This window comes from Calidris pugnax, unplaced genomic scaffold (assembly GCF_001431845.1).
Source record: "Calidris pugnax isolate Ruff unplaced genomic scaffold, ASM143184v1 scaffold18, whole genome shotgun sequence".
NCBI lineage: Eukaryota > Metazoa > Chordata > Aves > Charadriiformes > Scolopacidae > Calidris > Calidris pugnax.
In genome coordinates, this window is record NW_015090812.1 from 7911691 (window position 1) to 8053178 (window position 141488).

Consider the following 141488-nt stretch of genomic DNA (forward strand, 5'->3'; position numbering starts at 1 on the left):
ACCTGCCGGGTCCCCAGGGTGGAGGACAGTGGTGTTGCTCAGCCCTTGCTGGGTCCCAGAGCAGCTGTGACGTGCGAGTAGGGAGCATCCAGCGTTGGGGACGCTCCCCAGGTGCCAAAACACTTTGCAGAGCTGCAGCCACCGCTTGAACCTGCTGGAGCTGGGCATGGGGGTGGTTCCCCAGCAGCCAGGAGGAGCATGCTGGGCTCTTTGGGCCAGATCCTGATTTTAGGGGCATTACTTTGACCTGAGAATATCTGCAATGGCCATGAGAGATCTGCTCAGGAGCTGATGTGGAAGAAGCTGTACCTCCGTCAACCAGCCCTTGGGTCCTGGGGAGGATGTACACGCAGAGCTGAGCTTTCGGGGTTATGGCTGTTGGACCTGAATCAGCTGATGATGGTGGTGGGAAGCAGCCAGACAGATGAATTTGTCACCTCGTGCTTCCCTCCTGCTCCAGGACCTGAAAGTTCAGGGCACTTGGTGTTCAGGTTTTTACCTTTTCTGTAGAAACGTGCTGCAGGTGTGAGATATCCCAACCACCTCCCGTGTCACTGGGTGCCAAGCACGGGTGGATCCTGCATGTCCTCGATGTGTCCTTCCTCCATTGCCTGGCCCACGACCTGTCCTTCAGGCACATCCCAAATGGGGACAGGCAGGAAAGCCAGGGGCTGCTGGGTTGTGCAAAGCCCTGATTCCCGCTGGTCCTGGCTGAAAACAATCCACCAGAGGCTGCTGCCTGATGCTGTGGGCTCTTTGATGTCTTCTTTTCTCCTAATAAGATGCTGCTGCAGGTGACAAATAGTTTCTCTTGTACCCACACAAAACCAGCGCAGGGAGAACTGATGCCTCGTAGGGCTTGGGCTGAGCTCCATCGTGGCCATCTGCTCTGGGAAGCTGCTGGAAAACCGAGGGTGTTTGCCATTGCCGGGCAGGTGACTTTATTTTTAAAGGCTGTCCCTGAACATTGTGCCTCAAGGGCAGACCCTGGCATCACCTGAAGCTGAGAAGCATCCGTTATGGGGGTGGGAGTCCAGATCCTGCAGAGATGTGTCCCCCGGGGGGTGCAGGCTGCTTGGGGTCAGAAGGTAAAGCCATGGCCACCGCAGGGGAAGCCAGGCAGGGTTCAGGGAGGCAAACCTGAGCCCTCCTGCTCCGTGCAGACCTGCCCAGCGGCCAGATCCTCCCAGCACCTCGGGCTGCTGGGTTTGTGGTTTCCTTTCTCACACTCCTGCTGCTCCCCCACCTCGCCCCATCACCGGCAAGCGCTTGGCTGAACCTGAGTTCAACACACGTTTAAGTGAAGCCTAGAAATGTGTCTCTCGTTAGAACTGTCCCAGGGCCAAACAACTGGAGAACAAGTCTTATGAGGAGAGGCTGAGGGAGCTGGGGTTGTCCAGCCTGGAGAAAAGGAGGCTGAGGGGAGACCTTATTGCTCTCTACCTGAAAGGAGGGTGTAGAGAGGCGGGCGTCAGTCTCTTCTCCCGAGTCACAGGTGCTAGGACAAGAGGAAATGGCCTCAAGTTGCACCAGGGGAGGTTTAGATTAGATATTAGGAAAAATTTTTAAATGGAAAGGGTTATCAAGCATTGGAATGGGCTGCCCAGAGAAGTGGAATTGTCATCCCTGGAGGTATTTGTAAGATGGGTAGACACAGTGCTCAGTGACATGTTTTATTGATGGTGTTTAGAGTTAGGCTGATGGTTGGACTCGACGATCTGAAAGGTCCCTTCCAACTTAGGCAACTCTATGAATGTTTAGGTGTTTCCAGCCATGCCAGCATCTCACCTCACCATGTGCTGGGCTGCTCCCCTGGGGAAAGACAGGCGACTGGGAGCACTGGGGCCGTGCTGCTGCCTCCCACCCCCCCAACAACACCCACAGGCGTCACGCGTGGGGTGCTCCACGTGTTTTAAATCCCCACTGGGGAGTCTGAACCCCGGCGCAGAGTCCTGGCCCGTGCTGGGCCATCCCACGCTGGCTGGCCGTCCCTCTGGGCGCTGAGCGTGCCGGCGCAGGCTCGCCTTCCCCCAGCAGTATTTAAATACCACAACGGGCTTCTGAGCTCACCCCACCTCCGAGACCGACAGAAAGTAAGTCTGCTCTGTGCAGAGGAAGTTTTTCTGGGTTTTTTTCTGGGTTTTTTTTTCTGTTTTTTTCCCGGTTTTTTTTTTTTTCTGCTTTTTCTTTTTTTTTCCCTTCCCCTCTCTCTGGCTTTTCTGTTTTGGATGGTGTCCAGCTTTGCCTGGCACTGAAACCTCTGGCTGATTTTTGCCTGCGTGCTGGGGTGGGGGGAGAGGATGAAGGGAGATGGGGTGTGCAAAAGACAGGAGGGGGGAGAAATTATAGCAGGATTTCATCTCCTTTCCCCCAGCAGGCTGCTGTCCCGGGAAAGCCCAGAGCCGGCAGCACGGGACCGTGTGCCAAAAAGGAGCTCAGCGTCCAGGAATGGTGCGTGGGTGGGGGTGTGGGTGCCCACCCATGAGCGTGGGATGCCCACTGCGGGGTCTGGGGGGGGCCAGCTTCCAGCGGGTTTTCCCGGGACAGCTGGAGCTGCTGGCGGGGTCAGGACGTGACATCACTTGCTGGAGAAAAACCCTGGGTCCTGGGTTTCTGTAACGAAACCCCGGCGAGCGCCGGAGCTGGCGGCTCTCCCTGCTCCTGCCATCCCCAACCCTCCTGAGCCTGGCGTGCACTTTTTGTCTTCTTAACTTTTGTTTGATTGTGGTTTTTTTGGGTTTTTTTGGTTTTTTTTCCCCCCAGTAAGAGCAGAAAGCGCAGCGGAAGGATTTGGGGCTGGAAGCCGGGAATGCCAGGGAATGAGGTGAGTGCTGGGGGTGGAAAAAGCCGGAGCTGCACCCCAGAGGATGCTCCTGGGGTGATTTTAGGCACAAGTTGGGCAAGATCTGGTCGAGGTTAAGCTGGGAAGGAGCAATCCTTCACCCAGCCGGGGCAGGGACGCCTGCAGAAGGCTCTTCCCCTTCCTCCATCACGGCTCGGCTCAGCTGCCAGGGTGTAAATACAGAAGGAGCCTGTTTGGGGGATGCGGGAGGGTTGAGGAGCCGCTGCCGGCGGGGTCGGGGATTAGAGCAGATGGCCTGGGGTGTGCAGGGGAATGGGGGACACGCAGGGGACAGAGGGACAGGCAGCCCTGCTGGCAGCTCCTGGTGTGGGTAGAGACCCGTTTCCCGGGTGGGACAGTCCCGGCAGTGGTTTTGCTGGTGTCGGAGGGAGGGAGGGAGGAAAGTTGTGGGCGGGGGGAACCGGCTGAGAATGAGCAGCAGAGATGGTTTTTCAGCAGCTGGCATGTCTCCTCTCCTCTTCTTCCCCCAGCTCGCAGGCCTGGAGCTCCCGGTGTTTGGGGTTACGGCTCTGACCGTGGAGTAATCGCCCTCGGGACTGAACCAGAGCAGCTGGGCACCGTGGAAGCTGTTGAACACCTCTTTGCAGGACTTCTAGCAAGTCACTGGTGGCAGCTGTGAGATCCCAGCCCCCAGGAATGAGGTACCCCCCAAAGAACCCTCGGTCCCACACGCGCGTCATCCCCAAAATGAACTGGATATGCTGCCTCTAGCCTGGAGAGATGGGGCTTTGCTTTTCTGCTTGGAGGCATCTTGGGTGACTTGGAGAAAAGCTTTTTTGGTGCCTTTGGGCCAGGCTGTGGTCCTCAGGGAGCTGGTGGTGTGGCAGGGAGACAGGGCAAGGAGCAGGACAGAGCTAGGGGACAGTGGGGCTGGCCAGGGGGAGAGGCAAAGTGTGTGCAGTCCCGTTCCTGGAAGCCGTGCTGGCTCCATTTTGCACGAGTTGGGGATTTCCCAGCATCAGGCAAGCTGGGGGGAAACACCAGGGTGGCTTCCCACTGGCAGCTGCCCCCAGCCGGGGTGCTGGGGGCTGAGTCCTGCTGCTGCTCTGGGGGGTGCTGCTCCAGAGCTGGGTCCTCAGGGGCTGTCTCAGAGGATGCTCACACCTCTCGTGGATCTCAGCAGCACCACGTGGGCTCGCACGAGGAGGGTTTGGTGGTAGGGATGTGCCACTGAGAGTTTAGGGCTTCTCCGCAGCTCCCCCAGCCTTCGTGCTGAGCCTCGATCCCCCTCCCGGCATCTTGTCTTGGCTCGTTTCCTGGAATTTTCCATCGTTTGGGTTATATTTGGGACCGGCAGCCAATAACCCCGTTTCTCACGGACAGCCCAGCTGGGGCTTGGCTCCAGCAGGAAGCACAGAGGGAGTGGGGCCAGCACCCCAAGACCGTACTCCCCGGCATCGTCCTTCTGCAACCCCCCTTCCTTGGGTGATTAAAACCAGACACGGCTATTGCAAAGGCTGGAAAAGATGGGGTACTTTCATCTCTCTAGGAGCCCCATACACCCACAGCCCCTGGCTGGATTGGGGCTGAGGAGGCTGCAGTGAAAGGGATGCTCAGGAGAGGTAACTTTGTCCTGTGGGGTGCTCCTGATGTATTTTCACATCCACCAACAAGAAACCCAGGTTGTAAAGATGCTCTAGCACAGGTTGAAGATCAAACTTTGCAACAGGACCTCTCCAGGGCTTGAAGGGAGACTCAGGGACAGGGCTGTCGAGTCAGCAGCCAGACTAGACGCTTCCTAGAGCAGCGAAAAGCCAGCCGAGCCCCAGGGCCAGCTGGTTTCTGGTCAGACTGTCCATCTGGAGGCTGGCTGGCTGTTTTGGGGCTCTGGCAGATGGCAGCTGAGCTGATGCCTGCTCTGCTCCTCCGCTGGGGATGGGGCAGGACGGGACTTCCACGCTGCCTGTGGTGGGGAGAAGGGAATCCCCTAAAGCAGGGAAGCAGAAGAAGACCTCTGGGCGGGCGAAGGCAAGATGCCCCGGGGAAGCCCAAGGGGGTTGTGCAGAGCTGGCAGTATTTAGCCTCCGCTTTGCTCTACGGTGCCTGGAGCCATGTGGATCTGTGCTCTACCTCCGTGGGCTCTTCCCAAAGCAGGAGTCTCCCTGTGGAGTGCCCACAGTGTTGGACCCCTCGTGCTCCCCGGCAAGGGTTGGATCGTGCTGCTAAAGCGTCTGCCTGTGGTTTCCAGTGAGATGCTTGTGTGAGTGTGTAACCGTCTGGGCCTGCATCCAGAGAGGATGCACTCGGCAGCGGAGGTGCTGGTGTCGGAGCCTTCCCCTCTCCTTCCCCTCCACAACCTTTAATGCTTCCCAGGGGCACCTGCAAAGCACTTTGCCCCCTGAAGCCTTCGCTTTCACAGCCTTTAATATAAAAGCAGCTCGGGGCGGGAGAGTTTTGAAATTGGGGAAACTGAGGCAGGGAGTGCAGGACTGTCCCCGCTGCCCGTCACCCCGGGCACCGGTGGTGTCTCTGACCGATCCCTCCTGCTGGATTTCTGACTAAAGCTTATTTGGGGTCAAAAATGGAAGTTTTCATTAATGACCTTGCCTTGTGTCTGTAAGACTTCGTGGAGAGGAAGCCCCCCTCCTGCCGCTCTGCCTGCTTTCCCCTTTTGTTTAGCCAGTTTCTAAACAGACCTTTCAGAGTTGTTTTTAATTTACAACAAAGCCTTCGCCTTGCCGTGTTCCTCTGTGGTTTTCAAATGATAAAAAAAGAAAAAAAAAAAAAGAAAAAAACTCAAGTAAAAAACCAAAACAACTCTCCAATCTGAAATTAGCGGCTTAGTTTGACCCTGAACTTACATCCCTCCCATCCAGTTCATTTCCTTTCGTCTCTGGGCCTGCCAGCAATCTAGGAAATCAGTTTTTCACGTGTCTCTGCCTGCTACATCCCTGGCAGCGGCTCTGCCTTGCCCTGGTAGAGCTTAACCCTGTGCTGACCTGGTTCTTGCTAAACCCAAAGGAGTCTCACTTCTGCTGCTGCCAGTGAAAACAGGGGCAGGACTGAAGCCAGCAGCCTTTGCAGCCATGGACGGGGTTTTGTGGCCATTCAGCTGGGTTTGAAGCCAGCCCTCTGCAAAGCCAAGGCTATTTTGGGTGTGCGGATGGGGGTGAGCACTGAGCATGCTGTGGTGTGGATGTCCCATGGGAAGCGGCCGCCTCTTTCCATCCAGCAGCTTCACTCATCCTCCTCCCACCATCCTCAGCGGGGACACAGGGTGACAGTGTGGAAAGGCTCCTGCTCTGTGGCCCCCTGCTTCACTCCCCGTCTGCTCCCGGGAGAAGAACAAGGTTTGATTTGGGGGTTTGAAGATGCTTCAGAAAGGGATTTGTGAGCTCCTGGGGTGCCGGCACCACCCCGTGATGGGAACTGCAGCGTGGTAAAGACTTTTGGGTTCAGGGGTTGCAGCCTTTGCCAAGGCTCCTCTCGGAAAAGCTTTGATTTTGCACGTGGGAACTGAAGGCAGAGAGCTGGAGGTTGCCACCACGGCACCGGTCCAGGCCCTGCCGGCACGGGCCAGCGGTGGGATGTGTGCAGTCATGTCGTAGGAAACTGCTGTCTAAGCTTGTTGAATGGCAGCTCACCCTTCGGGTTTCCCAAAATGGGCAGTGCGAGCAGTGATCTGGGACTTGGACGGGTCTCCTGTCCCACCCCAAGCCCCACTGGACCACAGCCTGATTTCCAGGAACACGACAGCCCTGAACGTCAGGCTCAGCTGAGCTTATCACTGCACCCTTGGAAGATCTCCCATTTTCTGTCTCTTTATGTGGGCCTGTCCCAAATCCTCAGCCAGTGATGGAAGAGCACCAGCCAAGTTGGATGCATGAAGGTGGGCGCTGGGAAACCCTGGTCTTGCGTTTGCTGCTGATGCCCTTTTCCACCAGTTAGACTCGGGATGCGTTTGGGTCCAATCCCAAAGGATTTTGCCTTTCTTCCCAGAAAGTGTTGGTGGCTGCTGGGTCCCTTCCCAGGGGGAAACCGAGGCACCGGTGACTTTGCAGAGACTGTTTGCTCCAAGCTGGTTTGTCCTGTCTCAGCTCCCCAGCTGCAAAGGCTGCCCCTTCCCAGGAATCTGTAACAGATGCAGGGTAGGAAAACATCTGGCAGGTGTTTAGCAGGTTATTGTTCTTTGTTGTTCCCTTAAATTGGTGTTTTATTTGGATGGTACTGAAGGATGAAGCACATTCCCACCTGCCAGACGAACGAGAGCAGCTTGCAGGGTAACACGGAGATGCGGCTGTGGAGGATGCAGAGATTCAGTTGTGGGATGAGTTATGGGGCAGTAGGATGGCTTTGGGAGACAAGAGGCAGAGTTTATTTCCCAGTGAGTAGCTCAATATTTGCAGAGGACTTTCAATGTGAGGCACAGGAACATGGGAACTGCCCCACATTCGTGGAGAATGGATTTTGCTGCTGATGGCCGTGGCCTGCAGTGATGTGTTTGATGGGATATTATCTGCTAGGGTGGCTTCTCATCACCTCGGAACAACCCAGGCTCTGCATGGAAGAGTCTGCAAACAGCAATAGCTCCTGGAGCCAAGCAAATAGAGCCGAGGCCAGCAGAAATGGTGACACAGAGAAATGTCCGTTGGCACAACTTGCCTCTCCGAAGTCCCACAGAAACCTGCTGGGTCAAGTCCCAGTCCCTGTTTGTGTTGATGTTAACCTGGAGGGAACTGTGTGGCCTGGTGGGATTGGTCTGGTCTAACATGGGGATAACCAAGTTGTTCATCCTCCGACTACCTGGCAAAGAGACCAAGGAGTCGGGCTTGGCGTGGGGCTGTGTGATGCCTCTCCAACCCTGAGGGGTGGTGGTCCCTGGGCTTTAGCTGGGTGCTGGGCAAAGGGGCTATTTGGCTTTGTTGGGGGTCATGGACTGGCTGGGGATGGGGATGGGGCTGGGGGACCTGCAGGTCCCTCCATGGATCTCACCATGGATTAGTGGTTGGTGCATCATCCCCGTCCTGGGAAGCTGCCAAGTGTCAGATGGGGAAATCCTGACTTCTTGTTTAGGTGCGTGATTTTTTTATTTTTGCTCATTTTAATGGCCTTTATGTTTCAGCCAGGGCCCTCTGCTGCTGGATGGTGACAGGAGAGAGGGAGAGAGGAAAAATAATCCATGTGTGAGGGTATGCTGGCCCCCTCCCTCCCCACTGCTCAGCCCCATCGCGCCTACCTCCATAGGGGGGGACCCTGCTGGATGCCTCATCCCGAAGGGTATCCCGGCATTTCCTATGTTACTAGATCAGGATCTCCATTGCAGTCATTATACATAAATATGTATGTATGTATATGTGAGAAACACCGACTCACATCTTAGAATTTAAAGAGGACAAAGTCACCGAAGCAAAGGTTAAAAATAATAATAATTTATTAATACGAAACAGCGCTGAATCGGGTGCACCAAAAATAGATGCACGATGATCTTTCATCTTTCAGGTATTTTATACCTTTATCCCGGCCGCTTGAGTCTCTGTCTCTCTTCTCATTGGCTGAGAAGTTGGAGCTCACATTCTTCCCGACCGCTTGACCTATTACAGGTTTATTTTGCACTTTTTCCCATATAAGGCACACACACACCTATTCTACGAAATTATTATCCTAAACACGCCTTTGATTAGTTGATTAAGCTACACGTTATTTCAGAGTCTTTGCTACCATCTACTTGGCAGATTTACCAGACTGGTTTCTTTGGCCTTATTGATGCTCCCCTACCCTTTGGGTTTTTGTGTTGAAGGCCATGTTCTAGTCTGTTTCTCTTCACCTAGATAATGCTCTGTGAACAAGGATCCTTTGACAGACCGAGGACATTTCTGGGGATTAATTGGATACAATTTATTAGACTCTACTATTACTAAGGCTTCTTTGTTAGTATTATCACACTAACAATGATACATCAATTAGCTGAAGCAAAACTTAGCTTATTTCCCACATATACGTACATATTATAGAAACTGTTATGCAGACTCTCCGGGAAGCTTTTTTTAGAGGTGTTATCAACAGGATGTGCCTTCAGCATGTGACAGCCGGGTAGGAAGCCCCAGATAAGGGCTTTTCTTTACAGCTTTGCTGCGCCCAGAGTCCCCTGGCCTCTGTTGGACTCCGTCGGGGCTCACCAGAGACCCTTCCCCTGGGGACAGGTAGGACTCATGATGTGATGCTCCCTCCATCGGTTGGCATTTTGGAGAGCTCATGGGGTTTTTTTTGAAGTGGGGAACAAGCTCTTTGACACAGTTGGAGCAGCCCCCCCCCGCTCCCACCCCCCAGCTGCTTGGGACAGGGGAGGAAAAAGCACCCAAGAAACATCCCCCTCCCCATCATTGCCCTTTGGCAATAAATGGGGACAACAGGGCTGGAGCCATTAAAATCGCACCCAGCAAGATGATCTGGGGAAGGTTTGTAGATACCCTGGTGTTAAAATCCTGCTACGTAACATTGTGTGATGGCTGTGACCCCTTCCGTGGGGCAAAAAGTACCTAAAAACATATGGTTTCAGGTCTGGTTGTACCTGGGTACAGCAGAGCATGGCAGAGTTTGGCACCACCAGGCTGTGAGCTATGTAACGGTGGCAAAACAACACTCCAGTCTGCAGGGTTTGTACCCACATCAGGGTTTGCACCCACACCAGGGTTTTCCCTTCACAACCACGTGCTGGCTGTGGTGTAGAAATCCCCGCAGGGCACATCCTGCCATCGTTTGGGGTGATCACTAGGTCCTTCTGCCCCCCAGTGATGTCCCTGTAGGTAGGATTGGAGGGGAGCACAGGGTTTCTCTCAAGGTGTTTACTGGTTTCTGCTGGGCAAAATAGGATCTTCTTGTGGCTCACGACTAAGTTTAGAAAACAGAGTTTATATATATAGTAAGCTTTTGGTTAAAAGCTGTCTTTTTAATGATGAACGTGCACCCAAGTTTTGCTTGGGGACAAAGCCATTCCCTCCTGCTTGTGACTTTGGGTAACTCACTTCCCCTTTCCGTGAATCTTTCTTCTTTTTTTTTTTTTTTTTAAGGACTAAGTTTATATATAAGTTTATATAAGTTTATATATATAGTAAGTAACTTATATATAGTAACTTATATATATAAGTAACTTATATATATAAGTTTATATAAGTTTATATATATCGACTAAGTTTAGAAAACAGAGTTTATATATATAGTAAGCTTTTGGTTAAAAGCTGTCTTTTTAATGATGAACGTGCACCCAAGTTTTGCTTGGGGACAAAGCTATTCCCTCCTGCTCGTGACTTTGGGTAGCTCACTTCCCCTTTCCGTCAATCTTTCTTCTTTTTTTTTTTTAACTCTTTCTCCATCTCTCCCCATCAAGGGGGGAGTCCATTGGGAGCCTTTCTCTTCCTTAAGCCGTATCAAAGAATTTAGCACATGGGGGCCTTGATCTTCCATTACCACCATCAATAACGAGTGCAGGTAACTAATTGCACAGGTGTATGTCAGCCTCTCTGGGGCGGGTGGGATTCCCACTGGAGCTTCAGGGAGGAAAAGGAAAAGAAAAAAAGAGGGAAATACTGCAGCCCTGGTCTGTGGTGCTAACCCCAGGGAGGAAGGGGTGAGCTTGGTGCTTTGCAGGGCCATGACTTCCAGCTGGAGTCATCTGTGTGCTCCTGCGTGCGTTGTGTGTGCTCCTGGAGGGGTGGCCCATCCTGGCACGTCACATCGCCGCGCTGGGCTGCCGTTTCCCTGCTTCACACGTCGGGTTTTGTTCTTCTCAACAAACACACGGGGCAGAACAACAGGAATAATCCCCCCCTTCCACACACACACACACCCACACACCCTTTTCCCATTGATGTTGGCGCTGGGGCTGTGTGAACCCGCAGGCAGCTGCGGTCGCAGCGTGGTCCCCAGGGCATCGCCAGGGCAGGGTCGGGGATTATTTGTAGTGAGAAATCCCTGGGAAAGAGACACTTCCCCTTTGCTGGAAGAGGAAAAGGCCACCAGGTTGGGACTGTCCAGGCTGGTGAACTCCACTGATGTTGTGGCTGTCACTTTATTGCAGCAGCTATTGATAAAAGTCCCGGAGGTAAGAGGCTGGCTGGAGCCCAGTGAGCTCCTGGTGTGGAAGAAGGGCTCTGTTTGCCATCAAGCTCTGCACGGGGCAAATGTGGCAGTGCTCGCCCTCTTCAGTGCCAAGACCTGCTGTGTGAGGTGGCAGCAGCTGCTCCAGGTCACCCTGCTGGGTATGGAGGGGCCAGGAGCTCACCCCAAATCTCGACCCCTGTGTGTTGCTGCAGCAGCGGGACCAGCCAGCATCCTGGTGGGGATTTAGTATGAGGGCTGTTTAGTATGAGGAAGAGGAGGCTGAGGGGAGACCTCATCACTCTCTACAACTACTTGAAAGGACACTGTAGAGAGGTTGGTGCTGGTCTCTTCTCACAGGTAATTAACAATAGAACGAGAGGGAATGGCTTCAAGCTCCAACAGGGTAGGTTTAGATTGAATATTAGGAAGGAATTTTTCACTGAAAGAGTGGTCGGGCATTGGAATAGGCTGCCCAGGGAGGTGGTGGAGTCACCATCCCTGGATGTGTTTAAGGGACGTTTAGATGCGGTACTGAGGGATATGGTGTAGGGGAGGACTTTGTAGAGTAGGGTAGATGGTTGGACTCGATGATCCCAAGGGTCTCTTCCAACCTAGACGATTCTATGATTCTATGATTTGTCCCTGAAAGCATGCCCATGTGTGCAGCTGTCTTCATAGATGACCCAAATTTCTCTTTCTCTTCCCAGAAACCTTCATCCCTGAAGACCTCAGCCTTGGGTTTCACGTTGTGCTGAGCCTCTGCCCTCACCCTGGCCGGCACTGCCCATGATGGCGTTGTGTCTCAAGCAAGTCTTCAACAAAGACAAAACGTTTCGTCCTCGAAAGAAGTTTGAGCCGGGCACCCAGCGCTTCGAGCTGTACAAGAAAGCTCAGGCCTCCCTCAAGTCTGGGCTGGACCTGAAGGCAGTGGTGCAGCTGCCTCCCGGCGAGAGCATCAACGACTGGATCGCCGTGCACGTGGTGGACTTCTTCAACCGCATCAACCTCATCTACGGCACCATGTCGGAGTACTGCACGGAGAAGAGCTGCCCCATCATGTCGGGGGGGCTCAAATACGAGTACAGGTGGCAGGACGATAGCAAATACAAGAAGCCAACCAAGCTGTCGGCCCCGCAGTACATGTGTATGCTGATGGACTGGATCGAGATGCTCATTAACAACGAGGACATCTTCCCCACCAGGATAGGTGAGTGTGCTCTGCTTCTTCGCGGGAAGGCTGGGATTGTAACCAGTTCGTTTTCCCAAGCCACTGGTGCGCCTCAGGGTTGGTAGTGCTGAACTTTGTGATCCCAAGGATAGTGGCCTTTCCTACTCAATGTCCATCCCCCACCCCCTTGCTGCAAACTGAGCTTGGGATTCCTCATCTGACTCCTAAGGGATTCTGGGCTTGAACTTTTTCCAAGTATTCTGTGCTTGTGAGAAATGAGGGCTGGTAGCTCATCAGCTTCCCTGCCTTTCCTCAAGGAGCCACAGGGCTAGTTGGAGGTGGTCATCACATGTCTGCAGTCTGTTCTTCTCTCGACTAACCAACTCGATTTCTTTCTGGTTCTCCAGGTAGGTTCATGTTCCCAAGGTCTAACCCTCGTCCTACTCGCTGCTCCACTTCTCAGCTCTTTCCATCTCTGCTAATTCATCTCAGCCTGTGTTCCCAAGGTCTAACCCTCGTCCTACTTGCTGCTCCACTTCTCAGCTCTCTTTCCATCTCTGCTAATTCATCTCAGCCCCGATTATAACATCACATCTTACTATTTAGCTGAGCCATCACCCAAGCAGAGATGCCTGACCCAGGACCTGGCCTTTCCAGCTGCCAACCCCCCAGCTTGTACGATGCATCCCTTCAAAAAGTTTGGCCTGAGGAGCTTGCAGCAGCTGCCAAAGGCAACACAGCTGGCAAACTAACCCTGCTGCTGCTCACTTGCAGCGCTCAGCAGCTGCTGGGGCCGGTGTTAGCCCTGCTGCTTAGCTGCTTTCTGGTAGTTTGGGGAGATGACTCCAAGAGTTTGGAGCTGGTGTGTTGGCTGGTGGGGCTGCTGGAGCCTCAGGTCATACCTCCGAGCTATTGCTTTTCAGATGAACCACAAAACTACTCGAATGTAAAATAAGATTTAAGGAGCTTTGGCGGGGAACGCCTCGCTTTGCAAGTCTGCTTGACCTTTTCAGTTTTCCCAAGCAGCACAGCTGACAGAGCCATATGAAATCAGTGCAGTTTAGGCTCAGGATTTTGATTATTATGCTGGGAAGCGTTGAAGAAAACGATCCATGTGGGATTACTGGCTGTCACTAATTGCCGCAGCCCTTTTTGGCTGCGTTGCAACGTCTAGTTGCGTGTCTTTTTTGTGAAAGTCTCCAGCCCTCAGAGGCTCGGAGGGGTCCCGGCTCTCTGGTGGTGCCTGTGGGTGGGTTGTGCCAAACTCTGGATTTCAGCTTTCTGAGATGGGGTGATCCCCTGGTGTGACCTGGCTGGACCGACTTTGCCTGGGGTTAGGGTGGATCTGCTGGAGGCAACTTCTGAAGAGAAAGATCTGGGGGTCCTGGTAGACAGCAGTGCTCTTGTGGCCAGGAAGGCCAATGGAATCCTGGGCTGCAGAGGGAAGAGCGTGGCTAGTAGGTCGAGGGAAGTCATTCTCCCCCTCTACTCTGCACTGGGGAGGCCACAACTGGAATACTGCATCCAGTTCTGGGCTCTCCAGTTCAAGAGGGACAAGGAGCTACTGGAAAGAGTCCAGCGAAGGGCAATGAAGATGATTCAAGGATTGGAGCATCTCCCTTATGAAGAAAGGCTGAGAGAGCTGGGACTCTTTAGTCTGGAGAAGAGAAGGCTGAGGGGAGACCTTATCAATGCCTATAAGTACCTAAAGGGTGGGTTGAAGGAGGAGGGAGCCAGACTCTTTTCAGCGGTTGCCAGTGAGAGGACAAGGGATAACAGGCATAAGCTGGAACATAGGAGGTTCCACTCAAATATGAGAAAAAACTACTTCACAGTGAGGGTGTCAGAGCCCTGGAACAGGCTGTCCAGGGAGGTTGTGGAGTCCCCTTCTCTGGAGATTTTCAAGCCCCGCCTAGATGCAGCCCTGAGTAACATGCTCTGACAAGCTCTAGGCAATCCTGCTTCAGCAGGGGAGTTGGACTAGATGATCTCTATGGTCCCTTCCAACTCTAAGAAATTCAGTGAAATTCAGTGAAACTCCCCTTCCGGGGGTTTCTGTCTCTCTCCTTCCATCACCTGAAGCCAAGACCTGCAGGCAGGTCACTGCCACCTGCCCCTCGCTGGCGAGCTGAGAAAGGCTGGGTACCGTAGTGCTGGATCCTCGTGCTGGAGGACAGGCAGGTAGGTGGGATTCACCAGGGGCATCCCCTGTGCCACGGGGACATCCCTCCCTCCTGGGCTCAGTGGGCTCCACACATGCCGGTGGAGGGAGGAGGCTGGAAGTGTGGCTGGCTGACAGCGTGGGTGCGGGATGCTCCATGCGGGATGCTCCATGCGGGATGCTCCATGCTGGCAGCCCCAGCTCTGCCGGGGACAACAAAGTCCCCGTTGATTCTGGCTGCAGCTGGGCACAGGCTCGCTGCTGCCAAGGGGTACAGGCTGGGTTTTCCTCTTCCCGAGGCAGCTCGTTCCCAGGGAGAAGCTCTGCATGCCATTAAAAGCAGGGGTGCAGACGTGGATTTACTCTGGTTTTCCTCTGGCCAGAAAGCAGAGTGTCCTGGTCCAACTTTGTGCCTTTCAGGTGGGACTTTGGGATGTGATACTGCTGGAAAGCTGCTGAAAGTCTTAACACTACAGAGAGCAGGGGATCCCATGGAGGGACGGCGGCATCGCAGCACCCTCCGCTCTCCCAGCATCTCCCTCTGAGGCACAAAAGCCAAGTAGAGTTGTGGACCTGCTGGTTTTCACCCTATTTCTGGCACTTCTCCCTCCGAGGTGTCACACATCCCGACATGGGGAGGGACGGCTGCTGCCTCTGGTTTCCACTTCTCCTTTTTTGCTGGCGTGGGGGTAGTTCTGGGTGAGACCCAGGCTGGCTGCAGGCAGTCGTGGGGCAAACCTATGTTTTCTCTCTTCCAAAGCCACTCCCAGGGTCCCTCTTCCAAGCCCCTTTCTGGGGAGGTGACCCTCATGTCCCTGAGTGACTCCAGACCCCTTGCTGGCGTGTCTCGGCGCTTCTTCTGGCCTTGCACATGTAAAAGGGAACTTAGTCTGAGATGGCACGTTAAAACACGTGAAAGGCCGTTGTGGGAGGCAAAGGGAGGAGGGAGCCGGTGGCAGTTTGTCATCAGTCTGTCCCCAATTAACTGCCTTTCACCGGCCTGCCGTGTGCGCCGGGTAATTGCTCGGCAGCTCTGGCATTTCAGAAGATGGAGGTGTTTGGCCAAAGGGAAATGTCACATCCGCCCGTTCCCCACGGGCTGATCCTCGTCGCCACCACGGATGGCGGGGGGGGCTGGGGGACATGCAGCGGGGAGGGACACGGGGCTCAGGGACAACGGCCAGGGCGAGCAAAGGGAGATGCTCAGGCTCCCTCCTGAAGAGCCAGTCCCTTGGGAAAAGACCCTGGACAAGGAGGAGGAGAAGTCTGACAAGGTGATGGAGGGAAAAATACACGTCCTGCTGTGGGGTTGAGGTGAGACTCTTCAATATTAGTAGCAGAGACGGGATTTAGCAGGAAGGTTTGTTCCACTCCTGCCTGTGCTGGAGAGGTCCACTGGCACGGCTGACCATGTCAGCGGGTGTTTCATGAGCTGTGGTGCATCTCAGCTTTCCCTCCTGGCCCCCCTTTGCCATGTGCAATAGAACTGTCCCAGCACAAATATTTCCCTGGCTAAGGCCACCTGACCACAGACAAAACAGACTTTTTTTTTTTTTTCTTTTTTGAGAAACAGCAAGTGTTCCCCAAACTTGCTAACGCTGCCTGAGGCTAACCTCAGCATCCTTCTCCACCCAAAAGCTACAAAGCCTGAAGCAGCACATGATTCAGCAGGGCTCACGGCTGTCCTGACATGAGAGGAGGTATCTCATAGGTCAGAGGGGGGAAACCCTTCACCGTGGGGTGACAGGCTCAGCTGGAAATGGCTTGTGGGCTCACAGGATCCTTTGGCATCACGGGGCAGACTTTGGCTGGGGCAAATTGGCATAACTCCAGTGACCCAGAGCAAGAGCTGAGCTGATTTGCACCACCAAAGCATCTGGTCCTTCAGCATGTGTCAGAGGTGGGAGCGGGGCAGGGTGACCTTGGCTGACAAACACCTTTGGTTTAGCCAAACTGCGGGATGCAGAGCTTGGGCCAGCTCTGCTGTGAGACTGGAGGGGCAGCCCACATCTGAAAGGGCATCAGATGCCAGCAGACAGCTTGTGACCTGGCAGAGTTCACCAGCAGGTCTGCAGCCCCGGGATGGCATGCTTGCACCAGTAGAAAAATCCTCATGGTGGTTTAATGGGGCCAGGGGTGGCTGCCAAACGCTCTGCGTTCCACAGCAAGGGTCGGGGGGAGATAGTCCATCCTCCCCAGGGAAATCCATCTGCAGGGCTTGGTCCCACTTAAAAGCTTTGCTGTATAATCCTTCCTCTGGAGCGGAAACCTGTTTGTCTGCTGGTCAAGACGAGACAAATCCCAGCATGGGGAGAGCTATGCCAACCCAACCGCTATAAATCTACAGCAGCAGCAGCTTTCCCAGACGACCCGTATCAGTTTGCGTGTGCTGGTGCTCTCTTTCCACTCTTCCAACCGACGGAGCTGTCCTGAAAAATATATTTAAATGGAGAATAAGCATCGTTCCCATGGAGAGAGAAGAATAAATGATTCTGCAGGTGTATTTTTACCAGCTGGTAAAATTATATCAGCAGATTTCTTCAGTGAGCGGCCACGTGAACAAATTACCACTTGGAAAATATAGAATCATAGAATCATAGAATCATCTAGATTGGAAGAGACCCTTGGGATCATCGAGTCCAACCATATACCCTACTCTACAAAGTCCTCCCCTACACCATGTCCCTTAGCACTGCATCTAAATGGCCCTTAAACACAGCCAGGGATGGTGACTCCACCACCTCCCTGGGCAGCCTGTTCCAATGCCCTATCACTCTTTCGGTGAAAAATTCTTTCCTAATGTTTAATCTAAACCTACCCTGTTGGAGCTTGAAGCCGTTCCCTCTCATTCTGTCACTAATTACCTGTGAGAAGAGACCAGCACCAACCTCTCTACAGTGTCCTTTCATGAAGTTGTAGAGAGTGATGAGGTCTCCCCTCAGCCTCCTCTTCCTCATACTAAACAGTCTCAACTCCCTCAGCCGCTCCTCATACGATTTGTTTTCCAGGCCCCTCACCAGCTTCGTTGCCCTCCTCTGCACTCGCTCCAGCACCTCGGTATCTCTCTTGTATTGAGGTGCCCAAAACTGGACACAATACTCGAGGTGTGGCCTCACCAGTGCTGAGTACAGGGGCACAATCACCTCCCTACTTCTGCTGGTCACAGCTCCTCCCAGTCATCGTTCTGCCTCGTGCTGCCTGGTTTTAAGGAGCTTCTACTGGGTGGCAGCATGCTGGGGAAGGAGGGTTGGGTGAAGGGGGTTTGCAGGGCCTGTGGCAGTCGCTGGGCTGTGTCTCCAGCGGTCAGCCCAGCTGCTGGTTACACAAGGCATCCTGCATCAGCACCTCTGCGATGTGAAATGGGTGCAGACACAGGGTTTGGAGCAGCCCCAGCGCCGGAAACACCCCGCGCTCTCTGCCAAATGTGCCTGCGGCTCCAAAGAGCATCAGTCACAGGAGATTGCTGGAACAGTTCTTGGAAAGCTTCTCAAAACTCCAGCTCTGCCATTCAAGCGTGGCCACAAAATGATTATAAAAAATAGAGAATGTTTGGTGAGAAATCATCCGATACTTTCTCCCCATAACAACGGGAGCAAAAATGTTCAGAATTCAGCTAATTATCGACACTCTCTCAGAGGGCTATTCTTTTACGTGATTTCTCTTTTTTTTTCTGCCTGTTTTCTGCCAAAAATTAACATCACACCAGCTTGCAGCTGCCACCATGCCGTTAGTTTTAAATGGGGCTTTAAAGACTTATTTTTAGGAGAAAATGAATCACCAAACACCACGATGGCCAAAATGGAATTGAGAAATAATAACAACAACAATAATTCATCACGTAGTTCATTGAATTACTGCTTTTGCAGAGGAAAAAAATACAATTGCCAAGAAGCAAAACAGCTTCCCAGTCCTGATTCATCGCGAAAAAATTAAATTGGCTGGAGCACGAGGGTTGGAGACAGGAGAGATGGCAGGAAAGATCCAAAAGCCATTCGTGGTCCCTAACCATAAGTGCAAGCACTTTGTAACCTCTCATTTTCATTTCCTTTTACACGTGGTCCCACATGGTTTCCTTATGTGTTGAAGCAAAATCAGCGCAGAGTGGGGGGAAAGAGATTTCTCAGAGCATTAAGTCACATCTTGAGGTTTTCAAGCAAAACCTCCAAGATAAACTGAAGGTGCTAATTCGTTTCAGGGCTGTGAGTCACGCCGCTCACCAGCACCCTGGCTGCGTTGCAGGGAGTGAAATGGTACCTGCTGTACTTACAGCTTGTGCCCTGGCTTGGAGCACGGGGTAAGGTTCTCCCTTTTCTACTCCTGTGGATGGCTGTTCTGCTCCACTTCTCCTGGAACAGGGCTGCTTTTCTGCCCTGGGACAGGTGAAGCTCCCAGGTGCCAGCATCCGGGCAGCACATACCTGGGATCACAGGTGGAGAAAAAGAGCTGACCTTGTGTCTAAATGTTTTTGCTGGCATCTGAGCGAGCTTCACATCCCACCCCCTGGGCCCCTCCTCATCACTCGTCACCCAAGAAGAGTCAGAGGGGGGCTACCGCCTGCCAGTTTGTGGGGTTGCTGCTGCTTTCCCCTGGGTTGCTGGATGGTGAGCACCAGTGAATTAAATGTAAAGGTAGTTTCGATGCCTTTAAATCAGCCCAGGTGGGTTTTATGGTGTTCTGCTGTTCCTTGGGACAGCTGGGACCAGCATCAGTGGGATGCACTGAGGTGGTGTTGCTGGGTCCCCGTATGCATGTAGGGCTGTGGAGGCTGAAGGAAACCCAGGCAGTGTCACCCTGCCAGAGTGGTTTGTCAGAACCTGGGGCTCCATCCTGACCCTGCCCTGCCCTGCCATACTTCTGCTAACAGGCCATCTCAGCCATGACAAGTGGGTCCCACCAGCCTCATCCCCTCCTCTCACCGAGCTGCTAGTTTTGTGCTGCCATGTGTCACCTCCGAGATGGAGGAAGTCCCCCAAGCAAGGGCCACCACTGCCCTGCTCCCAGGTGCTGCTTATCAGCACACTGGCCACTGATGAGGTCTCCTGCTGCCAGCTGTAACTGGCAGATCTGCCTGGTCCAGCCTGGCAGGGAGGTGGGAGCAATGGTGGGACCAACCTGCTTCCCCGCATGCTTAGGAAATGGGTTCCTCCCTTGCTGTTGTGGTGACCCCTCCTAGCAGCCAGGGTGGCTCTGATGTGAGCATATGGGGGCCTGGATGCTTGATTTAAAGCTAAAACATCCCCAAGGGCTGAAGAGGTGTGTGGCCAATGCTGAGGCCCCTGTCACAGGGCTTTCCCCTCGCTGGGATGTGCCTGGCTGCAGGGAGGAGGCATGTGTCCCCTCGTGTGCTGGAGAGGATGTCACATGCATTGTCTGCTGGACATCCGCTGCGCCAGCAGCTGTGACCCAGAGCGAGCTGTATTTATGCCAGATCTTTCTCCTGCTCTCCCCGGGTTGGTCGGATGGATACAGCCTTTGCTGGAGAGCTCTTTCCTTTCAGCTCTGGGCGAGGGGATGGGGAATTTCTCCAGCTCCTCGCCAGCATGGCCAGTGCCTGCTGGGGCTGCCGTGGGTCGCTTTCCAAGCCACTGGAGATCAGCAGCAAGGCAGGATGGCTGCTAGCGGAGGCAACCTGCTTATCACATATCCGCCCTGCTTCCTTCCCGTGGGGAAGAGCTTTGATCAACTGGTGCAGGCCCCCGTGCCAGAAGCAGGGTCCAGTTGAGCATCCGTAACCTCTATGGAGGGTCCTGGGCACAGGAGGCGCAGACGTGGCTGCAGCATGAGGATGGGGAGCAGGACCCCATGGCACAGGGTCGTGCCCTGCGCTGCTGGGACTGCCTGTGCTTCCCTGGGCATGTGTGAGCGAGAGGGGTGATGTAGGGACAAAGAGCCAGAGCTGGACAGCAGCGATCCCTTAACCCAAAGGACCACAGTGGGTGGTGGTTTCAGGACATGCTACGGTGAGGTGTGACTTGTAGAAGTCCATTGGTGACTGGGTAGCCACCACTACTGCTTGGCCATGTCTGGATGGGATGGCCACACACTGACACCTTGTGATGGACACAAAGAAGAGCAGCCCAGCTTCACCTCCCAGGAGCTGATCCTGCTGCTGGGTTAGTGTGCAAGCACAGTGGCAGGTAGCCAAGAAGGGTACTTACAGGTCCTGGCAGCTTGGTGGTATCTTTCCAGGCATCATTAGGTACAGCACAGTTCAGCAGCTCCCACAGTTGCCAACAACCACAGGATTTGGACTAGATGACTTTTAATGAGCCCTTTCAACACAAACCATGCTATGATTTATGCTAAATCTTTGTGCCCTGATGCAAGAGCTGCTTTTAGAGAACCCAGGATGTAGTTGGAAGTGTTGCCCCTCTAAGTCTCTCATCTGCCAGCATGTCCATGAAAACTTGCTGATAACTGATATATAGGACAATACGATTCCTGGCTGACCTATGGACAATAGCGGTGGAAAGCCACTTGTCATCATCTGCCAGTGCTGGAGGTGGCTGGGAGTCTGAGATCCTTTTGATCTGTGGTTCCCTGTCTGATCTTATTTCTTTCTCAGCTCAGGACTGGGCTGAGGTTTGCTGTTTTCCTTCATGATCGCTCTTCATAGTTCAGTGATAAACCCTCGGTGGCTGGCCAGGTCTGATCCCTTCCTTGCTGCCTGCTTTGACTGGGGGAGGCACGAGGCAAGGGGGACAAGTGGGACCTGTGACAAGCTGGAGGCAACCAACGCGTTGCTGTCTGCCTGCTGGCACCTCGCTGAGTTCCCAGCAGTGACTGCTCACCTCTGTCCCAGGGAGACAGGCTGTTCAGAACAGGGTGTATTCCCCAGCCGGGGCCCGGTGATGTGTGCTCATCGGAAATTACTTACTGTGATGAATTTTTCTTCATTTAAAAAAAAATGTTTCTTGACTGGCTTTTCAAAGCTGGTCTGCAGGGACCACCCTAACGGCATGTCTGAGTCCCCAGCTGGGCGATTACAGCTTTTATTTGCTCAGCAAATTCTCACTCACTCAGTGCAAAAAGCTCAAATGAAGCTGTTGATAAAGCACCCTGGTTGTCCTGGCTGCAGGGAAACCTGGAGATCTCTCTCTGATCCCTGCCCTTATCAGACTGGCAGGCAAGGAGAGCTCTGAAGTCAAGGGTGCAGGGCAGAAGCACCAGTACCAGTGCTTCCAGTACCACCTCTAAGCTGCTGGCATGGGGAGAGACCTGGTCATGCTTTGTTCGTGTGATGCTGAGCCCAGATATGTGTCCTCCTCCGAGTGGTGGCTGGGACATCCACTGGTGGCACCAGCACACGTGCTTCTGCCCTGCCCGCTGCACGAGGCAAAGCCAGCCTGGGCTGGGCTCAGGGTGACGCTTCTTTAGACCAAAGATCATTTTCTGTGACAAATGCTGTGATACTGAACCTTGCCCCTGCCAAACCCCGGCCATTGAAATCCACACGTGATGTTGGAGGGACAGACTCTTCACATTTGCCACCCGTGGAGGAGAAGGGGCAAGGCACTGCTGCTGGGAAACAAAACTGCCCCGAGCCTTTGGGGAAAAAATAGTTTAATTGCCTAGCCAGGCTGATGAGGAAGATTCAAAGACAAAATTACCATTTCAAATTTTTTTAGCAAAGAGATTTGCTGATGCTTTCCCCAGCGCAAAATGTGTGAGCTGGACATGGCTGAGCGGAGATTATTTGGAAAGATTTTGAAGAGGTGATGTGCTTGCATTAGTTAGAAGCTAAGGGAGGAGGCTGGTACAACCGTTGGAAGGGATGTTTTTATTTTGCTCTTTGCAAATTTGCACTTAATTGCTCAGGGGAGAGGAAGAAGCTTGAGTAAAACAAATTCCAGTTGTTTCATTTTCCTCCTCTCAAAAAATGCATTTGGGGTTTCAAAGCCAGGTTTCCTTTAGAGATGTGCTCCAAGCTTGCTGACACTGACTGTGCTGCACCTCTGAGATTTTCACTGTGCATTTAGACAAGGATGGAAACATAGAGTATGAAATTGCATCCTTGTGTGGGACAAAGCTAAAACTAAAGAGCAGTGTGTGGTGGGTCCCATTCTTGAACAACCTGGGAGGATATCTCAGGAGGGAGCACCTTACAGGTGCAATGTAATTATGATCTAATCATCTTTAAGATGGGTAATTTTCTTCCTGTTTTAGTGAAAGATTTGTTGGAAACAAGGATCAGGAAAAAAGGTAGAAACCCCACCTGTTTCTGTTGATGCATCAGAAGTGATGTTTGAGGGTGTGTGGAGGAAGAAAAACAGTATGAACCATGCCTTTGATTCAGAGGACCAGGAAAGGTATCCTTTCTGCTGGGAGGAGGTTTAGTTTTGTCCATTGGACCTGGGTAAATACAATTTAACACAGGCTTGTAGGGGAAAGGCAGGGAGAGGGGACAGAAGGATCCTCTGCCAGATTCCTCTGGATAGAGCCAGATGTGGAGAGATGTGGCTTCCTCCACTGGATGAGAAATTTTCTCTCCTAGGGCAACTCCCCAAATCCTCAGACTACGCCTGTGTGAAATTATTAGGCAATGAGAAAGCATGTGGGGAGAGCTAGACAGCACATTGCCCTGGTGTAGCTGTCACTCTTGACATTAGCCAAAGCAGTCCTTCCTCCTTGTCCATGACTGCTCGTTAAGTATGACAGTGACATTTAAATGCTAGCTGTTTGTTGAGGGTTTTTTTTTTTTTAATGGTGAAATGGCTTCCAACTTCCTTCTGCTTTGCAGGTGTTCCCTTCCCCAAGCAGTTCCAGCAAGTTTGCACTAAGATCCTCACCCGCCTCTTCCGTGTCTTTGTCCATGTCTACATCCACCACTTCGACAGCATCATCAACATGGGGGCTGAGGCTCACGTCAACACCTGCTACAAGCACTTTTACTACTTCATCAGGGAGTTCAGCCTCGTTGACCATCGGGAGCTGGAGCCTTTGGTAAGGATGCCCCCGGGATGGGGAGGTGGAGGGGGTGAGAGTGGCGTGGGGTGAACAAAGCACCAGTAGGTTCAGGTTGGGGTTGGACCCTGAGCAGTGCAGTCACCCTCTCTGGACTCTTTCAGCCACCCTACCTCAGAAGCACACCCATGTTTTCTGTCCTGTAACCATCAGCCTTAGAGCAAGAACTTCCCAGCAACACTGAGAAAACTGTTTACCCTTTGAAAACCCTCCTCAAACTTTGCCTCTGCTGCCATGTCTATGAATCCCTCTTCAGTATCCTCAGGACCACCATAAGTGAGTGTCCCTCTATAATGTCTTGGTAGCTCTGATGCAATTTGCACATCAAAGTGTTTCCAGCCAGTTGTGTCCACATGGCCTTCAGGAGTCAGATCTGGAGACCCAAATCTTACTTCTTACTTCAGGAGTAAGATTTGGAGACCCAAGTCTCCTCTCCACAGTCTTGAGTTTTCTTATTAACAGACAAAGGTCCCTCCTTGAGATTCTGGTGTGAATTACAATCAGGCTGTGGGAAGGCAAGCCCCAGTAGGACACACAGCTCCAGACACCAGCCGTAGAGGCCAAGCTGGAGAGGCCTCACCGGAGCTCCCTTGGGAAGCAATTAGCCAGGCAGAGAGTGAGAGCCCTTGAAAATGGCAGGACTGGTGGGAATCAGAGGCCAGACAGCTCTGGCACATAAACTAGGAAATGCAGAGAGTTAGTTTTGAAAGAGAAGCAAGTGTGTCGTGGGCAAGGTTGAGTGTGATCTGACCTGGGGAGGAGAGGTTGCAACGAGAAGAATTAATAGGGAACCCAATTAAGGGGTGATAAGGGCTGGGCTGCAGAAAAGGCCATGTTCAGCAGCAGAGGGCCAGGGAAAGCCAAGAGGAAATAATCTGAGAGGGAGAAATAGCTGAGAAAAGTCCCAGCATGAGCTGCCTGTTTAGGAGTATCTGGGGGGGAGATGCCCCTCCCGCTGAATCCTAAGAGCTTTACTCCTTCTCTGCTTTCATTTGTCTCAGTCAATTTGCTGCCTGTCTGCTCTGATGGTGATTTGGGGGGATGGAGAGATGATGATCTAATCAGGGGAGACCTGAATGACAGCAGCATCTACATTAATTATGTGGTCAAGTTTGATTATGACCTGTATTATCACAATGGCCTTCAGCTCCAGAAAATGGCAGCTCCACGTCACTCTGTCCTCTGTTAGTCTTCCTCACCACTGCTCCTCTTGACAAACTTCTTTAGCAGTGATATACAGCCCATAATGGTGTCATCTCCTTTGACTGATGCTTGCTAATGTAAATAATTAGCACCTAATAGCCAAAGCAGAGGCTGACACTGCTAAATAGGCTTTCAATGCCAGTGACTCACATGGAACATGGGATGATTTATGGGTCTGGATGAATCCCAGATGAACAGATTTTCCTGTGTGATGCAACCAGGGTTAAACTACAAGGAAATGAGACACATTCACCTCTGGTCTATTTGTGCCTCATTTCTTGGCATGCCCATTACCTGGCATCCGAGCCCTAGAGCAGACCCAACCACATGGGAGACCTCCTTCCCTCGGGCCATGACTTGCTGTAGGTCTGTGTGGGAGTGTCCTGCAGCCAGGGGTGTCCAGTGTGTGTCCAGGATGTGCTGCTGAGCTGAGGAGGGAGGGAGAAGTTGCTGGAGGAAGAACAACTTCCAAAAACTGAAAGCGGTCCTTCTGGCCACGCTGTTGCCCCAGGGAGGCTGCAGCTTGGCACTGCCCTCAGTCCAAGCCTGTGTGGGTCAGGATTGAGCCAGTTACTTCCAACAGCGTTTCTTTCTGCTGCAGGCAGGGAAAGCAGTAACGGGAAGTTTCTTCATGTGCATCCCAGGGGCTTTTCCATAAGCCCCCGGGACCTGGCACGGCTCCCGTTCATTGTGCTGTTGAGCGTGTGGGCAGTTCATGCTGCTCTGGTTTTGCTTCAGCAGCAGTTCTGGTGATGCACAAACAGTAACATCCAACCTTTGCAGCACTTTCCACTTGACCTCAGCCCACCTTCCTGTAGCTAATTACTCCTCCCAGCCCAGAGCAGAACGCCAGTGACTTGCTCTGCTCGTCCCCCTTCTCACGGGGCTGCACCATAGCTGTCGCCCAGCTCCTCGGTGTTTTGAAGTCCTGAAGGATTGATTCATCAGCAGGGTTGAGACTTAAGCAAGGACAAGCAGTGTATTGCATCTGCCTGCCTTTTCAGCAGGGTTTAGTTTTTTCCAAGTTCTCAAGGGCTGCAGAAAGGCAATAATCTCTCAGGAGGGATGAGATGAACTGACCTTGAGAGGTTCAGTCTCTCCTGACTGCCTCAGAAGCCCAGACAACTGTCCCAACCTTGCATTTGGATGGCGAGAGTTAGTCCACGTGAATCCCCTGACAGAGGAGACTCCTGCCTGCAGAGGTGCCTCCTTCCTGCTCGTGACTATGGAAGGCATGTGGAGGGAGCACATGTGGAGCAGGACAGCAGGTCTGAGTGCTGTATTATGGTTGGAGCTTTCCAGATGTCACCAAGCATATGGAGGGAGCACATCTAGAGCAGGACAGCAGGTCTGACTGCTGTATTATGGTTGGAGCTTTCCAGATGTAGGCTTTCTACTCAGGACTCCCAGTTTTCAGATTGAGGAGCAAGAAGAAAGAAGAAGCAGCACCTCCCCAGCCAGAAAATGCCCTGTTAGGCCTAGATAGCTTAGAAAAATTATAAGGATTGTGGGATGGAGTTCTTGGTTTCTAAGCCTGCCTCTGGCTGAATGTCCCTTTGCTGCTTTCCCTTTTGGCAAGCTTCTCTGGGACGTGATTTCTTAGCAGCAAATCTTGGGAAGCGAGAATGAGATAGGCCCTTTGTACAGGCAGAAGGAGTGAAAGGCAGTGATTCACCCTCGTAACACACCAAGAAATATGGGGGCAGGGGGAAGCCGTGCACTTGCTTCCTTGACAGGGGCAGGTCGTGGCGCTGGGCAGCAGCGCTGGCCGAGGTCCAGCTGGTTACGGACCAAAGCAGAGCAGCGGGGATTTCCAGAGTGTGAAGAATGTCTTGGACATTCGGGGCCAGCCTGAGGAGCTTGTGGGCGGGCTTGGCCACCCCAGCCCCAACCCATCCTGTTCCACAGCTGCTTTAGTGCGTGGTGCTGTGTTAGAGGGGTAGGCTGGCTGCTGTTGCAAGAGGATGTTCACAGTCTTCTCACTCACCGCCCCCCCTCCCCGCTTCTTTCTCCTTCTTAGATGTTTGCAAACACTTCCCATTTGCAATGGGATTTTGTGGCACAGTGCCATCGGCTTTTCATTTGATAGCAGGTTCTGTGCTCAAGTCATTTTGCATTTTACTCCTACACAGAAGCCCTCTCTTTGCCACTCTTCCCCAATGGATTTTAAAAACAAAGCTCTCAGCACTGAAGAGCTGAGATTGCAGCTTCTGTCCGCATTGGTTCTATCACTAAAGGGCCTTTTATAGGGTTACTCAAGAGTCATCCTACTTTCCTGGTTCTCTTTCTTTCAAAGTTTCATCCTTCCTTCTCTGCAGACCAGTCCTACTTCAGATCTATTTTGGGAGCACATTTTAATGTGCAAACCTTTCTCTGGGGTGTGAGAGGGGGTCAGTGTGCACACATAGATTTACAAGCCGTGAACCTGATGAGCTAGAGAGAGTTACAGACTTTCCTCACTGCAGCGATGGACGTGATTTGCAAGCCATTAGTTGAGCTCCATGAGGTGAGGACAAACGCCGTCTTCCACCAGCTGAAAGCTGGACACCTTTCTAATGCCGCTGGCACGATGCCACCCTGGCTAAAGAAAACAGTCTGTCTCCCTGAACAGAGCTTGCTCTCGCAGGAGGTTTCACACAGAATCACAGAATGATATGGGGTTGGAAGGGATCTCTCCGGAGATCATCTCGTTTTCTGCAGCCCTCTGTAATTAGCACTCATTTGCATTGCACTGTGACCACGGGATCCCTTGCCAAAACCACAGGTCCTTCGGGTGAGCTGTTGTCACCTCCCGGAGCGAGAGCCAGGAGCAGCTCCGTGTCCTGTCTCCTTCAGCTCTGAGAGCGGCACCGGTTTGTCTGGCTGCTCTGCGGCTGAGTCAGGAGGTCCTGAGATGCAGGACCTGCATCTTTCAACATCTTTTGCCTTGGACTGCTCACAAAGCTAGGGCATGGCCAAAATAACCTTGTGCCATGGAGACCGAGGAGGGAGCTGCTGAGACAGAGCAGTTCCCAGGAGGGCTGGCATGGGAAACAGAGGGATGCTCCCCGAGACTCCCACGGTGGCTTCCTCGGGTTGTTTTTGGCCGCCTGCCAAACTGCCTGACACCTCACTTTAGCAAAACCTGTATTTTTGCACTGACTGTTTCTTTCTCTTCTCTCCCCTCCCACTTCACTGCAGAAAGAAATGACGGAGGAGATCATCTCGTTTTCTGCAGCCCTCTGTAATTAGCACTCATTTGCATTGCACTGTGACCACGGGATCCCTTGCCAAAACCACAGGTCCTTCGGGTGAGCTGTTGTCACCTCCCGGAGCGAGAGCCAGGAGCAGCTCCGTGTCCTGTCTCCTTCAGCTCTGAGAGCGGCACCGGTTTGTCTGGCTGCTCTGCGGCTGAGTCAGGAGGTCCTGAGATGCAGGACCTGCATCTTTCAACATCTTTTGCCTTGGACTGCTCACAAAGCTAGGGCATGGCCAAAATAACCTTGTGCCATGGAGACCGAGGAGGGAGCTGCTGAGACAGAGCAGTTCCCAGGAGGGCTGGCATGGGAAACAGAGGGATGCTCCCCGAGACTCCCACGGTGGCTTCCTCGGGTTGTTTTTGGCCGCCTGCCAAACTGCCTGACACCTCACTTTAGCAAAACCTGTATTTTTGCACTGACTGTTTCTTTCTCTTCTCTTCTCTCCTCTCCCACTTCACTGCAGAAAGAAATGACGGAGCGGATTTGCCACTGAAGGGTGTTGGCAGGAGAACTCAGCTGGCTCGTTCGGAGCCCGATGGGACAAAACACCCCGTGGTGGGAGACCTCTTCCCGAGGACTCGCCCTGGGCATTTCAACTCAATGAGCTATGAACGCTGCAGAAGAGCCTCTTCAGGACAGCGCTGAATCTGAAGCTTGTCAAGCATTTCTGGACGGATAACAATTTTTTTTAATAGATCCCAGTCTCTGTTGTATGGTTCCTGTCTTAGAAAGCCACTGACTTACTGGAGAACGAGGCAAGTTTGGCTGACTTTTGCACACTCTGGCTTCTAAGACTCAACCCCATGTCTGACAACAACCCTTCAGCCACCTTTCCTCTTGTTCTGTCCTCAGCTACAGTGCTCTCCACATGTTTTATTAGTGATTCCTGCCCCGTGAGCAGGTGTGACCTCACCTACCAAGTAATGTTACCTTTCCCACAGGCAGTGGGTTTGTGGTAACATCTGACATCAGCTCTGAAAAGCTGGTGACCTTTGAGCCCAACTGCCTTCAGGGGGTTGGTTGCCAATGAACCATTTTTAGCCATGACCTATGAATGTCTCTCCTCCTGCCCTAATTCATGCTTTACCAAAGGGACCATTTGTCCCCACAAGGGATTTTTTCACACTTGGCAGAGGGGACTTCATGATGTTCTCAGATGCATCTAACACTGCTTGGACTAACGGCCAGGTGGCCCCGTGACAGAGGTGGTGAACTAAGCCACTTTTCAGTGTGATCAGCACAGTCTACCTGAGAAACACTCCGAAGGCAGCGGAAAGACACTGTTGCCAGAAAACAACATTTTCAACATGTCAGCATTTCCTGCCATCTTGTCTTGGCTCAGGATCAGCAGATGCTGGCTGTAGAAATTGTTTTTCCATTATCCAGCCCTACAGCGTAGTAAATCAGGTGGAGAAGGCCTTTAAGAGGCATCTAATCCACCCTGTTCTTCCAAAAAGGCAAGATCAGTTCTTAAATCTTTCCGACCTTTTGAAAGCGTACCATTGCTACCTGCTCCATGCTGTTACTCCCCAGAAAGGTATTACATCTCAAAATTTCTTCCCCTTTTGCTTGCAATGCCTGAAAACGAGTGTGGTGCTCCCTGTGCCATTTTTAGTTTTGACAAGAGTTGACTTTTTTTTTTTTTTTAACTGTATTTGGGCAGTTAAAATCAAATTGTCTGAGCCACAGCAGTGTTATGTTTGTGTTTCCTGCCTTTTTTTCTGGGAAAGTTTTGTATTCCAGACACAGCTGATATTTATAATCTGGGGTTTGCCCATTTTAGGGGTAGGGAGGGGATGTGGGTAGAAAATGTAAATATTTAGGCCAACATCAAGTGCACAAGAGAATTTTTAGTGCTCAAAGCACTTGTTTTGTTGTGAAAAATCTATTTTTTTAATCTTGTGTACCAGATGTGTATTTTTACATGGAAATAAACCAGAGCAATGTGGACACAAAAACACCTGATACATCATTCCAATATTTTCTGTGTAAAATAATCAGTAAAAGTCCGAACATTTTTGTTCTGATACTAATTAAAGAAACGTTAATAAGCCTGGTGTGCTTCGTTTTTCACTGGTTCATCTGTAGCAAGACAGGCGTCATGAAAAACCACCCAGGATAACTTGAAGAGTGGATCTCCACTGAGACTTGCAGCACTGATGGACCCAATGCCATCATGTTGAAACCTCCGCTTGCATCTCTGAAGTCGGGTCTGCATCTTCCCCTTGCAGACTCTTCACCAGTGTCCCACCCGAAGGTATTTTTCCAGCAACACCCAATGGTGAGTTTTACTCACTAATTTTTGCAAAGTGTGGTTGGTCCTGGGATCCACATTCCAGCCTCTTCACATAAACCAGAACCTCAGGCACAAATCGCTGTGTGTGTGGTGCAGAGGCAGGAGATGACAACAGCTCTACGGGGAAACCTTCTGCTTTGCTGAGCAGTGAGGCTTGGCTGGACTTAATATACGGGACCCTCTGGAAGCTGTTAAGGCTGGGACTTCTGGAGAAGCTGTCTCAAGAGTGGGGTCTAAGGGATGAAGTGACAGCAGCCTACAGCTACTTCAAGGTGAGGTACAAACGTGACAGAGTCAACCTCTTCCCAACTGTAGGAGACAGTGACCAACAACCACAATTTGTGGCTTGGGAAGTCCAGATTAGACAAGAGGAAAGAAGTATCCAAGAGTGCTGTGAACACTCTTGGCCAGTGAACAGATACCCAAAGAGGAATTGTTAGCCATCAGTTTAACAAGGCTTGGTGTAAATAATGCCCGTGCACAGAAGCCTGCTTATATTTTTGTCCTCCATCTTGTCCTGCGGCAACAAGTTCCACCAGCTAATTATACATTATGCATTACAAAAGGGGAGTGTACCTTGTTTATTTTTTAAACCCATGCCTGAGGATTTCAGCCCTCCTGCTTTGGGAGGAGGTAAACCTCCTGTTTACCTCCTCCACTCCGTGGAGCTCCTATAAATCGCTGTGGAACAGAAAGCACTGTTTCTGAACGACCAACCCACAGGCTCATCCCAAGCAGCAATTTAAAAAAAGAATTTCAAGGGTCTTCCCTTCCCTTCCCTTCCCTTCCCTTCCCTTCCCTTCCCTTCCCACTTTTCTTTTCAATCTGCTTTACCCGAGGAAACAAAGCTCATGACTGTGCTGTGACAACTGCATCTTGAGTAACTCTGGAAGCAGTAAAGGGAGACGGGGAGATCCTTCACTGTCAGAAAGGTCCTTCTGTCTCTCTCCAAGAGATTGAGCTATTCCCCTGGTCCTCTTCCACCTGAGATCCTCCCAGCCTGGAGTGTTTAATGCCTGAGCGCAGCAGAGACGTTTATGAAGCAAAAAGCATTGAGGTAAGTATCTAAGGCAACGTTCTCCTCCCTTCAGGAGGCGGGAGTGTGCCTACGAGGCTCCAACATCCTCAGAGCTTCAACAAACATCTCTGCACAATTTGAAAGCACCCAGGAACCCTGAGATGCATTAAATATGCACAGAGCTCTCGTTAGCCCCGGCTCCACAAATGACTCATCTGCTCAGCTGGCTGCCAGGTGCCTGGGACTCACTTCTCTCTTTGTAAAATCCCTTGGTTCTCCTGATGAAGGGGAGAGGTGCTACTGCTGGGCTTTTATTTTCTTTCTCTGCAGCCACCCCGTCCTTCAGGACCCAGTAAAAGGCTGTGGTGCCGGTCACCAGGTCACATAGAGGCTGGCAGAGGAGAGAGAGCGTGCTCTGCAACATGAATGTGTCCTGTCCTCTGCAGATGCTGCAGAATTAAGAAAAAGCCTTGGATGGGCAAAAAAAGAAAAAAAGATCTTTGTGGAGCATAACGGCTCCTGTCACAGTGTTTCCAAGGGTTAAAAATCTGTCCACACTGGGAGAGGATCATGAAGCCACTTGGGATCAGAAAGGGATGAGATGGGTTAATAACACTAGATCCATTACTTGATAGATTACTTGGAGATGGGGGATGATGCTGATTCTAGCAAAAAATTTCACAACTAGAGGCAAGTGTGTCTCTCTCGAAGGTGTACAGCTTTTACTTTCTGGAGGCTGATGGCTTTGCTAGTGCAGCCCAGTCCGCCAGATTCCCTCACACAGGTCAGGGAAGGACAAATGACTCATAAATGTCAAGAAAACTTCGAAGCAAGAGTGTGGCATTCATGTCCCCGCTGAAAAGAGACCCTGAGTCAGAGCTGAAATGCCAGCAGTGCGTGGGGAGACTGCTGCATGTCTACCCAGATGCAGAACGGAGCAACAGCAAATGGGGTCTCTTACACGAGAGTCTCTTTCTGTAGAGGTGGCTGCGGGGGAAACAAAAGCATGGTCTGCTTGCAAACTTCTTGAAGGTCTCAGTGGAACACAATCCATTCAGCTCCGATGAGGCACCTTACTTTGAGATGCCAGGTGATGGCACCTGCTACTGACATCCATAGGGCAGGACTCACTGCCTGTGTAGTCACTCAGTGCTGGCCAGACTTTGACTGCCCCAAGGTCTCCACTCTCTTCCAATGTCTGAGCTCACCCAGTCTTTCCCCCACCCAAGCTGGAGCCAGCAAGAGGCTCCTCAGCACCAACACGGATAACTGGGATAGATCAGTTGATACCCATTGGATCCTGAGTCCAGCAGCTCCACCACTGCTGCTTCTTAAAGGTATTCTGGCACTTGTTCTCCCAAAGCATGTGTTTTGGTGGAAAACCTGAAGGAAATCTGGGACTTTTCAGGAACCCTGGATTGTAAGGCTTCTCTTGTAGCACAGCTGGGTCTGGATGCTGGCTGCTGGGGTACAGGGTTGCTTCATACTCTGCAGGTGGTGGTTTGCATTTAACAGCCTCCTGCTGGGAACAATAATCACGAGGGGGAGGAAAAGGATCCATATTTTCAGAATGCTTCCTTCAGCCTGTGTCAGAAGGAGAAGCTTCACCACCATTTGGGTAATCCTCCAGCAGCTATTTTATGATTAACTTTAATGAAGCTGTACCTCCTGGGAGTTGCCATACTGGAACAGACCTCTCCTTTGGTGTTTATTATTTTCTATCCGCTGGGCCAGTTGCCAATGGCTTTGGGTTATCCCCTAATGACAGAGTGAGGGAAGCATTTTGCCAGCCGTTCATGCGACTCTCAGGTGAGCATATCTAAGAGCCAGCAGTCTTGGGGCAACTTGCCGTTGGCATCCTGGGCTGGAGGCCAGGACCAGCACTGCACTCGCCGTCTCTCTCCCTTGGGTCTTACTCATCTTCCAGTTTTCCAGCAGTGCCAGGATTCTCCACGCTTATGTGCACTGGAGGCAATAAAAGCCGAGATGTACACGAGGTCTCAGCCCCAGCCTACAGTAACAGGGTGGGTGTGCTGGGTTTGGTAGCCACGTAAAGGTGGAGACAATGTTATGGAAAGCCTTGATTGTGGCAAAATGTTCTGCTGTTTTGGTGACTGGTACAACACAAGCTGGCAATGTGCGCTCGCAGCCCAGAAAGCCAACTGCATCCTGGGCCACATCAAAAGAAGTGTGGCCAGCAGGTTAAGGGGGGTGATTCTGCCCCTCTACTCCACCTGGTGACATCCCACCTGGAGTACTGTGTCCAGTTCTGGGGCCCCAGACGTAAGAAGGACATAGACATGTTGGAGCAAATCCAGAGAAGGGCCACAAAGATGATCAGAGGGCTGGAGCACCTCCCCTGTGAAGACACACTGAGAGAACTGGGGTTGTTCAGCCTGGAGAAGAGAAGGCTGCGGGGAGACCTTATAGCCCCTTCCAGTGACTACAGGAGAGATGAGGAGGAACTCAGGGGGTGTGGTGACAGGACAAGGCGTAATGGTTTTAAGCTGAAAGAGGTGAGATTTAGATTAGATAGGAGGAAGAAATTCTTTGCTGTGAGGGTGGTGAGACACTGGAACAGGTTGCCCAGGGAAGTTGTGGATGCCCCTTCCCTGGAAGTGTTCAAGGCCAGGCTGGATGGGGCTTTGAGCAACCTACTCTAGTGGAGGGGTCCCTGCCCATGGCAGGGGGGTTGGAACTCGATGATCTTTGAGGTCCCTTCCAACCCAAACCATTCCATGATTCTATGATTCTCTGAAGTGTCTGTGCTGCTGCTGGTTGGGGTCGGTGGGGGAGTTCAGGGGTCTGCAGTAACAGCCTTTGATCTAATGATCAGTTCGTACAGTGGACACAAGCATTTTTCTGCTTGTTTCCAGCAGGTTTGGTTTGTTGGTCAAATGGAAAATGTTTATTGAGCAAACATTTTCCAGGTCCTATGTTCCTTGGGCTTTCCATTAAATAGAGTCTGTTCAGGCTCCCTGCCCCCAGGGGCAGTGGGGTGGCACTGTGGGACGATGTGATTATTCCTCATGGGCCTGGCTGTAGGAAAAGCAGGTTTCAGCCTGGCGTTCACATCCATACGGGCACTTCTACGGTCCATTTTGAGAACTCCTCCTTGTCCCCTGCTCTGAACAGCTTTGCCAGATGGAACACTGAAACATTGTCTCTTGGGGGTGGAGATATCTCACACTACCCATAAGTGAATCATAAGGTTTCCTGAAAGAAACAGCACTTTCTCTTTTCTTTTTCTTTTTTTTTTTTTTTGGGCAGGGGGTGGGTGGAGAAGGGCCATTCACAACGAAGGAATGACACAGAAGCTTGATCCTGGGAAATGTGATTGTATAAGGCCGTCTCTGGGCTTAATCGCTTAAATGAGAAGTATAATTTTCAGAGAAACTGAGCCTGTACGAATTCCCCGAACAGCAGAGGGAACGGTACATGCTCTGTGGCCTGAAAATCAGACTACTCTAGATTGCAGGTGCTTAAATATAGACTTAGGTGCTTGGCTGTGGGCAGATAAGAGAGGAATAATTCTAGTCAGGGCTTGAAATCATTTTAGTAGTAAAACACAGGCCAAAGTACTGTGATCCAGTTGTAACACTGCTAAATCAAAACTGGCTTTGGTAATTACTTCTTATTTGCCTAACAGCCAGCAGAGATGGCTCCTTATCTCCTCTGCTGTGCGCTGCATGGGTAAAAAGCAGACATGTACTTGAAAAGCTATTAAAAGAATAAAAGTCATGTGAAAGAACTACTTATTTTACTGTGGTTAATAAACCAATTATGCTGTTTGAGGAGGTGCTCTCTTCTTCACTTTTCATGGGACTTAGCTCTGAAATATTAGCATAGTCATTTCCTAGAAATGCCACACCTATTCTATTAAAACCAACAAAATGAAAGTCTTTTTTTTTTCTTTTTTTTTTCCCCTCCTGCTTTATAACAGGTTAGATCGAAATTTAAGATTTGTCCTCTTGTTAAGCGTGTTGTGCAGCTGGGTTACCTTGCAAATAAGAAAAGGGAGAGAAAACCAAGGATTCAAATATATACACCTTGTTTTGAGAACAGACGCCTACTTTCACAGGCAGACAACGCTGTGTTGTGTGAGAGCCCTTTAACCCAGTGGAGAAAGGTGTAACAAGAAGCCATGGATGGGAATTAAAAACCACAATGAATTTAATTTGAAAACACGCTACGGAACAAAAAGCTTGAGGTACTGAACTGATACAGTCCTAGATGCTGAGATGTTGCTTCCATGGATTTGAGCTATTCTCGCAGACAATCCTTTACTTCAAGTGGAGGTACACATGGGAAGATGTTCAGACTCTTCAAGGATAAAAGGTTTCAATTTGTTGTGGAAATAAGCGGGCAGCTTGTGGAGAGCAAAGACTGCTAATGCCCTCCCTAACGGGAGAGGGAAACACGAGTGTCCTCAACCTGGACAGGCCACCAGAGATTCACGTGGGGAAGAGCTGCTGGGAAGTGGCTTTGCTGTGGAGAAGTCTTCACCCAGGCTTGCACATCATCAGACATCAGAGCACTGCACCAATATGCACACAAGCGCATCCCTAGGAAATCAGGCTTCAATGCTTCTGCTGCTTATAGGAGATGCTCTTCCACGCCAGCTTGGTGGAAAGAACAAAGCATGCTTTCATCCTGGGAGAGGATACCACAAAGATATCATTGATGTTCAGTAACCCCATCCTGTCCTGGGACCTGCAGGCTTCAGCTGTCTCAGGCACGACTTTGATTCTAGGCTGTTTCCTTTGAACCCAGGTGAGGAATTGGCAGCTCTCTCCAACTGTGGCGCATCTTCCTGGCCCCTTGGCAGAGAAAGCAGCAAAAGCAGGTAGCAGACGTCTTAACTTGCCTTAGATGTGATGAGCTTGTGGCTTGGAAAGTTGTGGGTACCAAGCTGCATGTCCAGACTGAAACCATACAGTGCTGGGATGCTCATGGGTTACAGCTGTAATTCACTTACCAAGCTGAATTTGGTGTTTCTTTTGAGACATTTTAACAACAGCCACCACTAGCAGAATTGAACAGCTTTGGGTGAAAAACACTGCTAACAACAATATGTTATCAACCCCATGTGTGGCAGCAGAGTTGAAAGTTTTGGGCCAGCATAACTCAAAGAGGTTGCTTTCCCTCCATGGCAACTTGGAGATGGTTTCTGGTGCTCTAAGGCTGGGAAGGGCTATATCTCTCTGGCATCCACAGTCCTAAAGGCTCTTTGCCATGTGGCAGTTACCATCTTCCAGTTGAAACGTGGTAATGAACTGTGTGCAAATTCCCAGATCTTGGGAAATGCGAAATAAAATGAGTTAGAACATCTGTATGGTGACTGTTAAAGTCCAGCTAACTTGGTGACTTGCAATTTGCTTTAATTTTTCCAGGCATATTCAGGTTCTGCTTCAAAGGTTCCCACTATCTGTCTGATCTCTGTAGCCACACAGCAGCAAAGCCACACACACACAGAGTGTGGCAGAGCTTGCAGTCTCTTGGCACAAACATCTCCCACTTCCCAGCAAAGCTACTATCTCCACTGACATTTGAAATTCTTACAGAGAAGATACTGTATCACAAATGAGGTAGGACTAGTATTTCACTGGGGTTCTTGTTGGACTTGATTTCAATCTACTCTCTTTTTTTTTTAATATGGACTCTAAAATTACCAAGTTTAAATCTTTCTGTTTAGCTTACTGGCAGACTGAAATGTCACCCAAACTCAGAATGACCTTATAAAATGTCAATCTGAGTTGATATGGAAAAGTGCTATTTCTTGCCAGCGATACTTCTCTGCAAATGAATCCACCTCCCCGCTCAGCCTCACGGTGGGAAGTAGCACTGATAGCTGTCTCTTCCCCAGCCCTTTTAACACCAGAGAAGTAGACTAGAGGTGCTCTGTAAAACTAAAAGAAAGGAGACTCATCCACAAACTCCAAAGCAAAGATTTCCACTATTAGTGAGCCATTTTTCTCTGGGAGCTCCCGTGCACAGCCGGCGCTTCCTGAATAAAGAGGCTTCTGAGAAGTTATCCTTCGCACCCCTGTTGTGCCCTAACACTTCTGTGAACAACAGAACTTGGTGCAGGCAGTCCTATTAGCTCTTTTAACTCACTAGGGTCTTTTCTGTAAAGCTATCACCTCAACTGCCTACGCTGAATTTTGTTAATTACTGTGGCTTTTCCACAAGTGCTTCTTCCCAACCCCGCAGAGGGATGTGGAGGCTGCAATACAAGATGGCGGCTGCCCAGCTCTGGGCCTCGGGCTACCACAGGGGGTCCCTGAGGGGCCCTGCACCTTCCTGCCAGGCGTGGGGGCACGGCCAAGTGCAGCCCCCTCTTCTGTGAGGAAGACTGCCATCTGCCAGCCTAGTTTGGGGACCAATGCCCCCAATAACGTCGCCATTCAAGAGGCCCGTAGCGTTGGCCACCCCTCCGCTCGCACTGCGCATGCGCGTCCGCCGGGCTGCGACCCCCGAGGTTGCCTCGCGCGCATGCGCAGAAGGGCCGCTCGCCCTCCCGCCCGCCCGCGCGGGGCGGTGCCGTGCGCATGCGCGCTCCCTCCTCCCCACAGCCCGCAGCCGGGAGGGCGGGCAGCCCGGCACCGCCCCCGCCGAGGGACGCCGGCGGCCGCCATGGAGGTGAGGGCGGTGGGGCTGAGGCGCTCCCTCAGGGCTGTGCGGTGGCGGTGTGTAGGGGGCAGGACGCGGCTCCCCGCCCTCCCCGACTGGGTCAGCTGAGGGGAGCCCTGAGGCGGGGTGGGGAGAGCGGTCGCTGCCTGCCAGAGCTGCTGCGAGAGCGGGTACCCTCAGCGGGGCTTGCCCGGGCTCCTCCGGGGCGTGTGGAGGAATAAAGTCCGGGAGCGGTGGCGGCCCCGGTTTGTGGGGTGGTGCCGGGGGCTAGGGACAGCTGGGAGGCGGTAAAATGCCTCCAGCCCTTCGGCCGGCAGCTTCGGGTCTCGGGGCCCTCTCCCAAGGACGTGGGAGTTGTTGCTTGGAGCTGGTTATTCCCTGAAGGCTTAAACCGCTGTATGTAATACATAGTGCGTTTTTTAATAAAGAGTGGTAAGTCTATATAAACTCCTACGACAGCTGCTTTCTAGCAAGAATGTTGCTGGAGTGGAAGGTGGGCAAAGGCAAATGTCCCTAGATTTGATCACCAGTGTTCTTTTAGTTCTTCTTGTGTTTTCCGTCTGATGTGAAGTGATGGGACCTATGAACCGCCTGGGAACACTGGAGGTCTGTCTAGATTTAATCCGTACCTCACCTCTGTGGTATCTGTTAGCCTGACCAGGGTGACCTTCTGAGGCCGTTCAGAGGGAAGAGCAGCGGTACAGCCCCGGTGACAGTGTGGCTGCTGGCTTCGAGCTGCACGCGTGGTAGCCAAAAGTCAGCCCATTCCCCTGACACCATCGGCACTTGTTTGTGAAGTGTCAAATTAAACCACTCTTGAGATTTTTTTTTTTTTTTTTTCCTTTTATGAGTCTACTGCTTATAAAAGCCTCACACAAATTTATGCCCCACAATTAGCTTGGAAAGACTAGCGTATATTCTGATAACTTTGAAGAACTACAGTTTGGCTTTTTTTTTTTTTTTTCCAAAACAGTGCTCCTCTTCATGCCTTCCAAGCGCTGGATAGAAGCAAGGCAAAATACATTTTCGGAGCTGAACCTCTTCCACTGCAGTTCTAAAGGTAATCTGTTTTGGTATTGGCAGCAGATAGAGTGGATTTGGGTGCCTTGGACACTTGGAAGTTGCTTGACATTTGAGTATTGTCCATCGTGACATTATTTCATGGTGTGAATGCTGTATCAGTACTCCCTAATGCTTTCAAAAAAGGTATTTACTGCGGTGAGGAATTCCATCTCACCTTTTAGTACCTTCCTGGTAACAAATGTTAAAACGCTGGTACAAATCTTATGTGGCATCAAATGTGAAGATGCAGTGGAGTTTAATGACTTAATTTTGGAGTTGAAAGTAGAGAGGAGGGGAAAAGAAAGAAAAATCAAATCTTGCTTCAAACTTTAAAAAACACACTTAGATTAACCTTTCCAAACAAGGCTGCTTGCTAATGTGGGAGTGTGTTGTGTAGCTATTTTTCCAGTGACAAATGTTATTATCTGATCATTCGTGGGATGTGGGGTAAGAGCAGGAAATGCTTATCTTGTATCTGTTTGAAATTAAATGTTGTCTTCTAAGAAGTTTTTTCTCTTTGGTTTTGACTTGAAAACTATCAAGGGAGCTGAGTGGGGTTAGAGAAGCTAATTCGAGATGCAGAGACAGTCTTCTGAGAGTTGTTGATGCCATCAGACGCAGAAGAGAGTAAGCAGCTTAGTGTTTAGTGAGTGGCCCTCAGAACTTACTTGCCTTGCATATCTCCTTAATTTAAAAGTGCTCTAGGGGTTAGAAGCCTGGAGTAGTTGAGTCAAAGTACTGTTGCAAGGACTTTTAGAATGTGTGTGATCTGGAGTTTAAAAGAAGGTTTCTGAACCGTGATGGAAACCCTTAAATATGAATTGTCTGCCAGTGGTCAGTAACATTCAATATCTTGTTTGGCTGTGCCTGTACTACTGTATGTGGAGGGAGGGAAGATGGTCTAATGCAATAGCCAGTGCATGTGCCATGCTGTTCCCAGCATTTGTTAGCCCCATGAAATGCACCCTATTTTGCCCTCTCATCTATGTGGCTGCCTCAGAGGCATTTTGTCCTAGAGCAAGAAATTAAACAGATTACTGTGTGTTTTTAAGCCACTTTCAGTCTCATTTGTTATCCTTACTTATTAACTCATAGCAGGGTCAGAACACTTGTCTAGTTTGTCTTTCTGGGGTGAGGTGGGTGGTGTGGTAACAGTTCTTTTGCTGTCATTCTGAATGAGAAATAGTGCTTTTAGAGAAATGCATGTGTGTCTGTACGAACACAGGCAAACCTCAGCAGAAGATCTCATGTCTACAGCATGTGTGCTGAAAGACACTACTTTCTCCCAAAACGAGAGGGAAAGGGATACTGTGTGCTCTCTGCTCCATTAAGGTTCTCTTTGCTTCCCCAGTAGTAAGCACGGTGAAGTAATAAATTGGGGCGGGAGGAATCTATCTGAAATAACTTTATGTGCTATCCTGCAAAGTGAGATCCACCCATTGCTGGAGGGTTTGACTCAGAACCTCAGAAACCCCGTGCTTAGTTTGCAAGGGAAGTGCCTAGCTGAGAATACCAAGAGTTAGACTCTGCAACTTGCGTACGCAGAAGATAAGGTGACTCTGGTCTTCTAAAAGTGTGACAGAAAGGAATCGCAGAGGTAAAGAAAAAGGTTGCTGTAACCTTTTCTACAGAGTGAAGGATTTTAGAAGGATGGTGTCAGCTGTTATGCTGTGTAGGTGTTACAGGAATGTCTGCAGCAAAGCAGAATTGATAATTTCTCTCAGACTTGCTCTTTCATGAAATCAGATCACTCAGGCTTCCCGTGGAGTTTTGGGTGTTCGTTTCAAAATGTTAATGCTCCTGATTCTTATTGGAAAGACATTGGAATGTTTTCAAGTTCCTCTTCCTTCATGGATAATTCAGATTAATCAGTTAAATGATACTAAAAGTTTTCTTGTAGATGGGATGAGAAGGTAACTGACAGTGAAGAATGAATTATGGCAAACTACTGTAAAGAATACTCACTTTAAATTAATATTCTTACTAAGGCGATACAGAGTGAGTATTAAAATAATCTGCTTTTGGATTTGACACAGGGATGTCCTAAAGAATTGGGCATCCTTCCTTTTCATGTTGTGTTTCTCTTGATCTGTAACGTTTCAAGCACAATTAATTACTGTGTAGTCACTTTATAAATGTAGCTTTGATTGTTCTGAGCTTTCTGCAACTAGGAGGTTTTGGCAGAATCAGCACCAGCTGCGTGAGTCCTGTTTCATTATGAGCCAAATTTACAGGAATCAAAGTGTTTCTGGAGAAGGAGAAGTCCAAGAATGATACGAGCAACTGAGTTGGGAGGAAGATGAGACTCAAATCTGTTTCCTATTTGTTTCTTTGTCCAAAACTCTCGTTATCTGAAATGTTAAAGTGGCTTAACTTTTTTTTTCTTAGTTTTTGAGCACACACATTTACTTTTAAAGTCTGAGAGTCACAGGGATGTCATGCTTGTGGAATTGAGGGACTTACCCATGCCTAACTATTTTACTAAATCTGTTGGTAGCTGTTTGAACAAGTAAACAATGGTTTTGAAAATAAGTGTAAATCAACAGAGAAGTTGGATGCTGTTCAGATGGTGCAGACTGGTCTGCCTGTTGTTTGGTTAGTCAAAATAATATTTTTAAATCTCAATTGGAAAAGCCTCATCAGAGATCTTCGTGGGCTTTTACCTGGTCTGAATAAAAAGCCTTTGCTTTTGCAGTATCTGTGGAACAGCGATACTTTTGTAATTGCAGCAGTTTAGGTACCACCTCAGTAGTCTGAAAACATCCTGTGCCAGCACATCAGCTTTTGAATTTTGTTTCATCTCTTCAGTTCCAGGTTGTGGCTATCCTCTGTGAAACCACAGAAGGCTTTATTTGAGGCTCCTGATTCTTCTTTTCTTCCAATAGTGTTGTCTGAACATTAAAGTTTGCCACTTGCTAGTACCTGTTCTCAGGAGAAGATTTTCAGGTGTGGGAAATGCCTTCTCTTGCTGCTGGTCTGTTGCAGCTTGTTTGTTGGCCTTCAAGACCAGTTTAAGATACGCTTTAACTTGGTGCTGTTATGATTGTAGTTGTGTACCTTGGCAGAGTGTTGATCTAGGTTAGGAGTATGATAATTCTTGTTTGTTAAGAGTAATATTCTGTATTTTATATCTAAATGTGTTATGGTTCTCCAATGATACCACAGCAAGAACTAATGAACACCATAAATCCCTCCTTTTTTTTTTTTTTTTGCAAGACTGTATCAAGGGGGTCTTATCTTCATTTGACACGACCGGAGCCCTGAAAATAACGCTGTCTTTTGCATTCCATACTTAAGAGTTATAAAGTCCTTAATGCAGGGGTGTGCTCTTGCTGTGTGCTCACATGAAGCCTGGCACAACAGGTTCTTGCAATCTCTTGGGACTCTGCGTTCTACCCAAATGTGTGTAACGATGTTTATGTGATTTCTGAATGTAAATATGATTGTCTTCCTTTTCAGCTGCAGAACAACCTGACTCATGCAAGACCCAGTTTTGAAGCAGGTGGTAGTACCCGGACTGTCTGCCTAAACTGCCTTCTTCCATTGAATTCAAACGCACAAACAAGGTATCTGCTTCTTAATAGAAAAAGGCATCTGTATTGTGTTCTCCGAGTGCTTCCTGTACACGTGTGTGCTTGTTTTCTAAATATACCCTTCCTTCCTTTGGGAAGCAGATTAGAGTGAGAGGGGAGGTATGTCTGGATATTGGATTTTGGCATGTTTGCAGGTGGAATGTTAGGCAACAAGATGAAGGCTGATTTAAGGTCTGGATTAAGCGAAACTTATGGTAATTGTACCTTTTCTTCTTCACTTGGCATTGTTTGCAAGTCGTCTTTCTGATAAGTGCTTTTGTGGAGTCCAGAACAACAAAAGGGAAAGGCTGTAACTATACCTTCCTACACAGGCTCTGAATAATGTGTATGTTAAAAATACTGCCTTGACACTGTTACAATGATAATAAAATAGAGGACTTCCAACAAAACTGCAGCTAAGACAGGAACTTGCTCTCTTTTTGCTTGCAGTATGGATTTTGCTGGGTTATATTATCTGTGAGCAATAGTCCTAACCTGACTGGAAGAAAAATACAGATCAGAATTTGAATTGTTCCCTGTTTCTTCAGCTTTTGTCAGAGTGCTGGTCAGACAGTAGCCTCTCGGAGAACAGTCTGACTCGGTTATGGTCGAGAGGGATGTAAGAGTTGTTACTTATCACAGGTTTGGCTAGTCTGCTCTGAACATCAAGTAGTGTTCTACTCCCACCTCCCCACACTCAGCCAGAATAGATTATAAAACGGGTGGGCAGGTTGGTTTGGTGGAAGCAGGTGTTTAGTGCTTCAGGCCACATTGTAAAATGACCTTAGAATGACAACAGTTAGGCATTCCTCTTGCACCTGACGTGTCCGTGGGCCATTTCCCTCCAGAGCAGTTCATCCAGTCTCTGAGTTTTCTGTCTGGGAGGGTGAGCTTTGTCAGAGCCCACAGTGTCATTGTCACAGAGGTAGTCCTGCAGTATGCAAAACACCTCAGCATTGCTTGGATGGTTGAGGCACACTGTCTTGCAGCGTCATCAGAAACTCTGGCATACAGTAACAGAAACACAAGCAGTTCTTTGAAAGCCTGAAAAGCCTCTAAAGCATTTGGCTGGGCTAAAGGCATTTTCTTGTCATACCAGCTGTTCCTTAAACACTGGTTCATTATAACAAAATGGATAATGAGAATTAAGCTGTTATACCTCTAAAAGAAAAGCCGTGTTGACACAAGTGAACTATGCAATGATGTGAAGCAGCAGACCAGAAGGGTAATAAGGACCTAATTTAGTAAACATTTCATGCCTGTCATAGCAAATTTGGCCAAGACTATGGGCTGAAAACATGAGCTTTTCAGTAAATTGGTTTCTGTATACATGACTAGTGAACTTCCTGGATTCAAGGAAGTAGTTCTTTGTCATTTAGGAATTGAGTCAGACTAAAGGGAATTGAAATAATGTAATGAGGTATTAAACACCAGAGTAAATATCATAGCTAACTGGTAGCGAGCAGGAGATGGTTGTGAAGGAATATGTCAGCTGTTCTAAGATGCAGGATTAATCTGTCTTTTTTCTAATTTTTAGTCTGTTACAAATTCTGAAACCATCTAATACCTGAAATGGAATTGAGTCTGTCTAGGTATGACTTGTTGACTTGCAGAAGGTCAGGTAATTAAAATTACTTGTTTGACACCTTCTGGAAATCAAGCATTTCCTTCAAGCAGACCAGCTCTATCTCTGAGCAGCTTCGTATGTGTCATTTTGATCCCAGTTCTAAATAATTTCTAATGAGGGCTCAATTGAAATCAAGGAGAGCTGGAAGTTGCCATCAAAGGCTAGCCTTCTCTTTATGTTAAAATACAAAACTCTGTGTGGGTCAGTTTGAGTTAAAAAGAAGCTGTTGCTTCAGATGTTGGTGAAATGTATGCTTTTATATCTTATTGTAATGAAGAACTCGCATATGTCATCCATCGTGATGATTTCTTAACACATTCTGCTTAAAACTTGAAAATGAGGATTTACTCTTGTCTTGAGGCTTTGATTGATACGTTTTTAAGGGTTTCAGTAAGTTGGTAAAGAGAAAGGATTTTCAAAATGGCATGTCTTAAAGTGAGTTCTAAATGGCACTCATAATAGCTGGTACTGACAGATATTGACAAGAAAAGTACAATGTGAGTTCTAAGTGGCACTCATAATAGCTGTTACTGACAGATATTGACAAGAAAAGTACAATGAAGCAAAGAAAAAGTATTTCGTGTATCATTAGATTGTTGTGTAATATTTTCTACTTCGGAGCTTCTCCTGTGTTTTAGGAGTAGTTTAGAAACAGTGAGAGGCAGAAAAGTGTCTATTCACAAAGGATCTCTGTCAAAGGAGAATTGCCACAAGATTTTTTGTAGTTGTTGTTTTTAGGACTTGCTCTTCTTTCATTACCAGTGTTCTCATAATTATGCTATTTCTAGCAATTTAGTTTTTTTCTGCAGTACGAGATCTTTAATTGTGAATTTACTTAGAAATCCTCCTGGCTGTAAAATGTCTTACGAGTGTTTTACTACTGCCTTAAAGACTTGGAGGCATCGTGTTTAACTGTTAAGGCCACCTTGGCAGGATGTGACTGGTGATGTGCTCATGCGAGTACAGTGAGGAATCATTTAACCTTTTTGGAGATAGGTCAGCTGTTTGAAGCAGCCTCTGGCAGAGAAAGCCTATAGCAATGTTTTTATTTAGGCCTTCCATAAGAATGTGAAGGTGTTTTTTCTTTTTCTGCCATATTATTTTGCATCAGTGAATTGTTATCTCTGACTAAGCTCTTGCGATATCTGTAGCCAGTAATGCGGGAAAAAATATACCTAAATGCCATAAGCATTGCTTGTTTTGGAGCATAAGGTATCCACTGATCTGTGGTTTATAAAGGCACATCATGGTTCTCTGAGAGAGACTGGGTTTTTTTCTGGCCTTTTGGCAGCATAAACTGACCTAGATCACTCATTTGACCTGTTAACGCCTGTGGTTGCTTTGTTTCACCAGGTTGCTTGAAACCTCCCCACACCTTCCTTCTGTTTTGGAAACTCATTTTCTTAAGATGCTTGAAAAAAAAAAATCTGCTTGTAAAACGGTAGAACAGCTGAAAGAATAGTGCCCTTGTGAGGGCTGTAAATCCTGTCTTGCATCAGGGCATGTGTTATGTTGTGGGTAGCTCATGGTCATTGTTGACAAGGTTATTCTCATGCTTTGCCGTGCTGTGCCATGAGAGGAGGATTCAGTAGAGATGCATCATTATTTTCTTCTGTTTTTACATTTCTCTATCAAATCTCCCCAGAGCTGTTCATTAGCACCCAAATTGTCTTTTTAGGCTTCCTCTGATATTTGGGGGAGAGATGGCAGCCTGTGATGAAGAGAAGAGGAGGAACAAGAGCATGTTCATGTTCTCCTGAAGTAAAGTAATTGATTGTGTGTTAAAGGCACCTTTATGTTCTGCCACACAGAGATGGTCAGCAGTCAGCCTCTCCCCATAGCAGACAGTGGGAAAAGGAAAAAGAAAAAAAGAACCAGAGCCACAGATCACGTCCCTGGCAAGTTTGAAGGTTGGTGGCAACTTCTAAGCTTTTAATTGTAATGGTCTGTTTTCCCTCTGCTGTTCTCAGTTTTCTTAGCTGAGCATTGCTTTTCGGCAAACATTGTAAGTTAACATTTCTGTTTCTCTTTATCCCCCATGTTTCAGTCTTTTTCTTTTCTTAGTGTTGAAATCTGAGTCCTGTTCATAATTTGGTGGTATGTTTTGCTTTGGTGGGGTTTTTTGGTTTGTTGTTTTTGGGGTTGTTTTGGTAGAAAGAAAATGTTGTCAGAATGTTTTGATTTGAATAGATGTGAGCGCAAATACTGTGAAGCATTGTAGGTAAAATACAGTTCAGTGGGACAAGACTGACCAGCATAAAACTTCTTAATGTGCAAGTAGCATAGCAAGGTACATTGCAAATTAAGATGGTATCAGTCTTCTAGTTTTAAACCTTAAAGTCCTCTAGGTTTAAACACTCAAATTTCAATTTTACTTAAAACGCTATGTCTGCTAGTAGATTTTTGCATAGTACGCATTTTCTAATCAAGGAGTGATTAAAAAAAAATTGATTCTGAGTTTTACATGAAGACAGGGAAGGAGGATGAGGCAATTGCTGAGATAGAAAATGTTTTTTTGTATAAACAAACTTGTAATTTTGATGTTGGAATGAAGTCTACTTTAAATTTTCCTGGAACTTGAAAGGGGGAAGTGAAAAATGAGACATAATTAAGTCTGGCACTACTTTAGTACTGCATAAATCTGTTTGCTGTCTTCATTACGAAGGGAGTTTTTTCAGTTGCTGTCATATGAGGGATGCTCATCAGATAAATAGCTTGTCTTGATCTTATTCACTGAAACGCTTTGGCTCATGTGTCCTTTCTGTTGGATTTCTTTGGCAGACTTGTACAAGCTGACTGCTGAGCTGCTTGGTGAGGGAGCATACGCCAAAGTTCAGGGTGCTGTCAGCCTCCAAACTGGGAAAGAATATGCAGTAAAAGTAAGTATAGAGTGAAAGCAGCATCTCCTCTGTCTGTAACGTGTCTTCTCCCTCCTAGTATCTCTGTGAAAACTGGTAATAGACTGGGCAATAGCAAAAGCTTTTAGAAAATTTTTGATGCTTGAAATGAGTCTGCTGTTTAATGGCTGAGATATCTGTTGTCTTAAGTATTATGCCTCTGGAGTGAACTGGTGTATCGGCAGCAGATAGGATTCACAAACAGTAAATGACTCTGTGATGGTTACATATCAGGACAGGCTTTCCTCTCATGTCCTAATTTGATTGTAGTCCTACCAGTTTTTATGTTGTCTTATGAAGGAAGAGGCTGAGTCATTATGTAGCCTGGCCTACCAAATATACAAGCTTTTGAGAATGCTGCTCAGAGTTCAGAGAGCATCAGTTACTGCCATTAGTTCATGTAAAGCTGTCTCAGCTTTTGTTTTTTTGTTTTTTTGGTTTTTTTTAATAGAGGTCAATGTTCTGTAATACCATTATATTAAGTGCTGGGGCCCATTTACAGATTTGTGGTTAGAATCACAGAATGGTTCAGGTTGGAAGGAACCTTAAAGATCATCCAATTCCAACCTCCCGGCCCTGGGCAAAGACACCTTCCAGTAGATCAGGTTGCTCAAAGCCCCATCCAGCCTGGTCTTAAACACTTCCAGGGAAGGGGCTTCCACGGCTTTTCTGGGCAACCTGTTCCAGTGTCTCACCACCCTCACAGTAAATAATTTCTTCCTCCTATCTAATCTAAATCTCCCCTCTTTCAGTTTAAAACCGTTACCCCTCATCCTATCGCTCCAATCCCTGATAAGGAGACCCTCCCCATCTTTCCTGTAGACCCCATTTAGGTATTGGAAGGCTGCTGTGGTTATTCTGAGTTCCCCATTTAATTGCAAACACAAATAATAGTAATAGAGAAGCTTTGTGCTTCTCTTTTGCAACCTTTTGCAAAAACCACAGGCACAAAATTTTAAGTCCCTTTAAAAATCTAGTCCTATGGATGCTATAATTGTGCTTGTACTTTGTAGAATTGCTGAAGCTGAAAGTCTGGAATAAGCAAATCGCTACAGTATGAATTAGGTGTGATCAGACACCAAGTCCCATGCAGTACTGGTGAATGGTTGCCCATTGTACTGGAGAACTCTAGCTGTAAAAATGAGAAAAGCTACTGGATACAGAGGTATTTGTGGTAATGTTATGAGCTTTCAGTTTGTGTAGCAATCATTCAGTCTTTGCCCCTGTGGAAAGCCCTTGTCCTTGTCCTCTTTCAGTCTGAGAAGAGTGTAAAGGAAGGTGACATCTGATGGCAGTACAGAAGGGCTCTGAGATTGAGTGTATTTTTTCTTTAATATGTTGGGTCCTATTATTTGGTGTCCATGAAGTTTGCACTATGAACCAAACTCCTTTTGTGGTGAATTTAGTACTTTTAACTTAAACGCCTATAATGACAAATCTCTTCTTTTTGGCTGTTCACTGTCTGATGTGACTCAAATCTATTTTTGTTAGAACTCAAAAGGATATCCTTTTCTGTACGTTGCAGAGTTAAAATGATGCAAGAAAAAGCTTGTGGTAACTGGTCAGTGACTGTGTAACAAGCGAATTTAGTTCCTTTCTTCTCTTCCTGTCCTCATTTCTCTTGTCCTTTGAATGCCTTCCAGAGCTCTGCTGACACTAAATAAATAAAAGATGAGAAATTAAACAAGCAAACAAAGGTGGAGCGTTTCTCTCTGGTGGGCATGGCTGAGGTTCAAGCTTTACATCCGTTCTCTAATTCCAGAGCCACATGCACAGTTCCTGCACTATTTCTTCGAAGATGAGCTCTAACTCTTTCCACAGATCATTGAAAAAAACGCTGGACATAGTCGGAGTCGGGTTTTTCGTGAAATAGAAACACTGTACCAGTGTCAGGGTAACAAGTAAGTATGGAGTCTCCTGTGTGTGTATCTAAAGTATCTTGAATATTCTTTTAAAATTTTTAAGCCTCTTATGTGTCACTAGGTTAGGACCTTTGCAACAGTCTCCTTAAAACCAGCTGAAATTAAGACTTACTTGAAATAAGAATTTCCCCTTCTCTTACCTTTGAAATTTAGGGAAATATTTACAAATTAAAAATCACATCACTCAATTAGCAACCAGGTCAGTGTACCCTGAACATGCTTCAGTAATGAATGGCTTTTGTCCAAATGAGGAATTAGCATTTTGACACACTCCCCTGTGATTTCACCATCAGCAAAAGCTGACCTGATACCGGCTGCTATTGAACGGGACGGTCTTGCCATTCCCTTCCTACATGTGTGGTTTGTTCTGCTCTTTGTGTTCTAAATTATTAAATGCAACCTATTATCAGTTATCTTCCTGTCAATTGAGCAGTAGCTGAACTCTTTCACAATCCTGTCTTATTTTGGTGGTTGGCCTGTTTACCCTGCTTAAATTTCAGCGTGAGTTGGAAATGTCGTTTTAATGCCAGAGGCAACCAAAGCAACTTGTTTAATTAGAACTTTCATTTTTAGTTTCTTCTGGCACTTCTTAATTATCCATGCTGAAGTTCTTCATTGCTTTATGTACACTCTATGCCTGTTTCTTCTATTTCCCCTTTTTTCTTTTTTTTTTTTTTAAAGGAACATTTTGGAGTTAATAGAATTTTTTGAAGATGATGCAAGATACTACCTTGTCTTTGAGAAGCTGCGAGGAGGTACCGAGCAATAACTGTGCCTTTTTTCATTGAATCATCTTGGTCCTGTTTGTCCCGGTGTTTTAAAGAAGAAAATTAAGAGCTTATTTTAAATGCTGGAGAATTTTAAGACAAAGAAGTAGTAGAGGAAATACCATACTTCAAGCTTAGTATATTTATTCTTGAATATTGATGTGTCTGGTCATACATTTGCAATCCCTTTGTTGTAGTTAAGTGATGGAAATGTCAGCTCTATTAAAATGGAAGCTTTGGAATATAGTTAGTAGGTCACAGTACCTTTAGGCAAGAGGAGACACACGGTATGTCAGGTGCTATTCAATATCTTAATACAGCATCTAAATACTCTGGTAGCATTTTCCTTTGATGGAGGATTGACTTTGTTTCCTGAAACTCACAGAGTTTCTTGGAAAAAACCATCTTGCTTCTGCCTCAGGTTGCTGTGATTGTGGAGCTTGTGGCTGTCTGAGGGCCAGTCAAGTGAGCATGTGCTTTAATGCTCACCTGGGGGATGACATCAAGCACTTGGTGGACTTTCTAACGTTTGTCTGCATTGAGCATAATTACAGTATCCATTACTTGCATGGCTGTGCAAAACTAGGAATTGAAAGCCTGCCCCATCCTTCAAAGGAAGACAGTTTCTGAAAGAGTGTACTTGTGTCCATATAACATTATCTATTGTCACTGGTCAAGAAAGTTTTTAGTAGCAAACCATATGTGCAAGAAATGCAAATTCTTTCAGTATAGATGCAGAACTTTAATTTAAAGACAGGCATGGGTTTTTTTTTTATATCTTTAGTAAAAGCTTTTGTTTACCTTCCCTTAAAATTACTGCATCATTTCATTGTGCTTCCCTCTAACACTCTTCCTCTTAATGCACAGACTTCTCTGGCAAATGAGCTGTAATAGGGCTCAATTGGGATGAATCTGCATTTGTCTATTTTCCCATCTCCACATTCTTCCATTAGTTAACCCTCTTTTTTGACTGTGAGACTGTGGTTGTCATTGTAACTGCATGGCTGCTGAGAGGATAATGATGCTACACCTTCTTCCCTCTCTTAGCCGCTGTATTTACAGTGGTCAAGTAGGGCTGAGGCTATTTTGCTTTTCAAAAAATTTCAACATTTGTAGTGTTAAGTATGTAGGTTTGAAGGAAGAAATAATGGGAATTAGGAGTGAGAGCAGCTTCTGATGCACTACTGATTTCTGATGTAAGCAGCATGGCTGGCAGGATTGAGAACATTAATCTTAAATACAGGCCTTACTTTAGTAACTCCAGTCTGAGACTGATGTTACCTACAGTACTGGGGCAGAACTTGGGTTTTCCATTTCCTGCTTTGCCTTCCTGTAGCTGTGGTAACTGAAGGAGCTCTGCTCCCATTTGAGCTGTGTTCAGTTCACCATGAGATGCAGAAGCAGTTTGATATTGTTGCCTGACAGTATTTTATAATTAAAAGCATTAAAATCCGGCTTATTACACTCAACTTGCATGATTTAAGAGTCCTTTCCTCTTTTTTTTTTTTTCCTTCGTTATCTGAAATGCATTTTGGGTGGTGCTACATGATCATTTCTCTCTGATAAATACTGAAGAGGTGGTAACAACTGTGGCAGGTGTGCCCTGCTATTCTTTCTGTTTGTGGGATTCCTCTACGTGGGTTGAATATAAAGGCTGTCGAATGTTTTTCGTTGATATTGATATAATTCTTATCTGAGAGAGTTTGAAACATCAGCTCTATTCAGAAGGGTAATCTGAAATAAACCTGCCGAGTGAAATGAGCACTTCAGGTGGCTCAGTATTGTTTCCTGCAAAGTCTGGTGTCATTTTCACAGGGATGGAAGCATTCAAGAACTGTTATTACTTTCTAAAGCTTTAAAGAACAACTATACCACGAAAACCCTTTGAACTCCCCGCCCTTAAGAAATGTGTAGCAAACTAGAAAGTGTTGTTTTCAGCAAGGGAAACCTTCTGTATTTGAAATCTGATAACCTGGTCCAAAGTGGCTTTCCTCTACCCATCTGACACAGCCTATCTGTGCATATCTGGAGTCTCTTGTCATATCAAAGTGTATCCAGTGAGCCTTTTGTCCATCTTTCTGCTTTTTTACTGTCTTTCCTGTTTCCTCTCTGAATCCTCCTTTTGGAGGACTGGCAGCAGCATTGATGGTGTAAGAACAGGAATTACTGCAATAGAGAATGGGAGGTTTCCTTCCATATCTAGAACTGAAGAATTAAAATGAAATCGCCTGAGAGATAAAAGGTTTACTGTGTTGGAGGCTAATAACAAATAGGAGTTCTTGAATTTCTCTGCCTGATTGCTTTTATAAGTGTATCTCTCTGAGAAAGAAAATGAAAGTCAGTAGTAAGGCTATGTAGTGGGCCTGGATCTCTGTGGACTACATTTAATTGGTTTTTTGAAGATATTTTTAATCTTTTGAGAAGATTGATGGAATTCACCTAAAGAAGACAAAGAATCAAACTTTCCTTTATCCTTTGTTAAAGGGATACCAGTAGAGCTCTGCCTGCAAGCTACCAGTCCTTCTGTATATTCACATTTGAGAGGTCTTTTGTCAGATTTCATGTCCCTGGGCATATTTTGCCTTAAATCAGTGTATGAGCCTTACCTTGATGTCAGTGAGAATTTTAAGGTGTATTCAAGGGTAGGATGTTTGGGGTTTTTTTTTATTTTGATGGTATTGAGACAAAAATAGTGTATACTTTACTTTCAGTGCATGGTTTCAATTGTCACATTATGCAAAATGAGGAGAGTTAGTTCGAGTGTGGCCACTTGTGACCTGGGGAAGGGTGGGTTTTGTTTAAGTGCTATGTACATCCTTAGATGTTTGAGTTTTAGTAGTACTATTAGGAAGTCTTTACTGTTCACAGTGTGGAAAACAGACCAGTCGTGCTGGGGCAGTAAAAAGTGATTGCCTTTCATGCTGTGCTTAAACCGGAGGGCTGCAGCGTTTGAAAATTATGTTCCAGCATGCCTAAGTATTGAAGCTGCTCAGTTGTACCTATTTCTTCTTAGTCATTCCCTTGTTCAGTCCATGGAAGTTGCCTGCTGTGAAATGCTGTTATAAAATATGAGAAATGAGGTTATGGATTCATGATACTTGGTACTACTTCATAAGTATTTTCTCAGGCTATTTTCATATTAAAACGTGGGATTGTGACATTTCAGTTTCTGCCATGGAAACGTACTAGGACAGAGTGTTGGTTGCAAATAACTTTTTGAAGCTGCTTCTTGCCCCCTTTACACTGAGATGAGTTCTCCCTTTATGACAGACTAGTAGTGGCTATTATTTTATCCTTGTATTGACAAAGCCCTTTCTCAGCCCAGGCAGCATTCATGCTCAGGTTTTCCCTTTCACCTGTTACTCTGACAGGTTCAATCCTGGCCCACATACAAAAGCGGAAGCACTTCAACGAACGAGAAGCCAGCAAAGTGGTGAGAGATATTGCCTCTGCTCTGGATTTTCTTCATACAAAAGGTAAGAGAAGGAGGCTGTCTCCATCTTTACTAATTGATATTGTATCCTTGGGTTATGGAGCACATTTCATCTGTAAATAGTCAGCTTTTGCTAGCATTTCTGTGCTAGCATTTCAGTGCCAGATGACTTATGCTGTTTTCCTCTATAATATTATTTTCATGATGTGATAGTTTAAGTAATCAGCTTTATTAAGACGGTATTGCCTTTTGAAGAAGAAAAGGTAAATCAGTATCTGGGGAGAATTAACATTAGCTTTGAATCTGTTTGCTTGTTCTTGTTACCTAAGCCACCATGTAAAGGTTATTCAAAAGGAGCTAATACTCTTCTTAATTTTCTCCTCTTTTGGATCTACAGAACTGCTTCTCTGTAGACCCAGAATTATTCAGAATTTCTGCTGTTTTACAAGACCTCTTTGTTTGTAGTAGCTTTTGATCTCCACATTTAGGCCCCCACTGTTGAGTTGAGAGACCTAAAAGTGAACTGTAGTCCTTTTTTGAAAGTGTCCTCATTTCATTATGGATTTGCTCAGATTTAAAAGCAGCTCTGTTTGTAGAGAGTTCTTTTATGTTAAAGTGTTTTCCGGCAGTTTTTCCTACTTGAGTGCTTTTACTTCATTTCAAAATATCTATATGCATTATGGTCATCCCACAGTATGTGTTCGTGTTGAATATAATATGCAAGATTTTAAAGTGATCTATGTCATGATTAGCTGGTCTTGCATAGATTAAGGAGCTTCAGTTAATGTTTGCTTTTATTTGATTACAGTGACTACCTCTGAATAGAACGGCATGTAATTGGTGGTGATGTTTATTGGTTATTTGTTCTGATAAACTTTTCTATGTTAATTTTGGCATTATGATTAGCCAGGTTTTACAGATGCTCAGCAGATCTATGTTTGCTGTCTTAAGTTGTTTACTACAGGCCCCACTTCAGTAAATGTTTAATTATAGGCTTCTATGTGCTTGAGTTGGAATCACAATATTGATACCTTGAAAGGTTGAACCCATTTAAAAAGAGAAGTGTAGCAATGCGTAAGGAATAAAGTAAGTGGCAAACCTGAGGAATATGGATCTTGTCACATGTTGTGACTATGTTATCACAAGTTCATTTGAATGTGGAAATAAACACAGTTTGAATTAAGATCCTTGGTAATCTTCATAGCCTGCCTATGTGATAGCTCCATTTTAAATCTGCAGAGAATGTTCTCTTTGAATACTTGTGTTTAGAAGACTTTGAGATACGGAGCAAATAAAGAACAGGAACCTTACACTGAACATGAGGAGAAATAGTTACTTGATGTTATTTGGGCTGTAGTAGGTTGTTGAACAGCTGAAAGTCTAGGAACACTGTTAAAGGAAGTTTAACATCGACTCAGCTAATATCTTTCTGTAGTTCTCTCTCAGCTTGTAGTTTTAATTCCCCTTTCCCCAAACAAGATGGGAGTGATTCATTAAAATGGCTTTAGAGCAGCAATCCACTTTCTTTCTGGTTGTTTGCTGTGAATCGGTACAGTGGGGACATGGCTTGCAGAATCAGCTACAACACCATCCCCTTCCATTTTATTGTTCTCTTTATGATTCTTCTGTGTGACGTTAAAATAATTAGTAAGGAGCATACAGAACATTAAAGTAAACAGGAAATGAAAGCAGTTTTATTGCACAGCTTAACAGTGAAGTGCTATAGCTAGATGCTTTAAAAAAATCTGAATGAGGACAACTAATTCTTTTGCCAGGAGTAGTTTAAAACTCAGCTGGATCATAATACCATCTTACACCCACTTGGGATGTGTGTGCTTTATTGCTAATAATCCACTGGAGGAGTGTTTAAAGGCAGTTGTTTTCTTTTCTCAGCGCTGTGTGCAACTGCAAAATAAAATGTTATATAATCAGACATTTGAATTCAAACTATAATACAAAAGAAGTACTGTTGGGTTTCATATCGCAAGCCAAGACAACTGTTGGGAGTTTTGTCAGCCTTGCTGTAAATGTCAGTGTGGGGCATCTTCCTTTTTCATGTTTACCATTTCCATGCATAAGCCAATGTGAACTGCATCGTTATGAATGCTCCGATTCCTTTAGATCAGTGCTGTGCTATTAATGTTATATTTTAAGTCATGTCTTGTGGAGCATGCTGAAGAGAAGACATTAGAAACTCCCTTACCTAGAATTTGGTGGGATTTTTTTTTTTTTCTGATACTTTGAAGTATCAAGTGTGCTTGGAGTGTAATTGTTTTAAGCAAAGCTGAAGTACAGTTAAATTGCAGCCAACCCGCTCGTTTGATTTTTTTTTTTTTTTTTTTTTTTTTTTTTTTTTTTTTTTTTTTTTTTTTTTTTTTTTTTTTTTTTTTTTTTATATGTTATTTTTTTATAATTTTTTTTTTTATTTTTTTTTTGAGAGACTGGGTTTTTTTCTGGCCTTTTGGCAGCATAAACTGACCTAGATCGCTCATTTGACCTGTTAACTCCTGTGGTTGCTTTGTTTCACCAGGTTGCTTGAAACCTCCCCACACCTTCCTTCTGTTTTGGAAACTCATTTTCTTAAGATGCTTGAAAAAAAAAAATCTGCTTGTAAAACGGTAGAACAGCTGAAAGAATAGTGCCCTTGTGAGGGCTGTAAATCCTGTCTTGCATCAGGGCATGTGTTATGTTGTGGGTAGCTCATGGTCATTGTTGACAAGGTTATTCTCATGCTTTGCCGTGCTGTGCCATGAGAGGAGGATTCAGTAGAGATGCATCATTATTTTCTTCTGTTTTTACATTTCTCTATCAAATCTCCCCAGAGCTGTTCATTAGCACCCAAATTGTCTTTTTAGGCTTCCTCTGATATTTGGGGGAGAGATGGCAGCCTGTGATGAAGAGAAGAGGAACAAGAGCATGTTCATGTTCTCCTAAAGTAAAGTAATTGATTGTGTGTTAAAGGCACCTTTATGTTCTGCCACACAGAGATGGTCAGCAGTCAGCCTCTCCCCATAGCAGACAGTGGGAAAAGGAAAAAGAAAAAAAGAACCAGAGCCACAGATCACGTCCCTGGCAAGTTTGAAGGTTGGTGGCAACTTCTAAGCTTTTAATTGTAATGGTCTGTTTTCCCTCTGCTGTTCTCAGTTTTCTTAGCTGAGCATTGCTTTTCGGCAAACATTGTAAGTTAACATTTCTGTTTCTCTTTATCCCCCATGTTTCAGTCTTTTTCTTTTCTTAGTGTTGAAATCTGAGTCCTGTTCATAATTTGGTGGTATGTTTTGGTTTGGTGGGGTTTTTTGGTTTGTTGTTTTGGGGATTTTTTTGGTAGAAAAAAAATGTCAGAATGTTTTGATTTGAATAGATGTGATGGGGTTGTTTTGGTAGAAAGAAAATGTTGTCAGAATGTTTTGATTTGAATAGATGTGAGCACAAATACTGTGAAGCATTGTAGGTAAAATACAGTTCAGTGTGACAAGACTGACCAGCATAAAACTTCTTAATGTGCAAGTAGCATAGCAAGGTACATTGCAAATTAAGATGGTATCAGTCTTCTAGTTTTAAACCTTAAAGACCTCTAGGTTTAAACACTCAAATTTCAATTTTACTTAAAACGCTATGTCTGCTAGTAGATTTTTGCATAGTATGCATTTTCTAATCAAGGAGTGAAATGTTTTCTACCTAAAAAAAATTGATTCTGCGTTTTACATGAAGACAGGGAAGGAGGATGAGCGCATTTTCTAATCAAGGAGTGATTAAAAAAAAATTGATTCTGAGTTTTACATGAAGACAGGGAAGGAGGATGAGGCAATTGCTGAGATAGAAAATGTTTTTTGTATAAACAAACTTGTAATTTTGATGTTGGAATGAAGTCTACTTTAAATTTTCCTGGAACTTGAAAGGGGGAAGTGAAAAATGAGACATAATTAAGTCTGGCACTACTTTAGTACTGCATAAATCTGTTTGCTGTCTTCATTACGAAGGGAGTTTTTTCAGTTGCTGTCATATGAGGGATGCTCATCAGATAAATAGCTTGTCTTGATGTTATTCACTGAAACGCTTTGGCTCATGTGTCCTTTCTGTTGGATTTCTTTGGCAGACTTGTACAAGCTGACTGCTGAGCTGCTTGGTGAGGGAGCATACGCCAAAGTTCAGGGTGCTGTCAGCCTCCAAACTGGGAAAGAATATGCAGTAAAAGTAAGTATAGAGTGAAAGCAGCATCTCCTCTCTCTGTAACATGTCTTCTCCCTCCTAGTATCTCTGTGAAAACTGGTAATAGACTGGGCAATAGCAAAAGCTTTTAGAAAATTTTTGATGCTTGAAATGAGTCTGCTGTTTAATGGCTGAGATATCTGTTGTCTTAAGTATTATGCCTCTGGAGTGAACTGGTGTATCGGCAGCAGATAGGATTCACAAACAGTAAATGACTCTGTGATGGTTACATATCAGGACAGGCTTTCCTCTCATGTCCTAATTTGATTGTAGTCCTACCAGTTTTTATGTTGTCTTATGAAGGAAGAGGCTGAGTCATTATGTAGCCTGGCCTACCAAATATACAAGCTTTTGAGAATGCTGCTCAGAGTTCAGAGAGCATCAGTTACTGCCATTAGTTCATGTAAAGCTGTCTCAGCTTTTGTTTTTTTGTTTTTTTGGTTTTTTTTCGGGTTTTGGTTTTTTTTTTTTAACAGAGGTCAATGTTCTGTAATACCATTATATTAAGTGCTGGGGCCCATTTACAGATTTGTGGTTAGAATCACAGAATGGTTCAGGTTGGAAGGAACCTTAAAGATCATCCAATTCCAACCTCCCGGCCCTGGGCAAAGACACCTTCCAGTAGATCAGGTTGCTCAAAGCCCCATCCAGCCTGGTCTTAAACACTTCCAGGGAAGGGGCTTCCACGGCTTTTCTGGGCAACCTGTTCCAGTGTCTCACCACCCTCACAGTAAATAATTTCTTCCTCCTATCTAATCTAAATCTCCCCTCTTTCAGTTTAAAACCGTTACCCCTCATCCTATCGCTCCAATCCCTGATAAGGAGACCCTCCCCATCTTTCCTGTAGACCCCATTTAGGTATTGGAAGGCTGCTGTGGTTATTCTGAGTTCCCCATTTAATTGCAAACACAAATAATAGTAATAGAGAAGCTTTGTGCTTCTCTTTTGCAACCTTTTGCAAAAACCACAGGCACAAAATTTTAAGTCCCTTTAAAAATCTAGTCCTATGGATGCTATAATTGTGCTTGTACTTTGTAGAATTGCTGAAGCTGAAAGTCTGGAATAAGCAAATCGCTACAGTATGAATTAGGCGTGATCCAGTACTGGTGAATGGTTGCCCATTGTACTGGAGAACTCTAGCTGTAAAAATGAGAAAAGCTACTGGATACAGAGGTATTTGTGGTAATGTTATGAGCTTTCAGTTTGTGTAGCAATCATTCAGTCTTTGCCCCTGTGGAAAGCCCTTGTCCTTGTCCTCTTTCAGTCTGAGAAGAGTGTAAAGGAAGGTGACATCTGATGGCAGTACAGAAGGGCTCTGAGATTGAGTGTATTTTTTCTTTAATATGTTGGGTCCTATTATTTGGTGTCCATGAAGTTTGCACTATGAACCAAACTCCTTTTGTGGTTAATTTAGTACTTTTAACTTAAACGCCTATAATGACAAATCTCTTCTTTTTGGCTGTTCACTGTCTGATGTGACTCAAATCTATTTTTGTTAGAACTCAAAAGGATATCCTTTTCTGTACGTTGCAGAGTTAAAATGATGCAAGAAAAAGCTTGTGGTAACTGGTCAGTGACTGTGTAACAAGCGAATTTAGTTCCTTTCTTCTCTTCCTGTCCTCATTTCTCTTGTCCTTTGAATGCCTTCCAGAGCTCTGCTGACACTAAATAAATAAAAGATGAGAAATTAAACAAGCAAACAAAGGTGGAGCGTTTCTCTCTGGTGGGCATGGCTGAGGTTCAAGCTTTACATCCGTTCTCTAATTCCAGAGCCACATGCACAGTTCCTGCACTATTTCTTCGAAGATGAGCTCTAACTCTTTCCACAGATCATTGAAAAAAACGCTGGACATAGTCGGAGTCGGGTTTTTCGTGAAATAGAAACACTGTACCAGTGTCAGGGTAACAAGTAAGTATGGAGTCTCCTGTGTGTGTATCTAAAGTATCTTGAATATTCTTTTAAAATTTTTAAGCCTCTTATGTGTCACTAGGTTAGGACCTTTGCAACAGTCTCCTTAAAACCAGCTGAAATTAAGACTTACTTGAAATAAGAATTTCCCCTTCTCTTACCTTTGAAATTTAGGGAAATATTTACAAATTAAAAATCACATCACTCAATTAGCAACCAGGTCAGTGTACCCTGAACATGCTTCAGTAATGAATGGCTTTTGTCCAAATGAGGAATTAGCATTTTGACACACTCCCCTGTGATTTCACCATCAGCAAAAGCTGACCTGATACCGGCTGCTATTGAACGGGACGGTCTTGCCATTCCCTTCCTACATGTGTGGTTTGTTCTGCTCTTTGTGTTCTAAATTATTAAATGCAACCTATTATCAGTTATCTTCCTGTCAATTGAGCAGTAGCTGAACTCTTTCACAATCCTGTCTTATTTTGGTGGTTGGCCTGTTTACCCTGCTTAAATTTCAGCGTGAGTTGGAAATGTCGTTTTAATGCCAGAGGCAACCAAAGCAACTTGTTTAATTAGAACTTTCATTTTTAGTTTCTTCTGGCACTTCTTAATTATCCATGCTGAAGTTCTTCATTGCTTTATGTACACTCTATGCCTGTTTCTTCTATTTCCCCTTTTTTCTTTTTTTTTTTTTTAAAGGAACATTTTGGAGTTAATAGAATTTTTTGAAGATGATGCAAGATACTACCTTGTCTTTGAGAAGCTGCGAGGAGGTACCGAGCAATAACTGTGCCTTTTTTCATTGAATCATCTTGGTCCTGTTTGTCCCGGTGTTTTAAAGAAGAAAATTAAGAGCTTATTTTAAATGCTGGAGAATTTTAAGACAAAGAAGTAGTAGAGGAAATACCATACTTCAAGCTTAGTATATTTATTCTTGAATATTGATGTGTCTGGTCATACATTTGCAATCCCTTTGTTGTAGTTAAGTGATGGAAATGTCAGCTCTATTAAAATGGAAGCTTTGGAATATAGTTAGTAGGTCACAGTACCTTTAGGCAAGAGGAGACACACGGTATGTCAGGTGCTATTCAATATCTTAATACAGCATCTAAATACTCTGGTAGCATTTTCCTTTGATGGAGGATTGACTTTGTTTCCTGAAACTCACAGAGTTTCTTGGAAAAAACCATCTTGCTTCTGCCTCAGGTTGCTGTGATTGTGGAGCTTGTGGCTGTCTGAGGGCCAGTCAAGTGAGCATGTGCTTTAATGCTCACCTGGGGGATGACATCAAGCACTTGGTGGACTTTTTAACGTTTGTCTGCATTGAGCATAATTACAGTATCCATTACTTGCATGGCTGTGCAAAACTAGGAATTGAAAGCCTGCCCCATCCTTCAAAGGAAGACAGTTTCTGAAAGAGTGTACTTGTGTCCATATAACATTATCTATTGTCACTGGTCAAGAAAGTTTTTAGTAGCAAACCATATGTGCAAGAAATGCAAATTCTTTCAGTATAGATGCAGAACTTTAATTTAAAGACAGGCATGGGTTTTTTTTTTATATCTTTAGTAAAAGCTTTTGTTTACCTTCCCTTAAAATTACTGCATCATTTCATTGTGCTTCCCTCTAACACTCTTCCTCTTAATGCACAGACTTCTCTGGCAAATGAGCTGTAATAGGGCTCAATTGGGATGAATCTGCATTTGTCTATTTTCCCATCTCCACATTCTTCCATTAGTTAACCCTCTTTTTTGACTGTGAGACTGTGGTTGTCATTGTAACTGCATGGCTGCTGAGAGGATAATGATGCTACACCTTCTTCCCTCTCTTAGCCGCTGTATTTACAGTGGTCAAGTAGGGCTGAGGCTATTTTGCTTTTCAAAAAATTTCAACATTTGTAGTGTTAAGTATGTAGGTTTGAAGGAAGAAATAATGGGAATTAGGAGTGAGAGCAGCTTCTGATGCACTACTGATTTCTGATGTAAGCAGCGTGGCTGGCAGGATTGAGAACATTAATCTTAAATACAGGCCTTACTTTAGTAACTCCAGTCTGAGACTGATGTTACCTACAGTACTGGGGCAGAACTTGGGTTTTCCATTTCCTGCTTTGCCTTCCTGTAGCTGTGGTAACTGAAGGAGCTCTGCTCCCATTTGAGCTGTGTTCAGTTCACCATGAGATGCAGAAGCAGTTTGATATTGTTGCCTGACAGTATTTTATAATTAAAAGCATTAAAATCCGGTTTATTACACTCAACTTGCATGATTTAAGAGTCCTTTCCTCTTTTTTTTTTTTTCCTTCGTTATCTGAAATGCATTTTGGGTGGTGCTACATGATCATTTCTCTCTGATAAATACTGAAGAGGTGGTAACAACTGTGGCAGGTGTGCCCTGCTATTCTTTCTGTTTGTGGGATTCCTCTACGTGGGTTGAATATAAAGGCTGTCGAATGTTTTTCGTTGATATTGATATAATTCTTATCTGAGAGAGTTTGAAACATCAGCTCTATTCAGAAGGGTAATCTGAAATAAACCTGCCGAGTGAAATGAGCACTTCAGGTGGCTCAGTATTGTTTCCTGCAAAGTCTGGTGTCATTTTCACAGGGATGGAAGCATTCAAGAACTGTTATTACTTTCTAAAGCTTTAAAGAACAACTATACCACGAAAACCCTTTGAACTCCCCGCCCTTAAGAAATGTGTAGCAAACTAGAAAGTGTTGTTTTCAGCAAGGGAAACCTTCTGTATTTGAAATCTGATAACCTGGTCCAAAGTGGCTTTCCTCTACCCATCTGACACAGCCTATCTGTGCATATCTGGAGTCTCTTGTCATATCAAAGTGTATCCAGTGAGCCTTTTGTCCATCTTTCTGCTTTTTTACTGTCTTTCCTGTTTCCTCTCTGAATCCTCCTTTTGGAGGACTGGCAGCAGCATTGATGGTGTAAGAACAGGAATTACTGCAATAGAGAATGGGAGGTTTCCTTCCATATCTAGAACTGAAGAATTAAAATGAAATCGCCTGAGAGATAAAAGGTTTACTGTGTTGGAGGCTAATAACAAATAGGAGTTCTTGAATTTCTCTGCCTGATTGCTTTTATAAGTGTATCTCTCTGAGAAAGAAAATGAAAGTCAGTAGTAAGGCTATGTAGTGGGCCTGGATCTCTGTGGACTACATTTAATTGGTTTTTTGAAGATATTTTTAATCTTTTGAGAAGATTGATGGAATTCACCTAAAGAAGACAAAGAATCAAACTTTCCTTTATCCTTTGTTAAAGGGATACCAGTAGAGCTCTGCCTGCAAGCTACCAGTCCTTCTGTATATTCACATTTGAGAGGTCTTTTGTCAGATTTCATGTCCCTGGGCATATTTTGCCTTAAATCAGTGTATGAGCCTTACCTTGATGTCAGTGAGAATTTTAAGGTGTATTCAAGGGTAGGATGTTTGGGGTTTTTTTTTATTTTGATGGTATTGAGACAAAAATAGTGTATACTTTACTTTCAGTGCATGGTTTCAATTGTCACATTATGCAAAATGAGGAGAGTTAGTTCGAGTGTGGCCACTTGTGACCTGGGGAAGGGTGGGTTTTGTTTAAGTGCTATGTACATCCTTAGATGTTTGAGTTTTAGTAGTACTATTAGGAAGTCTTTACTGTTCACAGTGTGGAAAACAGACCAGTCGTGCTGGGGCAGTAAAAAGTGATTGCCTTTCATGCTGTGCTTAAACCGGAGGGCTGCAGCGTTTGAAAATTATGTTCCAGCATGCCTAAGTATTGAAGCTGCTCAGTTGTACCTATTTCTTCTTAGTCATTCCCTTGTTCAGTCCATGGAAGTTGCCTGCTGTGAAATGCTGTTATAAAATATGAGAAATGAGGTTATGGATTCATGATACTTGGTACTACTTCATAAGTATTTTCTCAGGCTATTTTCATATTAAAACGTGGGATTGTGACATTTCAGTTTCTGCCATGGAAACGTACTAGGACAGAGTGTTGGTTGCAAATAACTTTTTGAAGCTGCTTCTTGCCCCCTTTACACTGAGATGAGTTCTCCCTTTATGACAGACTAGTAGTGGCAATTATTTTATCCTTGTATTGACAAAGCCCTTTCTCAGCCCAGGCAGCATTCATGCTCAGGTTTTCCCTTTCACCTGTTACTCTGACAGGTTCAATCCTGGCCCACATACAAAAGCGGAAGCACTTCAACGAACGAGAAGCCAGCAAAGTGGTGAGAGATATTGCCTCTGCTCTGGATTTTCTTCATACAAAAGGTAAGAGAAGGAGGCTGTCTCCATCTTTACTAATTGATATTGTATCCTTGGGTTATGGAGCACATTTCATCTGTAAATAGTCAGCTTTTGCTAGCATTTCTGTGCTAGCATTTCAGTGCCAGATGACTTATGCTGTTTTCCTCTATAATATTATTTTCATGATGTGATAGTTTAAGTAATCAGCTTTATTAAGACGGTATTGCCTTTTGAAGAAGAAAAGGTAAATCAGTATCTGGGGAGAATTAACATTAGCTTTGAATCTGTTTGCTTGTTCTTGTTACCTAAGCCACCATGTAAAGGTTATTCAAAAGGAGCTAATACTCTTCTTAATTTTCTCCTCTTTTGGATCTACAGAACTGCTTCTCTGTAGACCCAGAATTATTCAGAATTTCTGCTGTTTTACAAGACCTCTTTGTTTGTAGTAGCTTTTGATCTCCACATTTAGGCCCCCACTGTTGAGTTGAGAGACCTAAAAGGGAACTGTAGTCCTTTTTTGAAAGTGTCCTCATTTCATTATGGATTTGCTCAGATTTAAAAGCAGCTCTGTTTGTAGAGAGTTCTTTTATGTTAAAGTGTTTTCCGGCAGTTTTTCCTACTTGAGTGCTTTTACTTCATTTCAAAATATCTATATGCATTATGGTCATCCCACAGTATGTGTTCGTGTTGAATATAATATGCAAGATTTTAAAGTGATCTATGTCATGATTAGCTGGTCTTGCATAGATTAAGGAGCTTCAGTTAATGTTTGCTTTTATTTGAATACAGTGACTACCTCTGAATAGAACGGCATGTAATTGGTGGTGATGTTTATTGGTTATTTGTTCTGATAAACTTTTCTATGTTAATTTTGGCATTATGATTAGCCAGGTTTTACAGATGCTCAGCAGATCTATGTTTGCTGTCTTAAGTTGTTTACTACAGGCCCCACTTCAGTAAATGTTTAATTATAGGCTTCTATGTGCTTGAGTTGGAATCACAATATTGATACCTTGAAAGGTTGAACCCATTTAAAAAGAGAAGTGTAGCAATGCGTAAGGAATAAAGTAAGTGGCAAACCTGAGGAATATGGATCTTGTCACATGTTGTGACTATGTTATCACAAGTTCATTTGAATGTGGAAATAAACACAGTTTGAATTAAGATCCTTGGTAATCTTCATAGCCTGCCTATGTGATAGCTCCATTTTAAATCTGCAGAGAATGTTCTCTTTGAATACTTGTGTTTAGAAGACTTTGAGATACGGAGCAAATAAAGAACAGGAACCTTACACTGAACATGAGGAGAAATAGTTACTTGATGTTATTTGGGCTGTAGTAGGTTGTTGAACAGCTGAAAGTCTAGGAACACTGTTAAAGGAAGTTTAACATCGACTCAGCTAATATCTTTCTGTAGTTCTCTCTCAGCTTGTAGTTTTAATTCCCCTTTCCCCAAACAAGATGGGAGTGATTCATTAAAATGGCTTTAGAGCAGCAATCCACTTTCTTTCTGGTTGTTTGCTGTGAATCGGTACAGTGGGGACATGGCTTGCAGAATCAGCTACAACACCATCCCCTTCCATTTTATTGTTCTCTTTATGATTCTTCTGTGTGACGTTAAAATAATTAGTAAGGAGCATACAGAACATTAAAGTAAACAGGAAATGAAAGCAGTTTTATTGCACAGCTTAACAGTGAAGTGCTATAGCTAGATGCTTTAAAAAAATTTGAATGAGGACAACTAATTCTTTTGCCAGGAGTAGTTTAAAACTCAGCTGGATCATAATACCATCTTACACCCACTTGGGATGTGTGTGCTTTATTGCTAATAATCCACTGGAGGAGTGTTTAAAGGCAGTTGTTTTCTTTTCTCAGCGCTGTGTGCAACTGCAAAATAAAATGTTATATAATCAGACATTTGAATTCAAACTATAATACAAAAGAAGTACTGTTGGGTTTCATATCGCAAGCCAAGACAACTGTTGGGAGTTTTGTCAGCCTTGCTGTAAATGTCAGTGTGGGGCATCTTCCTTTTTCATGTTTACCATTTCCATGCATAAGCCAATGTGAACTGCATCGTTATGAATGCTCCGATTCCTTTAGATCAGTGCTGTGCTATTAATGTTATATTTTAAGTCATGTCTTGTGGAGCATGCTGAAGAGAAGACATTAGAAACTCCCTTACCTAGAATTTGGTGGGATTTTTTTTTTTTTCTGATACTTTGAAGTATCAAGTGTGCTTGGAGTGTAATTGTTTTAAGCAAAGCTGAAGTACAGTTAAATTGCAGCCAACCCGCTCGTTTGATTTTTTTTTTTTTTTTTGGTTCTGGTTTTCTGCTTTTACATTAAGTTTGATCATATTAAATGGACTACTTCTAGAAATTGTATGTTTAGGCATTTGAAGAACTGATTGGACAGGTAGATAACTTTGCATTTGCCAGTTGGATTTGCCTACTGTGATAGCAGTTGAATGAATGTTGAAGCCAGCCCTTTGGTTGTTCTCCTTTGGCCTTTTCTTCTGCATTTTCAACCATACCCTTTAGTTTTTATTTTACTTCAGGAATGAGTCTGTACCTCACCATTCAAGGAAGGATATTTTCACGTGGGAACTCAGGGTATTTTCTGGGGAGAGTCACTCAGGTGTTGTTTGTGCTGGTAGGAGTCCAGCAAGCCACCACTTGATCCCTCTGGAAAGAAGAACCTTACTGTAGAAGGCACAAAAATCTTTTGAGTAAACTGTGTACGCAAGTAAATTTTCCTACAGGTCAGTCATCTTAATAAGCTGGTTTTAATTAACATAATTAATTTGAGCTAAGCCAAAAAGTTCCAGTGTAAGCAGGTTCTTATTTGCTTGACTGACTCTCCTGTATGTTCAAGGGTGATAAAGACATAGCAGGATGCAACAGTGACTTTTAACAAACACACTTTGAAATCAGTTATTTGCAGTATCATTAAGCAGCAGAGGAGGGGGTGCAGCAAACTCAGGCCTAGAATATTTCTCAGGCTGCCTTCTAATAAAGAGAGGTAACGAGAAATAAAACAGGGGAGTATCTTCTCTAATAGATGTTTGTACTCTTATTTAGGTATTGCTCACAGGGACCTGAAGCCTGAAAACATCCTGTGTGAATCTCCAGACAAGGTGCTACTCTGCTTTCTTATCCTTTGGAAGTGTATTTTTAACTTTGCTTCCAAAGACAGTCCTCGTGTTCTGTCTTTCTCCTCTTGAAGACTTTTGAACCCATTAGTGATCTTCAACTAAATTTACTCGAACTGTAGCCCGAAAGAGACTGAATTGTTCTGTGAGATGTAGAAATGTGTGCATCTGGCTGGGAGATAAAAAGCCAACTGTTCTTGGAGAGGGCACAGCAGTTACAACTTAGCATCTCATCTGGTCTGAGGCAGTAACCAGATGGAGGAGCAACATTTACAGGCCAGCTGGTCATCTTACCTTTAGTTCCCAAACTGCCCCAGTGTGTGCTGGCACTTCCCTAGCCAAATAAAAAATTAAAGTACTAGGGCTAGATGGTGGGGACACGGGAGCAACTGGGACAGAGGAGGCAAAGGCAAGGAGTGGAATATACCTGTAAGAGATTGGGTTTCACTGATCCTCCTGCTAGAACAACTTGGGGTTTGTGCTGGGGTTTTCCATGTGGCACTGTATTCACGTATATTGCATTAGCCCTGCTCTTCTGAGCCTCTTACTGTTTTGTCCTTGATTTTAGATCTCACCAGTAAAAATATGTGACTTTGATCTTGGTAGTGGGGTGAAGCTGAACAGCGCGTGTACTCCAATAACTACTCCCGAATTAACAACGCCGGTAAGAGACCCGCTGTGGCTTTATGCTTTTCCTCTTCTACCATAGAACAATTTTTCTTGTCTTCAGAGGAGAGTTTCCAAAGGGCTTACTGCAACAACACCCAGTTGTGGATAGTTCATTTAAAGTGTGTGTGTGATAAATACTGTCTTAGTTTCCCAGTCATAGAACAAATATACAAAAGCACAGGGACTCACCGTGTTAATTCTCCTGTTGATGAGAAGTTAACACCTTGTTACCGTTTGTCTCTTACCTGTCAAATGAGGAACATTTTTGTGGAGGTGTTTTGTGTGCTTGTGGACTGAGTTTGAACCTTAGTTTTGTGTTAATTTCCCCATATTTAGTTTCTGTAGCCAAGACCCATGAGCTAAATGCAGTGCAAGCTCTGTAATCAGGGTGTGGCTTTATAATACACATTACTTTGAAAAACTAGAGTGCTATGCTTTTGGCATTACTGTGAAAGAAAAACATGAGTTTTGCAGGAGTCTGTTAAAGAAATCACCCCCCATGATATATTTGTTAAATTTCTAAAAAGCCTGGTAACTAATGGCTAAGATTAAAAAACCTGAAATATGTAAATTAATATTTTGACCCTCTGTAAAGAATCATAGATTCATATGGAACAGCTTATGATTCTGCTAAAGAACAGTAGGAACTCTTTTGCCTTCTATTAGGTCTCAGTAGTCATTACAGCTGAAATGTGTTAATTTTTTCCTGTGCGGTACGCTTACAAAATGTTTCAAAGCTCTTGACAATTCCATTTAACATTTGAGGGATGCAGCAGTTGTGATTTGGCTTAACAAAATGAGTCCTGCAGTGAAAGCCAACAGTAAACTTCAGTCGTCCCTGATACCTGCTTCTGCTTTTAGACCAAGCCACCTACTACAAAGAGAATGATAAACCTGAGTCTTGTTTTGATTTGACCCTCCCTTTGAAAACTTGCTTGAATTTGGTTTCCTAGTGTGGCTCTGCAGAATACATGGCACCCGAAGTGGTTGAAGTCTTCACGGAGGAGGCCACGTTCTATGACAAGCGGTGTGATCTCTGGAGCCTGGGAGTGATCCTGTACATCATGCTCAGTGGTTACCCCCCTTTTGTGGGCAACTGTGGCACGGACTGTGGCTGGGACAGAGGAGAAGTCTGCAGAGTTTGCCAGGTGAACGTGCAGACCCTGGGCGTACGTGGGAGAGTGTAGTTTTCCTCGTGAGCTTGAGGTGTGATAATGCCAGCAGTGAAGAGCTGTGCCTGTAACCCAGCCAGAGATCTGGGAGTATAAGCTGTCACTGAGAAGCAAGGGTGGCAATATAAAAGTTGAGCAATGCTATCTCTTTCTAAAGTAAGGTTTGGCAACTGCCTCTTTCCCCTCCTGATGTGAGATTTCAGAATTTCTCCTCCTCTTCCCCATCCCCGCGATCCTCCTGTATTCTGTAATTCTTGATCTAGTTTATGGTAGCCACCACAATTCCTCAGATGAAAGTTTAGCCCCAGGATGGTCTCCATTCAGGGCCTAAATTAATTTTTTTAAAAAATTCAATACATTGGGCACACTGTTACGGGGAGGGTAGGGGGGAAGATGTTTCCAGCACACAGTGTATCATGTGCATCTTAGGATGTGTGGTATCACTCTGTGGAGCTGCCTCTCTCCATTGACTCCATTAGAAGACTGGATGGTTTCAGTTGTCACCCACACCATTAGGTGGATAAAATTGAGTGAGAAGAATCCCACCCAAGAAGTCTTCTGGTTGCATTCTAGCTGCTATTTAAATGAAAGAAATTTTTCCTTTACTAGAACAAGCTTTTTGAGAGCATTCAGGAAGGCAAGTATGAATTCCCTGAGAAGGACTGGTCACATATATCCTCTGAGGCCAAAGATCTCATCTCAAAGTTACTGGTTCGAGATGCCAAAGAACGACTTAGTGCTGCTCAAGTTTTGCAACATTCATGGCTTCAAGGAGTATGTATACATCTTTAAATTTTTTTTTAGAGGGTTATTCTTCTTCCAAAGTGACAAGCTGTTCCCTGTCTCTGAACTGTTGGTAGTCATTGCGTGTTTTAGTGCTCTTATCTTGATTAATTAAACGATACGCAGTGGCTTTATTCTTTCTGGAGCTCTGTGTGGGAAATATTTGGATGAATCTGTCAAGCTTTAAGTGTTTTGTTTTTTTTTTAATTATTGCTTTATGCATTTTTAAATGGTTTTCTTGTGAATACCAAGCACTGCAGTACACGAATTACTGTGTTACTCTGTAATACAGTAATGCAGAGTGCTGGTAGGTACGATTTTAAAAGAACAGCAGTGTCCTCTTTAGCTTTAGTCTCCCCTGTTCATGAAAGAAGGGATAGACCCTCTGGAGAGTTTCCAGAGCTTTAGTCTCATACCTGCAAACTGTGCTATCTTCTTGTGAGGGGAGATATATTTTTGAAACGTGATTTGTAGATCAGCAGTGATTTTTTTTAAGTCCACAGTGAGTGGATATGCAATGTCCATTAGTTGCAAAGATTTGGGAGGAGTCACCTGTTTTTTATCACTCTCTCTTGGGAAAGCTGCTAATATATAACTAACTTTTCTTAACTGCTTCTTCTAGCAGGCTCCTGAAAGAGGATTACCTACCCCTCAAGTTCTTCAAAGGTAGTAGTTTCTTTTTTTTAAAATGTCTGTGAACTTGGCCAGGAATCATTACTGAAAGAATGAGGAGAGAGAGGTTGTGACAAGTCAGGGGGTAAGATCCCTGGTTGAGAGTGGAACTTCATAAATGTGCAGCACTAATTCTGTTAGGAACATCAGAAATATTAAAGCTCTGATTTTTCTTTATGATGTAATCGTGCTTGTTTGTGGGAAAGGCATTGGAGAGGATTCCTGCGGTGCGGTGCTAATCTTAGGAAATAATGATGGGTTTGGCAGTTTGCTGCCCAGGAGGGGGAAAAAAAGACATAAAGGCATGCATTATCCAAAGAGACTACATTCTGATGGGTGAATAATCATCATATACACAGGCTCGGATCTGACATCCGCTGCAGTTGGTGGGAGTCACAGTATCAGTTTAACTGAGCAGGGCAGGCCTCATTTTAAGTGATGTGATGGCAGATTCTATATGCCAGAGAGCCTGAGTCACATATCTCTCTTTCTATTTCCATGTCTCCCACTGGTGATTCCAGGTGATTCTTCCCATCAGAAGCACATTTCCTTAAACCAGAAGTGCAATTATAGTGGGATTGCAGTTTTCTGAAGAAAGACAACAGTATTGCCCCTTATGCCTATCCTTTTTTAACATGTAGAAATTAAGTATGGCATCTCAAGTGGTTTCCTGGGCGTATATGGGGTGTCCTTGGCAGAATGAGGATTAGAACTGTGGCTGTTTCCAAAATCCCAGAGATGTTTTGTCACGTGTTGCTGGTCCTCGCAATGAGGAGAGGTGCCAATATTAACCTGTTATTTTTTCCTGCTGCATTAATATTTTGATAGGAGAAATAAACCTGCCTGGCAATAGATATTCTGCTGTGAGGGCAACCAGGTGAAGTGACTTTTTGCACGCGTTGTAACTGCTTTCTCCTTTTCCCTTTGAAAGGAACAGTAGCACAAAAGACCTGACCCTTTTTGCTGCGGAGGCGATAGCCCTGAACCGCCAGTTGTCTCAGCACGAGAATGAGCTCAGCGTGGAGCAGGAGAACGTGGCCCATGCTGTGTGCTCCATGAAGCTTTCTCCTCCGTCCAAGTCCCGCCTCGCCAAGCGCAGAGCGATGACGCACGCCACCAAAAACAGTGACTTTCAGCCAGTTCCCCATAAAGCCTTTTAAACTTTTTCCTGCTATGGATTGGCAACACCAGCCTGTGTTCTTACTTGGATTTGCAGCGCTGATAAAAGCTTCTCTGCTTCTGACTCTTTGACTAGAAGCTTGCTCTTGTGTTGCGACTTGTAACTTTAAGGGGACGGCTTTTTATGGGAATGTTTTTTGCCTGTCAGATTTGGTGCATTAAGATAATTTAACTGATCTTTTTAAACTAGAGAAGGTGAGTTTGCTGCTGTATTATCTGAGGTGATAAATCACTAAGCTTTCCTTATTTTCTTCTTAGAAGAGCATGCTTTAAAACGTGAACTTGAAAACATCAGAAGGAAAAAACCCCACTTTCTTGCTTTCCCTGGCAGAGCATCAAGTCTCTCCGTTCCTATGGGTGCTCTCCTTGATGGCACATCTTGCCCAGTGCCACTACTGGTGCCAGCAGCAGGGGCTGGTTTCAGCCAGCAGCACCCTTCTCTCTTTCTGTGGCCTCAGGAAACAAAGACAATGACTGGATGGATTTGTCTCCATTGTCCTTGTTGGGCTTAAATTGTATTGGGGATGATACTGTGAAGGTTCAAGGATCACTCAGGCTTTTAGAGATGAAGAGGACTGGGTTGCTGTTTTTATCCTGTTGGTAGTTTGTGTGTCAGCATGTGGGATGAAAGCTGGGGGGGTGTTATTTCTTTATCTGATATCTTTTTGTTCTTAACTCAAATGTATTCCATCTCATCTTTTTCATGTGTGTGTGTCCAGTGTGTCCCCTTCTCTGACAAGTTACATTCTGAAGTCTGATAACCACAGTATAACAGGCTGTTTTTCGAACAGTTTATACTTAGTATCTGGGTTTTTTTTCCTATATTAATGCTAATCCTCAGTTATACCTTCCTTTCTGTGAACTCATATTTCTCCCAAGTCCCTCTGTATGTGTTACCTGGAGTTATTAATGTGAATGGACAGGCTTCGGGGAACTTTGGTGTGTGCATAATTCAGGATTATCGAATGCAGAGGTACTTCTGTGCAAAAATGGTGCTGCAGCTGTTGCATTCTGCCTCCTGCAGTGATCTCAGGCCGAGTGTCTAGATTTTCACTTCCACTATTGGTACCGTGATGCACCAGGGGTCAGGGGTCATTTGGAAGGGCTGAAAAGCTGGATATTTTGAGTGACCAAGGTTGAGGTGTCCGTGGAGAAGGACACGGATGTTGAGCACTTTCTGAAACGTAAGCTGTGAAAATTGGGCCGCGAAGGTGCCCGGCCTGATGCACCTTAAACTTGTCAGCTCATTTCCGAAGCCCTTTGCCAGGGCGTTGAGTGCAGGGTAGAGGTGGGGTGGAGGAGGTCTCCCCCCCAAAAAGTGCCAGCACAAAACCCTCCCAAGGAGAAGGAGCAACGTAGCAGGTTCCAGCAGGTGCTTGGAAATGGAAAGGGCAAAGCTGAATGTCTTTGCATGGCCTATTCAGAGCGGTTTTATGTTATCTTTTAGCAATGTGTGTACAGGTATTTTTATACAACATGCTGTATTTTGTGACTAATATTAAAGTTGTTATTTAAAAGTTTTTATACATTGTGCCAGTGGACGGATTATGAAATGTATTTTGCTTTGTTTTTATTAAAATGTTTTAAGTTATGGATTTAACAGATTTGGCAGTTCTGTGTGGGTTTTTTTTACCCTTGATTTTTAGTGACATAGGAAAACAGATAATTGCTTACTTCCTTATTTCTCTGTGTGAAGTGGGATTTAGGGCAATTTAACTCTCTGAAGACTAAGCATACCTCCCTGTCTGTGGCTGTATTGCTTTATCAGTCTCTGGAGTCTCGTGTAATCTCGGCTTTCTTGTGGTAAAATGGAGATACAAGTGCACAGAGAGGGTTGGAAGGGATCCTGTGGTCCTTTTGACCTCCATAAGAGATCAGATAATGCGGTCAGTTCAGTAACGTACCTGCACTGTTACACTTCGTCTTCTTCCCTTTGATCTGTGTGTGAAGCAAAAAACCTGAATTTTGGCCAGGGGTGGTGGTGTGATGTATCCTCTTGGATGGAGCCCTGAAGCCTTTCGGAGTCCAGAGGTCCAAGCGGCCGTATTGGCATGGAAGTGTGAAAAGGAGACATTGACGGTGCTGGTTGCCCAGAGACGATGGACCATGGTGTCTGATGGATGTGTTCAAGCACTGGTAAGTGGTCTTTGCAGACTTAACTCCACACCTGCTGCAGTTCACTGGTGGTAGAGATAGCTCCAGAGAGTGAGTTAGTGGAGCAAAGACCAAAACCCTGTATTCTTGGGTGAACTATTGACCTGGATGGTTGGTCCTTGTCTGTCTCTCCCAGTGTGAAACCACTGTGTCTTCTGCACAAGGAGGAGGAAGCTGGCTTGCTCACCACATCTTTGGTCCTTGTCTGTCTCTCCCAGTGTGGAAAGTGAAACCACTGTGTCTTCTGCACAGGGAGGAGGAAGCTGGCTTGCTCACCACATCTGCTTTCTCTTTACAAAAGAGAGCTTGGGAGGAGAGACAGAAATGTCCAAAGAGAACCTTAGTTCAGGGGTATTTATATACTTTATTGGAGAGTGTAGTGATAGGATGAGGGGTATCGGTTTTAAACTGAAAGAGGGGAGATTTAGATTAGATATTGGGAAGAAATTTTTCACTATGAGGGTGGTGAGACACTGGAACAGGTTGCCCAGAGAAGCTGTGGATGCCCCATCCCTGGAAGTGTTCAAGACGAGGTGGGATGGGGCTTTGAGCAACCTGGTCTAGTGGGAGATGTCCCTGCCTGTGGGGCAGGGGGGTTGGAACTCGATGATTTTTAAGGTCCCTTCCAATTTGAACCATTCTGATTCTATGGTTCATGCCATATAATTTGGCCAGTGGAACAGCCGTTGGGGTAAGTCCTCCTCTGGACTTGAAGCCTTCTCCTGCATGAGGAGAACACTCCAGCTGTTGGATGTGTGCAGAGCAAAGGGTTCTAAGCGCTGGTGCATGAAGCATTGGATGTCCCTAGTATGACTTGCTCTAAGTGGTTAAGCTGTGCCTGATGGTTCTGACGAGCCCTTCAGCCATGGCTCAGGGCCCCATCCGGCTCTTGTGGCTCTCAGCTGCCTGCCCCACGCTGCCAGCAGCCGCCTCCACGTGTGACCTGTGTTAGAGCATCCTGCCTTCCCGCTGGTACCTACTTGCAAACTCCTGTTCAGGACTTGAAGTTTAGGAGGTCAGGCTTTTTGAAGAGCTAAAATCTGGACGTGCTTTTTCCTCCTTTCTGCGAGGTGGCAACCTCTGGCAGAGGAAGGCAAGCAGCCGGTAGTCGTGGGTGCCAGGACTGTGTAATGCTGGCAACTGTGAAAACCTCCCCAAAAAGGGGAGAGTGTTGATTTAAGCCAGTCATTCTGCTCTCAGGTGTGCTCTAGTTTTGACTGCCTCTTGCGGGGTCATTTTTAAGTTTCTTTGGAGGTACCAGAGAGCACAGGAGACCTTGTAGCACTGGTACAAGAGCGGTGTTTCAGTGGTGCAGCTCTTAGATCATTCTAAGAGAAGTCAGATTCAGCTGATGGTCCAACAGTCTCTCATCACAGGTGCCTCTCTCCCTCTGATCTTTTGCCTTTCTGTGAGACTTCAGCTTTCTTTAGGTGTTTTATCCCCAGAAGGCCTAATTTGGTAGGCCTTCATGATACTTTTTTCATGTCGGTGGGGAAGAGGTCCTTGTTTCTGGGTGGAAGTCACAGACCTGGAGACTCTGAGTAGTGAAGTAGTGCTGGGTTTGCTCTTGTCACCTGAATGTCCCGTGTTCAGGCAGCCTGTGGGACACAACTCCCGTTTCATCCCTGAATCCCACCATCTCCCCTTTGGAAAGGGTGAATCTCCGTGCCACACTTTTTCAGTTACTGGTGATAAAATAGAGGAGACACTTTATGTGGGCTCCCTGGCTTCTGAAACATGAATGGGGCTGCAGGAAATGCCTTTTTATTTTTCTGGTGGGGAGATGGGGTGAGCAAGGAAAAAGGTGACTTTCAAGAGTTCAAAAAAGTATTCTGACCAGCAGCAGAGCAGCTAAGCTGATCTTTACTGTTGACTAAGGCAGCCCCCAGGAAAATTCTCCTTCCCCTCCCCGAGCTTTTCCTGGGAGGTGGGCGAGCAAACCAAGGGAGAGGCATCAGTATCATTAAGGGGTGGGGAGGGAGTAATTTCAAGCAAATGGCGACCAAACAGCACTGGTCTCAAAGTGCTACCCCCCTCCTTCTGTCCCCTCGGGAGCCGGTGGCACAGGCTGCTCTGGAGGATTTTGCTGCCCTTTATGTGTGGTATTTCATAAAGCGTGTTCAGCCCTGTGCTTACCAGTGTGCTTGCTGCATTGTTGGCTGCATCAAAGGAAGCTCCTGTTTTCCATTGTGCGGTATTTTCTTCTGCTCTCTCTTCCTTCCCCACGTGTTTATTGAATCCTTTATCTGGGATGGAAAGATGCTGTTTGGTTTTTGTGGTGGGTTTTTTTTTTTTTTTTTTTTTTCCGGTTTCTTTCAAAATGTCAAAAAACTCAGTAAGAGCTGAGTACGCACGTGCTGTGGAGGAGACGTCTCTGGGCAGACCCAGGGAACTCTGTAAACAGCAACAGCTTGTTTTCTAGGCTGTCAGTCTCAGAGCAGAGTGGCCAGATCAGCAGATAATCCAGAACAGAGCAGTTTCTTGTTCAGACTTGTGCAGATATTTACCTGCTATGGAAGGAAACTTCTGAATTGGTTTTGAGCTCTTGAGCTCACAAAGGAGGATCTATCATCTTATGGTCAAATGCCCGTGAGATTTAGGCGGGATGGGTGGGCTGGCTTGCAAGGTAGAGAGCAGCTTGGTTAATTTTCAAAACTAATAATTTTCTTTGGGCCACTCCAGTGGCAGCAACAGGCTTCAAATTTGGCTTCCATGGAAACACACTGCCATGGTAACTGAAAGGCCTGACAATCCTGAAGAAATATTTGCTTGTACCCTTCCTTCCCTCCTTCGGTCTGTTTCCCGTGCAAGGCGTGTGTGCTTGGCTGCCACTGCCACGTTCAATCAGTGCATTTAAAAAGCTCTAAGCACAGAAATGCACTTAGTCTGGGGAGAAAGCGAGAGTTGTGAAAGGGATGGTGGCATTTCACTGGCATTGTTTGCAAAAGGAAAAAAAAAAAAAAAAAAAGCTGTTGCTTGAGGGAGATGTCACCGAGCTGCAAACTCCCTTCCAATGGAAAAAGGAAAATGAAAAGAAATGATTATTTAGATTATTTTGTGGGGACTGACTGGCATGGGAATCAGGGGGTGACACCCTGCACCCCGCTCAACATCTGCAATATTGAGGATGGTGGGAATTGACTCATCCAGTGGTTATGACCCAGTTTTGCTGGGTCCCTTCCAGCTGATGAGTTTGATGCTGGGTGTTTTGTCGCTGCCTGTCACGGCTGCGTTGACACCAAGGCCGGTTAGCGGGGTTTGGCAGGGTGACAAGCAGCCCCACTTCAGCAACTTTGCTCTGATTCAGCCTGGAGTGGGAGGGAAGGGGAAGGGGAAGGACTTTGCTGAGTGCTTTGTTTTATAACCAGCTTTTCTTCTGCCCTCCTCTGCCCCAGACACCTGTGAGCCTCTCAGAACTGGAAACCTTTCTGGCATATCAATAAGGTCTGCTGCAGTCACGGGCTGCGATTATGAATTTATAAGGGAAGTCATCGGATTAATTGAGCAGCAGTGGGAGTGTTCAATTACACCGGCTTCTGATTAATCACCCTTTGTTGGATCATGTCAGCACGCTTCCCAAGGCCAAAAAGCATTGCCTGAGGTCTGTGGAGCAGCAAGGCCCTTTGCTTTGACCAATAACAAAGCCAATCGTGCCTCAAAACGAATAGTTTCTCCCCTGACACTTTGATTTTGGGGAGAAATTTGCCAAAGCCTCAACCAACTGTTTGAAGCAATTTTGGCCAATTTGCTGTTGATTCTGAAAAACGGGGGTAATGGGGGGATTTTTAGCAGATCAGATGGCAACTTGGACCAGTCCTGTCAACATGGATGTATCTATCAGCTGTCCTCAGTGTAGCATTGCAAATGTACACCAAACACTGTCTTCTGAAAGGGATCCAGTTGGTATTTTGGTTTTTTGCTTTCCCTCCACACACATTGTCCCAAAGCATGATGAAACTCGGGGGTCTCTGGGGAAGACACTAAGGTGGTGCTGGAGCTGCTCCAAGAAGAGCTGTTCCATCTCTTCAGCCCGTGTCTCATGACTTCCCAGGAGCTCTTCGCTGGGCTGGAGCAGATGTAAGCCCCGTAGCTCAATTTGCTTGCTGGGACTCAGGGCTACTTGCCTTTCCCACCTTCAAAGCCACGTACAGGTGCCATGAGAGGTGTGAGTTGTTCTGAAGGCTGGAGGAGAGCCTGAGGGGAACATCTGAATCCATCTGCAGCCTCTCTCTACCCCTTAGTTCATGCAATGATCTCATCTTCCAATGTAAATATCTCTGCTTTTCTAAACAGTATTCCTTGTAATTGCGTTCCTTCTCAGGATTTCCTTCTCAATGAGCCCTTTGGGTGGGAAAAGCCCCCCCAGTTTGGACCCCAGCTGTGTGGGCTGAAACATGTCGCTGTCTTACACACAAGCACTGATGCTTCCCTGCTCCCCACAAATCTCTCACCTGATTATCTCGAGATTTCTCTGGTGTCTTGGTATTTGCAGCCACTAGCTTACTTCTGTGTACCCAGTCCTTTCCTCTCCTCTGGGAACAATAGACCAGAGGTCGAGTCTTCACTCTTACAGCAAAAATTCTAATTGCTCCCTAATGGCTTTTCTGTTTGCCGTTGAATTTCACCCCTGTTCCACTGCTGAGGTGCTCAGCACTGTGCTTGCAATATTCTGGTCCTCTTCTACATGACGGCTCAGTGTCATCAGCAGATCTCACTGCCTGACTTCTCTTTCTGTCTGGGTCATCAACTAAAATGATTTAATTGCTTGATGAATTCCATTGTTGCTGCTTTCTCCTCATTTGTTAGATCCTCTCCTGTCAGCACAACCGTGGCGTAAAACCTCGGGCTTCTGTGCAGATTCCTTTCAGGGGCTAACGTCACTGAAACTACTTTTACACATGAGATGTAAATATAACCAATCTCTTCACAAAACTGTACAAAATCTACTCGTACAGCATTTCTGAGGGAAAGAGAGAACCTGTCTGGGAAGGAGTGAGTAGGTGGTAGCCTGCTGCACAAGCAGTGCTGCTCTTTCAGGCCCTGCAGTAGCTAAAGGACATGCTTCCCAGATCCCCAGATTTGGATGTTGTCTTCCTAACATCACATGATGATTAAAATAAGCAGATCCCTGTGAAGTTTCAGAAAAATCATTGCCTTTTGCTTTAGCACAGGAAATAAGAAAAAGTAGAGATCTCATGTGTGGGGATTTTTTTCTGTTTTCTTCTCCATTCCTGAGTCCAAATCTGAAAAGTCCAAATTTCTTCTGCTTTTGATTACCAGTTGTTATCGAAATCATACAGTCCCTGTTTCTGAACCCTTCAGATAACACCCTTCTCCTCCCCTGTCCACGCTGCTTCTGGAGTGAGGACAGTTGTGCGTGCTCTCCTCTGCAGTCCAGCCTGCATACTGACTTCTCCAGTGGAGGACTTTGCTCCATAATCTTGAGGTGTCTCCAAGGCACCAACTCTGTTTAACCTCTCAGGTGGATGAAATCCCTCTCCAGAGGCTGTGTCCTTAGCCGCCTCCCTCAGGAGTTAAGATTGAGACCCTGGTTTTGCCCACTTGCGTGCACTTCCTCAGCAAGATGAGGATCCTCAAGGTTTTGACCACCCTGCTTAACGTTGTGCCTGAATCACTGGGCACTTCCTCTTTTCAGGTTACGTGAGAACGGACTTGAGGCCATCCTGACTTTTCCATCAGAGTCTTTGGTCAGGTCCACAGCTGTAAGGGCACAGGCTGCCGCGTGTCAACTCCTCTTGCCATCGGTACATGCGAGGCAACGCGCTCCTCTCTCGTGGGTGGTTAAGCTCTTCTGAATTACACTGAATTTATTGCACAATAAGAACACACACAAACTGTTACTGTGGATCCCGGTGGTGAGTTGTTTCAATGCTTAAAGCCTGTGGCTGGATATGGAAGGTCTCCAACACCCCCCGTTACTCACAAACTGCACATAAACAGACCCCTTACGTTTATGGTTTTGGAAATATTGCCCCTTTGGGCTTCTTCATTATCGGTTCAAGACAGCAACAATACAGTCTAATATCTGAATTATGAAGACCAGCTTCTGTCTGCTTCCGAGCAGCCATTCGGCCTTGTCTGAGTTCCTTAAATGGGTTTAATCCCACAACTGAGCTTCAAGGAATGCTGCCAAACTTTTCCAACAGCACCAAAGTCAAAAAGCTTCCCTTCCCTTCCCTGCCCGTTCTCATTGTAGCTTTTCTTCTTTTTTTTCATATTTTATTTGTCATGTATTTTTTTCTTCTGTTGAATAATTCAGCTAATAGGCTGGCACTTGAGCGCTTGAGAGCTGTTCCCTAATGAGGGAAGCAGCTTGCCAACTTTTTATCTTTCCAGTCTTTGACTGCAAACCCAATGTCGTTAACAAATCACCACGGAATAGCTGTGGAAATACAGAACAAAATGTTGTTGTTTTAACTTAAGTGGGCAAGGAAGGAAAAATAAACAGAACGAAGGAAACCCGAGCCCTGCATGGGAAAACCAAATCCAAAAATGAAGTGTGCGTGGAAGGAGATGATGACAATAGAAATCTCTTTGCAACTTCATTTTGTCTCGATGTCTGCAAGCAGGAAAGCTGTATGGGAGAAAGGACGTTAACTCGCCAAAGAGACAGAGTTGCATTAATTCATGGGTGTAGGTGTTATCTGTTGGCAGCTCTGCTTCTTTCCATGAATAAAGGTTTGTATAGAGAGCAGATTTTTTTTCTTTGCCAATTATATTTTATTTTTTTAAATCTGAATGTGTTATGGTCCGCGTGACACAGATGGGATTTAAAAAAATAAATATATTTATGTGATGCCTTTTTGCACATTGCTTAATCACCTTTAAAATAGTATTTACCATCTTACTGGCTTGAGTTTGTTCAGATGAAGATTCATACTGACATGTTTCAGACAAATATTTAGTCCTTGGCCTTCCTTACATTTGTTATTTCCTGAATTCCCACCTCCACTTACCAGAGCAGGGCTCAGAAGCTCTGGGTGCTTGAAGAGTCCCACTTGACCTCCAAGTAAATGAAGACATTTGTAAGGTCCCGTCTCTCCTTTGCAGGACCTGCCATAACTTGGGAATCGGGCAGAAATGCAAGCTCAGTGAGAAGCAGGAACCTGGATAAAGTAACGTGTCCCACATGGACGAGGTGAGGATGGTCAGATCATCTTCTGAGGCCACTTCATGTGAGCCTAAATGATGCTCTGGGAGCACGTCCTTAAATTCGGTATGAATCTCGATTTGGTGGTAGGTGCTAAATGTGTAGCTGAAGTACTGCCAAAGAATAGTACCTGAACATCACGTCAGTAGCAAACGCTCTTGGTTTTTGTGTCAGATCAGTGTTGAAAGCTTTTATCACCCTGGGCAGAAGTGGAAGCATTAACATTGTGCCCTGTTCTGATAGAACATGGGAGCTGGCAAAGCAAGAGCAGAAACGAAGGCTTGGGAATAGGTTGTGATCTCCCACCAAAGACACACACACCTGCCACGATGCTGGGCAGGATGTCTGATGGGCTTCCATCCCTTGAGGATTCGATGGAGAATCCCTTTGAGAACTGGCTGGATATCTAATAATGGTCTAGTTCTCAATACATGTGCTTAAGGAATAGCTATTTTCTCGTTAAGCAGCACTTTAGTGGTAGGGAAAGGGCAAATAATGTCAATGCTAGTTTTTGAAGCAAAAATTTGTGTTCGTGAAGGCAGAGGCAAGAGATGAGAAAATGAAATAAATAAAGCTTTTCATCCAGAGATACCAATGTCGTTCACGTTTCAGGGATGAGGAAACAGAGACCTGAGAACCTGACTCAGATGAGTCCTACTGCAAGCCAGCAGCTTGCCTGAGACCAGAACTCTCATCTTGAATCCCTGCCCAGTGAAATTCTGCAGATGAGCTAAAATTACACCGAGTCCTGCATCCGAGTTCAGCATCGTTATCTTAACGGTGTGATATTTTCTGTAACGCAGGGAAGATACTCATCTTTGGTCTCAGGGCTAAATTCTCAGCCCTGAGATGGGATGCTGAATGTGATAGGGGCTCTTATCTGAAAGATTGACTTAAAAAAATGTATATCTAAAACCCTCACATATGGCAACGGTCCCTATTATGCTAGGTACTGTACAAACATGGCTCCAGGAGATTGTCCTGATCCAAGGAAGAGTGTTTTCTAATTTCTTTCCTGGTGTGTTGCCAGTATTTACACAAAATGCAGAACACTGAGCTGAATGGCAGAGCATAGCAAAATTTGGCACTTCTGAATTGAGCTAAGTTGGCTTAATTGGAAATCAAAATCCCACTCATCTGGCTTGTAATTGCTATTAAAGGCTCCTTTGAAGACACAAGGCTGAATTAAATCAACCTTGCTATATGGACATCCAGGGAACTGCACCAAATTAGAGCAGTTAAAGATCTGACTTATGTTTGTTTGCACTCAAAGCCTGGAGAAGGGAAATTGAGATGAACAAAAACGATGATGGTAGAAAAACAAAGGAAACCAGACGAATGAGGGAGATTTCATGGAGCGTTGCTCAAAATGGGTCCTCAGGGAATGGAAACTCACAATTGTTGCTTCTGGAAGGTGGCTCCCTTTTTGTTTGCGTGGATATGTTGCTGAGCACCCTCCTCTCTGCCTCTTGCGTCTTTATAATCTATCTTCTCTTCCAGATCAGTCTTGCTTGTTTCTTAGTCCATCCTTCAGCTATTGGTGGCAGGAGATAAAATACCCTTTTGCTTTGCATAGCAGGGATATATGTGATATGAAGCCAGATGGCTGCCAAGATGAGCAATTGAGAGTGTCTGCACGTTATTAATTGCAGCTGCTGTTTTTGCACTTGGAGGTGATGGGAGGGTTCCCAGCAGCAGCCAGGAGCAGATGGAGGGATGTGTCTTGGTGGCGTGTGATTAAAATCCACTGGGATGGGGTGTGCTCGGCCCCACTCTGTCGAACAGTGGGATCATAGGAATGGATTTGTTCTAGCCTGTCCTTATAGGTGATGGCCAGGAGCTCGCTTTGATATACTGGGGTGATCCTGCTGTATTGGGTTGAAGCTGAGCTGATTTTTGTTGTTTCTTGCTCTTCCTTCTTGTTTTCCTCTTACCGCTGCATTACATTACTAAAAATACCTAAAACCATATCATTTACTGAGCTGCTTCCTCTGTTTGTTCTTGTTCCAGGCACAAACATCCATCTCTCTCTAAACACCTATCTCATCTACCCAAATTAAGTCACAGCTTCAAAGCAGAACTTCACCTTTAGTCCATAATCTTGGCTTGTCTCCTCCTGTGCAAACTGGAGATCTGACACTCAAGGTAGGGATCTAGTGTGGAAATAGCTGAAGGGAAGGGCTGATAATCCCATAACCTCTAAATTGGAGGTTGGAACATCTTGGCTTCTTGCTGAGAATTAGAAAGGTTGATTTGGGTCAAGCAAAATCCTGTCTAACTCTGTACCCTGTTTCTGTCAGTGGCCAGGAGGAGATGCTGAAGGAAGACAGGTAATTAGAATACTCTCCCTGCCCATAACCCCCAGCCTCCAGCCATCAGCAGCTTAAGGACTTCATGAACTGGAGGTGTGCTGTGCACTCAGCAAAAGGCAGAGATGTTTGTCATCTTTCTGAAGCTTAAAGAAGACTTGCTATTCCATGTTTGCCTCCTGCCTGAATCACCTGTGACGCAACGCTCCTACAGCCTCATGGCTCAGAAGACAGGCTGAATTTTAACTGAAGTTGTTCTTGAATCAGGATGTTTCAGGGTGTGTCCTGCAGGTGATGAGTTTTGCTGTGTGCTGGTTCCTTAAGATGTAAATTTTGCAAGCTGTCTTCTGGATGTGTATTGATAGCAGCAATACCAGAGTATGGTGTTCTGACTGTGACCTCTTTGCAGAAAGTCCTGCTCTCCAGGTAAAAGAAAACAAGAAAAACCCCAACCCCAAACGAGATCTTGGTGATAGGACCCTTTATAAAAACAAAGTTAACATATTCCAGTTTAACTTTGTTGAGGATGTCATGAGACCTATCCCATTTCAGAGCAGGAGAAGATCTGGCTTGTCATGTTTGAAAGATGGACATATTCCAGTTAAACTTTGTTGATGATGTCGTGAGACCTATCCCATTTCAGAGCAGAAGATCTGGCTTGTCATGTTTGAAAGATGGTGGTGGTGACTGGTGACCATCCAGGTACTTAAAGCCCTGGGAACATGCTTAAGGTTTTTCTTCTGTCTGTGTCTGTCATCTGGCATTAGGGGTGTCTGGCACACCAAGACTATCTGAGGGATTTTGTGTCTCAGGCACTTCACTCTTCCCTGCTCAGAGCTTCAAGCATTTTGAAACCTGGAATTTGAGGGGTTTCCAGCTTGGGATTCCTAATTTTGGCCTGTTTGCACTTTTTGTTTGGCTCCCTGCCCTGGGGACAGGCAGCGATTGCAGTGAGTCAAGAGAGGAAGATCTTCAGCATTTCCTTTCCTGAGATGTATGACTTTGGGCGGGTGATGTTACTGGGTTGAGGCATGTTGTTGCCGGGACTATGATTTTTTTTTGGTTGTTGATATCAGGGCTTTTCTACTGGGACATGGCCAAGCAGTTCCTGTGGGAGTGAGAATGAGCTGGCAGGCAGTTTGGATGGGATAAGGTACTTCTCCAAATGGAAGGTACAGAAGTTGTGGCAGTTCCTGTATTTCTTCTCCAGAAGAAGCCTTCATGGGAGTGAGAATGAGCTGACAGGCAGTTTGGATGGGATAAGATACTTCTCCAAATGGAAGGTACAGAAGTTGTACACTGTCCTTTCCCATACGATGGTGATAGACCCAGTTACACTCAACACAATGGCTGTGCACAGAGCTATACCTGTTCTGTGTGTCTCTGAGATGGAGTCCAATTGGATTCTATTTCCTTAAAAAGTGTATTCCCATATAAAACCATTTTTTTCACATTTAGTTACAGCCACGTATGCAATTACGTATGTTTTCTGTGCATGTGTTCGCACATACAATTGTTCTAATTCTGAGCATGGCTATTTCCTATCTGTTGTGATCTGACTACAACAAAAATTAAAATAAAGATTAGATTAGTTTCCGTGGTAACAGCTACCCCTGCCTCATATGACGCACAGATTCTGTGAAGCGAAGGAGCACATATCAATTTACACTCTTAATTTTTGGGACGCTCAGGGTTCAGCTCTTCCCAGGAGGTTCTCTGATGACAGCAAGTGATATCTCCCTGTTTCCACTCAGCAGGCTTATCCTCTTCGACTTTTTGTAATTCATAAGAGCTTCAGAGGTGCCGTACCTACCATCTCTTGGTAGAAACAATCTTGTCTTCATTGCAGTTTCTTTCTTAAAACAAACCCCCAAAAAAAAAGAGTGGGAGGATGATGAGGAAATTTTCTTAAAACAAACCAAAAAAAAAAAGAGTGGGAGGATGATGAGGAAAGTTTGGTCTGGGGGATAGTGAGGCTGTGAGAGGTGTATTTGCCCCCTTGGGAAAGAAAGAGCCAGGGTCTCATAGGACATCAGCGCAGAGGCTGTGCGTGGACTGGAGTTATATGGCTAATCAGTAACTGCTAATGAGGGGGAGAATTGTCACATAACATCAACAGTCATGAATTAGCAGAGGAGCACGCAGAAGAGGGTAACTGTCAGATTTGCTCGGCTCTCGGTTCATTTGTTCTCATGACTGTACGTCAAGGTTTTAAATGTTTCTGCTTTCGTATTGGAGAAAAATAAACAGCCTTGAGTAGATGTAGTCAGACTAATGATGTCTCGTGGTGTGAGATCTCTCTTGTTACATCTCCCAGCTATCGGATCTTTTAAGGTGTAGGATGAGATGAATTATCGGGTCCGTAGGAGAAGAGCCCATGAAGAGATAATATACTTGACTGCAGTTACTGAGTGCTGCTCTGTGTCTGTGCACTTCACAGGGATAATAGGTCTTTTTGAGTCTTGCCCATCGGGTGCATATCCATGTTGTCTTTCAATCTGCATCCTTGGTCCCTTCTCGCGATGTGTTCCAGAGCTGCCACCATTTCCAAAGTTACACCTTGCAGCACAAAGGGCAGAGTTGTGAGTCTGCTGGTAACGAAGGGGTGAGAAGAGAAGGTCCAGGGGATGTCTCTCCCTCCGCTATTCCCACACCATTTCTTATCCATTGCTCCCTGACACTTTTTGCCTCCATCTCCCAAACAAACGGAAACAGCCTGGGGCTTTCAGCAGTGTGGTCAGGACTGGATCTAACTAGAGTGTCTCTAAATTTGGGATGGGGAACCATAGGCTGTTGTGAAACATCGAATCATCCATCTTCCTGAGTTTCCCATGGAAAACCCATTAGGAAGAACTTTCTTTGTGGCAGTGGCTGAATGTGCTGAAAGAGGACAAAATGTCCCAGCAAGATTGAAGAGGCAAACAGTATAGTTTGAGGCATCTGCGTTGTCACAGCTGTAAGAACAGAAATATATTATGAGTGCTAATTATATTAATTAAAACTGTGCTGCTGTTTGTGTGAACATTTCCAGAGAGGAATACAGATTTCTTCCATTGTTTTATTTCCGGACAGAAGCTGGAGGCCTGACAGGGGCCAAGTCTGCACAAGGCAAGAACATACGTGCTGTGATTCCTGCAATATCATAAAGTACCTGTTGTATTTTAAAAATGCAGTCACCGAAAGCACTATTCCTCTTCTTCAGACTTACTCCCTAGAGATTTTGATGCGTGAAACAGAGGTTCTTTCTCTAGCATCCCTGACTTGAGCCGTGCACACAGATGCCCCTCCTGGGAACTGCTTTGTGCCTCCATTTACCTCCAGTTTCAAGAAAGGAAATGGGGTAAGTACTTTTCCTCTGTCTCCTTGTTTTACATGGGACATCCAGTCTTCAGGACCTTAGCCTGTGTCCTCACATAGCCTGACGCTATGGGACTGTCACTTTTTCACTCTGGTTATAGTAAAGTGATGTCAGTACTGAAGTTGTGCTCCCCTAGATGGTCCGGGAGGCTGTGGAGAACCCCTCTCTGGCTTCAGGGATGAGCTGGACTGTGTATTGAGCTGGCTGTTTCTCCTTCTTCCTGCCCAGCTCAAACCCTGGCTGCAGTTCCTGGGGAGCATTGCCGTAGGTTTCCTTTCTGGTCCTTTCATAAAGCTCTCGCTGCTGTTTTCTTCTTTTTTTCCCTCCCTTCCAGACGCCAGGGCCTCACTGCTAGAAGCTAAAATAAGGCACCAGCTCTGAAGGGGAAAGGTCCTTTATTCCGCAGTGCTCTCGCTGTGGCTGGGAGAGGGTGGCTGCCGGTGGCATAAGTGGGAGGAATGGGCTGTCTCTTAACACAAGTGCTCTATTTATGGGCTGTTAAGGACACCGACAATAATGCAGAGTTCTGGACGTCTCCTCCTTGCGAGGGCTGCAGAAAGCATTGTCTCCTCTGCTTATGGCTTATTACCAAAGCAAGGTATCGTGGGACCAAGCCCGTAGGAAATGCAGGGGTATCTGTCTTGTCCTGATGCAATTGCCTTGGCTGTCTTAGCACTATCTGTCTTGTACTGATGCAATTGCCTTGGCTGTCTTAGCACTGAGCGTTTGCAGAGCAGCTTCTGTCTGCCCTGGCCCAGACCTTCTCATTTTCTATCTAGATTCACTTGACAGTAGCTAAGTGTTGCCCTTCCTTCAGCAAGAGCATTTCTCTCCTAACAGCCTACTTTCTCAAAAACTTGTATGGACAAAAACTCGCTCCCAAATTGGCAGGGAGGCTCATAAGCCATTACAGAACCACATCCCCTTCTGCGCTGAGCATCACAAAACTTAATGCAGAAGTGGTGGGACAACTGAAGAGGCCAGTTCTGATAAAACCTGAAATAAAATCTCTCTTTAGTAAAATGCCATTTGTAAAATTACCCAAAGCTGTCACAGGAAGGAAAATATGTGTGCTGTGTGCAGGTCAGCAATGCTCCTGTTTGCCTGCTGTCTTCAGTGCCTGACTTTGGTATCGCTGCTGCATCTTTGTCTCACTAGATTAAGAAAACCTGTTCAGCTGCATCCCAGCTTGTGCCTTAAGGAAGAAAAGTGGAAATCATAGTTTTGGGGACTGGAGATGGCTTTGAAAATACTGTCCTGCTGCCCCAAAGCGGGCTTGGTACATTTATAGGATCAGTACATATATTTTAATATGTTGTTAGATGCAATAACTGCTTTCTATATTTACATGCTGCAGATTCAGATAGGTCTGTGCTCAGTGAAATATGGTTTATTGCAAAGAGAGAAAATGAGGACAAAGGCTTTATTGGCATGATACGGCTGAGGGAGAGTGGTTGGAAAAAGAGCAGGTTTGGTCCTCAGCCCTACAAATACCTTGTGGTGTGATGCAGAGCAAGCCACTTCATCTCAACATGTTTAAGATCCCTTCTGTACAAAGGGTCAGAAAATTTTCCTACATCAATCCTGTCCCAAAGAGCTGGTGACCACAGTGGGACCCCAGTCATGTCCGCTCCAGTGGGCATGCAAGACTTGAATGTGGGATGCTGCCTGGTGGAAAAGGACATTGACAAGTGGCTGAATATGAGGCAGCAGTGTGCCCAGGAGGTCAAGAAAGCCAATGGCATCCTGGCTTGTATTAGAAATAGTGTGACCAGCAGAAGTAGGGAGGTGATTGTCCCACTGTACTCAGCACTGGTGAGGCCACACCTGGAGTATTGTGTCCAGTTTTGGGCACCTCAATACAAGCGAGATATGGAGGTGCTGGAGCGAGTGCAGAGGAGGGCAACGAAGCTGGTGAGGGGGCTGGAGAATAAATCATATGAAGAGTGATTGAGGGAGCTGGGACTGTTCAGTTTGAGGAAGAGGAGGCTGAGGGGAGACCTCATCACTCTCTACAAGTACTTGAAAGGACACTAGAGAGGTTGGTGCTGGTCTCTTCTCACAAGTAATTAGCAATAGAACAAGAGGGAATGGATTCAAGCTGCAACAGAGTAGGTTTAGACTGGACATTAGAAAGAAATTCTTCACAGAAAGAGTGGCCAGACACTGGAACAGGCTGCCCAGGGAGGTGGTTGAGTCACCATCCCTGGATGAGTTTAAGAGTTGTTTAGATGTGGTGTTGGGAAGAGCTTTGTAGAGTAGGGTAGATGGTGGGACTCGATGATCCCAAGGGTCTTTTCCAACCTATGATTCTATGCAGATGCTGCCTTTGCTTGTCAGAAGCAAGGGGGCAGGTATCAAGATAAGTTTATTATCCTACATGTTATCCTACACTGCTGCAGCCCCTTGCTTCACCTCCTCCAGCAGCGCTGTTGCAGCAGTGTCTAAAAGACTACCTTAGTGCAGCCACACTCCCTATCTCTCTGCCTAATCTTCCCCATTTGGAATGACATTCAGCTTTCTCTTTGTTTTGCTGCTGTTCAGTGGCCCAAAGGTTTGAGTCTTTGCATCTTGCAGCCTGATACTTTCCCGAGCGAATGTAATCTAATGCTTACAGAGGGCTTTCTCAGGCACAATGTGTTGTGCTTCCCAGTACAAGCTGTCGCTGTTGGCTCCAAACTGCAATAACAGCTATCTTTAATCATCTTTCTTGTTCAGCTTCTAATAGGCAGCTTAACCACAGAAGATGAACTTGAGAATTTTCCTAGCCCACGTCTGGTATGATCCCAGGCTGGTTTCTATTTCCTGCCCCTTTGTAATAATTAGTTGGTGGTGAAACCTGAGTGGAAGTTGTCTGGCCTCAGAGAGCTGATGTTCGCTTCCTCCGACGGATGAAAACAGGAGGAGAGTGGGTGAAAAACATTGGGTCATGCCACTCTCACAAGACCTACAGAGAGAAACAGCAGCTCATCTTCATCCTGCAATAATCGCTTGCAAAGTCAGAGCTTTCCGGGTGGGATGTGTCAGCTGCAATCTTGGGAAGAGATCTTGCCTTCTGAATCAGTGCCCAAACAGTCCAGCACAGCAGCTGATGAATATCCATTTCCATCTTCTTCTGCTTTCTAGTGCCAAATATTCACCAAACGCAACACATAAAGTTTTCCTTGTCCTAGTTGCACATTCCCCTGGGCAGCCTCGCTCTGCTCTTGCAGCCCAGAGGTCCAGGGTGGTGGTGACTACATGTAAAGTGGAGAAACGAGACCTTCGCTGGGTTAAAGGAGGCTGCAGGTGGGGAAGTAAGGAAGAAATCACACTAGGATAAAAGGGTGATGAGCCTTTGAGAGTGCTCAGGTCTGGCAGGACAGGGTGGGATGTTGTTCTGGGGTGAATGGTCTTGTTTAATACCAGAACTGTTTTTGTCCACCTCCCCTACCCATACTGACAATCAAAAGGGTTGCTCTGGCTGGAGCTGATGGAAACTGTTGGGCACAGAATTGTCTCGCTTTGTTGAAAATCAGGAAGAAGGTGTAGACCAACAGTGTTTCTCACACATCTGTAGGGTGCCAGGTTCTGGGGAATGCACCTGGAAGTACCTGGGCTATGGGGGACATTACAGGAGCCTGGGCTGGGTAAAGGGCTTGCAGATGGACCACATGTTGCCTTTACTCCTTTGTTTTCTGTGAGTTTGCCTGTGGGTGAGCTGAACACTGTGTTGTTTGCCAGAAATTGCTTCTGACGTACTAGAATCAGTATTTGTCTTCTGCTAGACCTAGAAGACCTGTGTAAGTGCCTCACACAGCAGGACTGGGACATTAACCCGGTGGGAGTGCCAGAGCCTGCAGTGCTGGAGCTGCAGGGCTCCAGTCCAAAAAGCATCAAAAATAGCTAGAAAGAATGTTTTGAGAGGGGTCTAAGATACAGCTTGCCTGGCAGTGATGCTGCCTGCCCAAGGGAATTTTACAGACAGCAGAAGACAACAGGGGAAAGTGGGAGATTGAGGTCATTTTCCCAACTGGCCTGAAGTCAATCTGTGTCCTTCACTCCTGAAGGAATCGCCTGGAGACACTGGGTGCATGACCCAGAACGTTTGCTGGATGTCCGTGGGCACTCAGCAGGGCAAATAAGGCTTTGACAGGTGTCAGAGCCAATACCTTCCTACGGATTCATTTTCCAAAGGAACCGAAGGCTGTTCTGGTCTAAGCCATGCCACTTTCCTCTGGCCACAAAACATCTAAGCAGTCAAATACCTTTTGTTCTTTAAGTTTGGGGATTGTAGCTATACTTGAGTGTCAGCTGGCTGAAAAATCCCATCTTTCTGTGGAATTCTATTCCACAGACTTCGGTTTAGAGTCATGTTTTTGTGTGAGCTAGATGCTTTCAGACCTGGTAGTGACTTGGGGATGTTGGTGGGTTTTGCACTGACTCCAGTTTCCTTTAGAAGCTGCAGGAGGCTTTGGGGATCGGTGGCTCTGGCCAGGCACACTGCCATGGGCTCCAGGCTCTGTGGGATCTCTGTAGCCATCTCAAGGCTCCAAGGTCTCTGCTGCAAAGCTGGGAGCTCAGCCCTGCTTCATCCATATGTCAACAGGCTGTGGGACCTGATGCTAGTCCTTGGTCAGTCTAGGAGGAAAGCAGGCATCCAGACTTTGCAAGAAAATCAGCTTGGTTTCATGGAACCTGAGATGTTTTAGGTGAAAACTTGTATGGTTTCCTTGGTGAAACAAGGGTTTGGAAGACTTTCTGACCAGCTCTGCCTAGTTCTGCTACTCATATCATCATGGAGATATGAGTATGTGGTGCTGTGCTGCGAATGCAGAGCAGAGAGACCGCCCGCTGCTCAAAACATTGGGAATCTCTGATTGTAAGTTCCTAAGTGGATCCCCTGTGTGATCTACGTCCCTGCATTATTCCTGTGGCCTTTCATCAGTGGTCTGTGCAATGTCCTGATTGCATTGCGATTTTTAAGGCTGCTGTTGCAAGGAGCTCAAAGTGTTACCGGATAGAAACAGGACACAATTTATGTTTAGGATATTCTCAGTGAAATCGGCAGCTTTCCTGGCTGTATCCCCAGTCTTGATGTTGACAGGTTTCTCTCTGCTCCAGGCTAAAAGCAGCACCTGCATAATAGCCAGTTCTGAGATGATACCTACCGGGCAGCCTGTTTAACAAATTATAGGTTGAGCAAATTAAAAGCAAACGGAAAAGGAATGATAACAAGTGGAAGAGGTGGTCGCTGGCATTTTCTCTGAGAGACGAGCGTATTTATTTCTTGGCTGATTCCTTAAGAGGCTGCTTTTTTTCTCCATCCTTTCTGCTGAGTGCCTTCCCTTCCCTCCACCGAGCTGCAGAGTGATCTCAGCCCCTCGTGGGGCTGGATGCAGCTGGGCTGTGGGCAGGCACCTGTGTGACCACTGCTCACCCTGCAGCGAGGAGGTGGCTTTGGAGCATCACGTCTCCTGCTCCTCATCCCCAGCACAGTAAATCTGACCCTGGCTCTTTTTGGCTGCTACAGCCCCGTGGTTGCAGTGCAGCAGAAGCAGGGCTCCGAAATGCCTGGGCAGATGTACGTGCCCATCGCTGGGTCCAACTGGCTAGGGTCTGAATAGGCCTTAATCATTTTTTGGCCAGGTTTCCTTCAGAAGCGAGGCTTATGCGGTGCTGTTCATGTGTGTGTCTGTGTGTGTCTCCCTGCTTTGCTCTCGTTTCTCTACCTGTTCATCTCCCATCCATGCTGAGGTGTGTCCTGGTCTTGCCCTTCCTCTGTCCTGCCTCCTGCTCTCGCAAGGGCTGGGGGTACAGTTGGGAGGGCTAAAATCAAATTTTTCATTTGGCTTCTGCTCTGGCAAATGAAAAGGCCAGATCAAAACCTGAATCAGTGGCCACAGAGTCCCTGCAGCAATGTGTGGGGCAATTCCCTCTGCTTTGGAGGGAGCAGCAGCCCATTCGTATGCTCTGATACCTCACTGGCATAATGCTAAGTCCCACAGAGAGTCCTGCCACCCCAAAAGATGATTCTTTCCCCCTGTTTTTCTCCGCCTGCCTGTTTTGGAGAGCAAGGAGAGCTTCCAGCCCACCACAGAGTCTGTCTTCTGGAACTGAGCCTCGGTACTGAGGGCATAAAACTTTGCAGCAGACCCGTAAATTCCTGTGTAATGTTTCCTATGAATCTGCCTGGATTATACTGCAGGTTTTATTAATGCTTTCTAACAAACATGCCACTCGTGATATAGCTAGCCAGTCAAGCGCTATCTGGGGAAATTTTATTGCATTAAATTTTCTTTATTTTTATTTCACCTGCAGTCTAGTCTGCTGTTCCTCCCTCCCTACACGGACACTTTTGCCACTCAAGACTATTAGAGTCAACTTTGTGCTGTTTATAAAACTGTGTCAGTGTCAGCTCAGCCCCTCTGCAGCTACTTCTTTTTCTCATTTCTGTTTCTCTGATTATTCAGATGGAGACTTGTGGCAAGGTGCAGAGCAGGAGAGTTTGTGGCTGAAACACGAGCTGGGGAGACTGAGATGCACAAGATACAACTAACTGTGTTTTGCAGAAGGGGTGAGCGAGGTGCAGAGAGACTGTATCATACCGTGGACCACCACGTGTGGGAGTCGGGGCAGAGGTAGGAAGAAAAGGGCTCATCTCCTCATTTCCTAAGTCACAACAAGCTTTTCTCAGCGCCTGCCTGCAACAGGAAACCCTGTCCTGTGTCGTGGGTGGTTTGGTAATCAGCAAGAATCGGGGAAAAAACAACCAAAACACTGTTGCCTGATAAACACAGGGAGGGATGGAGTTTGCAAACTGCCTGTTGTCCTCTGGGCTGCTCCAGGAGCCTCTCGGGTTGGCTGGCAGGGAGCAATGGACCTTGGGGACACTGGTCCTTGGCTCCCTGTTGAGAGCTAGGGCTGTACAGGTGCAAGAGCAGAGGAACCACAGCATCTCTTCATAACTGCACTTGTGCATCCCCAGACCTGCTAGATGATCCCTGGAAGGAGACAACAAGTAAACTGGACACAAAATGTCAGAAAACAGCATTCTGGCTGAGCCAAGGGGTGAACTGGTTCCTTAGAGGTGAGGATGTTGCTGTGTTATGGGGGATAAATACTTACACCTGAAATAATCATAGATTTCCAGGCATTGATCCAGTGTGGCTTGCAGGTCTCAGACCTGGGAAATATGCTTGAATGGTTAAAAGGTATAAATTACTTTAAATTAATCATTGATTTAATCCATCTCTCCAGAAGCTGGGATCACCATGTTATTGAATCAGGAATAAGCTGCAGTTGTGCACGGAACTGTATGAGAAATGCACATACTCAGTGCTTCGGCTTCTTGCTCTTTCTGTGAAGCATATACCGGTTCCCACTGAGATGAGTGGGTGTTGTATGGGCCCCAGCAGCGAGCAGAAAATCTCACAGGGATGTGCAAGTGCACTTTCAATCCACCCAGCATCAAATTGCACCATTCGAACACGCAAAGGAGCCAAGAGAAGATTTCTCCCAGGTGAGATGGGGATGGGAGATGCGGTTGCCTCCAATTTTATAAAATGGGGTTAAACATGACAAACACCCAGCTGCATCTATGATCCATCTGTGCCTGGGGACGCCGTGAGCAATGCATAGGGTAGGTAAGGGATCAGCTTCCTGGTGGCTGAGCTGGTGGTAAAAGCCTGGAGACAGAGAAGATGTGGTGCCCTTGGTGAGGTTGAGCTCTTCAGGAGGATACAGGCCCTGGAGAAGATGCTGGAGAGTGGCTGATGAGCTGCTTCCCTGCCAAAGCAGGCACTTCCAAGAAGTACCTCCAATAATTCCATTGGAGGAAAAATGACAGCAAGGTGATGGCTAGAAAACTTGCTAAATGAGCAGCAAGGAGCAGTAAGGGACACGCTTAATTATTTAGAGACCAGCAGATATGGCAAGTCGTTGAGTTACTGCACTTAATGAGTTAGCAGTTGTGAGCAAGCTCCTTTCAGCAGTCGATGTGAATGCTCCAGGCCCATCTCAAGTGCAAAGGAAAACACATCAGCTGAAAGCTCTCCCCGAGGTACTTAATGAGGTGCCCCTCATTAGCTGAATCTCTAGAGCTGGCTCTGTGTGTGCTCCCAGCCTGCTCCGATCGCACGGTAAAATGACTGCGTGGTGCTGCTCATACAGTTGGGTTCATAATTGGAAGGGGATGGGAGTGTGTGTAGTCAGTGGCTGAAGCTGAGCTGCGGGCTGGTGAGAGGTTACACCATGGGCTCGTCACTTGTGAACGTCTTCCCCAGATCCTGAGAGACCCAAATCAGTGGGGAAGCCAGCGACAGCCTTTAAGAAGCGGGTTTCTCTGTTGGAGTTAAACTCTGTGTTGGCTGGGCAGAGACTGCAGGGCTGGGGAGTGTAATTAGCAGCAGGTCAGAATCGCAAATCAACGTTAAGCAGAAGCTCTGATCCCCATCCCTTTCTCTGAGGAGGCAGGGAAAGTTCAGTCCTCACCTGACCAGAAAGCCAGGGGAATGCCTCCATACCCCCTGGTAACTGCCTGTCCTTTTTAAGAAAAACTAATGATCAATTAAAGAGCACAGGTGAAAGATGAGGAGGAACCTTGTATTCAGAGGAGACCATTTTACTCCTTTCGAACAGTCACAGAGACACTCATCCAAGATCTTTCCAGTTTTTTGGGTTTATTTATTTTTCTTTCTCTGCCTTAATCTTGTTTGCGGCATCCCAGGCTTTTCAGAAAACAGCTGGTGAATTCATCCTGTATCCAAACACATTGCAGTATTTTTGGGGCAGTCTCTCGCTTGCTGGGCATGAGAAAATGGTTGCAAATCAGCCCTGGCTTCATTAGGTCCTGCAGATCCTTCCCCAGCAGTTTGCCATGGCACTAACCACCACCCCCGGTCAAATCAGTGCCATTTGGGCTTTCTCTCCTGGCTTCTGTTTCTTACCCTCAGCCTGAGCTGCTGCTTTGTTTGCTGCATGGTTTGATCTTCAGGACGATGGAAGCACAGGCTATTTTTTTCCTATTTGCTTAAAATAGTGGTGAATAATCCTAGGCACTGCTTCTGTTGCCTGAGGAATAGGCACTGCAAACAGCGACTCCTCACACAGGCAGGTTAAGCATCCTTTTTCTCTTTTGACAAATGATTTAGTGAGAAAAAACAGTGAAACCCTGACCTTCTGCAGATCTTAGAGGGACTGAGTGCTCAGCAGATGGCTGCCGGTCCCCTGGGCAGCAGGGTGGGATGTTCACAGCATCTTTGCAGTTGTGCTGCATCTCCGGGTGATGCACAAACTCTGGGAAGCCTCTCCCCATTGCCTCCTAGGCTGGGGAAGGAAGGGCTGGACCACGGTCTTGAGATGGGACTCACCTTGAGGTAGTCTCTGTGCCTCGGTGTCCCACTCTGCCAAATGTGTGTATGACTATTCCCCCATCCTCTTAGAGACAGAAATCCCTTACCTCCATGTGTTTATGCAGCACCTGGCACCTTCGGTCTCTGATCTCTGTGGAAGGGGTGAAAGGTAAGTGAATATTACAAAAAACGTGTTGAAAGGTGATGAGGGAAGGGGTGTCCAGCTTTGACCGCATCTGTGGCACTGGAAAAGTGCTCCTGTAAACCAACATCTGCTTCTAATGACACTTCATGATTTCTCAGCTCTACCAGCCTTGCTAAAGAGGATGTGAGATTTATTGAGAATGTCACATTACCCTGGCAGTGACGATAGCTGAGAGCTCCGTGCTTAATTCTCACCTGGTCTTAGTCAGTCTGCTGGGTGGAGGAGTTAGCAGGGTCTCACCCATGGCTGAGGCAGCTTTTCCCTCTACCTGCACTGTCTGTAGGTGGGATGGGGAAAGGGATACGGTGCGATTTCAGTGACTTCTAAAATTAAATAGCACTAAAATCTGTCTACAGAAGCTCCAGTCAGTTGTCCACCCAGCTGTAGAAAGTGAGTAATGCTTTCTCGTATCTGCTGGTAGAGGTACAGGCTGGTGGTGCTTATCTACATCCTACTGCTCTGAACTCATCTACTCCAACACTGCTGGCATGTCTCTGAGATGGTGTGTGCTGCAGAGGACAGGTACCTTTCCTAATTTACTGGTTTATGGATCCCATCAGTCTGTGGATGGCATGGTGAAATAGGAACCTCTGTCCTGTCCCAGTTGCTTAAAAGGAAAGATCATTTTCTTGAGGGCAAACACTGGTGGCTGCTCTTGGCAGGAGGTGAAACTTGCTTGACTTGGTGTCCTTCTCCTCTCTCTTCAACTACTGTAAATCAAACTCTGCAAAGCTTATATGACCACACTACTGCTTTCTACTGAAGATCTTATTCCAAAGCCTACTGAATTAATCATGTATGGGCTGCCATAATTTTAATGGCACATAATTATTGTGGGATTTTTTTTTCCCCTCCTCTGGATTGATCCTGCTATTGAAGGCAAAAAGATGTCTATCATATACAGCTAACCTCACACTTGTGAGAAGCAGGTGCTCCAGGGTCTGGTGTGGGGTATGTGCATGTCTATGTCTGCTATGGGCAAACGCAGCACCTCTGGTCTGTGGTGTCTGAGACCTGAACTCATCCTCACAGCAGGTTCTTTGAGGGAAAGTAGGACCCGTTCACTGCGTTTGGTGATGACACTGGGAGGGTGGTGTAGGAACTGAGAGGCAGGAAGATTAAGTGTATTAGCAGAGAGGCTTTGCAGCAGAGCTAATGAGTTGGAGTCAAGTGTTTTAACCAGATGCTTCCCCAGGCTCTATGTAAAATAAAACTTGTGCAGGCACAATGATGCTAGGCAATGTTTGACGTGATGACCTTATAATCACTTCACTTAAGGATGTGATTAATGGTCTGTGCTTTGCCATGTTATAACTTGATATCCCATACGGAGGCCGCAGACATCTGCTCTCTACCAGAGGCTAAATATTCACAAGGCAGCATCCTACAGACCTTGTTCACAGCTCACTGAAGTCACTGCAACAACTTTCATGAAGTTATGTGGGATCTGGCTAAACCACAGAAGGATCTAAATAGTCTGGTGTTTTTGTGCACCCTGCAGTTGAGGAGATAGGATGCACATTGAAAAAGTTTCCAGACCTTCACATAAGGACAAATAAGGAGTCCCAATTCTGATCTCTAATTTTCACTGAAGTCTTGTTTATTTTGCTGATCTGAAGAGTTAAGGACTCACTTTGTGAAGTGGTCTACTGTTGTACTGCAGATTGAGCCGTGAGGGACCCAGGAGTTTTTGCAAGCCACAAAAACTTCCAAGAGATCTGTGAGAAATGAGCATCAGTGCCCTAAGCAGTGACGAACTGATCAAGGACATGTTTCCTCTTCAGACAGAAACACCATCTGTTGAGAATGTTGAGTCTGACATGCCTCAAAGCTAGATTTTCCAGGAATCCAAACTGGCTAATGTGATTTATGTTGATGGTAATTAGCATCTCTTGAGGTCTGGCATGCTACAAGTTGACCATCGGGTGGATATAACAGGCACAGTTTTAGTCTCTTGCTGGCTCACAAAGCAACATCAGGTCTGTTCCAAAGGGGTTTTGGTCTCCACATCTGGGGACAGGTTGAATGGGAACATCATTGAAAAAGGTGAAATTATCAAGATGTGGAAAGCTATAACCCATCATTTTACCCATAGTAACTAGCTTGGTCTGCTTCCACTGGGTAATACGTTTTGATAGTCTAAATCACCACATGGGTGCTTTTCCCCATGAGGATGAGTGAGATGAATACATTTGTACCTAATGCACCCAAAAACATGCTTGCAATCAGCCTCTGCTATTGCCTGTGGCTCAACTGGGCAGCAGTACCTTGCTCAAGGGGATATCTGAGTGGCTGGATGGACAGGAAGAAGTTGTGGGTTGGCCAACACACTACTTGGTGGATTTAGTTCCCAAGGCGGAACTGATGTGGTAGGTTACCCCGGGTCAAAAAGTGGCACAGATGGCTGTCCTCTTTCTTGTGCTTTGAGCCATCAGAATTGGGTTTAGGTTCAGAGAGGACATGACATTTGATTGTTTTTTCCTTTCAGATTCTTTCATTTCTGTTTTTCTTCATGATCAAAAACCCAGTTCACCACTGCTGGTTTGTAACACCACCTAAATCCCATCCTCAGAAACATCCTTAGATTCACTAAGACATGATCCCAAACAGAAGAGTGTAAATGCTCTTGGAAGGGCAGTTCATTGTTCATGTGATGCTTAATTTATGGGGCTTGACCCTGTTTCCATGCACATCATTGGTTCTTGTGAGGTTACCTCTGCTGAAGGTACTGATCCTAGAAAGTACATACTTACCTTCAGGCTTGTGAGTAGTCCCACTGAAATCCATAGGCCAATCCCTAGAAAAATCTCATATTTAAGGACTCTGATCAATCAGGACTTCACTATCATGAATCCTATCCAAGGCTCTTAAGTACCTTCACAGCTCAAATGTGGATCAGATGCATTTGTGTATTCCTCCTGGAGGAGAAGGGGAAGATAAGAAAAAATATTAGAATATGTAATATAGAGTGTATAAACTATAATATATAATGCATACACCGACCAGCTTATGAGGGGCCAACAGCCCTTCAACTACAGTTTCTACCATCACTTCTTTTAAAGAAGAAGATGTAACACTGAGGTCTCTGCTAAACTGCATTTGAAATGAGGTGGAGCTGCTGATGGGCAAACTATATGTTTTTGTCTCTTCCAGATCCTTTGACCAGCAGAGAGGACCATAATGTGACAGTGGAGAATGAACTGGCTATTTGCCTCCCGGGCGAATAAAGCCACATAACTTCAGGCCTGGTTTTCCAGTGAAGCTGCTTGCTAATTAGTTTGCCAGTGGGAACCTTTGAGAATTAAACACAGGATACATAATCCTCTCTGCAAGGTAATTAAAAATATTTGCCCCTTGCTGATAACTGACCTGCTGATTTCCTCCTGTTTAAGAAAGCTTCATAAAAAATTACTGTACTGTTTGTGTAACAGGACAGCCACTTGCACAGATGTTTCCTGTCTGCTGACTTTCTTCAGCTCAGGATTTTCAGAGGGTGTCATAAGAAGGTGAAACTTGTTTGAACATCTGGAAGCCCTTTTTTTTTGTTTATTTGCTTGTGTGAAAGAGGAAAAATGTTCTCTAGATTATTTTTAAAAATCCAACAAACTGCAAAGGTGCTATGGACGTAGATCATCCGATCAGAAGCAAAGATTTAATGATGTTGGAAATCAGGCTGTTGACTGCCCAGCTGAGATCCACGTTCTGTCCAGGGCCCAAATCCCAAGCAGTGTCATGAAGACAACTCATTATACCTTTCTCTGTCCATCTCCCAGCAGTGTCCTGTTCTGATTTCAGACCGTGTGCAGGAGTCTTGGCATGAGTGGATCATGGGTCCATGTCAGGTCACAGCTCTTTGAATGGAGGGGCTGAGCACTCTACAGACACCCTGAGGAAATGCAACCTGGTGAGGAAATACAGACATTCTGCCTACAGTCTTCAGCTAAAATGGTTAATTGGGGCTTAATTGACCCCTGCTCTGAAGGGGATCACTGTATGGCATAAGCAAACATGGGGATGGGAGCAGCTGCTGATGGATCTGGGAGCAGCTGGCCCAGATGCTTTAGGTCATGAGACCAGTGCTGTGCATGATGAGAATGCTCCCGGGAAGAGCAGAGTAAAAGTAGGAACTAATCCTGCCACGATGCAGTGAGTCCGTTGGATATTGCAGTTGTCCTGAGGGAGACCAGGCATGAAGTGTGGCTGCCAAGTCACTCTGATTAGAAAAGCCAGTTTTGGTTCACATTCAGAAACAACAAAAGCTTCATCCCTGAATATGAGAACGGTCATCTGTGACCAGGAAAAAAAATCTACCTTACCTATTATTCTGCCTCAACAGCTGTCAATAGCAGAGGCTTAGATCATGAGGACCGTGGCAAACCTGGTGCAAGCTTTGCCCCTCAGGCCATTCCCAGTGATGGGAAATGCAAGGACGTTGTGAGCCAGAAGCTGTATCTGGTCTGTTGTGTTTGACAGGTCAGGTTGCACCTCTGTTCTGGGACAGTGCACATTAATACTGTTGTTCTCCGTGGCAGTGTCCTGTGATTTTAATTACACGCTGTAATTACACGCTGAGGTGTCTCCTTCGTGGGTTTAAATCTCCTGCGCAGTAATTTCACAGCTGCCTCTAGGAATGACAAATGCTAATTTCTTTTTTGCCTCCTACTTTCTGTACTTGATGTTATAGACAGGTAAACACTGCCGCAGAAATTGGCCTTGCCCTCTTCTGAATTGCCAGAACCAGCCGTGAGACGGAGACGGATCCTGCTGTAGCACAAACTTTCAGGCAGACGTAGTGGCATTTAGAACTGGTTCGGAGCAACAGCAGATTCAGTCTGGCGTTTCCTTCCCTTCAGAGGCAATTAAAATGTAAATGCACCACGAGCTGCCAGTTCCAGAGACCTCGTGGAAACCTGAAGGGGGACGTTTTGGCAGTGACCTTTGTCTAATGATCTTATTGGACCATAAACTTCCAGGCGTTCTCTGTCTTCCCCACGCTCCGTGTGCGATGGGTATGGTTCAGCGGGCAGCATCACGGGCTGCTGCTTTTTGGGCCTGTTGTGCTGAGGCGTTGGGCTGCTGTCAAACTGCTCTTCTTGTAAGCATGGGTGCTTCTCTTTCACTCCAGTGTCAGTCTCAACCAAAATCCTTTGGAACTTCTATGAAAGCATGGATCATCCTTGCCCTTCTCACCTTTTTTCAATTATTCTTGCAGAAAGAAAGCCCTCCAAACCAGTGTGATATCTAAGGGCTTCCCATGCGGTGGTCACCATCCTGACCTGCTTCAGACCAGGAGGTGGTGACACTGAAGACCAGCCTCTGTGGGTGCAAGAGTGCTTGAGCTCGATTTCTTAGTAATGTAAACCAGAGTTAGGAACCGACAGTGGGAGAAGGCAAGCAGGCAATTTTGCTTCTCATTCAGAAATTTCTGACTTCAGCTGACTTCTGAATTCAGCAGAAACTGGGAACAAACAGCTTCTCCCAGAGGAATATCAGTTCTAGTCAGCTGAGGGCTGGGATCTTGCCTCTAAAGAAGACAGGGCTTCCCAGCCCCTGGCAAGTTTGGAATTAGGAGCCATCAGCTTGGCAAAACCCCCTTGGCAAATCATGAATGCTCATGAGCTATCAAAGCTCTGCAAGGCAACGAATCCGCTCTGATTTGTACCAGTGGGAAATCTAGCCTTTAGTTTGAGTTCTTGAATTTGTGGTTGTTTTAGTCACATGAATGCAGTCTGCCAGGCTGCCAGGGCCACATATGTGAAACTCAGAATTGTTGCTTCAGTGGAGCCCTAAATGCGTAATGTTTCAGTAAAGCCTTTTTATTGGGTTTATGGGCCATTAAGCAGAAAGTGTGATGGGGAGTCGTGCAACAGCCAACCTGAAGCAGGCGCAGCCTCTTCATCGCTACCTTGTGCAATTAGGGAACAGCTCACAGGTCATTCGGTATTAATTGGGCCCCTTTGGAGCTTGAGCGCTTTATGAATGCTATTATACAACGTGATAGCAGGGGACTTGAATGACCCCAGTGGTCTCTTTCCCTCTGGCAGCCACTGTTCCTAAATAAACATGGCTCGTAGGGCCGTTTCCGTTGCACCACACCAAGAATGAGTTCAACCACTTTGGTTTCTACCCAGCAACAGTCAGCAAACACTAAACACCAGCTCTGCCACGTGTGGAACTGTCTCTCTCAGCTGTGCCACACTGAGATTTTCTCCAGGAAATCTTCCATCGTGAGCTCTCCCATCACTTTTCTGGTAGGGATGAGCGCACTGAGCCATCTTGAACCTCGTGTTACAGGGCCAGGGAATCCTTAGTGGAGACACTGCATCTCTGGCAAGGTCTGCAATGATGTTTCTCGTTTATTTCTTTCTAGAAGCCCAGGCAGTCAACATATCTGATCAGCACCGCTTTTCTGATACCCTCCTGCCCTCTTGTTCAAGTTGTGCAGTGTGCTGTTAACATTAGCCAAGGTAAGGAGAAAACAGAGTTGTCTTCCTCAGCGGGGGATGGATTCCTTTCTGCAAATCTTGGTTTTGCCTGATTTTCCAGGATGACCTGTAAGGTGAAACGCAACTTAATGCAGTAGAGGATGCTGCTGTATTAAGAATACTCAGGCTGGAGCAGTGCCTGAAGAATAGAGAGAAGTAAGAATTCATTCCTCTTCAGCGATTTCTCTCTTTGACCTTTGTTTTTCACCATCTCTATGTTACCTTTCTCCTCTCTCTCTCGAGACCATGAAAGCAATCATTTAGAAAAGAGGGGAGCATGATTCATGTTCAATCAGCTCCAGCCCAATTCATATAGAATTCTGCTGCAATAAGCTGGAGAAATGCCTCTGCTCAGTTGTCACGGGCAGCATCCAGGCTGGTTCCAGCAGTGTGGGCATGGAGAGCAGACGAGCGCATGTGAGTGTCAGCACTGCCTAAGCTGTGGATGGATTATCTACACTCCAGCCAGTGCATAACTTGCAATTTGCCCTTTCCTGTGGTCACCAACTCTGCAAACAGACAGAGATTGGCTTCTTGATACGGGCGCTGAGATCTTGGCTGTGCTTGCAACAGGGTCTAGCATCCTGTTCCAAGCATTTAGGCGTACCTGAGATCTGGTTGCCACGTTAAAACATTAGTTTTGCATCTGAAGACGTTTTGTTTGGTTTTTATTTTTTTTTATTTTTTTTTTTTATTTGCTAGATCCCACACTCTGAACATTTTCCACCTCTGGAAGGTCCTGTCTCAGCACCCCTCACTGCCGACCACCCAGCGAGGAGCCCCTCCTGCATCCCTCCAGCATCCCAAGGCACCCGGACACCGCTTGCATTTTATTTTATTTTTTTAATTATTATCATTCCTAACCCACGTTTCAAACCTTTTGGCGTTTAAGGGCTCCCTGCCTCTCTGCAGCAAGAGGAGAGCCTGCATCTTATTCCTTGGCACTTGGCAGTGATTTTTCTCCTCCTCCTTGTTCCCCGCCCCGGGGGCGCCGGAGCGGGGCTGGGGCTGCCCCTCCGCGGAGACTCGCTCCGGGGTTTTTCCTCTCCTTGGGGGGGGTAAAAGGGGGCTGTTCTGCTCCGGCCACCTCTGTCAGCTGAAGGGGGCGGGAGCTGCAGCCTTGAAGTAGAAAAGGAAGAAGAAAAAAAGAAAGGCGCGGGGAGAGGGGGAGAACCTGCCGGACAGCGGGGGAGTTGCGGGGCTGAGCCTTGCTGGGGACCGCGGGCTGGAGGAGGAGGAGGAGGATGATGATGAGGAGGAGGAGGAGGCAGGAGAGGATGCGGCGGGGCAGCGATGCTGCGTCTGAACCCACTTCTGCCTGAGGAGAAGGACATCATCCTCCGAGGGGAAGGAGGAAAGTAGGGGGAAAGCCGCCGAGCTCTCCCGGAGGGATCGCCTGGCACCGGAGCAAAGTTTCCCGAGCTCGTCGAAGAGAGGGGAAGAAGCATGTGAGATCCTTCTCATCCCAGAGCACAGCTGGGTTACAGCCCCGGCCCTGCGGGGAATAGCCACGGTTCTGTCATCCCCGGGTGAAGGGGGGACCCGGGACACCCGCTCTCTCCATCCCCAGCTCCACGCTCCTGCCCAGGTAAGTGTGTCCCCCTCCCAGACACCGAGGCTCTCCTTGGCCCTGCCGGAGAGTTTCCAGCACTTTGCCCAAGGAAAAAAAAAAAAGTCTTGTGCTTCTCCTGACAGCTAAAGGGTGCGTGTGTGTGTGTGTGTGCTCGTAAGACTGTCTGTGTGCGGGGGGTGGTTAGAGCTGTCTGACTGCAATTTGTGTTTGCTGATCGCTGTCATCGTTTCGCTGTGCCATCACACCTCTAGAAAGGAGACTCATCTGGGGTCTGTCAAATATTTTGGCTGTGCTGTTGAGGTGAGGCTGAGTGGAAGGATGACAGCTCAATCCCCCTCACCAGAACTAAGAGGGAAGCGTGCTTAGCTTGGTGTGGTTTTAAATGATGCTCCTAAAATGCTGGCTGGATATGTCAGTGTCCCCTTCGAGCTCTAGGAACTCTCAGGGCTGTGAATGCAAGTCTCTCTTTGTCCCCCTGAGAATATAGGGAGGGATGGATGGATATTCCCCTGGGAGGAATCACTGTAGCCTCTGGATTTGCATCCCTCTGGCTTGGATATGCAGCTTTGTGTGTGTGTGTGTGTGTAGCAGGGCTCGGCAGTAATGCATTTCAAGCTGAAATGTTGCTTGGAGAAGAAACCTAGCTTCTAACTGATAAGAAAAGAACCTTTTTCACACAGAGAGCCCAAAGAGAACTTTTTTGATGCCTGACGGAAAGAAAGTTGGCATTTTTGAACCCAGTAACTTGGCGGAAGTGGAATGTAAAAGCTGCCAGATATCCTCAGGCAGGTAAGCAGTGGGAGATCACCCACATCAGGGAGTTCTTGTGACTGCAAAGGGGATGGAGAGGGACCCTTCTCCCCACAGCATCAGCTTGCACTCTAGGAGATGACAGGAGAACAAAGATGCTGGTGTTGTACATGGCAATCAGAATAAAGATGGACTTGGTGTCGTTGCAGAGTCTTATCAGAGTCTTATCAGACAATGGTGTAAGGCATTCTGTAGCTTTGGTTTGGTTTTTTTTTGCTTTATTCTCCACTGCTCTGATGGCTTTCTCATCCCCATTTCATCTGGTTTTCCAACAGGAATCCCCTGTGTACAATCCCTGATGTTTTATGTGGAGATCAAGGTGAGAGCCAACAGTGATCCACTTTCTAAATGTTCCCAGTGCAAACACGGTGTCTGTTTTGTACTGTTGGTTGCCCTGTGGTGCGTGTGCAGGTCATGTCCTAGCCCTATGATGGTGCTGTCTTCCAAGGTCTTCTGTCCACAAGCAAATGGGAGAGGTCCCTACTCCAGGAAGGGTTCCCCTTAGATTCTCCAATGACTCCACAGCTTTCTGCTGGGAAAGGTCTGCTACCCCATGTAGGTGCGCCAAGCGAAGAGGATGGGAAAGAAGTTTTGTCTTGGACATAGAATGGCCAGAACCTTTATGGTGCAGCTATAGAAAGGATGTGACAACCCGCAGAATTTCTCACACAGTTTAAATGAGATCTCAACCCTGGCTCTCATTTTGACCACTCCAGCTAACTCTTTCCCATAGTTCTAGGTGTATCTCCATGTACATAATATGAATGAGGCAGATTTGGCTCCCTATGCTTTCTTTGCATCTCAGCCATCTCAGCAGGTTTGGTATCTTGCTCCCTCAGTCACCCCCAGGTGCTTTTATTCCCCACCTAAGGGTGTGCAACACAAACCCTTGGATTCCTGTTGTTACAGCTTCACTATTCAGGCAGTGTCATGACCATTGTGTTAGACCTGGCCCTTTGAACTGACAGATACACGTTTTACAGTTGCAGATGTATCTGGGGAGGTCCAGGACCCTGGCTTTTGTCACGCAGCCTGCTCTAGTCTCTGACTTTTTGTGCATGCTGATACTAATGCGTTCCCAGCCACCCAACCCAACGGGCCTCCCAGGATGGTGACTCCTGGCAAGTTACTCATCACTGCTTTAGCCACAGTGGTTTATTTGAAAATTTCCTTTCCCTTGCCAGGAGGCAGGTAGCTGCCAGTACCTGACCAGTCAGTCCCTTGGCACAACCTGGGAGCTCTCTGACTGTCCCGGGGAGGCCCAAGGAGCAGCTGGTGCCTCCTTCAGTCAAGCTGCAGGATGAGAGATCTCCGTCTTTATGTGCCACATCCTTATTTCCCTACTGTAGATCTGGTCTCCTCTTCTTCTGCAAAGTGGCTGTGAATGCCTGGGAAGCTGATGGTGATTGTACCCACCCTGGATCATTCTCACATGTCATTTGTCCTTCCGGAGTGGATCTGTGGTTCTTTTTTACCAGCTGGGGTAAGCTGTCCTTGGATGGGCTGCCCTGACTTATCATTGCCAGTGGTACCTGAACAAGCCCTTTTGTCCCCCTCCTCCCCTGGTACAGCCTGGGGAGGTCTAGTGAGGATTTTGCCCAAACTTACCTCCCCTGTGCTCATGGAGCTGTAACGATGAAGAAAAATTGCCAGGCAGAGAAAATGAGCTGCCGGGGACCATGCTGGGTGACTCTGCTGCAGCCTTGAAAGCAGCCAGAAACCAGCATGGTCTCTCTGGATTGTCTACAGGTGACAGCTGACAGATGTGATGGGCAACAGGTTGAAGCTCCTCTGGAAAATCTCAGTGGGAGCATGACCTCTGGTGTCTGCCTTGCTTAGGAGCAGAGGCAGCCAGTTTGTTTTTGCATCCTGCAAGAGCACAACCAGCAGCTGTGCTAGATGCCCAGCTCTCCCAGGAGAGGGAATTCTTGCAGGGTGAGTGCTGAGGAGTTGGGAGGGAGAAACCTGGTGGAGTGAATGAGGGATATGATTTAACCACAAGGAGCCATGTGGTTTCCTGCTGAGCACTTTGCAGCAGGAAGGTGTAGGGCAAATCAAGGGAAGAGCCACCCTGGGGCATCTCCAGCCTCTGTGAAACAAAGATTTGGACTGGCATGTGTAAGAGGTGGGGTGAGAACACTCTGTGTGTGTGTGTGCATGTTGTTAACCAGAAGATGTCTTGCTGCTGGTCCAGGGCTGGTGAGGGAGGCAGAACGAGGGCTCCAGCTCACATCAGTGTGATGGGGTTCCCAGGCAGAACAAAAGGACCCTGCTGGAGAAATGCAGATGTTAGCCTGGCCAATGGAGAAAATGTCCTTTCTTATCTCACACGCTCTCAGTTCTCCTGAGACATCTTTGCCTGCAGAGAGACTCCTCCCTGGTAAGGCATCCCCAGATGAGGATGGATTTAATCCTGCCAGCTCCAGCTGATGTCTCACTGAATCAGAACTTCACTGAAAGTTCATTGCTGCACTTCATTCAGGTCTAAACAGAAACCCAAGCCAAGAAAATGAGACATGACACCAGATAGACCAGCAGAGAGCTTTGCCTCAGCTGGAGGTGTGGGAAGATTTTATAACCTAGGAAACACATTGAAAATGCCCGGCTGATCCCACTGGCATGTTTTAGGTTGATGGGTGATGGTTTATTTTTTTTTAATTTAGTGGTTGCAGAGTGTTAATAGCACAACAGTGATTGTTGGCTTTTGCAGGAGAAACCTGTGTGGTATCCATTTTCCCCCAGCAACCCTTTTGAAAGTGATTTGACAACAGAGGAGGGAGGAAGCTAGGGAGCCAGGCAGGGGAGTGGGAGAGAGCAGCCTGCTATTGTTTGCAATCTGCCCGGGAAGAGAAATGCTCTCCTGCCTGTAAAATCAAAGGCATCACCAGCAAACTGCTGCAATTCGGCTTCTGGCAATTTGGCTTCCCAGCAAAGTACAGCGAACACAAAGCCAGCTCTTATCACATCCAATAATCTCCTCCATGGAGAAGCTGCTGTTGTCAGTCAGGGTTATGTGTTCCTGCCTTGGGTCCTAGGCAGATCCCCAGGCTCTTTTCCAGCTTCATCATCTCGGTTTCCGTGAGCCTTCATCCAGGAGCCGGTGTAGCTTTGTGCACAAACCTCGTTTAAGTTTGTTTTTACAGTTGCTGAGGCAAACAACCTCACTCTACAGGATCTCATGTGATGACACCGAATGTGGTGTGAGGCCTGGTAGGAAGCATGGTCCAGCAGGCTAAACACCCACACTTGCTCCATCTCATCACAGACTTCTGTGACCCATGGCAAGTCATTCAGTGTCAGTGGGTGGAGTTTGTCTCATTGAGCGTCTAACTCCTAACTGCTCAAGTCATCTCCAAGCTTCCCTCTGCAGTCAGCTCAGCCCCCAGTTGTGGACATTTTTTGGTGATGTACTGGGTCATCTTCTTTCTGGGACTTTTTATTCTCCACTGGCTAGAAAGGCAACCTGGATGACAAGTTTCAGTTACTATACAGCTGAGACATGGAGCAAAGAGTCCCACTTCTTGTTACAATTTGGGACTTTTACCCATCCAAGAAGAGATTCTGCTCACATTGCAGTGAGGGGTGTTCAGAGCAGTACTGGGGTCTATTGTTATTTTGGGCAGGTGTTGTGGGGGTGATGACAAACACTGTGAGACCAGCTACTGCCCAAGCAGGCAGCAGGAAATATTGCCTGTCCTGAAAAGCCTGTATTTTAAGGGAAGAATGGATGGAATAGAGGGAATGTCAAGAAATGTATACAGCAGGTCTCAAACCCATGTGAGAAACATCTGAGCTCATGATGTAGGTCTGCCTGTCCAGCCACACTGTTGCAATGCTGCCCTGTGGCTCAGACTCCAGGTAGAGCCAAGCGTAGGCTCTGGGCTGTCTCATGCTTGGATTCACCTGGGCATCGTTCATCTGGATGGCAAAGGGCATTGAGCACGCTGGGCCCAGAGCTCCAGCCTGAGGCTGACTGCATGTGACCACCATGGACAAGAGAGCCCAGACTTGAGAAAAGGCTTGGATTTGTACTTAGTTGTTGGTACCAGCAAACCCAGAGAAGATGCTGGTCACCGTGAATGGTGGTGGAAAGGTACCTTTGGTTCATTGCTCTAATGGTTGCATGCTTTTCTGTTCTTCTCCAGGGATTTCAAGACAGCAGGAGACCCTTCTCAACACAGCGTGCATCCCATGAAAACTGAAGTGACCTCTGAGACTCATCTCAACATGTTCAGTGAAAAGAGCAGTGCCTCTTTGTCCCAGAAACCCATTCAGAAAAAGACACGACCTCAGGGCCTCCCCTCCCCTGCCCTCTGCTGCGCTTGTGGACTCTGCATCATGCTAGCAGGGATCAACATCACTTTAGTGGGAGCATTTGCCTTTGGGACCTTCCTCCCCATGAACAACCCTCCCATCATCATCGGACCCATCTTGCTGGTGGTGGCCTTCACGTTCTTTGGTGCCTGCTGCATCTGCAGCCGGAGGCCCCCAGCTCACGGGGCCAGGAAATCCAAACCAGGTTCCAACATTGGGCTCATCAAACCTGGCAACACAGCCTTTGAAATTGAAACTAGTGAGCACACGGTGCAGGATACCACCGCCGTTCAGCTCAGCCCCACAAATTCCCCTATCTCCTCGAAAAAGTCCACCCCGGTTCACGAGAACGCGAAGACTTGCAAGCTCTTCACCATGGAAGGCAACGGGCCGGTGGCCAAGTACAGCACGGGAGGAGAAGCGATACAGCTCAACTTGCCCCGGGACCTGGCCGCATCCTAAAGCCGGGCAGAGCTTTTGTTAGCAGCCAGCCAGATGCTGCTGCAATGGGTGGGCTGGAAATCCGTGGGTGTGGGGAAGGTGCTTATGAAAAGCCAGCAGACAGACAGGTCTTTCTGAATCCATTTAAGGAAGGTGGATGCAATAGCAGAAAAAATTCCCCGGATTTTTGCTGCAAGGAACACGCCCATTACGTGGCTTTAAAAAGAAAATTGTTAATGATGTTGCTGTGAAAGGATGACTCTCAGTTCCTGGGAATACACCTGCTTTTTGGGGGAGCAGATAGGAAGCGGGGAATGAATTAATTTATAATTCCAGTATAACGTGGAAATGTGATGGCTGGAAGGAGGGGCTACATAGCGCTGACAAATGATAGCTCTTTCTTCTCAGAAGTGAAGCAATTCTTGAACGTAAAAGAAGCAGGAATGCGGTAAATTACAGCTCGCTGCCACTCAGTCACAAGAAGATTTCAGCATTTTTAGTGCCAGGCTTTTTGTCAGCAGGGACAAAGCTATGTGTTTGCTAATGAAAAAGCAGTGTGAAACAACCTCCCCTCCCTTGAAAATCCTTGGCCCATCTTGCCTTCACTTGGGTGGCTTTCCCACCCGTTCTAAGAGACAACACATCACAAGGATTGCAATTAGCACTGGTATTTTCCTCTTCTTTTAATCAGATTGGGCTGCAGCTGTGCTGCTCAGAGCAGTAGGTACCTTAGAAGGTCAGCCAGGCTGAAACCTTGGCGACGAGCTCTTGGAATAACCAGAGATTGGCAGGAGCCTGCAAGCAGAATCCTTGGGCAATGATTGATTATTTATGGAGTACTAGGCAGCTTCCTTTCTATCTTTTTGTAGAAGGCTGGCCTGGGACACACATCAGGTTGGGACAAAAGGCAAATAACTTTATGGGCTTCAGTTTAGCTGTGCTGGAAGATGGTGACTGTATCTGCTTCCCCTAAGTGGCTGAGAGACCCATTACACATGGTGGGCAACCAGGAGAGAGTGGATTCCCTTGCTGCAGGAAACTGGCCACTCAAGGAGCTCATGGGCTTGCAAAGCAATGGGAAGATAATTTATCAAGAGCTGTTCAACACAAAGACACCACCTCTGCCTCGGAAAGACCCTCACCTAATGGATCATTGCTGCAAAGGCTTTTTGGTTCCTGGGTGACCCTGCCTGGGAAGATGGTGTTGTGCTTACAGGCCTTTGCTCTGGCTCCTGTAGAGGCTGTTCACATGTTTTATGAGATATGGGACCTGTGTGGGGAAGGACAGTTGTGCTGGGCAGGAGCAGTATGTGAGGAGGCAGCAGCAGGAGTGTGAGTGTAGATTTTGAGTAGGTTCTCTGTTTATGTAAATCCTGTAGTTCAAATGGGGCTTTTGGGACTTTGAGTGACTAGGAAGTCATATGGACACAAGAGTGACCATAGGAGACCATTCCAATTAGCCCAGAGTATCCCGTTTCAGATGAGGCCAAGACCAAGGTTTGGAGAAGAGCATAAAGACAGGGCAAAACCAGGCTGTTGCTTGTCCAAAATGGTCTCCCAGCTTCTGATGTGCTATTTCTTAGGAGTTTCCTGAGCTGGAAGTGGTGCCAGCGTTTAGTAACCCTGAATGGATTTCTTCTTCAGGAAATAATCCATTTGCGCCTTGAGTGTCTGTCAGCTTTCATCATTTGTGATCCTGCAGCAGGGAGCTGTAGAGTTTAATGAGAGGCTATAAAGTTCTCTATCCTTGGCTTAGTTTCCTCCTGCACCCTATTAATGCCCTTTCATGGCCCGCATTTCCCAGATTAGAAGGGCCAGCAAACAGCCCATAAGCCCCCCACCACTCAGGTTTTTTTTGGTGGGGGATTCTAATGCTTCATAAAATAGTTCATAGTTCAAATTTCCTTTAGTCATCTCCTTCCTATGGTACTTCACATCTCCTGTAGCCAGATGGAGGTAACGCTTACCATTCAGCCCAGCATCAGTGGTTTGCTAGGCTGATGACAACACAGCCCTGAGGTGTTAGCCAGCAGAAATGGGTGTACGGAGAGCCAGGAGGGCTGAAAGGGAAATGCTGGAGGAGAGGTAGATGTTGTGACATGGCCAAGGCTCCCCCAGGCCACCAGCAGACCTCTGCATGGCCAGGTTGTGAGAGATGTGGCTAGTGTGCTGCATTATGTGATGGCATGTGGGGTCATGGGGGAGCTGGAGAGAAGAGCCACGGTGCTGTACAGTCCATGCATGAGGTGTCCTGGTTGCTCTGAGGAGCCACTGTGCAGCTGATGGCCCCTTCATGAGCTCGGCTAGGAAGAGGTTGATTTCATTCCTTCATGAGAGGTAACCAAACACTCTGTCTTAATGTGGGTCCTCTTGAGTGCCCCAGCATTTTTGCTGCCTTGAGCAGCTTCTTCTACATCAAGGAATTATGTCTGTGATTTTAGCAGGGCTGGTCTCCTGGCTAGGAGGGGCAGAAGCAGGCTCAGGAGAAGGATACTTGTGTGGGTTCAAGTCTTTTGTACAGCCTCTAGGTCCTGGGAAAAATCATTTAATTGTGCTACTGCTCAGCTCGCTGCTTGTGCAGGAGAGAAAATACCTGCTCCTAACTCCACTTAAAGCTGCTTTAAGGATGAACACATTGCCAAGCACCACAGTTGGTATTAGCACACCTGAGTCTGGAGATTGCTTGAAGGTGGATGAGTGTGTATGGTCTGATCTCTGCATGATCCCCTCTAGAGCTCATTTCCATGGATGAGCTCTGCTTCCAGCACCGGCTGCCCTTCAGCACACAGGAACTGCTGTACTGAACAAAAGGCTCCCATGATTTTTGGCTGCCGGTGATTGCTGCAGCAATTAAACCAAATAGCTCGCTGATGTAGGCTTGATTCCCAGGTTGCTGGCTCACCAGCCTTTTGGAACAGCACACAACAGGCTGAAAGTCCTTTAGAGGTATTGCCCATGTGAACATGGTTACTATAGCACATTTCCTTGAGCATTTGGAGTGAAAAAAGTAGAAAAATCAAGTGGTAACCATACAGCTCCTTCATCTCCTTGCTGAAGGCTTGAAAAGCAAGTTTGGTGTGTGCATACTGGAATCACTCCTTACTGCAGCTGCACCCTGAAATGCTACCAGTGATGGATAATGCAATGGCAGATCCCATAGGAGTCAAAGGCAAAGGTCCCTTGGGCAGGAACAGGGGGCTTTGAGGGCCAGCTAGGAGTTCGGTGTGGTTCACACTTGCCTTGTGACATAGCCAGCACCATACGTGGAATCCCAGCACGGTCCTGGGTCCTGGCACAGCCAGGGTCACTCTGGGAGGTGACACTCCTGGGACCCAAGAGACGATGACCAGTAGAGGTGGCACGTCGGCAAGCGGAGGTGTAGGACCAGTGAGATCCCTTGGTGTGGTGGGTCTGTACGCCAAGCTGTGACCCCAACTGCCTGCCTCCACAGCAAGGTGGGCATGGGAACATCTGCTGCCTTCCAAAGCATGAATGCCCTGCTTTTGCCTTTTTCTGTCTTTCAGGATTTCCATGTCTGTCTGTCTGTCTGCCTCCGTGATCAGCCGTGACTAATGTTGTTGTGAATCTTGTGCCTCCTTGTGTAGCAGGAGACAGGGAGAGTTTCTTGTGCTCCAAGTCAGAGTTTCCACTGTGAGTCTTTTTTTTTTTTTTTTTTAGTTACTATTTACATGTGTGCAATGTGGAACTTGGAAAAGACAGACCCATTAAAATAATTGCACTCAGTGAGCATTTGGGCCGCCTTCTCTTTCACCCTACCAACCACCCTCTCCCTTACCCCAGGATGGTACGTGCTTCAAGGCTGTTTACATTCATTTTGCCTTGTGCTCCTCACTCTCCTGCTGGATTTTCTAGACAGTGCAACCAGCTGCAAGGAAAAAGCATCCCTAAAAGTTCATGTTGCCTCTTGAACACCATTGCTCCTTGAAGCCCTGGCTGCCCAAACACTGGTCCCACCGTGGACTCTCACTATCGTTGCTTTGGCTAACACAGGAATAGCCCCATATAGCCCTTGTTTTTCCTGTACGTGTGCATTTCCTACCCAGCTGAGTACCTGAAGAGGTGAATTGTGGGTCTCCCGTTCATTATCGACATGGGATGAGCAGGTTTGTGGGCTTGGGGTGCCTGAGGACTGTGGGCTGTTCTGAATTCAGCCTCTCCGATGATGGAGGATGGGACTGGATTATTTCAGCTGATCCTCCCCGGTCCTGGGTACAGATGATATTGAATTTATGGTGTGGGGAAGGGGTGGAAGCTGTATCTGGGTGTGTTTGTGTGTGTCTAGGATTGGTGCCATCACTTCTCTGTGCTCCTGCTGGGCTTAGCCCAACAAGGTCTCTTGGAGATGAGTCAAGGAGGGATAGCACAGTGAGAATAAAGAGGATTTGAGAGCCTTGCAAATTCACCTCGTCAAAGGGCTTCTCTCCCATGTGCAGCCAAGTGATTTGAGACGAGAGGAAATCTCTCCGTTCCAGGCAGGCTGGCTGGTTAAAGACCTGGGAAATGAGCTGGCTAAGAAGGCGCCGCTGACAATGTGTGTAAAATGAAAACCTGCTCCCTTCAGAAAGGATTTTTTTTGGCCATTAGGAAGAACTCCCTGGAAGGGTTTTTCTTTTTTAAAAGTGGGATCAGAGAGAAGAGCACAGAGGAGGGTTGGCTGAGCATCCTCTGCTGCCCTCCTGGACTTGCAGCCTGTAGCATTTCTGCCACGGCAGCTGCCCAGCACTAACCTAGACCATGAATCAAGCTTCTCTCTCTATCTGGAAGAATAAAACAGAAACATTACATGAAATGTAATTAGCTTTTTCTAATTCCTGGCCCAGATTTATCTGTGGCTAGTTTATGTCCTTTTATCCTCGTACCAACAATGGCTTTTAACCGAGATACCATTTTGGTTCCTGGAAATATGTATCCCTGAAACATTTTAGATTTGCTGCAGATTTCCTAGAGTTTCCCTTTCATTAGGCTGAGCTGGTAGACCCCTTCCCTCCTGTGAAATGCTTACCCTTCCTCAGGAGCCTTTACCTCCCTCTCTCATCCATCGCTCTGATTCTGACTCAGGAGCTTCATGAATGCTCATGAATTACCATTCTTTTGCAGGACTCCCAAGTCCACAGCAAAGTTACAAACCTTCCAGGCCTCACTTGTGCAAGAAATGGGGCATTTTCCTCTGCATAAGTCCTGGAAGAGGAAAAAAAAATCCATGAAAGAGCAAAAATATCCACAAAAATGTGAAATTTCCATTTGCAAAGTCCCTCTTTTTTTTTTTTTTAAAAAAAATGAGCTTTTAAGTCTTTAGTCTCCAGTGAGTCCATAGCAAATGTGCTCAACTTAGAGGCTGAAAGGCTGGTTTTCTCCAGCTGTCAAATGCTGTCAGCTCAGCTGAGCTTTCGGCATCCATGGGAGAGACCCTCAGACACCGGCAGCTGCCCTGCTACAGCATATTTGTATATTTATTTTCTAAAACTCCTGACTATCAATCAATCAGAATGATGACCCTAAAGATCTCCTTCTTTGGGGTGGCCTCAGAGCAACACCCTGCCCATGTCACCAGGGTGATGTGAAGCCACAGCAGACGCGCATCCTCTGCAGCAGCACCCCTCTCTAGATGGATCAAGGATATGGAGCATCTCCTCTGGTGTTGTTCCACACCATTTGCTCTCTCACGTTTCTTAGGGAAGCTGGAAGCTTGACGTTTTTAATTTTAATATCAATTTCAACCTCCCAGTGATTGGCTCCATGCAATAGTGGCCAGTTTGGGGGCTTCTGCTGTCCCAGCTGCTCCCACTGATGATCCAGGGAGATCCAGCGAGGAGAATCTCTGTCCCACAGTGAACCACCGGGCTGCAGAAGACAGCTGGACCATCAGGGCTGGTCAGTGAGCATTGCTCCTTACAGGCTTGTTTCCACGGCTTTGTTCAGTCTAATTTACAAGGTCTGTGGAGAGGAGATTTCACCATTTCCATTGGCAGGTCTCCTGCTACTTATAATCACTCTCAGTCTCTCTCTGTGGGACCTACACATGCTGATATGGCTTTGAATTCTCAGACCACAGAGGGTGTCAGGGCTGGGAGGATAGACTGTATTTTTCAAGGCATCCTTGCATACAAAGAGTCCTCAGGAGTTTTTCCAGGGAGCACATATTCATTGGGAAATTCTGATTTCTTGAAATTGGCCTGTCCTGAGAAGACACTGGTTCTCATGATGTTTTTGCCAAGAAAAAAGCTTCCCAGGTTCCAAATGAAATTTCTGATCCGAACACTTGAGAATTGCTGTATTATTCAATTCTCCAGGCACCCCTAAAATGAGATCTTGCTGGGCTCTGTCTCCACGTGAGGACCGAACTTCAAAGGCAGCTTTGGAGCTACAGTCCCTTACCAGACCCCCTGCTTCCAATCAGGTCCCAAAAGATCTTTCTGGACCAGTGCTTTTAATAAGCCGTGCCTCCTGAGGTCTGCTTGCCCTTCCAAAACCATCGTGGGAGCTCCCTCCTGCTGGAATCTTTGCTGGAGTTTCTGGCATCAGTCTGCTGTGACAGTGAACACAGCTTCATATGTGGCTCGCTGGCCTGGTGCCAGATGGATATTTGATGAAGTTTGCTATGAAGTCAGACAGAAAAATGATTTTCTTTTGCTGGCACGTAGGCAGAAAAAGATGCTTCTATTGGAGACAAATCCTCCTCTGTTGTTATCTCAGTATGAGAAATCATTATGATCTATGGTTCATCTTTTTATCTCCAGCTGAGCCAGGCAAATATGATGCTGCCATTAGGAGCTGATCTTCCCTCTCCCTCCGCACATTTTATCTCGTTTGCTGTTTCTGGGGCTCCGTGCTCTTCATTCGGAGGCAGATTTTGCACATGGGAAGGGCTTGCTGCCAGCAAACCCAAGGGCTCTGGCTTCTGCAGCCTCCTTAGGGGTGGGCACACCGCTGCTGCCTGCACCCCGTGGTGGTTGTGCAAATAAGCAGCCAGCTTTGGTTTCTGGGCTGGGAACCTTTCACAGGGCCACTGAGTTCACTGGAGAAAAATAACCTTTGGCTGGCAATTACAGCTGCACCTGGGAGCGGCAGAGCTGTTTGCTCCGGGGAGGTGAACCCAGGTCACAGAGCATGGAGAGCTCCACGAGGTTGTCCTCCCAGCTTCATGCTGCGAGATGGTCTCCAAATGGCTTTTCCTTCCTATCCTTCATCCGAAAACACCGACCAGCCCCCAAAACAAGGCAAATTTTTGCTGCATCCTTGCTGGATAAACCCTTTTTCATGGCCATAAATCCCTGGAAATCCCTCTGAATGCGGTCTTAGACCATGGTGATGTCCAGTGGTCGCATCCACACCTCTGGTGCTTCACTGTGTAGGTGCAAGTAAGGCAGTCTCTGCTCTGGGTAAAGAGAAAGACAGCAGGTGAGAAAGGAAACTGAGGCACAGAGCTAAAATGGGGCTCGGCTCAGATTAATCTCGGTTTTTTTCAGGAAAAAAGCCCCAACTTTCAGCATCTGTAGCATCCTGGGGCAAGGGCTTCCACTCCTTAGCCCTGTGCTGGCTTAGTTTGAAAAGAAGGAGGAAAAACTGTCTCTTTTATTGGTTAAACCTCAAAATGCACCTTTTGGGTGGACCAGATTTGGTCATTTAATAAATAGCCGTAGATTCCCACGTTCAGGGCAGTGACCCCTGAGGATAAGAGATACAGAGACCAGTTTCCTCTGCAGGGAACTGAGCGAGGAACTTACTAAACAATCCTGTTGGCTGTTGTTTTCCTTTACATGATACATTTCTCTGGCATAATGCTGAATTTCCCAGAAGCTCTGGGCTACATGTATTTTCATAGACCCTCATTAAAAACATGGCTTCAGTTCCGAAAATCACATTTGTTCGAAATAAGAGCTGTCTGCTGGGAGAATTAATTCCTCTGACTTAAGTCACCTCCCTGGAAGTGTTGCTGTTGTCTTTGATTTCATGCTTCAGATGATTATGCTTTTCCAACACCCAAGAATAACAAGATTAGGGAATTTGTGGCAAGGAAGGCAAAGAGGAGGAACTGGCTAAGAAAAAGGGAAGATAAATTGAATTTTCCCATTAAAAGAAAAGGACATGGCTATTTCACAGAAACAGTTTTGCTTTCGGGAAATAACAGTGGGGAAACCTTTCTGCTTGAACCAAAGTCTCTTATTCTTAAATAGTCTTAAATCTATCAGGCTCGTTGTCACACTCTGTTCATCCGAAAAGCTTTGTGATCCTTAGATACGCTACTTAAAGCTAATTTGGGAAGTATTAAGTCCTGTCCTGTGAATTATAAAGTAGCAGAAAAATGAGAGTAAATTGACAGGAACTGAGACAGAAGCATCCAGAGATGCCAGTTACTATCCACCCATCAACCACTGGGAGGGAAATCCAGGAAAGTGGCTCAAACTGGGGCATTTTCCCTGATGATTTAGGCAAGCTGAGTGTGAGCTCCCGGCGGAGGGGTCCTCCAGGACACAGGGGAGGTGGGGAGATTGAGGATACTGAGAGCTTTCCAAGTGGGAATGAAGATATTCAGAGATGATAGCTGTGTGAGCCCCCATGGCACATGGATGTGTGCAGGTATGTGTGCACCGCACGCTCCTACGGTCACAACCCGAGGGAGCAGCAAGATGACTTTCCTCTGCAACACCAGGAAGGGGTAGAAAACACCCCCCTGGGAGGGACAACTGCCAAAGGGAAAGGCTCTTCTTTTGTGACACCAGGAGCACTTCAGCAGGGCTAACACTCGCAACATCATTAGGCTTAATGTTTCTGTTATTTGTGCTGTCAATTCTCTTAATGGCGCTCCAGCAGCATGGAGTGGAGTGAGTCATAAAAGTAATTATTAACTAGGCTATGGCACTGAAAAGGCATTCGAAGTTCAATCAGCGCCAGCCCTGGTCGATGTGGATGGTGTACGTTCGTTAATGAGCAAGTGCAAAGTGCGTGTGCTGAGGAGAGAAAAGGAGAAAGACCATTTGGTGTGAAATATTTTGCCTTATTATCTTCACAGGGAAATGCAGAGCAGCAGCCGGAGGCAGTGAATAGCAGTAAGGGCATACATCATGCTCCCCGTGTTTTTAGGAGCACTTAAAACACAGGCACTTTGGGTTTATGGTACCAGTGCCCCTGCAGGCTGAGGGACCCAGCGGTGTCAGGAGCTATATGTAAGAGGAACAAGAAGAAGCTGTGGCTGCCACCAACACCTGGGAGCCTGAGTAGCAATAAATGGGAGAAAGGGTGGGAGAAAGGAGTGAACATTCCCATTTTGGAGGTGGAGGTGGGGGGATGCACTGATGAAGTGATGTGACTAAGGTCACATAAGGATTTGGTGGCAGAGGAAAAAATGCTGCGTAAATTCACTGCGTCTTGCTGTCGTGACTTACCCACCAGACCTCCCTTTAACCCAGATGTGCTTTCTGCTGGAGGCATGCAGTCACCCTTCCAGCCAGATTTTCAGCTGTGGTGACAAGGGTAGGTCAATCCCCTTCCAGGCATCCGTCCTTCCTCTGCCTGAGGCTCAGTACCAACAGGAGGCTCAACCCAGAGCCGGAGCTGGTGCAGTAACACTGAACTGGCAGCTCCTGGAAGTTCCTATCAAGAAAGCAAGTCCCAGCGAGGAGCAGGTACCAGCTGTATCGGTGCTATCGCTGCTGACAACGTTCTCGGGCAGGACAGGTCGTTCCCTGCCACAAGGTTGTATTTACTTCATAAGATTATTGCTTAGCTCCCGCTGGGTAGCTCTGCTGATAATTGTCCATCGGGGAAACAGCAGAGCAAAAGCTCACATCAACAGCGATAAAGTCTAGTCTGCCGTGGTGGGTTTGTGTAGGGCTTTCGTATTTTATTGTTTTCCTAGTTGCGTGGAACAGGCTTTGGGTTTTTTTGGAGACCAGGAGTGATAAAACGCATTTCTGAAGGCAGGAAGATGATATCTGCTGAGATGGGCTGCAGACACCTGGAATAGCAATTACGGACCCTGCAGATTGTGGCATGGGCCTGGGCAGGCGAGAGGATCCAAGGTAACTGGGTTGTATTTTATGAGTGTGGATCTGTGTTAATAAAAGCAGAGATTGGTCTGAGGGTGACAGACTGCCCAGAGTGAAAACAAACAAACAAACAAAAGCAGTTATCCATCTTCTTTTATCATCTGTAAGCACAACTGAAGGAAGGTGATGGTGATGGGATAGAAGCTCACCTGTATCAAGCCACAAGCAGTTGCCTGATGGACAGACCCCAGCCTCACAACCAGAGGTGTGTGGTGACTTACAGTCTGTGTGTCCCTGGGGGCAGACAGCACATGGCTAGGGTTGGACAGCCTTCCCCAGGGCATCAGTGAGGCTGTGCGTCCCACCACGAGGCTCTCACACATCCCCTGGCAGCCAGAGAGGACCTCAGAGCCCTTCTGCTCCTCCCGACCCAGGGCTGATGTCTGTCTGCCCCTGCACTGCAGTGGCTCGGCTTATCACACCCACATTAAACTCACACTGCATAAAAGACCAAGTTGTTTTTCCCAGGATTAGTGCATTTAGTTGGCTCAGAAAGGGGCCCGTCAGGTACCCTAATCAGAGCAAGGGAGGAGATTGGCAGGAGCAGAGGGTTGGAGGAGCGGAGGTGTGGGATCTCTCTTTTGGAAGCAATGGGCAGCAATGAGATGAATATAAAAAATAGAAGATCATTTTTTTCTCTCCAAATAAATCAATGCTGGCTTGGAGAGAAAGGCTTCAGAACAACATAAAAGCTTGAGTTGCAAAGAATATTCAGGGGGAAAAAAAAAAGTTATTGCTGAGAGGAAGAATCATCAACAGCTTCATCTAACCTGGGCTGTCCTTGCATGCCCACGCTATGACGAGGAGAGTAAGGAAACAGCCTTTGATTTTTCATTTGAGGTGTCATCTGCACAGACATCACCACACAGGCAGGTGTGTGGTGATCCCAGCTCACCTTCATGAATCACTGATGTTGTCCCTGGAGCTGTGGTGGGATGAGGAAGCCTTGGGCCAAGGGAATCCACCATGAGGAAGGACTGGAGGGCTGATCTGTTTTTTGGTTCATGAGAGTGAACCACAAAAATGCCTGGGACTCATTTGGCTCAAAGATTATTTTGGCCCCTGGAGGCATGAGGATTTGTGGCTGGCCATATAACTGTGATGGTTTTGGGGAAACCCACATGCAAAAACCAGGGTCTGGGGCCTTATGGTGTAAGCATACCAGGACATGAATGGCTTATCCTAGCTCGTTCTCATGAGGTTTCAGGCATAGAGCCTTCCTTCTGCTTTCCCCATCTCCCATCTCCTCTGGCCAGGAATGGAGAGGTAACAGATTTTGTGCCATACAGAGAAAACACCCCGAGGGCTCTGTGCTGGGTTAGAAATGGATGCTGTTTAACCCTGTGGTGCCCAAGGCTGGTTTTCAAGTTCAGGAAAGAACACCAGGGTGTGGCTTTCACTGCTTGACCAGGAAAATGAGCACATCTGCTGGGCAGGAACCAGCTCTGCCAGGCTTGCCAGCAGCCTGGGGTCCTCCTGGCTGCTGAGCTCCAGTCAGCAGCTCTCACTTGTGTTTAATCTTCCACCACTAAACAAAGCCATGCAAAACCCTCTAATAGCCTTCAATCATTTTCCAATTAATTCCCCTGCTTCCAGAGCCTTGTTTAAAGCTTATAGGATAAAATCTATTTCCACAAAGATCTTTTTCTTCTATGGAAGGTGGAAATCAGGAGGCAGCAGTGAGAAAAAGAGCAGTCTTGAGCATGTACTGCCCACTTTGGGTGCCTTACTAAGTGGGGTGGGAAAATCACCATTGATGTTGGTAGAGCTCTATCTCTTTGGGGCATGTAGCTATAATTTACCATCTGCACAGCTCTGAGCTTCAACTTGTAGGGACAGGCTACTTGCAGGGATAGGGTAACTTGAACCTGATTCTGTCCCTGCTACACCTGGCCTTAGCCTGGTTTCTTAATTCTTTGAGGCTTCTCTCCCTATGGCACCATGTGGATGGTCCACTCCTTCCCTTGGTCCTCACTCAAGCCTTGCTGATGATGTTCCAGAACTCACATGTGAACTGATCTTCAGCAAGGTGCATGTGACCCACCTCATACCTTCTGGGTAGCAGCCTGCTATCAGGTCAAATGGCTTCAGTTCTCCAGGTTTTGATGCTTTGATATGCAGTGGTCTGCCAGAGAGAGCTCAGTTTTCTGAAGACCTGGTGACTTTATGCTTAGGCACAGTCCTAACAGCCAACAGGCAGATGATAGTGGTATGCTCAAGTCACCTTTCCAAGGTGAGATGCAATCTTCGATGGGTTAAAGGCAGCTCTGAGGGCTTGGCATTCAGGAAAAAATGAGGATCATCCCTAGCTATGGACCAAACACAGAACACCTGGCTGTTTCCTCAGGGGAAGTAAAATTGTTCTTGCAAATTCTGGAACTTTCCCCCGACATAAAACCCAGTAGAGATGGGATCAGCTTCAACTACCTGTTTTGAGGCAAAGTTGATGAGCTCTTGGTGGTAGCAGCATAAGATCACCCATCACCCATGCACAAGCACTGTCACTAATAACTAGACTCCTTTGGGTTACAGACCTTCTAATTTCGAGGAAGATGTGTCTGAGAAATGAGATCTGGACGGAAATGCTGACCTGCCTGTCTCCCAAACTGCTTTAAAGCTAGGTCACCTAGTCGTCACCTGCTGGGAAAAAAAACCAGTAAGACATTTAGGTCTTCAAAAAGAATGTCAGAGGCCCACTTGCTAAACATAAACAATGTTTAGCATATTTCTGAGCAGGAAAAAGATAGTCTTGTATCTCTGCCCTGCTCATTTCGGAGGCCTTTGCTCCCAGCTCCCCATATATTCTTTCTGCTGGGCTCTTGTAGTTTCTTTTGCATCTTTCCTGTCCTTGCCTTTCCCTTCTGTGTCCGACATCCTAGACCAATGAAACTCTTGCAGAAAAAATTTAGTGGAAACCAAGGACTTTTGCCAAATATGTTGCTGGCAAGGAATCAACATATTCTAATTGGACCTGCTTTGGTGACAAGCTCTAGACAAGCTCTGAGTAAGGATTCACATGTTGGCTTCACACATCAGCTTCACAGTTTATTGGTACTGCAGTGATAACTACTGCTTCTAAATGGAAATAACTCTGTGTAGGCTCCTCAGATTGTTTCCATTCAGAAACTGATGCCTCCAGCTGCCCCCAAAAGCCAAGTTCCACAGCAGCAAAAAGAGCTTTATAGTCTTGGTTTTAATTAACTCCCTACAGCAAGAGCCACTATAGGTGTAACAGGCGAGTGGCTTTCAGATATGCTATTTATCAGCTCCCTAAATGTAATCAGAGTCAGTTTGATCCAATTAGACAGCAACAGGATAGTACCACACAGCCTACATGCAGCAGTGCTCAGGACGGAGGAGACGCAATGCTGAAAAACTGTGACCTTCCTATCTAAGACCCAATGTCACCCTCTCTTCAGCTTCTGTGATTAAAGTGAAAGTCCTTGATGTCTCAGTGTCTACCAAAGGCTGAGCCTGTAATTCTGTTGCCATATGGACCAGCCTAAGGTCTCTTCCAACCTGCAATTGGGTTCACAGTGCCAGGACACTGTAATGTACCTGTCCTTTCTGCTCTGAAGAGCAGGCTGGTTCTCTCATGCTAAGAGCATGATTCCTACCCTTTCTGACTCTTGAGGACCTATCTGTGGGGCAGCCTGGGAGCTGGGGAGGACTTTCTCTTCCTCATCCAAGACTGCAGTGGACAGATGAGACATGCTGGAAAGGTCCTGTTGGCACATGGATGGTCCCTGTTGTGGTTTTGTGATGCTCTGCTAATTGTGCTTATGAAGGGACCAGCAAAGCAGCTATTTCCCCAGTTTTCTGTGTGCCCTTCAGAGAAATGGATGAGGAGCAGAGGAAGGGATGTGTAATGGTCTGTAAATTGAAGCAATCATCTAGATTTAATTGGGTGAAGACTGGGTTCAAAAATGATGCTTCAGGATCTTTTTGAGTTTTCAACTGTGGTTTAATATTAATGGGGATTTATGAAAATGGTCAATGTATCTGGTAAAATATTTGTCTGGGCCGTAGTATAACTTCAGTGTGTTCCCTGTTTCCGGAGAGGCTAAGAACAAGCTTGCTCTGTAAGGGCCCAGCTGTGTGATCCCTCCTGATGTGACCAGGAGGGAGTCCATCTGCTCACTGCAGTAATTTCACCATAATTACAGAAGCTCCGCTGTAAGCTGGAAGACTGCCTGGATGTCTCTTGAGGACTCTAGGGGCTGCTAAGCCAATAGTATGGAAAGAGCTTGACCAACATGCATGATGGGAGGTGCACCAAGACACATGTGAGGCATTGGCAATGCCAAATTCACCAGCCAGTGGTCCATGCTGGTGGATGGCGTGGCTGCCACTGGACAGCCAGTGAGACAGTGCTGGCCCAGGTTGGATAGATGGGAGTTGGGAAAGCAGATGGCACATGCTTCTGCTGGGAATGACTTTAGATGCTCTGGAGAAATCCAGCTCTGCATTTCCATTGTTGCTAAGAAGCCAGGGCTTAAATGGGACTATTTATGGGCTATCTTCTTCCCTCTGTGTGAGGAGAAGGGCCAGTCAAGCTTGGTGAGGCATCTCTCCTTGGCTCTCCAGGCAGCCCTTCCTTTAAGGACTAACAAAGGTCAGGACTTGTCCTGCTGAGTCAGAAGATGTGTCCCTGTGCAGGGCCATGCACGCATCCTTCATGGCCCCCTGTTCCTGTTCACCAAAACCCCAAAAGGGCACCCTTGAGTGCCTTGGAAGGGGGTCATGCTGTGACTGGAGTGGTGGGGGCTTGAAGAGCTCCACTAGACTTGATGCGAGGCTATGCTGTGGGCAGAAGCAAAAATTCTTTAAAAGCAAATTCTTTAAAATTTCTTTAAAGCAACATTGTGTTGGGTGGAATGTGTGGGGGCAATGCTTCTGCTGCACAGCCACCAGAACAGCACCCAGCATCACCTCAAATGGTGGTGTCATCCCTGAGCATCCATGGTCACCAAACCTGTCAAAACTAAATTTGCTGCAGCTATTAAAAGAAAAGAAGTCTTGCACTACCCTGGCTCACCTTCCCCTCCTCTTGCAAAGAAAGCAGCCACCACAGGCCTTGCCTCTCTTTTTAGTTTTGACTTGGAGGAGCTGACTCCATCCTACATCGTTTTGTTGAGCCACGTGCAAGCCTGTTCCCCCCACAGACAGGCCTTCGCCATCCTTCCCCAGAACCACCTGTTTAACGCTGAATTCATTTACATTTCTTTTATGCACTTGTGTTTCCTTCAGCAGACAGGCTATGAATTATTGCCTGATCTGCTTTTCTGTTCAGGAGGTTACAAGGGCCTAGTTAAACAGAAAAGAATATGCAAAATGAAAGATGACTTTCCACTTGAGCAATACTGAAGATCAGAAACACCAGACAGAAAGAAAAGAGCTTTTACATCAGTGCCTGCAAAGCTTTTTGCCCTGAGTTCAGTGTTTATACAAAATTATCATCAAGCCATAAATTTAACTGAAAACTGACAATCTGAATGACAGATGTCCTGGCAGTCAGCAGAAACCATTCAGGTATCTGCACCGGTTGTGCATTAGGGGGTGGGTTTTATCCAGAACAGCAAGCTGATTGATGAGGATGTACCAACATCAAGAGTGTTGTCTGCTTGAGTGATGAGGCACCTGAAAGCAGTGGCTTGTGTTTGATGGATGCCAGAGATCAGATCCCGAGCAAGCAGAGCTGGTCAGGTGGGACCCGAGCAAAGAGACACTCGATGCTGCTGGAGGTGCCCTGGAAGAAGAGCTGAGAACTGGTGGATGCAGATGAGGGGCTGGAATTGGGGTTGGGAATTAGACCAGAAGGTGACCCAGGCATTGCCTTTGCTGATTAGCTCCTTGGAGAGTCTTCTGCTGCCTTCAATACATCAGGTGGGGAGTACACCCCAAGAGGATTGTGTAGGGTGGGTGCTGCCAAGATTTGCTCTGAGTAGTTCAATCAGAAGTTAAAAAGCAGATGCACAGCAGATCAGGGAGACCGGGGTTATTTTGGCACTGGATGCACGGTGCTTGCAGCAGCAGCTGCAACCACCAGTTGCTGGGAGATGCTGTGATGGCACTGGGGCAGTAAAGGCAAACCAGCACCGTGCTGGTGTTGGGTAGGAAGAGCCAGCATTGACCATGGGTCTCATTTCCCACTGAATGGCTGCTTTCCAGCAGATCAAACCAGATTAGTGTCCCTGTACCTGCAGCCTGGGCTGCTGTGTTGCCTGAGCCTGTGCTGGCCACGTCTGCCCCTTCCTGGATGCCCACACCACATCCACGTGTGTCACCTCTTCCTCCACTGTACGCACTTTGTTCTTCTCCACCCACAGCTCTGAGGACCTGTGATGAGCTTGTGAGCCAGACCACTGCTCTCTGTCTCTTTTTTTTTTTTTCTTTTTTCCTTTTATTTTCCTTTTTCAGCTATCTCGGCCAGTCTAATAAAAGATATTGCCTCTCCCTATAAACCTTGCCTCTAGAGACTTAACCGCACTGAGGTTGCTATAACAACAACTGAGCTCTTTGCTGGAGAGAAGCAGAGGAAAAAGGTACTGAGAAGTCCACGAGAGAGCTCAGCAGAGAGACCCCCCCTCCATCGCGTTATCCCTGGGAGGGGTAGGATGCAGCACCACCTGGGACAAGGCAGAGGAACATGAAGAAGGAGCATCTCCATGGGAAGGAGGCATTTGAGGCCTGACTCTGCTCAGGACCTGCTGCAGGACCCTCCCCACCACGCACGCAGGGCAGATCTCCTGGGTGAACGTTTGCCATGCTCAGGTTAAAAACCACGCGGTGCTTCCACGCAGAAAGGCACTGGGTTGAGCATCACTTTGTCACCATTACCAAGGTGGATCCCAGGACTCATTCACAGGGCACAATTCCCATCTTGGCCAAGAAGGAGACAAGTGACAAAGACTATCATCAGGTGTCAGGGCAAACCAGGGACTTCCAGAGGGTAAATGGATGTAGTGTCCACCTCCAGCTGCAGCTGGGTGGGAAAGGTCTTGCCCTGAGCACAGCACATTTAAGCATCAGGAGAGGAGTTGCTGTGGTTTCTTGGACTGAGAAGAGCTAAGGGAGGGCTCAGGTGAGGGAGAGGAGGTGGAAATTGCTGGCAGGAGTGTGCAGATATTTCTAGGGGCTGATTGTGCTAGGAAATAGTAAGTTATAAGCAGGGAAAAAGTGGTAGGAGAGCTTATCTTGAGTAGCTATAGATACCTACAGACAGGGACACTCTTCTTCGGCCTTTTCTGTTCTTTGTAGCTGATTGCAAATGCCACAGTGAAGCTCTTCTAACTCCATCAGCTAGGGGTTTATTTGAACCAAATCTTCATTTTTCCCTCCCAAGTTATGGATTAGGGGCTCTGAATTGTTAAACAGCTGAGGATTGCCAAGAATAGAGAGTTTGTTAAGCACTCTGAGAGCTGGGCATTAGAGAAAGTTAAATTATTATTCTCGGATCCACTGCAGAGCTGAATATTTATGGCTCAATCTAGTTTTCCAGAGTCTCATCATTTCTTATGTCAACTGTACTTTATAGAAATGTCCGCAGGGAAGGAATTGACTTTTGTCCCACGCCCAAACTAAACAAGCTCAAGCAGTGATTATTTGGGTTTTGAAACAGTTGGATAATTTAATCTCAGCATCTATCGATCCCCTTCTGCACTGGAATCCTATGGCTAAACATCTGCAAGGCAATTAATAGCCTAGAGTACAAATTCATTACAGATTTATCAATAGGTACCAAGTTTTAGACTGGGGAAAAAAATTGTTTTTTAATCTGCTTACTTTGGGGTAAAAAAAATAGCAATGCAACGCAGCTGAAGGTACATCTAAGGCCATGAGAAAACTGCTCCCTGTTGCTGGCAGGGTTTAGAATGCTAATGCATTTTTATGTACTTTAACAAGGTAGAATGTACTTTTAAAAGGTAGGATGTATTTCAGAAGGTAGAATCTCTCACTAAGCAAGAGCAAAGAGCTGTAAAAAGGTTACAAGGCCTTGTGAAACAGGGCACAGTCAGTCTAAACGGCTCCCAGTTTGCGGGAGACGAGGGTAGATTTTTCAGCACAATAACTAGCACTACCAGCCTTTAATTAAAAAATGAAAAAATGGCAGCAATGTCCAGCGTTGGCCAACAGCTGGGGCTGAGGTTTGCGGGTCCTTCCCTGCCTGTGCTCCCCCCCTGGAGGCAGCTGCCTTCAGTGGCTAGAGAAGTGATTCCCATCCCAGATAATTAATTGGCACAATCTGTTAATGAGGTTTACCATGTACTTCGTGGGCCATCTGGACAAAAGATAATTCGCGAGGATGACTGCAACGTGTCCCTGCCTTTTAAGATTGGTAACGATTAAATATGGACTAATTACAGCGGGGGGAACAAACCGGTTATAAAGAGCCGGGGCTCACAGTGATGGATCTATCAGCGATGAACAGGAACTGCAGAAAACAGGAAAATCTGTGCTTTTCTGAGGAGGACGGGGAGAGTTGATCCGAGCAGAGTGGCACAGCAGGCCAGACCCTGCAGTCAGCTGGAGGCAAATTTGCCCCACAGGGGGCAAATCTCAGGGAGCAAGAAGGATGCTGAGATGCAGGGTGACCACAGGACCAGGCAACCTGGCTTCAGGTACAGCGGATGCTCGACCTGCCCCAGCAGCTTCCCAGATTCCTCCTGCCAAAATTCGGGCCATACTTCGCCATTGGGGCTGGAAATCTAAAAGGCAGAGGGTTATCAGGTTTTTTGAGCATTGCAGTTCATCACACCTTAATACAACTATCACAGAATCACAGAATCTTAGTGGTTGGAAGGGACCTCCAAGATCATCGAGTCCAACCACAAAAAAAACCAACCAACCAACCAAACAAAAAAACCCCAAAAACCATAAAAACACAACCAGGTGTCTGGGAGATTATTTTAGTGTATAAAATAAATATTCCAGCATGGGGAGGGGTTGGGGGGGAGTGAAAAGAGGGAATACCATGCAGTCCCAGAGAAATGTCTTCTCTTTGGCCCCTGTCCTTGTCTCAGCCCCCAAATAATGCGATACTCGTCTCATCCCCATTCGTCAGAGCTCATTTCCCTTGCAAGGAAATAAAAAGTACTCAGCTCCAATTTATGCAGCAGGGAGATACGTGAGTGTCTGGAAGGGAATCAGCTCAGTCAATCATGTACAATGTAAACCCTCTGCGAAAACACCCCAGATCCACTTTGCAAAATGACTCCAATAAATGACAAAACAATATGCTTGCACTCTTAAGGAAGTAAGAGATTAAACAAAGACCTCGAGCTTATAATCATTGCTGCTCTGGGGTAGGAATAATTTACAGTAATAGATACTTGCCTGATGTGTATTCTAGCAGTTTTTGCAAGCTTTTCCCAATTCCCTTTCCTAGTCAGTACTTCAAGCTTTTTGTACCCAGAATAATTAGAAAAAACCACCCTCTTCTACTTTCCAGTGCATAAATCTGCATCCATAGACATTAGAGAGCAAATGCCTGCAGAATGATGGCCCTCCAATTTAACAACTATTTTTTACCTCAACAGCCAAGAAGGCTTCTTCCAAAAAAACTCTGAGCTGAGCAACCTTGTATCCACCAGTGAACACTGCTGCTCAGTACTTATATTTAAAGGTTATTCTTTTTTTTTTTTTTTTCATTTTAATGTCAAAATACTCATCTGCAGGGAAAGAGACTCAGTAGCCTTTTGTGAGACTGGGAACTGGTATTTGTCAGCGGTAGGAACATTGACTGACCTGACCCATGGTCCTGAAGTCTTTGGATCAGTGGGTTCACTGATCCAGCCTCCCAGCAATATCAGTTGTGTTAAACCAGCGCCTGGTTTAACTTTTCTGCACCCCTCGAGCTCTGCCTTTGCCTCCCCTCATTCACCAGCTGCACGTCTCCACCACGTGGAGCTTTGTCCAGCCCGTGAACGATGAGCTGCAAAGACAAGTTGCCTTACGCTGCAGCTCTAATGCCTATTTTTATCCCCCTAATTCTCACCAGGCTTCCTATTAAAGCAATAGGGATGCTTAATGCGGGGCTTAGTAATTCTCTGAGGGGTCGAGCTGTTTGAAATGAGCACCCCTCCCTGTGGAAGCAGCGCTTTGAGCTCATCGCTGCGTCTTCCCACTGCGCTGAGAGTGAATGGTGCTTTATTTATGGGCGAGACACAAAGCTGAAAGCCCAGGATGAGAGCTGCCAGCTCCAGAGACAGAAATAATATCTGTGATTGACCTAAATGTCCAAGGCAACCGCTGACAGCCCAAACACAGCACAGGAGCGGAGCCTTTGACGAATAAATGGAAGGAAATTTATACCCAAGGCTGCAAAAGAAGACCTTGGGAAATAAATACCCTCAGCCTTTCAGCAGCAATCGCTGAAGGTAGACGACCAGGCTGCGTCTCACTGTGAGGCCAACCTCCCTGAGCACAGCAAAGAGCCTCTGCAACAAAGCCTGTGACCTGACAGTTTGCAGACACCAGCAGAGATCCCAAAGCGGCATTTTCATTCTTAAAATTGTGCACGGGCCAGCCCGTGAGCAGAAATCTCTTGGGTCCCAGCAGTGGGAGGCTGTGACCCTGGAGGGTGGCCCTGGTAGCTGGCCACAGCACAGCGGGGAGGTGACAAGAGTCGGGTGAGTCCTACGCTCAGCAAAGAGCCTCTGGTGAGCCATGGGTGATGCTCAGGTACCCGGGGTAGCACCTCAAAACCTTCATGCATTGGGGTGCGAGTGAAATGCTGCTGGAGGAAGCTTTCTGGAGGCAATTTACCAACAGCAATGCAGATCTAGGGACATCTGGGACTTTCTAGACTCAAAGACCAAACCCTGGAACTTATTTATTCCCTGTATCCCGTCCTCATCCCTCCAATACTTCCCCACCCTTGACAAAAATCAGCACCCTCTGCTGAAATCCCCAAGCTAGGGTGGTAGAAAAACCAGAGCAGCTGGAGCACTTTGCTGTGGCTGTGAAATGTGATGGTCGCAGTCATAGAAAAGACCCTGGGGCTGAACAGGGACCCTCAGAGATAAATAAATGCTTGGCAAAGAGCTGATGGGGCAACCCGAACACAGTGAACTATAGGGAACATATATCCTCTATGGAGAGCAAGGCTGTATTCATTTTCTGTGCTGCCAGATGAAGCTGGTAGGTGTCACCTGCAATAAATACCATTGAAAAAAGGACATGCATGTTCAGTTCAGATTTCTGCATCAAACCTCCACTGCTGGGCTGGAGTGTGCATGTGGGGAACAGCACAATATTGGGGGTAAATCCAGATGTTGCAGAAGCCAGGTTAGGCTCACGGCTTAGAGGTGGTGGCCAGGTCCTCTCTCATCTTCTGTTCCCTACTGAAGTTACTGTCCACAAATGGGATTTGCCTGATATGGACAACGCAGATAAAGAAAAGGATGGAGAAATGGGAGAGGTGGCAATGAGCTCAGAGCACCAATACCAGCCCTGCTTTGCCAGGACAAGCAGATGAGACAGTTGTCCTGCAAACTTATCAGAGTTGTGAGTGGCTGCTGATGGAGTAGCTGGTACAAACACACTCCTAACCCAGCCCAGCCTGAGCTCGGGTGAGTTACCCCATGGCATGGCTCTCGCTTTCAGCTGGTCTTAGTCCACTCCACAGCCAAGAGGATGATCCTGCCTCTGCTGCTCCAGCTGTCCCCTTCTTTGTACACTAGGAACCTGATCTGGCTGAAAAATCCAATCTAATCCACTTCTCAAAAAAACTTAGTTTCCTGCTGGATCGGTCCCCTGCTCTGTCACACGATGGCTATTGCCAGTCCCAGGGAGGAGCAGGGATATGGAACCAGCCATGGGAGATCTTCCCACCTCAGTGCAGACTTCACTCCAAGCAGGAGCATCCTCTTCCTCGGCACCCTGCTACAACATGATGGGATAATGTAGTGCACAGCTATGCAGAGCGATGCTAGAGATGCGGCAATGGGTGCATGAGTGGCTTGGCTGCTGAGCCTCCTTGCTATGGACATTCAGCAAGGAAAAACCCAGCCCTGGGCTCCACCTCATCTGCCTGGTCTTTATTGTCATCATTTTGTTTTTCTTTTTCCCTGTGCCATCTCACAAGGTTGGACTTTTGGAGTCTGATCTGCAGTTATTGCACACAATTTCCCCCTCAACTGTTCTGACAAGTAATAGAATTATCCTCCTTCCCCAGCTCATCGGCTGGGGAGGGCTTTAATTCAGCAATAAATCTTTACTCCATGGAAGGAGAAGGGCAAGAAAGGGGGGGGAGGGATGGAGTGGCAGAGCCACAAACAGGGAGCTGATAAATGCTAATGAATTTACAGGGATTACACCGATCCTTCAGCCGACGCCGGAGAGCCACATAGCGACACAGAGCCCTGCCATCCGCCTGCATCTGCCTGCAAGAAATGATTCAAAGGATGGGCAATTTGCCCTTTTTGCTGTAATTAATTACGGTTGGCAACAACAAGCAGCCAAGGTAAACATGTCACTTGGCTGCAGGTGGCCGGACGTGCTGTGACCAGCTCCAAACACAGCCAGCGCTTTGCCGGGGCCAGGCTGAGCCACCCCCTCCCCAGCTCCCCGGGGCTGATGCTTTGGGGCGCAGCAGGGGCTGGGAGAGGGGGTGCTGGTGGTGGTTGGCTCCTGGTTATTATGGTCTGGCCCGGGAAAAGACTTGGATCAAGCCCCAGGACCTGGTTTGTAGGAAGGCTGTGAGATGCGGTGGGTTCTGCCACGGTCACATCTCCCCTTCTCCCCCCCCCAACCCCGAGCCAGCCAACGTGATTTTTTTATTATTATTAATTTTTGTTATTATTATTAATTTTTTAAGAAGGCTGCCGGCTCTAGCCTGCCGCTAGCAGAGGTTTGGGCAGCAGAGGGAGCTCGCTCCTCTGCTATGAACAATTTCTGCGCCGGAGCGGCTGCGAATTGCCTGTCATGAGGTTGTGGGTGCTCTGCGCCGGGACGAGCTTGCCGAGGGCTCCCAGCTCACCCGTGGTTGGGGCAGATGGCCAACATCTTCTCAATTTGGGTAGATCACCACCATCTCCTTGTTTAACGGCTGTTTCTTATGGTGTGGTTGTGCTGCCTGCAAACATCTGGCCCCAGTGAGAGTCCCTGCCACAGGGAGACTTGGCTACCCAAATACCTGGCCCAAATGACAACCTGGAGCTCAGCAGGTTAAAAGCCAAGCTCCAAAGGGCCCCACCTAGCCATCCCACAGCTGGTCTCCATGTCAGGCAATGGGGATGTCCCCGTGACAGGTTCACCCCTGCTCCTGCCGATGTTGGTGCTCTGGAGCCAGATGTGGCCATGAGTGACAGATGTGGCAGTGCCAGAGGTGCAGTGTCAGAGGAGTCTTGGTGTCCTCCCTTGGCCATGGTCTCACTGCTCCACTGAAAAAATGCACTAGGATTTTAAGAGGGCTGCTTTCCACAAAGAGATTTGCAAAGGAAAGGCATAACCCAAAAACCTTGTGTCAGGTCATGATAAAATGTCTTGAGGTTGAAGGTCAAGATAATCTATTGGTTTGTTTCTCAGCACCTTAGGAGGCTTTTTTACTATATCTATTTAATTTTTTTTTATGCATTCACATTAACTTCAAGATGAAATAAGCACAAAAAAACATTTTTCTTTTCTTTATTCTTATTTTTTATTTTTTTCTTCCTTTTTAACTCTGCTGGTTTAGGCTGGGCTAGAGTTAATTTTCTTCATAGAAGTTTGCATGGGGCTTTGTTTTGGATTTGCGACCAAATCGGTGTTGATAATAGGGATGTGATAGCTATTGCTGAGCAGTGTTAACACAACATCAGGGTTTTGCTGCTCCTCACCCTGCCCCACCAGCGAGTGGGATGGGGATGCAGAAGAAGCCAGGAGGGGTCACAGCAGGGACAGCTGTCCCCCACTGACCATAGGGGTATCCCAGACCATACGGAGTCGTGCTCAGCAGTAAAAGCTGGAGGAAGAAGGAGGAAAGGGGGATGTCTGGACTTATGGCAGTTGTTTACCCATCACTGCTATATGTGATGAAGCCCTGCTTTCCTGGGGAGAGCTGAACACCTGCCTGCTGATGGGAAGGGGCAAATTAATTCCTTACTAAAAGCACAGCTTTTGCTATTAAGCTGTCTTTATCTCAACCCATGAGTTTTCTCACTTTTACCCTTCCAATACTCTCCCCCATCCCACCAGTGGGGAGCGAGTGAGATGCTGTGTGGGGCTGAGCTGCCCATGGGGATTAACCCCCAACGCTACCTCACCTACTTTGGCAAACCCAGCCTCCATTCCTGCTATTTTCAGTGTTCCTGAGCATACATTTGAGTTTTGCCCCCATCCCTACCCACATATGAACACCTGCATCCAGATTTTCAGGTGAAGAGCTCCTGGCAGGGCTGCTCCTCCAAGCTCAATTATTTCAGAGCAGTCCCTGGAAGACGCGGTAGATGGCACTGCAGATACGAGATTTTGGGCTTAAAACTCCACTCCTGAAGTTAAACTAAAATTAAAAACCTGGAAAAGTTCAGGAGAGCTTTAAGCCTCTTAATTTAAATACAGATGCTGAACGTCTGGTAGAAATTCCTGACATTTGAAGCTGCTTTTCCCACCTTGTTCAATGAGAAAGGTCCCTTCCCCAAGTTATCAGCACAGTTTGAGTGTGGGATCCCTGAAGTAGCAGGTAACCAAACACGGGGGGATTTGGGGGAAGGCAAGCGGAGGAAAGGGCATGGCCGATTTTATTATCATTAATAATAACGAATCCTTCTCTCAGAAAAATTCTCACCCCAGAAGAGACCCGGTATAAAGCTCAGCAGAGAAATGGCATTGGATGCGGGTGCTTTTCTGGTGTTTTTCAGCTGTGGCTTGGCTCCACAGAGGTGCCACATCCCTGACCCATTTTCTCCAGAGCTGCATGCAGGAGTCCTCTAAACATCTCAGCATTAGACAGTCACTGAGGCTGCTGCTCTGTCCCAGCAGCACCATCGTGGAAATGCAATAGGAGGCACTGCTGGTGAGAGAGTTTTGATGAAAAATAAGTAAATTATGTCTAATTGATTCTTAAATCCTGCTGAGTGGCTGAAGGGATCATACGGGTGTATGCAGTCATCTCAGGTGGAGAAACAGCAAGACCCTGATTCACTGGAGGGTGTAGCTGTTGACTCCAGCAAGAACCTGTTCCCTTTTCCAGTGCCTCTCCAGAAGGCACTGGAAAACCCTACCTTTTACTTAGTTTTCACTTTTTTCCCCGTGAAATGTAGTGAACTTCATTTTATTTCCTACAACACAGATCAAAAGAGTGTATCCCACATTTCTGGGCGACAAGAGTTAAAACTACTTATAGATACTCTTTAAAAAGCAACACTTGAGGATTATTATTTTTTTTTAAGCAAATTAACTATTAAATAAAACAAAAGGCAACACGTAACTTCTAATTTTTTAGTCTGTTATTAAATTTTTTGATCTCGATGGAGGGGAAAGAAAAATACTACTATTCTGATAGGATAATACTTATTTCTCCATATTTATTTAGCCTTTCTCTTGCATGGTGTAAGTAGAAAATAATAAATACATCAGACAAAAGGCATAAAATCATCTGCTACTAAACTAAAGTCCTCTGAAGGTAAATGTGTCCCAGATAAAGTCCTCCAGGAAGCAGGACAGGGAAAAGTCGCTGACTCTCAAGGCTGTTCCCTTGTACCTCACTCAGGCTGCATTTTGGGGAATATTTTCAGAAATTTCTGGTCTGGTTTAACACAGCTTTGAGGTTAGAGGCACCCAAATCCCTCTACAAGGCTATGGGAGAAAAGCCATGGAAATGTTGGGGTTCTTTTGTGGATAAACAATATCCTGCTTCAGGTAACTCTCCTTGGGCTCCAGCAGAAGAGGAAAAATGCTGGAAACCACAGGACTGTCTGGCACCTGGAGGTTTGCTGTAGGTAGAATCAGCGGTGACTTTCCTTGGATATAATATACAGACATTGGCAAAATGGTTTAACTTTTGTAGACACATGGCCTTCAACACACCTTGAACCCCATGTTTGTCACGACCGTTGACCAGAGAGCACTCTGGAGACTTTTCTTTGGGTTCACATAGCTCAGGATTGGGCATGAAAACAACGCACAGTCCCTGCCATGCACACACAGGTGCACGCTCACACCTTTTATAGCGCTAACATCTTTGATGTTTCAACAAGCTGAGACCTTCACGGACAAGGAATCAAGGTTTTCATGGAGGAGTTGTCCAGGGGAACGTTTATTCCTTGCTTTGTATGGGCTACAAAAAGAAAAAAAATGTACTTTTCTGTATATCCATCGGAAACTGGAGCTGCTAAGTTGTAAGGAGAACATACCAGCAACCTTGCTGCAAAGGTTGTGTACAACCTTCAGCTCTGTGCGTGCCTTAGCATGTCTGGGGGAGGCTGGATTATAAATGCCTGTTCTTCACAACACCTCTCAGTGCGTGTCAGTGGCAAAGGCAGTAACAGGACATTTTATATTCTGCAGGTTACGTCCTACTTCAGTGACCCAGGTGCAAGAAACCTGATATTAAGTAAGCTGGGGAACTTGTGTTTTTCTCTTAATGGGATTCTGGCTGTCATTAATCCTTTACCGAGATGTGTGTTACCAGAAGAAGGCATGTGTAATCAGAAAGACTGATGTGCTGGTTTTTGGATGAACTATGTTCAGTTGCCATGGTGTGGAAGGCCCTGCTGGGCTAATTCGCTCTGCAGAGCCAGGGAGAGGAGCCATCCCCAGCGTGGAGGGGTCACAGGGGGAAGGCAGCCTGTACCCGTATCCTTTGGCTGGGGGACAGGGCCACGGGTGGGTAAGGTGGCTGGTCATGGACACTGTGCCACAACGGGGCTCAGAGCTCCTCAGTGGCACCGCATGGAGATGCCTCACTGTGCAATTAATTTCTGATACGTCGTTTTTTAAAACACTAAGACTCCCAGAAGTAAGAAGTGAATATTATTAAGTTTTTTACCCGCACTGGGCAAAAAACACAGTGAAATTTTTCCTGTGCTTCAGGCCAGGAGAGGTCAGGACAAGAAGAGCAAGGCAATATGTAGGGGAGCAATGTGACTTTGGCCTTAGCCCACTGCCCAGGAGGGCAAACCCTAGCAAAACGGGGTGCAGGATTCAGCACCTGCACAAGACCTGGCACAAAATCGTTAGGTCTTTCTGGGCATTTGTACAGCACCTTACACCTATGGTCCTCTCTGCAGCAAGGGGGAACATGGCTCAGCCTCAGCTCTGTAGAGCAGTTCAGCTTTCCAAGCTGGATTGAAGGATGCTGGTGGGAACCCAGAGGGACAAGGGGTGTCCTGCCTCTCCCAGCAGTCCCTCAGATGGTCCCCTCCAGGTTGCATACATGTAGGATCCCAAATCCCACATTCAGCCATGGTGATGAACCTGCTGCCCTAGACAATGTCAGAGAGGAGGCACGTAGCTTTTCATCTTCCCTCCTATTTTCTCTCTGAGCCTTGATTTACTGCCAAAATGTCATGGTTGCTTTGGAGGAAAAGAGCCATTTTGCTGAAAACAAAACTGTCCACAGGGATACAAGCTCTCCAGGATCACCCTGTCTGGAGAAGAGGGCTCCCACCTGAGCAGGAAGAGTGGGATAACTGGGGCTGGTGGTTCTCCAGGGGCAGGGGGTGCTGTGTTGGGTGGCAAGGAAAGCTGAAGATGGACCTACCACAGGGGCCCTGAACCCCCATCAGGACATCTGGTCGCTGCTCAATGGGTGTCCCTGCTTTTTTCCCCCCATATAAAATTTGCAGAGTCGTGGTGAACGCAGGGATCTTTCAAAGCTCAGAAAGATTTTCAGGAGCAGAAATCTGTTTCACATCCCTTTTATATGCATCAGCCTTCTCATGGGGGTTGCTTAAGACCTCCCAAAAGCTTCTGTACAGCAGAGTAGCTGCTGAAAAAGCACTGCTATCCAGGAGGATGATATCTGCACGGAGATGTGCTTACCTCTTCGCTGTGTACAACAGAAGAGAATAACTAAATCAAACCCACAGCAAAATACCCAGTCCCATGTACGTGGCAATGAAGGGGAATTTAGGGGATTGCTGCACCTCAGATAAGACAATAAACCTATTTATCCTGTATAAAGGTCCTGAATATAAACACAAAATTTGGTGAAATTCTCCTCCAGTACCCATATGTTTTAGCCAGTACATTAACAAATATTTAACAAGCCTGAAAAAAACAGAAACAATTAATAGGATTTTAAAAACATCTTTAAGTACTTAAAGAGCAGCTTAAAATCAATTAAAGACCTCATAAACACGAGAACATAAACAACATCAAAAAATTCCTGCATTATTATAAAATGATTTGCTGTAGAGTGGCTTGCGTGAAGAGATTAGATATGCTTTGCAGCATAAAACATTATTCTGTAAAGGCATTATGTTTCAGCAAACACACCACGCTAATTGTATTAGAGGAAGTTCAGGTGAAGCATAATTCCTGGATTAGAAAATTGAAGACACAGGTTAAACAATATGTGTTGGTCAGACTACTTGAAATTTGCTGGCAGGTCTTAAATGTGATTATTTTTTTTACATTGATTGAACTACTGATTTTTTTTTTTTTTGCTAGACTCTAAGATCTATTTTTTAAAGGTACTAAAATTTTAAGCAACTTTAAGCAATATAATGGAATATATTGTGTATATGAAAGTAGGAAACATATTCTGTAGCTATTTCAGATATTTAAACAAACCAACTAATTATAGAGTTGAAAGCTGTTTCTACCATTCTAAAAATATTCCCCCACTGGCAAACTGTTCTAATCCACTAAATTATTTCTCAGATCTGAAAATAATTAACACATACTACAGGGTCCACATGCAGAATACAAACACTGTAATAATTCAGAATATATTTTTGGCCAACAATGGGTACAATCCACAGCCAAATGCCGGAGCCGGGTGATGTTATCTTCTGTGTCGGTGAATTTTTCAAGCAGTCGCGTGTGGCATTTCACACACGTGTGCAAAACGGGTGTTTGCATGTGCTGGCACTTATCCTTGGAGCTTTTAGATGAGCCATCATTAGCAACCTATAACTTTTTAAAAGAAAGGCCCCTCTGCATCTGCCCTCCTATTGCCAAACTTCCATCTCCAGCTTTCTCAGATGGAGAAAGAATAAAAATCTACAAACACTGAGAAATGATCTCTTTTTATTAAGTTAGCGACTGTAGGAGATGCAAAGGAGAAATTAATTATTTTTTAAAGGTACTAAAATTTTAAGCAACTTTAAGCAATATAATGGAATATATTGTGTATATGAAAGTAGGAAACATATTCTGTAGCTATTTCAGATATTTAAACAAACCAACTAATTATAGAGTTGAAAGCTGTTTCTACCATTCTAAAAATATTCCCCCACTGGCAAACTGTTCTAATCCACTAAATTATTTCTCAGATCTGAAAATAATTAACACATACTACAGGGTCCACATGCAGAATACAAACACTGTAATAATTCAGAATATATTTTTGGCCAACAATGGGTACAATCCACAGCCAAATGCCGGAGCCGGGTGATGTTATCTTCTGTGTCGGTGAATTTTTCAAGCAGTCGCGTGTGGCATTTCACACACGTGTGCAAAACGGGTGTTTGCATGTGCTGGCACTTATCCTTGGAGCTTTTAGATGAGCCATCATTAGCAACCTATAACTTTTTAAAAGAAAGGCCCCTCTGCATCTGCCCTCCTATTGCCAAACTTCCATCTCCAGCTTTCTCAGATGGAGAAAGAATAAAAATCTACAAACACTGAGAAATGATCTCTTTTTATTAAGTTAGCGATCCCGACTGTAGGAGATGCAAAGGAGAATTTCATTCTGGTCCCCCCACCTCTATTTTTTGATGGGGAGCACATGTACAAAGACAACACTGAGAGTCCCTGCAAAAAAAAAACCCAGACTTTGTCTTGTCAAAACGATCCTGATCTGGTTTTGTATGACAGGAACCTACAATAAATAAAAAAAAAGATCAAACATAAGAGAGAGAAGAAAAATGGCAGTCACCCTGAGAGGAAGCTTCCTAGCGTATGATAAATTGGAAAATGGACATACAGAACATGCCGACATACATTTTTAATGGCCCAATTGCTCAATTAATTCTTTCCCTTTTCCCTTTTTAATGTGAAAATCGTCATAATTCCTCCCAGATTAGTATAGATACAGGCCGACAGTCTCTCCTGCTCAAGGTATTTGCAGGACATAATTCATTCATAAAGCCGTAATGCACTCATCTATCATCCGAAATATTTTTTTTTCTTTTTTTCTTTTTTTTTTCTTTTCCTTTCCCCCTCTCCCGTTTGTGCTTGGGGCTCTCGCTGAGTCTCTGGGCACTGATGTATTAGCTGGCATATGCAAGCTATGAATTATCAACTGAAAGGAGTCAATTATCCACTCTAAAAATGAGTGTCTGGGCACCAATAGCCTGAGGGGCCTTTTTTGTATTTACGAAATGATTTCATGGCAAGTAGAGGTGTGTGTGGAAGAGGGATTGAGGAGGGGGGGAGAGAAGGGAAAGGGGTTCTTTTTTTTTTTTTTCCCCTTTTTCCTTATGTCCACCCCTTAACCGGGGCAAGGCGAGAAAAAAAAAAAATTAAAATAAAATGAAAAGAACATTTTGAACTTTTAATGCAATAATCCATTTTTATATACACCCACTTTTAGGAGTGATTTCAGCTGGCTGGAAAGGAGGCTCGTCTGGTGGCCATATTGCCTGGGCTTCTCCTCCTCTATCTGGTCTCAGCTCAGCCTTCAATCAAACCCGGAGCCCTGGCTGACTTCAGCTGCTAATAGACTGGATAGGAAATGGGATATTGGATAGTTTCTTGGTCCCCAGTCACTGGCCGTGCGCCTTGTCATCTCCGCAGACATTGATTTCTCCCTCTCTTCCCCCCCTCACCCCCACCCCTTGCTCTGCTAAGGGGCTGCGGCCCACCAAGAGGCACCACCGCATCAGCAAACCTTGCGTTGAGTTACGCTTAGGGAAATGAGGTCATTAGACGGAATTACAGCAGGTTTTGATAGCTCGGTAATAGGTTTTAATGATGGAATTTAACATAGGACCCCCACTAGGGACAAGGCTGATATACATCCAGACAGGTCACTTAATAAACCTCCACTCAGCACTTGAGTTGAGGAATTTAGGAGGCTCTGAAAACACAGCCCTTCTTAACCAAGCCAATACATCACTGGCAAGTAGTCTCTTTGGAAGGCTTTTTATTGTTATTTTTGAGGTATTTGATTGACTTAAAACATGTCGTTTCTTTAAATATGCACATTTATTTTGCCAGACACATTTTTGAGGAGGATTTCTTTAGGCAGCAGATGTTTTTCTTAGACATGAACGGGGCTGTTGTACTCTTGGATGCTAAAGAGCTCATCTGATGGTGCGGTAAATTGTTTGGAAGTTTGAAGAGCTTAGCTGGCCTTTAATGTATTTGTTACTGACAGGTAAATTGCAGGTTAAGTGCAAAAGCAGCATTAGCTGAGGAGTCCTGGCTTCCACAAATCTACCTTGGCCTCTAATCTGAATACAAAAGGAAGGAAGGAATTAAATTTGACCCCTCGAATATGCTGTTCACTCAATCCCAGACTTATTTAGTAAGCTTCTTTCTGTTTGTTCTGGCCTCGTCTCAAGCAGGTACAAGAATGCCCACAAAGAGGACTCTTTACAGGTAGCAGAGTGGATCAAAGCCAGAGCCATTGCTTTGTACGTCCCAACAACACCAAAGAGCCAGGCTTGAGGCTCTCTTGAAGGACAGTTCATTCAATTTGTCCTCCAAAGCCCATAATACCATGATAACTGCTGCAGATCTGCACGCTCCTCAAGCACAGGAGTCCCGTGAGAGCCACCAAGCCTCACGCTGAGTGGTAGGTCATTTATGTGCTAGGTGCCTGTAGCCACGATTCCCTGGCCAGGCAGATTAAATTTTAAGTTTACCATAGAGGGACTTCACAGAAGGGTGTTGCTGTGGTTGAGCCACGGAGATGATACATGGCTTGTAGCTGTACAATTTGGTCATTCTCGTTTTTTTTTTTTTTTGAACCTTAGCTGCAAATCCCAGTGTTAACAACTGCGATGTCCTCTATGCATTACAAATGAGGGTCTCTAAATATGAAAGGTGAGAAGAAAAGGTCTAGTAGCTGGGGACGGTCTCCCAGCACATGGAAGATGAAGGTTTTATTGACTGTTTCATCAGCATCTTTGTCTATTACGGATTGCTCAGCTGAAGGGAATCTTCAAAAGCAACCAGGTGATCTCCCTATATTGTCTCCATATTTCATAGAAAAGGAGAGAGGCTCTTCCAGAAAGTACTTCAGAGCCAGACTGGATATCTATCCACCAAAGTCAATCAGATATAATCTCTTCATAGTGCTTGATGTCCAGTTCAAACTAATTTCT

The 141488-nt window shown here is 46.5% G+C and overlaps 3 protein-coding genes across 7 annotated transcripts; all 3 read left to right on the top strand.

Annotated features, from left to right (window-relative positions):
* Positions 1–2083: 2083 nt before the first annotated feature.
* MOB3C (MOB kinase activator 3C) lies at positions 2084–29688 on the top strand. Of its 2 annotated transcripts, none has more exons than XM_014939009.1 (6): positions 2084–2093; positions 2764–2824; positions 3334–3504; positions 11608–12107; positions 22970–23172; positions 28099–29688. In XM_014939009.1, exons 4-6 carry the CDS (start codon positions 11687–11689, stop codon positions 28126–28128), a joined length of 654 nt encoding a protein of 217 aa, XP_014794495.1. In that variant the 5' UTR covers positions 2084–2093; positions 2764–2824; positions 3334–3504; positions 11608–11686; the 3' UTR covers positions 28129–29688. The 2 variants fall into 2 exon arrangements, with proteins under 2 accessions (XP_014794495.1, XP_014794493.1); XM_014939007.1 differs by lacking the exon at positions 2084–2093 and adding an exon at positions 2334–2451.
* A 7819-nt stretch (positions 29689–37507) lies between these two features.
* MKNK1 (MAP kinase interacting serine/threonine kinase 1) lies at positions 37508–72452 on the top strand. Of its 3 annotated transcripts, none has more exons than XM_014939373.1 (14): positions 37508–37591; positions 38556–38642; positions 42104–42210; positions 55718–55946; positions 56959–57056; positions 58901–58980; positions 59683–59756; positions 63140–63244; positions 66303–66358; positions 66942–67037; positions 67996–68190; positions 68824–68988; positions 69620–69663; positions 70601–72452. In XM_014939373.1, the coding sequence occupies exons 4-14, from the start codon at positions 55832–55834 to the stop codon at positions 70827–70829; spliced, it is 1257 nt and encodes a 418-aa protein (XP_014794859.1). In that variant the 5' UTR covers positions 37508–37591; positions 38556–38642; positions 42104–42210; positions 55718–55831; the 3' UTR covers positions 70830–72452. The 3 variants fall into 3 exon arrangements, with proteins under 3 accessions (XP_014794859.1, XP_014794861.1, XP_014794860.1); XM_014939375.1 differs by having other exon boundaries at positions 69623–69663; XM_014939374.1 differs by lacking the exon at positions 37508–37591 and adding an exon at positions 37960–37978.
* A 30704-nt stretch (positions 72453–103156) lies between these two features.
* On the top strand, positions 103157–112688 carry LOC106886192. Of its 2 annotated transcripts, XM_014938922.1 has the most exons (3): positions 104178–104224; positions 104521–104564; positions 108391–112688. In XM_014938922.1, exons 2-3 carry the CDS (start codon positions 104551–104553, stop codon positions 109019–109021), a joined length of 645 nt encoding a protein of 214 aa, XP_014794408.1. In that variant the 5' UTR covers positions 104178–104224; positions 104521–104550; the 3' UTR covers positions 109022–112688. The 2 variants fall into 2 exon arrangements, with proteins under 2 accessions (XP_014794409.1, XP_014794408.1); XM_014938923.1 differs by lacking the exons at positions 104178–104224; positions 104521–104564 and adding an exon at positions 103157–103450.
* Positions 112689–141488: the final 28800 nt, after the last annotated feature.

What these genes read in the sequence shown, in the direction of transcription:
- MOB3C (XM_014939009.1), top strand. Translation starts at nt 11,687, where the DNA reads ATGATGGCGTTGTGTCTCAAGCAAGTCTTCAACAAAGACAAAACGTTT. An exon ending in CATCTTCCCCACCAGGATAG is followed by an intron (nt 12,108 to 22,969) that starts GTGAGTGTGCTC and finishes TCTGCTTTGCAG; the next exon opens with GTGTTCCCTTCCCCAAGCAG. An exon ending in ATCGGGAGCTGGAGCCTTTG is followed by an intron (nt 23,173 to 28,098) that starts GTAAGGATGCCC and finishes ACTTCACTGCAG; the next exon opens with AAAGAAATGACGGAGCGGAT.
- MKNK1 (XM_014939373.1), top strand. Translation starts at nt 55,832, where the DNA reads ATGTTCTGCCACACAGAGATGGTCAGCAGTCAGCCTCTCCCCATAGCA. An exon ending in TACCAGTGTCAGGGTAACAA is followed by an intron (nt 58,981 to 59,682) that starts GTAAGTATGGAG and finishes TTTTTTTTAAAG; the next exon opens with GAACATTTTGGAGTTAATAG. An exon ending in AAGTCTGCAGAGTTTGCCAG is followed by an intron (nt 68,191 to 68,823) that starts GTGAACGTGCAG and finishes TTCCTTTACTAG; the next exon opens with AACAAGCTTTTTGAGAGCAT.